At 38.9% G+C, this 144179-nt stretch overlaps 1 protein-coding gene across 1 annotated transcript; it reads right to left on the reverse strand.

The window, feature by feature from the left end:
- Positions 1 to 36988: 36988 nt before the first annotated feature.
- insyn2ab (inhibitory synaptic factor 2Ab) lies at positions 36989 to 98539 on the reverse strand. The gene is made up of 5 exons (XM_036594238.1): positions 98045 to 98539; positions 78146 to 79268; positions 57910 to 57981; positions 37223 to 37694; positions 36989 to 37106 (listed from the first exon to the last, which is right to left on the reverse strand). The coding sequence occupies exons 2-4, from the start codon at positions 79261 to 79263 to the stop codon at positions 37511 to 37513; spliced, it is 1374 nt and encodes a 457-aa protein (XP_036450131.1). The 5' UTR covers positions 79264 to 79268; positions 98045 to 98539; the 3' UTR covers positions 36989 to 37106; positions 37223 to 37510.
- Positions 98540 to 144179: the final 45640 nt, after the last annotated feature.

Raw genomic sequence — 144179 nt, forward strand, 5'->3', positions numbered from 1 at the left:
CGAGTGACCAGCAATGCACTGATTTCTTTAAGTGCATCCACAGATTTTCTTTCGAATTTAGGTCAGGGCTCTGACTTGGCCACTGAAGGACATTCACCTTCCTTTCCTTAAGCCACTGCTTTGTGTTTTTGGCAGTGTGTTTGTCATTGTCATGCTGAAAGGTGAACCTCTTGCCCATCTTCAGCTGTCTTAGCAGAGGGCCACGTTTTCTTCAAGAATTGGATGTACTTGACAGCATCTATTTTCCGTTTCTTCCTGTCCACTTGCCCAGCTCCTGCTAAAGAGAAACACCTCCGTAACATAGTGTTGCCACCACTGTGCTTCACAGTAGGTATGGTGTATTTTTGGTGGTGTGCTGTGTGCTGTGCTGTGATACCACTTGGAATTCAGTCCAAAAAGTTCAGTCTTGGTCTCATCTGAACATAAAACCTTTTACCACATGGCATTAGAATCTTGTGCAAAGCACAAACGAGACTCAGCATGGCACTTGTTCAGGAGCAGCTACTTTCTTGCCACCCGGCCATACAGGCCAGCTTTGTGTAAAGCTTGCGAGATTGTCACATGCACAGACTGACCAATCTCAGACATACAGTCTTGTAGGTCCTTCCAAGTTGCCATTGGCCTCTTGGTAGCTTCCCTGGTCAATATCTTTGTGGCTCGGTCATCCAGTCTTGGCAAGGTGTTGGTGGTGCCATACACTTTCCTCTTCTTGATAATGCTCCGAAGAGTACTCAGAGGGATAATCAAAGCCGCTGAAATCTTTCTGTATCCTTCTCCTTTCCACAACTTTATCACAGAGCCGTTTTGAAAGCACCTTTCCAACCTTGTGACTTTGTGTTACCATGCACTACTAGTAGTGGAATCCTCAAGGAACAGCTGGTTTTATTCTGGAGGAATCAAAACCACTACAGTGATGTCAGATGTGGGCCAATTAGCCTGGTGTGTGTGATCTGGAAGGTGATTGTACCTGAGTACGTTTAATGGTTACTCTAAGGGGCTTGTTACCTGTCCAAACCAGGTATTTTACCAACCAAATTATAATAATTTATTAGATTTTTAAAGTGTCATTTTCACTTTGATGATGAGGGTTATAATGTGTTAAAGTTAGACTCAATTTCTTTTCATTTTCATGAAAAGCAAGGATTTCGAAATGGCATGATAATTTTCCATATCCTCAGCTGTTGGCTCTCTGACCACAGAAATATGCATATATTGTGTGAATTGTGTTTTAACACTTTCACAGAATAGTTTTAGCAAATTTTTTTATTTACCTATTGGCTTGTACTAGCTTTACTTGCCTGTGTTCCTGTGACTTAAATCCCAGCTGTAGTGGAAAGCAATGGCATATGGAAAAGAATCACATGGAAATGAGTGGTAAAGTAGTCCTAGGTGAGTTCTGTTCTTTATTTTGTGTTGCTGCATTAGCGGTACATTAGAGGGTCTGAAAACAATTTTTCTGTCTCATTCTGTGTCTCTGTGGGAGGCAACTTTTGCACTCTGAGGACTTGAATGTTTTATGAAGCAAAACAGTGGAATATTCCTTTAATGAAGGTTTAGAAATTGATTCTTTGAGTATTCTTTTGGCTGTTCCTTGAGTGTTTGCATCTAAAAATCACATCAATACAATTATACGTGTGTATTTCACAGCATGCAGAATCCTGCATATAGGGAAGAACAGGGTTAGTTGGCACATGGGTGGGTTGGCATGGTAATAACTATGGGTACATACATCACAAAACCCGGAAGAAGCGTCCCGCGGCCATATTGTTTATATTCTGCCAGTATGACCTGTATGAATGCTAGCTGTGGCTTCGAAATCAAGATGTCAAGTAATAGTTAGTTTGATCAGAGGTGTTGATCTTTGAGTCCTGAATCATATAATTATTTTGTCTGTAGACGGTTCGGCGATTATTCTGTCTTTACCATCAAACATTGTCGTGATCGCAAAAGTGAGTAACAGCAAGGTGTGTATATGTAGTAGCATGTTCAAGAAATTTGTGCATGTTAATTCCAGTTTATTAGTTCTTCAGGGTTTATTCTCTAGGTTTATTCTGCGAAGGACTCTTATTGCACTGTGGGGCTAGCCACTAGAGGGGGATATCCACACAGAGAATTGGAAATGAGTGAGAGGTTGCGCACTGAGGAGAGTACATGAGCTGAGGCTGGAGTAAACTGTTAAAGAAAATTCTTGTGTATGGCGTAGCTGTGGCCAGCACCACACCGAACTGCATTCGTTGTCTAGCTAAAGCATAAGAGATCTTGACATAGTGTTAGATTGCATAAGTCAGTAATCAGTGTCAGCTGTCAATAATGAACCATTCTGAACACGAAACTACAGAATTCGTCCCTTTACCTAACTGCCTACCTGTCACAAAATAATGAGAACAGGAGAACAGACTGGTAAGGGAAGACAGCATAAAGGTTTTCCATTTTATTCTCGCTATCTAAAGATTTCTCTTTAAGCTCTTCAGCCTCTTTCTCCTCATGATGTCGGACAGCCTGGATGTTATAAAAGCTTACATTGTGGGTTTTTTTTGGTCGCTGTTGTCACTACAACCATGAACCATGCAGTCCACCAAGGCTGTATTTTATCTGTCAGGATGCTAAATTTACTAACAGTGTACAAATAGTGGATTTATAAGTGCTGCTTTGTTGTTTCTAAATTTTCTTTTTTAAAGTATTTGAGAAAAATTAATAGTTTTACACGTTTTGCACATCTGCTACAAAGCATAATTTAAACCAGTGTTCGTCAATCCTGGTCTGGGAGGCCCTCAATCCTGCCTGTCTTAGTGTTTTCCTTGCTTTAACACACCCACTTCAACTCAGTAAGGGTTGTTGATGAGCTGGTTAGTTGGATCAGTTGTGTGGGAGCAGACTAAGATGTGCAGGACATTGGGCCTCCAGGATCAGGGTTGAAAAACACTGATTTAAACCACCTACCGTGAACAGTTCTCCCGAAAGTAGCGAGAGTGCAAGTGTTAAAACTTATACCATTGGTGGGGTTAATTGTAAAGATCTAAAAAGTCTGGTAAAACAGTGCAAACACAATTTATAGACTCTTCACACTGCCATATTTCACACAGTGGAAGTCGTCATAGTAGGAAAAACTATCATAGAATTGGCAGCATTTTTGAAAGAGAAAGTCCTTCTTGCTAACATCTCCGATGTAGAGGATATGCCTATCGTTATTAAAGAATTTACCTAATTTTTCAATGAAAGATGTCGTCATTTATTTGGTGGAGTGGTTTTCATTTTCAGAGAGGTTCAAGCTTGACAAGGGCTGCACTCTTTTCTTTGAGCATCACTTGCTTGACTACGAAGGTATGTGAAGGATCTCATGGCAAGTTACCCAACAATGTTAGCTAACATTAGCAGCCTAATGTTCACTAAGATATAGGCAGTGTTGTGCAAGTTGGGAGTTCCTATGTAACATAGCAGACATGACAATGTTTAATTACTTAAGTTGGTTTATTATTCGACTTCTCTGTTCCACCCTAAATGGTGCAGCAGTTACATTCTGTCGCATTAACAGTTTAAGGTGGAATGTAAAATTCACTCCACAGTTCAAGGTGGAACAGAAAATTTGTGGGCACGCACTCTAACTGCTGCATGGTGTGAGGTGGAGCAGAAATTCACTGGCACAAGAATCTGCTGAATGGTTTAAAGTGCAACGTAAAAGTTGCTGGGACCAGAATGTAACAGTTACATCAATTAAGATAGAAGGGAGAAAAAAAAAAGCTGGTGAATAAACTCAATTCCAGCCTTGCAGTAATGCTAACATTTAACGTTACTGTGGAATTGCATCAAAACATACTGATCAACAGAATCACCGCACAGAACCCTGCGGCTGCTCCATTCATTTCACTGACTCATCTATCTAACGTTACATAACTAAGGTACAGCTTTTTACTTTCTTTAAATCCATACTGCCCCCCATCCAGAGCTGTTGATAATTGTGATGAAAATCATGCTGACGTCTGCTAATTGCTAATGGCATCATGAATAAAATCACAGGAGAGCGGTTATATCACTATCACAGGAGAATGGAATTCTTTACAGCAAGAGAAAATCTGACTTTAAAAATCCATGATGAATCCAAACTCCGCTCCATGACGTGCCGTGGATTGCACTGTTAGCCTTCAGGGAACCAGAGATATGGACCCCGGAATCTCTTTAATTTATATCCAGCTTAGGTGCACCCTAGGCAGCCTTGCTGAGATGCTCGCCTGTGCAGTAAACTGACTTCAAACTTAACAGACTTACAGGGCGTTATGCCCCCTCTCCAACGACACGACTTTTTATTGTAGTCTTTGCGAAACCGAAGAAAATGACATTCAATATTTGATCTATGCTTCATCCTAACATTTCTCCACTGATCTTAAGTGCTTCAAACTTCACAAGTTGCATTGCTAGCCTTCAAGAAACTGGAGATATGTACGGGTGAGAGGACTGGACCGACAGATATTTCCAGTCTTCACTCAGTGTTTCTGTAATCAGGCCACTCTGGGTTTTCTATTTTTCTCTTCTCGCTCGTTCAACGTTTGCTCCATGTTCACACATGAGAAGCGCTCTGTTCCGCACCCACTTCATATAATTCATTCTTATGATATTTATTTTAGATCTTGAATGTATGGACAAAGCACTACACACTTTATTTCATGAATTGTAAAATTTATGGCCATTATTAAATGGAAAAAATAGTTAAACATTCTGTGCTACACAGGCTTTTTTTGGTAGGTATAAGCCTATGAAAGCGACAACAGTCACAAGCAAGGAAACAGCTGAGGCTAAACAAACACACATGCTTCAAACCTATCAGCAAAATGGATGGCTCGAGACTGTGTGTAATGTCTGTAGAACGTTGTTGCGATCTGTGATAATTTCCAGTATGTAGGCCTGATGAACAGCACAGATGCTGAGTATGATGGCCGTGATGTGTGAGCTATTCAAGTCACTGCCGCATCACTCGTTACACAGAGGCAGTCAGTATGGGGGGGAAAAAGGACTGTCTGGCTCACAGGATGGAGCGATACTGGAACTGTTTTTGAGCAAGAGAGAACACTTGCGCTCCTTTCTGAAAAGCCACTGGCCAAAGTCAAATTGCTCCCTGCTTCGCTCCCCCTCCGCACTGCTCTCATGCTCTGATACAGACCCTGAAATCACCAGGCTCCTCACCTGTTGTCTCCTCTGAGGCATCCATTTTGTTAGTGTCAATCACGTGATCAGAGACTAGTTGATATCAGGCTTAAAGCGTCATTGTCGAGTAGCCTGTGCAAGTGCTGAAGTAGCGTCAGTAAGTCCACTTTGAATGTAGATCTCGTCAAGCCTGGCCTCTTCCTATTTCTCTTTTTATTTCAAAAACATGACTGCAGAAAGCCAGAGGGCACGCACAAGTGAGTCCTTAGTGCATGCTGGTGAACGAAGCACATTAGCTAAAAAAGTAAAATTAAACTCATTTTTAACCATTTGTGTGGGATATTCCTTAAACTTAAAGGCTGTTTTCCATTAAGAAAGAAGATTTACCACTATCTTTCCAATTTTCTACGGCAAATAGGTTCTGGGCAGTGGAACGTTAGCAATATGTCCACTGATTGCTGATTGGTTGATGAGCTGATTAGCTCATTGGCGGAATGAAGTGTTTTGCACTCACTGACATCATGGGTGTACATGAGGCATTATTATTAAGTCCTATAACTGGAGTGATCAAAAATATAACAGCAGTATTGAAATATTTTATGCTGTTCTGTGTTCAGAAAATTCATGCATTTGAAAAATGATTTAGCATTCACAAGCTATGGTTTTGCACAAAAGCCTTGCCTTGGCATTCAGACAGAGAAGCAGCTTGAAGTTGGGGGAGGAGTTGAGAAGAGAGCTGTCAAGCTGGACAGTTTTACCGTCAGCACCCCACATGACCCAGTGGCTCTTGTGGTGTTCACATATCGGATAAATCATTTCTTTGAAGTATATGACTTTGAATATTTCACATGAAAATAATAACAACGAAGATTACATATTTTAATAGCCTTTGCACTGTATTAATTTCAGTTTGCACCACATGGGTGTCAGCTCAGTTTCTAGCCAATGAGGATTAAGCTCAGTCTTCATCAAGCCGTCTCTCAGCTCTTATAGCCAGGTGGTGAGCAACTGCTCCTTCTGGCTTTGAAAACTGCAGCTGCCTCTCTCCCGCAAGATTATAACGGCGTGTGTCATTGTGATGCACCATTGGCACCGATGCAAGTCAGACAAGCTAACCGGCACGAACCGTACCGAGCCAGGCGGAGATCGGTTTCTGCAGTGCTGTGTTGAGTCAAATAAGCCTATTCGTTTTGGACTTGCTCTGGAGTGCCCTCTAGTGTTTGACAAACTCGGAAGACATTGAGTGGTAATTCTCCTCGCTACACATTTTCTGATACAATGCTCTGTTGTTTGAATCAGGTGAGCTTTCCAACCCAAATGCATTAAAATATAAGCATTAAAATAAATATGATTAGTGAAAAGAGATTGTGTTAAACATACCCAATGCAACGTTTAAATGAACTGTTTTGAACTACTGGACTTCTGCCAGTGTTTCTCTTGTTTCTCTATGTTAAACTAACCCCATCCTGTGGAGCCCTGTACTTTAGATGGCTAGCTCTTACTATGAGTCGTTAATATGCTTGTTAAATATCCATGATACATTTTACCCTGTGTTAGGTTGCTCCCTGATCACCACCACACCCTAGCATGGCAAAAAGAAAGAACCCCAAGATAAGATGCCCTAGTTAGCGCTGGTGATAACAAACGTATGGGATGATTTTAAATGAGTTATTTCTGACTTGTAGCTCATAGAAAAAAAGAGAAAGTCAGTGAGAATCAGATTCTAAACCGCCAGTCAACTCCACATTTGTGTCATCGCTTGACGAGCAGGAAAAATCAGAAATGCAGATTCCCAATTGAGTTTCACCCACTTTCTCCCATCCTCTTCTTTCTGTCTCTCTTGTTATCAGTCTGTACCCTCTTTTTTCTTTTCTTTTGAGATTTCCAGGTATATCTCTCAAGTAGAGCTCTCCATGTACCCTTCTTCATAACAGGGCTGGTATTATAGCTTGTGATAACGTACCTGCAAAACTCCATTACATCCCCATGGAAAGCCTTATTGGGGGCACTCAGACAGATGATGTGTTGCTCATGTTCTTGGTGTGCACCTCCCTGTGGAGATTAGAGGCTTCTAGAGTCTAAAATGCTGTTTCCAGGCTTACATGGCCCTTATAAATGCTTACACCTGGTTGGCCTGCCAGACATTGCTTTATCTCTCTCTCTCTCTCTCTCTCTCTCTCTCTCTCTCTCTCTCTCTCTCTCTCTCTCTCTCTCTCTCTCTCTCTACCTTCCTCTCTCTTGTTCTCTCTTGGTCTGTCTCTTTCTTTCTCCCTCTGTATGTCTGCCTCTGTATGTCTGTCCCTGTTTCTCTCTCTCCATGTCTCTTTCTTTGTCTGTCTCTCTATCCTTCCCTCTCTCCATGTCTCTCTCTCTTTCTTTGTTTGTCTTGTCTCTGTCCTCTCTCTCTCTCTCTCTCTCTCTCTCTCTCTCTCTCACCATCTTGCTCTTCTTGTGTCTCTCTTTCTGACATTGCTTTATTTCTCTCCGTCTTTCTGGGTCTCTCTTTCTCTCTGTCTCTCTCCTCCTTTCTCTCTCTCTCGCTCTCTCATTCGCTTGCATTAGTGCTCTATTATCAGTTACTGTATAATCAGTCTGAGCTCTGTGATGTGTGGGGCATTCGCTGCTGACTGCGCATTATCTCTTTCTTTCGCATGTCTCATGAGGACCGGTCAGCTCGGGAATGTGGTATAAGAGTATTTGGCATGTTTTTCCCCCCTTGGGGAAGGACAGAGAGGAGGGCAGCTTTGGGGGAGCTGTTCACACACATCAGAGCATTTCCCACAAAAGAAAACGTACACACACTGACACGCTGAAACTTCCCTGCTTCACTCACACTTCAGAGCATGCTCCGCAAAGCTGCAGTATTGTATACAGTAGTTAGCATTAGAGTGGAGTGTCAGTCACATGTCAGCTCTTTCAGGTGAATAATGGGACTCCGAATTTACAGAGCTGTTATTTTATTTATTTTTTTATGGTAAATGAATGTAAGGCATAGTTAGATGCTATGATGTGGTCACTGAAAACTCAGCCTAATTCCGTTAATCACATGCAGGGCAACTTTAATGGAAATGCATTCAGTGAAACTTCTTATCACAAGCTGACTTTATCATTTAAGCATAACAATCTAAATTCAGCATAAATGGTGAGACTGACTCAGGCTTGTGTGCAGCCTAGGCCACGGGTGCCTGATTCTTTTTGTGGAGGTGCCAAGTATGTACATGGGGAGTAGGTTCCAAGCAGGGCAAGAGGCTGAGTGTTGTATTCGGAGCGCACAGCAGTGTTTCCCTTCCTCAGACAGAAAATACCCTAAGATCAGATTGTATACCCAGAGGTTAAATTGGGTTGGAGTGTACAACCCTCAAACTACTAAATGGCCCCCCCTTTTCTACCCCATCACTAAATGCGATATTAGTCAGGCGTCTGACATAGCAGAACTGGCGGTTGGCGCTTTCCTCTGAGCGTGTTCAGCTGTCCAGTGACGTTGCCTGAGCAGCAGTTTGAAGAGATGTGGATGCTGGCTTCACAGGTCTTGGAGAAAGCCTATGCTAGCCTTTGCCCTCCTAGCATTGGTAATATCGTGTGATTGGGGGAGTCCTAACTTGTGGGCGGAATTGGAGGCAACTAAATTGGGGAGAAAATTGGAGAAAAATCCAAAAAAATAAATAAATTTGGATCATCGGTTTAAAGTATCGAAATATCAGTTTAACATTGAAGTAAATAGCAGCCTAGAATATCTTACCTAAATTAGATTGGTATTCATTTTGATAAAAATGAATTAAAAATCCTAATATCAGATCAGCAGATACTCAGTGTTCAGCATAAGTGAAACGAATCCTGTCCGAATAGTACTTTAGACCCTATAGTATCCCAAAGAAGATTAAACTAGCCAAACATTAGCTTAAAAACTACATTGCATCAACTAGCTAGCTAGTTTATCTAGTAAACTAACTTGATTAACATTGGCAGGATGAGTAGATGAAGATATTATGAAATTAATTGTTGTAAAACCAATCGGTAAACAATTTACCAAGATTAAGGATATAAAACAAAAAACTTAAATCACCTTTTATATTTTTTTATCTGTCTCTGAATCACAAATCTGCCTTCTGCATTGTAGCTTTATGGGCATTTAGACTGAAAACAAAGAGTGAGATTTTCACTGCTTTTGTTTCCAGCTCACATTTGTTTTTCTTCAGGCGGTTCATTAAAGTACATGAAAAATATAATTTTGTTAAAGGTGCAGTGCAGGATCTATTGGCAGAAATGGAGTACAGTAAACAAAACCATGTTTCATTAGTGTATAATCACCTGTAACTATGAACCATTGTGTTTTCGTTAGCTTGGAATGAGCCCCTCATATCTTATCCAACAGAGGCCACCATATTGGGCCATCATGTTTCTACAGTAGCACAGAACAGACAAACCAAACACTGGCTCTAAAGAGCACTGTTTATGTTTTTACGTTGAAGCGGCAGCTTGAATTTGGTGGTGCTATAACACTGGTTGGGAGACGTAGAATCAGTATTTGCTGCCGGTGCTGGCTAACCATTTTGTGCTGTGAAGTTTGAGAACCCATATTTTGACAAATGGAGGATCATACTTATTATTAGTACAAGAAAAAGCAAGGGAGGGTACATCCTCAGAGTCAAAGAAGTAAAAACATGAAGCAAAACAAAATCGGGACAAGGGACGGCAGAAAACAAGGATGGATGGAAATCACTGAGGGGGCAAATGTTTTCAAAGTGACTGTAGGCTCTACTACATGCTTGGAGGGGTATTCAGTTGGTTGCAGTCTGCAACCTCACCGCTAGATGCCAGTAAATCTTACGCAGCGCACCTTTAAACCTGTGCCACAGTGAAATTTTTTTATTCTAATAAAACATGGGGGAGTGAAAGTGCATGTTTGTTCCTCTGCTAATAAAAGTAGGGGTGCAGGTGCTCCACTAGTTCTGTTGCTCGGGCTCCTACAGCCTAGGCCACGTGAGCACCAGGGTCCTTGCTTCGTGTTCTGATTATGTCCGGGAGGTGAACTGGTATGAGGATAAATGGTTAACAGCATGGCGTGTCAGCTTAGGACGCAGAGATAGGAGACTTCTTCACTTTCTTGAAAAGTTGAGTGCGGATCCAGCAGGCACAGTCATACGAAATCAGGACTACTTACTGTATGTATAGGAGTGTGTATACAAGTGTGATCTCTAAAATAAAAACTAAATGGCAGTACACACATCATCTTTAAATAGCCATTGAAAAAGCCATAGACCTATTTATAACAAACATTCCAGGTAATAGCCTTTAACAGTTAATAGGTCTATACTGTCTGGCAAATGCAATTACCAAATAATGTGTTTTTCTTTATTAGAAATATCACTAAGCAGTTTAAGTGGTAGATCATAGGTCATAATATTCCTTTCTTTTTACTTTAATTTGACTTTGTAAAAACCAGTGCTACTGAAGAAAGAGCTGTTTGGGAACTGAAAGAGCCAATTGATTTGCCTCCCAGAAAGCAAATGGAATTCCCTTCACTAAAGCATTACCTTTAAGCCAGAAGATCTAAGGAGATCATCTGCTAGCTTGTATTTTATTGAGAATCCTATTTCCTCCACAGTGTAGCTGGAAATATTGTCTGCAGCTGTCTGGCATGCAGACTTCATTGTTGATAAAAGCTCCAAGTTGGTTCATAGATTGATTCGTGTATTGAAAACTAGATTTTCCAAGTCATTACAACTCAATTCAACATTAAATTATGTTGATGGCCTTCATTAACATGCAATTTCAGCTCCGTTTCAAACATTTCACACTTATCACAGTTGCTGTGAAAATAGATGACTGACAGTGAGTCAGTATAACACGAAGCAGACTTTGCTCAGGGGCTGAGATCCCCCAGTCGCCTACAGGTGCAGTGTTTCCTCTAGGATTTTTTTCAGCAGTAGTGGCATTCTCACACTAACCCCCTGCCACCACCCCCGCCACCACCACCCCACCACTGCAGCCGCCACCAGAGTTTGACATCTCAACCTCGAACCCAGGGGGATACATATCAAAAGGTTTCTAAATTAAAATTTCAAAACAGACCTACTCATAATAATCATGGTTATCAGTTACTTTACCGATGTTTATTGATGTAACGTTACTGTTATGATTCACTGACTTTGCCAATGTTAATGTTAGGTTAACTGGACCATTATATCATGATATAAGAATACAATTAATAATAATAATAGTAATATTGCCCAATGACCAGTGGGATAGGCTCCAGCACCCCCAGTGACCCAGGAGGATAAGTGTTTGGATGATTAGTTGGCCATGAACATAAATAAAGAATAACTTTACATTGCGAATGTTCTTTTAAATGGGGCCCACATATAGATTTTAATTGGCCCTCTGGCCTCTACATTGCAGCTTTTTCTTTCACTTGATGATGGTAGCTGTACTGTAAACCTACAATTAATTTACAATTAGCTTGCAAATTAATCTAATATCAACTACACACAAACAGTGCAGCTGACAGTGATAACTGGCAAATTCAGGAGCTCAGGAATCCTTAATCAAGAGCCATAACAAATATGTGCCTCATATGTCAAGAGACTGTAATGAATTTGATATTAAAACACATTATGAAACCTAGCATAGACATTACAGTACATATTCAGGGGACAAGAACACAAAAAACTGCAGCAGTTTTTGGAGTTGAGCTTTTAGAGTAGCATGTGAGTCTGCAGTGCTCACATGCTACGCTAAAATATAGGGTTGTGTAGTGTAACCACAGCTTATTTCTCTCTCCCTCTTGTCAGGTGCAAAAACGTAGGAAGACTAAGTTGGGAGCCCCCATATGTCTCCACTTCCTGTATTTGATAAAGTTTTTCTCTAGCGTAATGTCACACTCTAGCTAAAGTTGGAAAGGCTGAATGATATATTAGAGGTAAATGAGATGTATTTAACTGTTCCTCACTCAGTGGACAAGAGAGAGCAACCATTTGATGTGGCAACAAAAAACAGCAACCTGCTAATAAAAGGATTTTGTCTATTTTTAATAATAAAGTATTTTGCTTTGTTTATACAGTACATGGGAATGGACATGGACATGTACAACATATTGGGGTCTGTGTCTTAACAGTCAGGGTTTCCTTTAAAGAGGATGAGGAAGGATGAGCAGGTGGACAGTGAGAAACGTTGACAGGACGTGAAGTCAGCTAACATTAATTTTGTTTGTTGCATATTCTCTTGATTGTCACGTTTAAGACAAACTTTCATCAGTTTTCATTTTATCTCTCTCTAGCCACCTTGTTATAAATAATAAATAAGAGTATGAAAATATGAAAATGCATAGATTTCAGAAAAAGTTCTGCTGCAAGAAGCCAATACTCTGGTGTGTGTGTGTGTGTGTGTGTGTGTGTGTGTGTGTGTGTGTATAGTAGGAGAAATGCAGAGTTTAAGGTGGGCTGGTCTGTATCATAATTCTCGGTCTGAAAACCCACTCTGGCCCTGCTCGGAAGACATGTCCTTCACCAAGTTTGACCGACTTCTCTTTGAATGCTTTTTCACAGTGCTCATTATCATCAGATTCATCTGTTTGTTGGGGTCCGGCACATAACCGACATTACAGAATGTCCTACTGCACATTGAGTGTAATTACATATTTTTTACCAGAGAGAACAACTTACATAGTGCAGCTTCAAGATGAGCATCTAAAAGTAGGCTTTCAAGTTCAGATTACTTAAACACTGCTACACCACAGGAAGGAATACACAGCTAACAACAACATCGCACAATGTGATGTGGTATTTCAGGATGGATTTGTAACAGGACTGGATTCAATTTGTTCTTTTTTCCCCTCTAATATCCAGTGTCAAACCGTGACTATTAGAGTTAAGCCTTCAATTCTTCCCATAAACATCAAAACTCAGCCAAAAAAACTCCTCTACAATGAACTTGCTGCTAGCACACAGAGCCAGTCATAGCTGCTTATTGTTTACTATTTTGATGAGAGGATGAAGCGGAACTGTCCATCTGCTCATGAAAAAAGAGAAAACGCTATAAGCCTGAATTGCAAGAACAGAACTCAGGTAAACTTATGTTCAGTCCAAGTTTGATGTCATCAAATAACAGTAACGTTCAACAAATAAAAGTTGGATGTGCTAGCTGGGCAGTGCATCTCTTGGTCTGTCTGTCTTGCTTGCCACCCACTTCCAGGGCTGTGTTCTTTGACTTTGTGCCCGACACCTACTTATGTTTGATGAACGCTAGTGGTCTGTAAAGATAACTACATCGTACATAAACGTGTTCATATGCACTTGCAAGAAATCAAACTCATGCTTTGCAGCAGCAACCTCTGTGGAAACCAGTACAGACAGTATATGAACGTGATGGCACACATCATAGTTGACAATGATTATCTAGTGAGGATTGTAGTAAGAGCACTGGGGTGTCAGGTGTGACTGTGTGGCAATTGCAAATGGTTTACACGGCTCATAGGTCAGGTAGGAAGGCCCCTTTGCAGAATTTTGCTTAGGGCCCCAGGGAGGTCAGGACCAGCTCTGCTAGCACCCCTATGGGTTTCTAATAGACAAGTGCTAGTGCTGATACACATGCATGTTTTGTGGCTGTTCCCGATTAAACAAAGACGATTTTCTGTTGGGTGATTTTAAGATCTTAACCATTTTGTTTCCAATCGAAACGTGAAATGAAATGACCATTAGTACATTACTTGTAAAGTTAAACACAGCACATGTTGATACTATTAAATATGAACATAAACTAAGAATTAGACATTTATTTATTATTTATTCATTTATTTTTAGTCCACAGAAATCATTAGGCTTTCTCTGAAGGTCTAGAGGGCACTTAGTGTTCCCCACTGCTCACATCTAATCCAGGATTTTCTACTGATATCAACCCAATATCGATACCTGGTATCAGTGCCATCTTAAGAGTTGCTACATAACTGAGGTTCTGCTTTAAAACTGTATTGGCAGGTTGGAAATGACTCAATCACATGACAAAGCTGCTCTCAGTGTAGAACAGTGTGACCTTTCACATGTATAAAAAATTATTAATGCACTCTAATTTCCATATTTCTGTTGACAAAAAGATTTAGAATTTGATAAGTGAAAAAGGTTGCATCCTCTATAGGGAACAATTTTAGTTCACAATTACATTTATTTTTTATTTTTTGGCTATTGGAAAAATTCAAAACAAACATTAAATGTCATATGTATTTTTATTGTCCAAAATGTAAACTAATTGCTGAGCAATTTCTCTGTAAGTTGAAGGGGATGTTTGTCAACGTTCTTTAAAGCATGTCCAACAGTACAAAAGAACACATTTGTGGAGTGGACGGAGCATGGATAGGTAAACTACATAGAGGGCAGTTTGTTAGTGTTCTGTGAAGGAGAGAGAGAAAATGGAGAGGGAGTGGAGAACACGTGTGTACGTGTGTGTGTGTGTGTGAGAGAGAGAGAGAGAGAGAGAGAGAGAGATTTGGATGCTGGTGTGCTGTGATAGTTCCACTCTGCTACTCATGCCTTGCCGGCTCTCCCAGACCACAGCTATGCACTGTGTGTGCGCTGACATTAGGGGGAAAAGGGCTAAAGTAACATAAAGCAATAATCACAAAGGTTCTGGTTTGAAACCAAAGTCAAAACCATCTCTAGTCTCTCCTGAGACTCTCTTGTTGCTCTACTATACTATAAGGCAATTTGATTTCCATACTGCCATTGTTCTTTATCATTGTTCGTGTGCATGATTTTTCATGAAGTGCCCGAAGCCCTACTTCTAAAAGGAACCTGTTAACCCATGAATTGTATTTTTCTGTGAGTAGGCTGGAGGATTAGCTTGTAATCCTGCTTAATCCTTAACAGTAGGTGCCTAACTTTGGCTATGAGCTGAGCGTGTCAGACAATATTCATTATGTTTTGTGCTGCAGGTATTGTATTGTGCTCAGCTTTGTGATCAAAGGTACATACAGTGCAGTCAGTAAGTAATTGCACAGTGATCTGATTTTTGCTGTTTTGGCTCTGTACTCCATCTTGCTGGATTTGACATGAAACAATGACAGTGAGGTTAAAGGGCAGGATGTCATTTTACATAAATCAAAGAGCTTATAATTTTTTTTCTTTTTGCTCCCTGAAGCGTTGAAGTGGATGTCCTTATTCTTGGAATGACAAAAATCCATGTCAAATAATCAGATTTCCTCAATGTTATTCATGTCAAGGAAATAACACAATTTTGAATACACATTTTACATTTGGGCAGTTAAAGGAATACTTTATTATTTTTCAACTTAATCTCGGTCTTACAAATCTGTAGCAAATTTCAGTTTCCACAAGGTCAGTGTCTTCCCCATGTACCTACAAAAGAACAGAAAACCTGTTAACTTGAAACCTATTTACAATAGCCATTGGGTCAGTGTTGAATTCCATGAGTAAAGGTTTAAATTCATGAAGTGAAACCATTACATTTCAAAATGTACAGGTCTTATGATGAGACAGGTATAAGACAATGTCTTATTAAAGGTGTTTGCATGATATTTTATCTAGGGATGTGCATTCTGACCAATTTTGATGTTGAGAGTTAATGAATGGGTATTTAGTTCAAAGCAGGGAACAAAATATAAAAGGGCCATGGCTGAAATTAACATATGGTTGGTTGGTTGCATGCTAACTTTTTCAGAGAGAACACTGGTTTTGGGAAGCTAAAAAAATTGAGTCATTTTAGCAGCATGCAGAGGAATACTCGTAAACATGCGTTTTTTATTCAAAAATAGCCAAGGGAAATCTTGTTTTCTTGTCGGATGAGTAGCAAAAACTGTCTCTTCAAAAGAGCTAATGAGCTATTTGATGCCAATGAGGACTCCTCTTCTACGCATTTTTTTTTCTCCTTGGTGGACAATGTGCCAATATGTTAGTTTGTAAAATAATAATAGAAAATGGAGAAATAGCTGTTCATTGTTTCTAGAAAAAGTTGTCAGTTAGTTAGCTTAGTTTGCAATAAACAAAAATACACTCACGTTAAGACACTTGTTTCATGTAATAGCAAAGTGTAATAAAATACACTATATGGCCAAAAGTATGTGGACTCCCCGCTTAAATATTGAGTTCAGGTGTTTTAGCCACATCCATTGCTAACAGGTGTATAAAGTCAAGTGCATAGCTATGCAATCTCCCCAGACAAACACTGGCAGTAGAATGGCTTGTACTGAAGAGCTCAGTACTACCCAGAGCATGGTCATAGGATGTCAGTTATAAGTCAGTTTGTGAAATTTCTGCTCTGCTAGATCTGCCCTGATCAAGTGTAAGTGCTATTATTATGAAACGGAAGCACCCAGGAGCAGCAACAGCTCAATCATGAAGCAATAGACATCGCAAACTCAGAGTGGGGCCACAGAGTGCTAAAGTGCATAGCATGTAAGTCACCTGTCCTCATTCCTCAATACAGAGTCCCAAACTGCATCTGGAAGCAACATCAGTACAAAAGCTGTGCATTGAGAGCTGCATGAAATGGGTTTCACAGCCAAGCAGCTACACACAACCTTCAGATCACTGTGTGCAATGCCAAGTGTCAGCTGGAGTGGTGTAAAGTGCCTGCTGCTGGACTCTGGAGCAGTGGAAACATGTTCTCTGGAGTGATGAATTACGCTTCACTATCTGGCAGTCTGATGGACAAATCTGGGTTCGGCAGATGCCAGGAGAACGCTACCTATCAGACTGCATCAACAGTAATGTTTAGTGGAGGAAGGATTATGGTCTGGGGCTGCTTTTTAGGGTTTAGGGCCCTTTAGATCCATTAACGCATTCCAAAATTTTGTGAAAAGACTTCCAGAACAGTGAAGGCTGTCAATGCCACCACTACCTTGATAATGTATTACTACAAATTCTACCGTCTGAAAAACTAGTGGCATTTCTGAGAGAAGTAATTGTACAGGTTTATAGTCACATTTTATGTTTCATATTTCTAATATGTATATTATGCATGTTATATTTTTTCTAATATGTTCAACTCTGTGGTCTGTGGAAAAGTTCTGAAACATTTTATATACTATTATATATAATATATTATTATATATAATATATTATATATAAACATACTATTATATACTATTATACTATTATACTATTATATAGAATTACTATTATATAGAATATACTATTATACTATTATATAGAAACATATTATACACTAAGATTTGCACATTTAAATTGTTTCCTGTAGATATGGTAACTTTTCTTGGAAACTCATTTGACTGGGTGTGTCCAGACCTCTGCATATGACTGTAGCTAGCAAATAACTTTGACTGAGGGATTCATAAATGCTGTCTACAAAAATGCATATTTTGCATAAACATTTATTCACACAGTCAGCAACCACTGAATACTTCATAAGTGTGATTTGAGTCAAAAGGTTTTATGTTGAGGTTAAAATTATTGTATGTGGTAATCGAATGTATGAAACAGGTGTGGCAGATTGAGGAAAAAAGTCTTTTAAGATATGTGTTCCAATACTTCAGGCAACCAAAGAGCATCCACCACACAAAACTGTCAGGGCCTCCCCAGACAGATGATCCACAGCTTTGCTTTATTGGAGATGTCAGATTATAACCTTTACTGTGACTGTTGATTTCGATTAGTAGCTCCCCTTCTGTCCTAAGCTGACTCATTAACATCCTCGCTGAAAGAGATGTCAAACACCGAGTCTATACAGAATCACTCTGGCAGGAACCCTCAGCAGGGACTTCATTTCAAGGGCAAAGAGAGTGAGAGAGGGACACAGAACTCCAATCATCATTGTGCTTCAAACCCTACACATTAGATGAGCTCACACTTGGGAGTTTTTCACCAGGGGGGTGAACTAACATTTGGCCCTCTCCAATTTCATTAGCGAATCTGATGCATTTTTATGTGATTAGATGACTGCTTTTGATCCTTGAAGAGGACATTACCTGATGAATGCCTGAATAAACGATGTCCATTTTAAGAAATCAATTTCAATACAAGCGACATGTGCTCATTATACGTCTCAAAAACTGGAGGGCATTTGGGGTTTTAGGTTTTGGTGATTTTTGAATGTTTTTTTCTTCTGACGTTTCAGGGTGTTCATGTTCCATTCGTTTCAATGTGTTGCTAAGCCCAAAGTGCCTTAGGATAATGTCCCATCTGGCCTTCATACTTGGAGGATTAAATATGGGAGATATCACAGCAGATGATTTGAATCCATGGCGATTCATATCCGTGAAGCTGCAAATGGAGATAACTTGCTCAGGCTGAGGAAGATCCATCAGAAGCATTGCTGAAGAAGATGGATCACAGTTACAGTCTAACAAAAATATGGACACCTTCAGGAATACCTTCATAATTCATCTGTCTCAACATTCATCTTCATTCCCTGTAATGGAAAGAGGCTTTGGCTTATTGTTCCTCTGTTGCCTTGCTGCTGCGTCAGGCTTTCGGGAGCGAACCCCTCACAAATTTATCTCAACTTACCCACCCTTTATTTCACTGGCAGCCACGGTGTCTCACGTCTTCTTATTGACTGCAGGGACTATAGGCAGTCTCCTCCACCACAATGAGTAATGATGAAGAAAACTGACAGCTGCTTCTTAGAGAAGTGGAGAGTGCCGCTCAGCACTGCGGCTCCAGACCGGGCTCTCCTGCTGGAGGTTTAATGAAAAATATTGAACCATCTCGATGACCCTCACGCTTCATTACCCACTTCTCACTGCCAAGGTTGCTCTCCAGCCGAGCGTGTGTGGGAGGGGTAAAAGCCACACATGCTCGCGTCACAGAGCCAAAAACACGCTTGTTCTAGCCCACATGAGGTTTACAGAGCAAACATGGGCTGGAATCCTGCAGTCTTAGCATGGGCTGGGGTTATCTTTTTTTTCGTGCATGATTGATATTATGCTTGCAGATGTGAAACACCTGCTTCCATCAGATGGGATAGATGTGAGGGTCGCAGGCTGCGAAAGGATGGGTGAAGTGGAATGAGGGTGCAAAAAAATTGACCATCTGGGATGGGGTGTGCTGAACGTAGCAGATAACATGGCTCAACTCCTGGGCTCTTTTTCGGGTGAGTTTTACAGCCAGAGGGGGCAGCAGGTTTGGACACCTGAACTCCACTAAGCAGAAGGAACTACATTTCCATTGAAGTGTCCTCTTCTATCCTGCAGAACCTGTGTCTTGTAATATTCATGACAAATTGTGTCTGCTTTATTTTCTAGGTTCTCGTCTGCATCGTCTTGTCTCGTTTTTTTAGCAGGGCTGACCAAGATCGCAGTCTGCCAATTTTTCACTCTTTTTGACTATTGAACACTTTCAACTTTCAAAATCTCAGAACTGCTTTGCCATATGTGAAGCATTTGTCAGTTGTGACCTCTTGTTTTGTTGACCACATGCTTAAGCATAGACAAGACTCACACATATCTTTGACCTGGAGGGATCCTTGTCCCAGTGGGAATCACAGGAAAAAGTGTCTATGATGTGTCTGAGCAATTCAGAGATATAAACTATTATATAATTTTCTGACTTTGTCAAACAAGCATACCTGTTGCCAAAGCTCTGCTGACCTCTAGTTCGTTTCCCAGGCCCACACAGAAAGTGAGTGGCTCATGCCTTAATTTGCGAATGATCCCAGAACACTGAGGAGTGATAGATCTGGCAGGTCAGTGGGTGGTGCTGGAACATAAAGTCTATCAGAGAAGAGTGAGCTTTCCCCATTAACTCAGAATCATACAGCTAACTTAAGTTAAAGAAATTAAGCAGAGGTGTTCACTTGATTCACACCAGTCCAAGTCGAGTCTCAAGTTTCTGGGGTCTGAGTCGAGTCTTGAGTCTTTAGTAGAGAATTTTAGTTTGGTCTTGTTATTAGCTGCAGTAATTTGATTTTACAAAAGGTAAGATCTTACTAAAAAACCTGCCGAGGCTTTAAATAATGAGCCTTTTATTATAAAAAACCTTCAATCAGAAGGACAGAACATTGCGCATGACCGTAGAAAAGGCAAAAAAAGTTCATGGTCCTAATTTAATCAGTTTTGTGTTTTCAGGTGTTGAGAGTCTTCAATCCGAGTCGAGTCTCAAGTCTCATTCTTAAAATCAGTCAACAAGCATGATTTATGAGGTGTATACGTGGCGCTAGGCATGAGGAGCATGTGTGTCACAGGCCTAGTCTACTTTTTAGTTAACTTTTTCAGTTTTTTATTGTTAAACACACAATCAGTTCCAAAAAAATTGGATGTTGACAAAGTTAGTGTTATTTCAGCTGTCTACCATAACGTATTGGAGTTGATATTAAACAATAAATATGAACTAAAATAGAACATCATAGAATTGTAAAAGAGATCGGCCAAAATAAAATATATTATCCGACTACCAGTTGCATGTTATGCTAAATGCACACTACACAATTTTATAAACAATACAGACAGGTCCATAAAAATTTGGATGTCAACAGAGTAATTATTTAGTAGTTATTTTTGCTTTCTACCACAGCAAAGTGGCGTAAGAGCTCAGAGTGCAGACTTTCAGCTTTAATTTGAGGATATTTGCATCCAAATTGTGTGAACAGTGTAGGAATTACAACCATGTTCATACATAGCTCACCTATTTTTAGGGGCTCAAAAGTAATTGGACAGTTGGCTGCTCAGCTGATTTATGGTTAGGTGTGTTACTCCCTCGTTGTAATGGTTGTAATTCCTGTCTGCGTCCTGTCTGCAGCTCTCCACATTTCTTCCACTTTAAGTGTGGTTTATTTTTTAATCGATTCTCAAGTTCTCAAATTTGTGACTCGAGTCTGACTCAAGTCCAACACTTCTGACTCGAGCTTGCACCTCTAACGTGCACACTGCATTTGAATGCTGTGCATATATTACACCTGCCCACTGGCCTGTGGATTTCATGTCGGTGCACTTGTGTGACCTTCAGATGATGAACAAAAAAATGTATGAAATTTTTATACCAGTAGATGCGAATGCCTGTGTTCAACAGCTCGATTTTGTTAAGAACTTGAATTGAAATCGGCCATAAATATTCATCGTTGTACTGTTTGTCTTTAGATCCCTGTGAAGAGTTTTTTTGTTCAGATTTCATTGCGGCAGTGTTCTAGCTATAAATCAAGTCTCTGAAGCCTTACTTTTGGGAGGTTTTTCAAAGTGCTAAGGTGTGAAATTGTACAGGCTTAACTATCCATTGGGAGAAATTGGGGGTCGTTGTCAAGAGAACAGAGCTGCTGGTAGTCTACTGTAAATAAACCCTGCTGAGGCCAGAGGGGAGAACAGAATGGCAGCCCAGCTGTTAACATTATTGCCCTATTTTTCTCATTCAGCCCACTCTTAAAGCCTAAGAATATCTTTCTCAGTAATATCCCACAACGTTAATGCAGCTAAATAAGAAGACAGTTTAACCCTTAGAAGCTTAGTTATTACTTTTGTCTTGCTTTACTCTTTAAATCAGGGTATGTACATTATATATTTAATTACATAGTGAGTTATGCAGTTAATTTCATTTACTTTTGATTTACATTGTGGATTGACTGCTTTTAGGGTTCACTTCCAACTTGTTTCTGTGTCAAACATGATGAATCTTGGCTCTGAAGGGTTTGAGAAACAAAAAAAAAAGTATTTTGCTAGGAACAAAAAGGCAACCAAAAAAAGAAATGTTCATTTGAAATCTCTGTTACTGGTTAATGACATTTTTTTCCATCCCCTGTAGCCCACTAGCTTATTATTTGTCTGGCCTCCAAAATCCCAGTCATGTTTTAGACAGTCATGCCTCGCGTGATGTCATTTAATGTAACATTTGATAAGATTCCTATGATTTCTATAAACTGTAGATTCATTTGGTAATTACAACCTGTAAGTAGAGCTTAGCTAGAAAGGACCTCTGTACACAACATATAACATTGCATTAGGATCTGTTTTGATCATATGGTATCATTACACTATTTATTAGAATTAAGTGGGCTTTAATTTTGCACAGGTTTTTGCAACAGGTTTTGTTGGGGTTGCTCAGAGTGAATGTATTATTTTATTTTTTATTCTATTTCTAAGCCCTAGTAAAAACATCAAGGATGGTTTTCTTTCTGCAAAACAACTTTGGAAAGACTGTACACACATCCATAACTTTTCACCAACTTAGTCATAAGAAAATCTCTTCTGTTACATTTTCTCTGCTTGTTTCAAGGAGACACGAAGGAAAATGCAAATTAAGGGGCCCATTTCCTGCATTTCCCCACTTCTGTCCACTTGCGACATTTGTTTAATCTACCAAAAACCTTCTAACCACTTGCATAAAACATCCCTTTTTTGTATTTAGTTGCATACCAATTTTCACTTTTACATGATAATTAATGATAAATGACAAATAACAATTTTCCAACATTTATTCAAAATAAACAGGCTGACATAGGGATATATAAATAACATGTTCTGTTTGCCTGCCCTGTACTGTGCCTCATGCAAAAAGCAGTCCAAGCTGAAACACTCCTTATAACTTCAGCGTGAATGGGCGGAGCTAAACTGCTGTAGACTGAATAGGTGGATATATCACAAAATGAGCATTACAAAAACAATGAACTGTTGAATGAGCTGTTTTTGCACCCATGTTTTTCGTATATATACTGTATGGACTCAGGAGAGAACAGGAGGTTTTGAAATTTTAGGAAACTCTTGTTTGAAAAAAAGAGTGTAGAAAGTAAATGATGTAGGCCATTTAACATGAAATGCTTTTGTTATCACCAGTGATACCTGCAACCTTTAAGGGTTAAAGAACATCAAGTTATGAGTGGGGAAAGAAAAGAAAAAAGTGAGCGTGTCTTCCAAATTTAAGATCCATGTTTTCTCGCGGCACTTTCTCCGCATTTCCCTTGGGTTGGGTAAACGTGTTTATTCTCTCAGCCTCCTATCTATAATTTATACAGTATACAGCTCCTGACTGAACTTGTCAAAAGGGCAGATAGCTGGAGAAAAAGGGACACGGTATACTGTCCTGCGCCGTTTTTCTCCTCTATCCTCCTGCTCAGTGAGGTGAATTTAGATTCATCGTAAATGTCGGCCTCAAAAATAGGATGTCATGAAACAGGATAACAGTGTGTGTGTGTGGTATTATTGTCCATGTCCCCTACTGTCACACACTTCTCTGTGCTTTATCCTCCCTCTCATAACACATCAGCTGAAGTGGCAGACTCTCGCTGTGGCTTTGCTCAGCAGTTAGGCAAATGACAGTGCTCAGCTGTAAGATCTAACAGTGCATGCACACGCGCACACAGTGCGAGCTAGTGCTTTGACAAACTGTTTTGGTCATGTCTATCAAACACTACCTCACACCCACATTCTCCCAGTGGCTCCGTCATTTACACTGCTTGAGGATGAGACTGCATCCACTTTTCTAGCTGACTTAATTTGTTAATCATGCTTGAATCAGAAATGTGGGAAAGGAAGAGTTCCCACTTTTTCCCACTCCATGCACAAGAAGTTGGTGCTCTTTTGTTTCTGTTGCTCATCTGAGTTGGCAGCCTAATTAAACTCAGAGAACAAACTTTAATCTGGCATTTGTCTTTTGTCATAACTTTTGCATAGACTACATTTTATGCTCCCCACCAATGTGGTAAATCAGCAAGTGAACAGTAAATGTGCATTAAAATGTGCACAAGTGTTCTCTCTAGAGGATTTGTTAAATTATTTTCACTTAAAAATTCAACAAAACATGGCGTTGGCCAAGAGTGCTCAGACTTTTATGTACTTCATGTTAAATGCTTAAATGATACATTTAAAGCTGTAAATTTTGTGGCTTCAAAAACTTAAACTGAAATTTAGTGTCTAAACATTTTTAAGCAGCTGACTTAAGTGCATTTTGGTCTTAGGTTTTTCCTTCACCTTAAGATGTTTCACTTACAAACTTCACATACAAAAAGGTTGATACAGTATGGGAAATGCTAATATCAGAGAAAGCGGTGATTAGTAAATTGTTTGACCTGTATTAGATTTTATTATATTGTACTAGATTGTTCATATTTTTTATACGTCTTTTTTATATATTTTTTTTCTCTGTAGAGAAAAAGCAGATTTTTTTGCCATTATTCAGTTACACAAGTTTGTTATTCAAGCTGCACAAATGTATGGGGCCTACATTGTTGTGTTTTCCACTTTAAAATGCATCACATGTTTAGCACCTGCACTCTCTGATTATGCAGCCATGTTGTTGTAACACAACAGAATGTGGCTTGGTGTTGTCATGTTGAAATAAGCATGGACGTCACTGAAAAAGATGTTGTCTGGAAGGCAGCATATCGCTAACCTAGTATCTCTGAAATGATAACTTTACAGTAGAAGGAGAAAACATACTTCACTTTCAATGTAAGTCAATGGAACCAGGCTTTTTTCCCCCCCAAGTAATTTTGGTCCATTCATTGTGAAACTTAGACACAATGTAAAAGGCCACAGATATTTCCAAATGATGTCAAAAGCTGAAAATGGAGGTTTTGTTCCTACAGCAGTGAGATGTTGCTCTATAATCGTGTATATATCTTTCAGTGTTAATGGTGCTTTCACAGATGTGCAAGTTACCATTCTGTTACCCTCATACCATGACAAACTCTGGCTTTTGAGCTTTGTGCCGGTAACAATCTGGGTGGTAATTTTCTTTGTTGGCCCAGAGAATATAATGGCCATCATTGTCAAAGTATTCTCAAGTCTGTGGGGTGATATATTTATTACAGAATCATGCTGGTTTTCAATGCAGTGCCAACAGAGGGATCAAAGGTCAGCGGCCTTCAATTGTGGTTTTTGGCCTTGGCCTTTATGCACAGAGATTTCTCAGGCTTCTTTAAATCTTTTGATAATATTAGCTAAAACTTTTGCAATAATTTCTTGAGCATTGTACTCAAACTGATTATTCATTGATGTATTTATTTTTTATAATATATTTATTATTAATAAATCATAAAGGACTAGGTCTAGGACTAGGACACAAGCATGATTGCATCAACTGTTTAAGATGTTTTTTGAACACTTCACAACATTCCTAGTCTTAAATTGCCTCTGCCCACACTTTTTTCTGGAACATACATTTCAGGCATCAATTTCAGAATGAGTGTACATTAGCAAAACAAAAAAAAAATAAAGATAAAATTTAAATATCTTGTCTTTGTACTGTTTTTGTTTAAAAACAATTCAAAGTGGATTTACAAATCACTGCTGTTTCTTTATTTGCATTTCACATGTAAAGTTTTTTTTGAGAATTAGTATTTTTACATTTAGCTAAATCACTGAAATTCAGCTTAACTTAACCCGAACCCTTAACCTTAACCTCAACCTTAAACCTATCTAACGCTAAGGGACATCGAAAATCGTAATCTAACCCTGGTCCTAATCCTAATCTGTCTCAAGTTTCACGAATATTTTGTTAAATTTGTATTCTGGACTAAAACTGGAGTTTTATTTGTTGTTATGCAGTATTCTATAGTGCAGCATCACACTCCTCAGCCTTATCAGTTTAAAAGAATTTAGTATTTCATTCCATTTTCATGATTTCCTTCATCAGTGCTGTCTCACTACAATACCCAACATGTATTACACAGATACATCATACAACCACTGGGAATCCCTGTGCTGTCAACCAGTCCTGGCTGCTAGCCGGCTCACTGATCTATAGGCTAATAAATATAGCCAAGCTAGTATTAGTGTAACTCTTAGTGTTTTGTTTGTTGTCATCATCTTTATCTGACTAATCATTCCTGTCGCTCAAGCTCTCTCCATTGCAATGATGATTTGAAGACCTAAGCTAAAGATGTTTAGCTTCCTATTAGTAATGTGGCCCAAAAATCCACCTCAGTGGTTGTAGTTTTTCACTTGTTCCTCTCACCTTTGAGACACGTCACCAGAAGGTGGCTTTCCTAGTCTTTAAACTGGACAATTTCACTCTAGTGACTACGGCAGCACTGCTGTGTGATTTGGGCAAGCATGTTTACAACAGATGTATCAGTGGTTACGTTGTTCCCTTTTACATTTTGAACATTATTATATAAGCTACAGGGGACCACACTAGGATCCACACTTCATTTGTGCTTTTATTTCATTCCCGGACAGACATTTCACTGGTGTCGTCTTTTAATTGGTCTGTAATCTTTTGTCAGAGTATAAAGTTTCCACCTTGTTAAGAACAATTAACACACAGTCACAAGCTATAGGTGAACATGGCATATAGGTAGACATAAGTGGTTCTTTTGTTGTTTAAGTGCCTTGTATTATTTCAGGAGTGGTGCTTTGTGCTGGAATGGAAACCTATATTGGACTTGATTAGCCTGTTTTGGGCCAATTCTTCGGGTATAGGCAAGTATAATGAGTAGCTTTCTTTCTTTACCTTCTTTCTTTCATTTGTTTGTTTATTTGTTTGCCCATCCGCTAGCTTGCTTGCTCTTTTTATGGAACTCCGTAACTGAACAGAAGATTATGATGGACATGAGTAGCATGTTTTGGGCAAAATCTTCAGGTATAGGTAAGTGGCTTTTTTTGTTTTCGTTCACTTGTCTGTCTGCTTGCTTGCTTCCTCGTCTATTCATTCATTCACTCATTCTTCCTTTATTTCTTTCTTTCTGCTTTTTTCCCCCTCTCCTTTCCATTTGTTGTCCTCCCCCACCAGCCCTAAACTTCAGAGTTTTTCATGAAAAAAAAAAATTAAGCTGTACTTTGTCAATTGAACACCGCCTGCCATCCAGTTCCACACAAAACAAGCCATTTACTTGAGCAGCTGAACAGGCTCAATTCACTTTACTACACTTTCCTGAATCTTGCCAGACCTTCTCAGGCAGCTGCTAATGTATTTCTGTGTTGTCCTGGAAAGGACTGTTCTGCGTACTGTGCCACAGTGCAGTATCTTTGCATTGTGCTTTAGGCCTATAGGCTGCAGTCTGCAAATGTTGTTAGCACAGTAACAATAGCTGCATCAATACTTTTAGGGGGCAATGCAGCGTTGTGCTCTTCTAATGATGCGTATGGAGATTTCCAAAGGCCTACATGACACCAGTGCAGAGTAAGCATATCCCAGTAGGCTCTGTCTTTGCTTACATGCACACATTAACCTTAACCTGTCATTTCCATTAGTCCTCTGTACCCCGCACTGCACCTCCATATTATATGTCATTATACAAAGTCCATGGCTGTGCTTGCGCAGGCTACCTCGTAAACATTTGTGAGGATGAAGGGGGGAACAGGCTGGGGCAGCCTGCTTTTACAGCCCACTGAGCTCCAGCACTCCATCATTATTTAATGAGCTCTTAAGAAGCCTTGCATTTTTAAAGGGGGGACAGGGATTAGGGATTAAAATGCAGTTCGGTTTGGTTGTCCCTTTCTTGCACTGTTCGTTTTTTTTCCCCATCCTAAAAAGTAATACTTTAAAAATACGTTATAATATGTAATTGGAGTATCTTGAAATGCACTGATGACATATAACAATATATTTATGTAGAGGTGCTGTCTGTTTTGCTCTTCTCTTCATTTTAATCTTTTGTGTAAATAATCTTAGCGCTCAGCTGTAATTCATTAGTTTGAGTAGAATCCTCTGGATGGTCAGACTGACCTTGTTCTTGCTGGGTTGGTGAGAGAGATCTTTCTTTATGCATTAATTTGCTCTCTCTCTCTCTCTCTCTCTCTCTCTCTCTCTCTCCCTCTCTCTCTCTCTGGGTGCGTATTGGGAATATCTATGAGGGTGACCCTGGCCACTCTTCCTGTAAATGGACTCTCTCTGTATGGCAGGCAGGGACTAGGGCGTTGGGGTTATCACAGGCACTGGGTGAACAGCTCTTGCCTCTACTTTGCCTTTATGTGCCTCAGCTCAACATCTGTAAGCATTTCTCACAGGGAACATTCCAGCGTACACTGAACTGCTGGTTTATTAAGTACACCAACCTAAACCCATTGGCCGTTTTATCAGAAACAGTCATCGCAAAGTGTGTTTGTAGGTTTACAATCACAGGCTGTAGCCAGTATACTGCATATTTTTATCAATCTCCCTTTAACCTGTCCACCACTGGAAAAGGACCACCATTGACCATACGCTTTTTCGGGTAGAGGAGCATTACCAGCACAGCAGTGATGCAGTGATTTGTTCCTGTGGTTAGAAACAGACCACATTGTCAATGACGAAATGAGTTTCAGTCCCTAATTGTACAACTACGACACAGGTTTGTCTAATAAAGTGGGCAGTAAGTTGTAACTGTCTCTCTTATACAGTATAAACACTATAGGTTTTGGTATAGCAGCATGCTTTATTAAAAACAATATTAAATGCAGTCCATTAACAGTGTTGTGGATAATTACTAAAAAAGGTCATCCTTTACAAATTACTAATTAATTCTCTCAAACTGTAAAGGGATTACTTTACTGATTACATCTTGGAAAACGGGGATTTTTATCCATCAGTTTCATATTAGCATGATTAGATGCTTCGTTCCTGCTCCCGTGCTGTGCTGCTCACACTTGGTCAGTTTCAGCTATCAGCTTTTGCAGGTTGCACATACAACATGCACATTGCACATTCACAATTACGTACACGGACAGGCATGGATAATCTATATAGAGGAAATGTATGTTTTAAAAAGGCATCATGCGTGTTGTCTTAGGGTGCGTTTATACTTGTAGTTTGGTTCCCTTAAACTAGAAAATGGTGAAAGTGATACATTGTTGCATTTTGGCTATGGTTTACTTAGCGTTCACACTCAAATCAAACCACAAGATGTAAACAAAAGTCATACGAGTAAAAGGTCCCAACTGATTGGGCAGATATTATGATGTACAATAACTGTAATAATGTACGCTGAATTTTTTTAATCAAGATGTTCTCTGCTTTGTCTGGGTTTGTTGGTTTTATTTATGTCTTGATTTATCTGTCATATTAGTGCGATAAGCCACAGGCCTCCCTGTGCTACCATGGTTTTGCACAACACAAAGCAGGGTGAAATCCCTGTAAAATAGCCTCCAGTGATATACTGCTTTTACAAAAAGGAGAAACCATGGCGTTTAATATATAATATAGTTGTCCAGTCAAAATATGTATACTGAGCATTTTATAATGACTTCAAATGTGCCTTAGCCTCGTTTTAAAAATTGAAGGTATTTGTTTTATAATCACTGATTCAGAGCTTATACAGAGATGATAAAACACATTGATGTGTCGAAACAGCATCAGAAACTTGTTTTTTGGGTTCATACTTCAAACGAACCACACCAGAATTAGTTTTGAGTTGAACAAAGACTGACTTGCTCAGGGGGTCTCTGCTTATTTAGTGTGCACCAGAGTTCAGATGGCAGCATTCAACCAGACCTGTTAAGGCTGAACACACCCTTAGAGACATGTGAGAAACGCAGATAATAAATTAACAACGCTTTGTTACACAAGTGGAAACAACCACTTCTAAAGTAAAGGGTGGGTGGTGGGGTCTGTGACACCATCTGTCAGATAATTACTGTGGCATCAAAACAGCTATACCCTGGCAATTTGATTCCATTTCACACCTTTAGTCTTCAGAGACTGGCACATAACCTTTAATGAGTTTCATGACATCAAAAGTGTGAGTCAATCACAGAGGTTTAAATGCTGGGGAATTTTTCCCACGACTCCAACTGATGAAACAATGCTGGGAAAGTCACCTTGACTTACTACTAATGCATAATTCAATGACTTGGGGGACTAAAAACCTTTATAGACATAGGATTCTGTACACTATACATGGCCTTGCTACCATATTTCACCGAGAAGGTGCTATAGGTGACATATTTTAGCTCATGGGCTGTTTCTTTTGTCTCTACACTTTGTAATTCCTTTACTCTGGTGCATGTTAATCTTCATCTGTCCATACATCTTTGTCCTAGAAGTCTAGAAGCCTTAGCAAACTCTAATAATACCTTCCAATTAAAGCAGACAGTCTGTGCTTGAACTTACTCATGGTTTCAATTTTAAATCCAGTATGCAGAGCCAACTTGAGTATTGTTAATATAGTGCAATCCTCAGAGTCAGTGTCGAACACAATTAATAGGTATTGTTTTAAGCTATTGGGCTCAGTATCTTCTCTAAAATACCATAATTTGTTTGTCAGTTTAGCCTTTAAAAGTAAACCTGTAAAAGTAAATAAAGAATATCCCAAGTCCTGGAAGTCCATACAACATGAGCAGCTGTTGGGATGATAACAGGTCGTTCAGGGTCACAGGATTTATCTTGAGAACAGGCCTCAAGCTTTGAAATGAGAGTCTGTTATCAGTCCAGTGGTGAAACAGTCTACTGCTGTGCTAAGAATATGCCACAGCTTTGTACTCTCAATATAATGCAAGGCTAGAGATGTTTTACTAGTACATTTTAGCATTAGAAAAAGGCACTAAAGTGTACCTTCTTGTCACCGGAGCAGTAATCTCAAGGGTATGTGTTGCATTGTGTTCCACTGCAGTTACATATAGGCTGTTTTTTATTAAAAAAAGTTATGATAAGAAAACCTACAAATATACATCTTCCCACTGAGCAGAAAAATGTAGTGTACCTTTTAAAACTCATTTAAGGGTCACATTGGATAATGGACATTGAGGACCATTGTTGTACACTATATGGCCGAAAGTAGGTGGACACCTGAGCATCAAAGACTGTTGGACATCCCATTCCAAAATTGCCTCCACTCTTCTGGGAAGCTTTCCACAGGATCTTGGAGTGTGTATGTAGTAATTGGTGCCCATTCGGTCGAAAGAGCATTTGTGAGGTCAGGCGCTGTTGTTGGACCGGAAGGCCTGGCTCGCAATCAACATTCCAATTCATCCCAGAGGTGTTCATTGGGGTTGAATTCAGGGCTCTGTGCAGGCCACTCCACACCAAATGGATCAAACCATGTCTTTAAGGACCTCACTTTGTGCACAGAAGGGGCACAATCATGCTGGAACAGGAAAGTGCCTTCCCTAAACTGCTGCCACAAAGTTGGTACCATATAGTTGTCTAAAATATCCTTGTATGCTGTAGCATTAACATTACCCTCCACTGGAGCTAAGGGGCTGAGCCAAATCCCTGAAAAACAGCCCCAGACCATTATCCCTCCTCCACGAGTCTTTACTGTTCGCAATATGAATTCCAATAGATAGTGTTCTCCTGACATCTGCCAAACCTAGATTCGTCCATCAGACTGGCAGATAGTGAAGCTGTGATTCATCACTCCAGAGAACACATTTCCAGAGTCCAGTGCTGGCATGCTTTACTCCACTCCAGCTGATGCATGGCATTGCACATAGTGATCTTAGGCTTGTATGCTGCTGCTCAGCCATGGAAACCCACTTTATGAAGCTCGTGACAGACAATTCTTCTGCTGATGTTGTTTCCAGAGGCAGTTTGGAACTCTGTTGTTGGTGATGCAACAGACAATAGGCCATTTTTACATGCTACCTGGTTCAGTGCACTGCCGCCTTGCTCAGAGAGTTTGTGCGGTCGGTTTGTTGCTCATAGACGCTTCCTTTTCACAATAGTAGCACTTAGTTGATCAGGGCACAGGGCAGAAATTTCACAAACTTACATGTGGCTAAGGTGGCGTTCTATGACAGTGGCACATTTAAAGTCACCAAGCTTTTCGGTATGACTCATTCTACTGCCAGTGATTGTCTATAGAGATTGCATGGCCATTTGCTTTTATACATGCGGTGGGTGTGGATGAAAAACCTGAATTTCGTAATTATACTTTTGGTCATGCAGTGTATGTTTGAGGGTACAATTACATTGTTTGTACCATGTTAAATAAACAGTAACCTGTATGACACCTTTTTTTCTTTCTGACAGTGTAGAACTGTAGCAATAATCAGTTAAATTGGATTACTCAGTTTAAGAAAATCAATTAATATTTACCTTCACAAAGTGATTTGTTGGTGATTTGCTTGACGATAATGCACATTTTAAGTTCTATTTCTGGTTTCTTTTACCATAAGAAACAAAGCTCAATACACCCATTTACATGCTTATTGCCACTTACGTAGTGTTTTTTTGTTTTGTTTTGTTTTTTTATTTATTTCACAACAAACAATTTCAACCAGAGTGCCCAAACTTTTGCAGAAGACTGTAAACTATAATATACTAGTATTATACTGTAGCGTACTTACTAGTTCATCTTTTTACAATAAGTATTTCAGATTTTTTTAAAGGTTATGCTAGTAGTGGGCCATATGGACAAGAATGTATCATGATAGAATTAAAATTTCTAATGGTTTCAATATATATCACAATATATGTCGTTTCTAACAAAACCATTTTAGATACTTAAGTATTTTTGTAAGTCGCTTATTATTTTGGGATGTACCAAAGTAAATATGAAATATTATATATTGTGCAAAATAGTGAAAGCAAACCTGATATATAAATAGTTTTATCTATAATATTATATATATGTTAATATTACTTTTTATCACTAGCGTCATGGTCCTGGCAAAAACAGTGGCAAATGTTGTGTGGTTAATTTCTACCAGAAGTTTAGTTTGAATTTTCTGTTCCTCCTTAATTGGAGTGGCAATTACATTCTGGCACCTGAACAGGCTTTGTGTAATTACTGCAGCATTTAGGGTGAAAGAGGAGATTTGAATAAGAAGCCAACTTCAGTTTCAACAAACTTCTTTGTCTCTTTATCTTGAGAACAGCTTATTTGTCTCGTGCATCTCGTACACTCATATCGCTGACTGCTAAACACAAAGTGTTGTCTGATGCAGCTGACCGAGTCAGGCGGCTCCTTTTAGGCAGTACGAGAGCAAACAGGTGTCCGATGTCTGATGTCCATGTTAAGCTTCTGCTAACCCCAAAATATCAGCCTTTATGTCCTTTATGGACTGCTTTATATGCAATGAACTAGGCTAGAGGGTCTGTTGCATTTTTATTTGAAACATCAATGGCTCAGCTGACAAATGGACTAAGGTTAGCATGGTTTGCTCTGCTTGTACATAGCGTTATTTGAGGCATACCGATACAATGGTTATGACAACTCCTACCTGAGGAAGAATTTCAACACCTACTGCTATGTTATGCACGATTTCCTATTGTTAGGGCCTTTTCGATTAATCATCAAAATGATCAGTAACTAATTGGATTAGCAGTAATCTACAGACAGATGTAATGATACTAGTTATTATCATGTTATAATGATACTAGATAGTAAATGCACATTTTCTTGAAAAACTGTTACTAAACATATGTAGCCTGCATATGGTTACTATATGTGGTTCAGTGAGAGATGGGAACGAGAGAGGAATTGGAGGGACATTTTGTCCCTTGAGTTAGGTTGACTGACAATATCTGGGCAGCAGGTGTTGCACTGGAGGCAGTCCAATCACAGGCCACGTCTGTGGAGGGTGCCAGAGCCGGAGCCAATCAATTTCGGCGAGGAAAAAAAGTTCCCACCTTCTAATCCTGCAGCTGAGTCCTGTTCAGAGGCACTATTCAATCATCTCCGTGAGCTGAGTGCTGTGATCTACTTTGCGAGTATCCCCAAACAACCCTAGCGCATCTCTGCTCTGTTTCCCCCCCCCCAAAAAAAAAGTGATTCCATTTGAACACGACAGCAGAGTCTTGGAGTTTTCGCAGCCGTTTCTTTATTGTAAATGCATTGTTTTTGTGGATAGAAAGAGTATAAAATGTAGTATATTGCACAATAGAAATCAATTGCACTTTCCCAAGGTATAGCGATGCATCTGTGTTTCATTATGCTACAGTAACAGCTTGTCCACACTGTGCAATTCGAATGTAATTCTAAACTAATTATGTGCACTAATGAGAAAAAACATGATCTAGCTTGTGGTTTTCACAGCACACTCTTAAAAATAAAGGTTCCTAAGTGGTTCTTAGCATGGATATGTGGTTCAAGGAAAAATCTTTGCTTTGTATGGGTTCTTTTGAACATCCACATTTTACAAAATTCCTGCAGATTAACATGTAAAGCAATTCCGTATGGTTTGATGTGAAATGCTCAATTCTAGAGAAACTTAGTTAGAATTGTTCAAAGTGGGGAAGATAAGAGCCAGACATCTAACATCTCTAAAAGCTTGCTCACAGAAAGCTGTTATACAAAACAGCTATAGAAATGTTGCCTGGTGCCTGAGACATTTTTCACGACAGTTTGAGATGAAAATTTTCAGATTTACCATGATCAGCATTACATGTAAAAACTCAGCGTAGGTTCACTGATCAGCTAAATAAAATAGCCGTATTTTCGTTGTAGACATCATGAGCCCTGGGCTACATTACAGAAACTTCTTAAGTCTGAAATCTTATCTGTTTAGTCACCATGACCCCTTCAGATAGGACTGAATTTAGGACAGAAGCCATTACAGTCAACAGTCCCTAAGTTCATAATCTTATGCCATTTTCTTATGTGGAGTTAATGGATTACAGAAACATCTTAACAGAGCTGTCTTAACTGCTGTTTTAACCTTGGTCTGTTTCTAATGTTTTGTGCAGTGACAGGCAGCATAGTTCACTATAACTAGCATAATGACGCTGCATTTATCTACACTGAAAACGGTGTTTTGACTTGTGAGGGTTTTTTTTAACAGCGTTTTAAGACCCCTGATGCTGCAGACATGATCTCCACTGGCCCCTCTTATTACCTTTGTTTGTTAATGTTTGATAAAAACTCATCAGATATAATATTACAGTGATGGTGGTGAATAATGAGGAAACAGAGCTGAACAGAACGTGTGTCTGTTTATAGGAGGAATAACATTAGCTAGCACTCCCAGCTAAAGCGTTTGGGAAATGAAACTGAAAGAGGAGAGCGGCGACGCTCTGATAAACAGCAGGAAGCGCTGTCACAACGTTATTAACTTCAATTTTGTCGCGCTTTAGTTTTGTTTGAACTTTTTAAATCAGTAACAGTAGCTAATGTTAGCTGTCTGGCTAACTAGCATCGTTATTTTGATTACAGCTGCATCCCAATTCAGGGGCTGCATCCTTCGGAGGCTGCATTTGAAGGCTGATTGCGTCACAGCAGCGCGACTAGTCTGTCCCATTTCAAAGACTCCTTTATATGCAGCCGAGAAATGTGTCCTTCTTTTCCATAGCAACGAAGGATCCAACAGATAGATCTTTCACCAGCCAACATATCCCAAGGTTCATTGCGTGCAGCGAAGATTCATAAACATGGTGGCATCAGCAAAGGAGTGAACGGCTGCTGAGTACACTTTTAAATGGATGTATTGGGTTTAAACTGAGTCTAATAGCTAGCGATGCAGATGTTAAATTAAAAAAAAAAATGTGGCCTGAAGCAAAACATATGCTTTTGTTTTGTTTTAGGGAGCAAGGAGCAGACAGAGAGAAGCATTTCAAGCTCTAATAAATGAAAACATAAAAAAAAATAAAATCAAAGTTTCTGGCTTCATTTTAAAAGAACTTTAAAATAACTCGACAGGAGCAGCATTTCGTGATGTGCTGGTAAGGGCAGGAACAGCGGTGCTGTGACACAAACAGGAAATCCGCTGTAGGGCAGAACGTCTCATTTCGTTTCAGCCTTCATGGGTCTAAGCATCCTTCGAAGGACACGCCTTCGTAGACTGCGTCCTTTGGAGGATCCAGCCCCTGAATTGGGACACACTGGATGTGTATACATTTCAGCTGTGTATGGTTGGTTGCTGGGTAACAGACATAATAGTTGATTGCCGACTTCGATCGAGTACGTTAAGATTTCTTAACTTGAGATGAGATAATATGTTGTAAGATAGATAGATTCCTAAATCAAGATAAGATTTACTTCTGTAATATGAATTTGTGAAAAATCTTATCTTGACCTTGCAGATCTTAAGTTAAGACAAAAAGATGGGAAGGTTCTGTAATACGGCTCCTGGTTCCTATCACCACCACTGTGAAGAACTCCCTTGATAAGTTTCTCTACAATTAACCTTTTCACATCAGTCTACACTGAATGATTATGTTTACATTTCTGTGATTGAATTTTGCAGAAATTTTCAAAAATTAGTGGGATTCATTGAAGAGGAGAAATATTATTTACAAAAACAGTTCATCATTTATTCAGTAGTCCATTAAAGTTCATTAGGTTTTTTTCTATGGCGTCACACCAAAGGCCCCTTTTCAGCACCTTCATTTTTAAGAGTATAGATGGTGGTGGCTCCTCCAGTATTTAGTGGAGTGCTAACAAAATACTGTATTTGGCACTGGAGTAGAAATAGGCTAGGCAGTGGTCTGAAGGAAGGTCAATTTTTTTTTTTTAGCAAATACAAAGCTGTCAAGGTAATGACTGTCTAAAATATAATATAAATAAGATATTTACATAGCCCTCTTTTTGTCACCAGTATCATTTCCCTCTTCAGGTTTTAAGGTTTTGAGGATTGTATCGTCAGACAGCTACGCACAGATGCAGGTCCAGGGTTTTTGTTGTTGACTTAGGTGACACTGCTAAATGTACAAAGCATTTAAATTAGCCTGTGAAGATACAATGCTATGCTTAATTGCTTCATGTTTGGAAAATGTGCAGTCTCTGCCTTAATACCACAGTCATTGTTTAGTGTGAAAGACAGGCCATTGTTTGAAATAGAAAAAAGTCAATATTGTTTATGGAAATCATTTGTTTTCATGAATACTTACAGGGAAATTGAATTATTTATTTAGTTCAAGCTACTGACTTAATTACTTAATTGTCCTTAACATTTTTTCTTATGAAAAATATCTCTATAGTCTTCAGCTGTGGTGCATGCAGTTAAATGATTCTGCATTCACACATCATAACGTCTTTCAGAACAACTTAGAATATTAACATTTGTTTTATTTAAACCCTTTTTCTGCCAAATAATGGGCAAAACATTTGCCACAGAACGAAAGAAAGATGAACGGAAAGCAAGAGCTTTAAATGAACGTCCTCTTTTATATTTCCCAAAGTTTGTGCTTTGCTGATTAGATGCCTCTGATGGTGCGCTTCCAAATTGGCATTGTGGTGAGCTAGCTTTTAGCTTTGAAGTTTCTGTTCCGCTTTTCGGGCCCCTGGAGAAGGAGACAAGAGTTAGGCCGAGAAAATAGAAGAGAGGGAGATTTGTCGTAGTTACTGGTTGATTTTTGGAGAAAAAACAGCTCTAATAGAGCCAAATAAGCTTTCTTACCTTGCTAATTAACCATACATCCTTTTTGGTAAACAATGATAGCAGGTGAATTCTCAGCAGTTCCTCAGGGTTTATCAAAGATTACAGAATGAAAACAAATGTTATTCCTCGTTAAAATCCAATCGCTGACAGCAGCCCACGGTGCTACAATCACAGATCAGTGGATTGTGGCTTTTCCGTCACATCCATTTGTCAGTGTGGAATTGGACAGATTGGGCTCTGAATGTTCTTATAGCCTGATGGCGCATGGATGCCGGATCCAAGAAAACCGTTCAGAAAGTCCATCCATCAGAGAAACCACAGTTTCCAGCGTGCGTGCTTCTTGGCCTCGCTCTTGGACTTGCGTTTGGGAGTGGACGTGATCACTTCGTGTGAGTAAGGCAGAGACGGGTAGGGCAGGTCCACTGTTGGACACAGTCTTTTCATCAGCGGCTGGAGTTTATCCTCTTGCAACTTAAAGTCCAGCTCCACGCTAAAGACAGAAAAACAGGCAATTACTTAGGCTGGGATTATTCACAGGTCATAAAGGCAAAAAAAGGTCATTTAAGTACTTTTCAAAAGTGTAATTAATATGAAAAGTGGGTATTTGTAATGTTTATACTTCAAAAATATAGCCCTATTAATAAAAAAAGTTCAGATGCTGTGCAAAATGTAAATAAAAACAGAATGAAATGTGCAAATTGTTTAAACTCTGTATTTAATTGAAAATAGTACAATGACAACACATGTTCAACAAATGTTGAAACTAACACAGTTTGTAGTCATTTGAAAAATATATGTCCATTTTGAATTTTATGCGAGCAACATGTTTCAGAACAGTTGGGACAGGGGGTGTTTACCACAGAGTTACATCACTTCTTCTTTTAACAGCACTGTATAAGCATTTGGGAATTGAGGAGACCAACTGCTGTAGTTTTGAAAGTGAAATGTTCTACCATTCTTGCTTGATATAGGAATTCTGCTGCTTAATAGGTCAGGGTCTTCTTTGTCATATATTTCATTTCATAATGCGCCAAATGTTTTCAGTAGGTGACAGTTGCGGGACTGCAGACAGGCCAGTTTAGCACCCAGAATTTTTTTTTTTTCTTTTTACTACAAAGCCTTGCGGTTGTAATGTGCAGATTGTGGTTTAGTGTTGCCTTGCTGAAATAAGCAAGGCCTTCCCTGAAAAAGACGTTGTCTGTATGGCAGCAGTTGTTGCTCCAAGACCTGTATATATTATTCAGCATTAATGGTGCCTTCACAGGTGTGCAAGTCATCCACACCATGTGTACTAATACACCCCCCATACTATCACAGATGCAGACTTTTAATCTCTATGCTGATAACAAGCCGGATGGTCACTCTCCTCTTTAAACTGGAGGACGAAGCATCCTTGATTTCCAAAAAGAATTTTAAATTTGAATTCGTTGGACCACAGGGCACTTTTCCACTTTGCCTCAGTCCATCTTAAATGACCCTGGGCCCAGAGAATGCGGCGGTGTTTCTGGATCCTGTTTATATGTGGCTTCTTTTTTGCATGGTGGAGTTTAACTTGCATTTGTGCGTGCAGTGATGAACTGTGTTCAGACAGTGGTCTTTAGCAGTGTTCCTGAGCCCATGCAGTGGTTTCCGCTACAGAATTGTGCAGTGCGGCCTGAGAGCCCGATGATCAGAGCCATCCAGTACTGGTTTTAGGCCTTGTCCCTTGCATACAGAGATTTCTCCGGATTCTCTGAGTCTTTTAATGATATAATGAACTGTGGATGAAGAAATCCCCAAATTCTTTGCTGTTTTATGTTAAGAAATGTTATTCCTGAATTTGCCCTTCCACTGTGAGAATACAACTTAAGACTATGAGTCTGAAAGGATGTGTAGCTGTCAAGAAGCTGGTACTGAGAAAAGGAAATAGACAAAAAAAGAGAATTTGCACTGCAACACTGAAAGTGTTGACTGACTTTTGCACAGTACTGTATATCAAACTGAAGTAAAAGCATGTCATGAATCTGTTTTTTTGGTTTTTTTTTAATGAAAAAAGTTAATTTGAGAGATTTAGAGTCTGTGGAGCTGCTTCATCGCTGCTGTTTATTGATGAGTCAATGCATGCAGGACACGGGCGCTTGCCCAACGATTTTATTTAGATCAGATTAAAGGCGGAGAGGGCCGCTAATCTGAGAGTTTAACTGCTGCGCTCCTCAGAGATCAGCTGATCAGCGAAGGGATTATGACTGTGGCGAATAGAGTGGGTCAGATGGCTCATGGTGAGATGCACTCACACATACACGTGCACCCACACAGACGCATTCATTCCTGTGTCCCAGAACAGCGCAACAAAACCAGTCCATAGTTACATACACAATATATGAGATCAGGCAAGCTGAGATCAAATTGATTCTCTTGTTGAAATTGCCTCTGAAATTAGCTGGTGAGTCTAACGGGAAAGTGTGCAGTGTGCATTAACTGTGCGGCACTTTATTAATGACATGCTGTGGTTTTCACTCTGTGGACAATTACAACGGTGACCCTAGCAATTGATTTGCTGGGAGAAAGAGCTGGAGGTGGGCTGCAAGCCTCAGATTCATAAACACAGCTCCAGAGACAAGAACAGTCAGCATATTTTGAGCCATAATTTGTTTACACTACTATTGTAGATGGCAGAATTAAAGACCCTCATATGTAGTCTTGTGTTGTTATGAGAGGATTAAGTGGATTCAAACCTAATGAATGCATCCATTCCCATTGTATATGCCCCTTTGTTTGACTACTCCCACCGACTCTTGAAAACAACACCACTTCTAATGCTTCATTTATACTGCTGTCATACCCTATTATAGCCAGAGCTGAAAATATGAACCTTTTGCATTTGCTTAAAGCGTTTTCTGTAATAGTACTGGTCGTAGGGCCTTGAGTTTATAACCTACATCTCCAAAAGTATGTGGACACCCCTCCTAATTATGGAGTTAAGGTGTTTCAGGCCTATTTTCACCTGTTGCTGACAGGTGTATAAAATCAAGCACATTGCCAAGTAATCTCCATAGACAAACATTAGTAGTACAATGGGTGGTGCTGAAGAGCTCGGTAACTATAAAGGTGGCACTGTCACAGGATGCCAGTTTTGCCACAAGTCAACGTTTCTGCCTTGCTAGATCTGCCCCAGTCAACTGTAAGTGCTATTATTGTGAAATGGACGCATCTCGGAGCAAAAACAGCTCAGCCACAAGGTAGTAGATCACACAGACAGTGCAATTGTGTTAACTGGAGTGATTAATCACGCTTTAATATGTGCCAGTCCGATGGATGAATCAGGTAGGAGAACATTAACTACTGGAATGCATAGTACCAACAGTAGTGTTGATAATGGTCTGGGGCTGTTTTTCAGGGTTTGGGTTTGGGCATTAACCTCCAGTGAAGGGTAATGTTAATGCTGCAGCATACAAATACATTTTAGACAGTTTTATGCTTCCAACTTTGTGGCAACAGTTTGGGGAACATAGATTGCGAGCCAGGCCTTCTCTTCCAACATCAGTGCCTGACCTCACAAATGCTCTTTTGACTAAATTCCCACAGACACACTCCAAAATCTTGTGGAAAGCCTTCCCAGAAGAGTGGAAGCTGTCATAGCCACAAAAGGGAGCCAACCCCATATTTTGGTGTCCAACAAGCTGATGTTGGTTTGGTCAGGTGTCCACATACTATTGGTCATATAGTGTAGTGGTAGCCTCTTCTTACAGTACCATCAATGTGCCATCCTGCTTTCCCTCAAGCTGTAGCATTCTTGTACATATTCACTAGCCAAAGAAGCATTTGTCCTTCTTCTAAAAATAATTTCAGCTATTTCTCTCTCTCTCTAGCTGTCAGGACTTACCTGGCATCCATTTGCGTGCTCTCCAGCTTATTACACTCCAAACAGACATAATGGAGCAGAAGTCAATAAGTCATGACCATCGATTGCATTCATTTATTAAAGATTAGAGGGAGCTCTAAGTAAATTGCAGTAGCGTCGGGAAGTGGTTGTACACACCTTTTGTGTCCAATCCTCGGGTTTATTTTGTTAGCTCCAGCATGTCTTGGCGTTGGACCGATACAGAGTGTAAGTGTCAGCTTGCAGCCTGTGATGATCTCCTACAGCAGGCACTTTTGCGTTTTTATCCCAGCAAATAAAAGCCAGCCAAGAAGCCTCTGAGTTTGTGTCCTCTTTTACAGCGAAGTGCGCAATGTGCCTCGTCAACAAACACAGTTTTTATAACAGGAATTCACAGATCCAGATTTTTTGCAAATGATCGGAGTAAACTTCTTGCGGGCATGTTAAATTTAGAAGCAGCGGTTGAGTTCACCTCGTCTATTCTCGGCTCTTGTGAAAGCTCAGCGATTCTCAGCTCCTACGGTGGAGGAGAACAGAATAACTGTACGGGCATGTGCATAGGCTCTATTGAGCAATTAATCACTGGGTAGATCTGGACAATTAGTCTCTTTGTACACACTTCTCATCTCATGTGAGGCCTTCTCAATATCAGTCGCCAACGGCATGTCAAACAATGAAAACTGAACCTGATATTTTTGCAGAGATGACTCTGAAATGGCTGAAATATGATCAGGTTAATCATCTGCTCTGGAAGCTATTAGAGCTTCTCATCCAATGCTGAGCCTTGCGTCTTCACAAATGAGGAGCGGCTACTTAGTCATTGTTAACCTGAAAGAACTGCTGTCCATGTAAAAGGTTTTTGAGAAAAAATATCTTAATTATATATATATATATATATATATATATATATATATATATATTATTTTAAAGAATAGTTTTACAGAATACTGGCAAAAATTCAATTTACCTTATAAGATATTGTAACACATGATGCAGTTTTTGCCGAACATACACCATACGGACAACATTATTGGGACACCTACACATCCCATTCTAAATCCATAGGCATTAATATGGAGTTGGTCCCCCTTCTGGAAAGCTTTCTATAAGATTTATTATTGCCCATTCATCCAGACGAGCATTTGTGAGGTCAAACACTGATGTTGGACGAGAGGGCCTGGCTCACAATCTCCGTTCTAGTTCATCCCAAAGGTGTTGGATAGTGTTGAGGTCAGGGCAGGTTGAGTCAGTCAAGTTCTTCCACACTAAACTCACCCAACCATGCCTTTATGGACCTTGCTTTGTGCACTGGGGCAGTCATGCTGGAACAGAAAAGGGTCTTCCCCAAACTGTTCCCACAAGGTTGGAAGCATACATTTGTTCAAAATGTCTTGGTATGCCGAAGTATTAAAATTTCCCTTCACTGGAACTAAGGGGCCTCAGCCAACCCCTGAAAAACAACCCCATAGCATTATCCCTCCTCCACCAAACTTTACAGTTGGCTCAGTGCAGACAGGCAGGTAATGTTCTTCTAGCATTCACCAAACCCAGACTCGTCCATTAGACTGTAAGATAGTGAAGAGTGATTAGTCAGTCCATGAGTCCAGTGGCGTGCTTTACACCAATCCATCCGACGCATTGCGTTTGGTGATGTAAGGGTTGCATGCAGCTGCTCGGCCGACTTGGGGTCCAAGTCTGAGTTGAGTCTTGAGTCTCTGGAGCCTGAGTCTGAGTTGGATGTTGAGTCTCTGGGGTCCGAGTCAAGTTTCGAGCCTCTAGGGTACAAGTTTGAGTCGAGTCTCTGGGGTGCGAGTACGATTTGAGTTTTGAGTCTCTGTGGTGTGAATGCAAGTCTCGAGTCTCTGGGATAAGATTACAATTGTTGAGTCTAGTAGATGTGAGTCTAGTCTTGAGTCTCTGGGGTTCGAGTCAAGTCTTGAGTCTTTGGGGTCCAAGTTGAGTCTCTGGGGCACAAGTACAAAGCTAGAGTCCTTGGGGTCCAAGTTGAGTCTCAAGTCTCTGGGGTCCGAATTGAGTCTCTGGGATAAGATTACAAGTGTTGAGCCTCTGGGATGTGAGTCTAGTCTTGAGTCTCTGGGGTTCGAGTCAAGTCTTGAGTCTTTGGGGTCCAAGTTGAGTCTCTGGGGCACAAGTACAAAGCTAGAGTCTTTGGGGTCCAAGTTGAGTCTCAAGTCTCTGGGATTTGAGATGAGTCTTGAGTCTCTGAGGTGAGAGTTAAGTCTTGAGTTTATGGGGTATGAATATGAGTCTAGTTTCAAGTCTAGTTTGTGGGGTATGAGTGCGAGTCAAGTCCTGAGTCTCTGGGGTCTGAATGCAAGTTGAGTCCCGAGTTTCTGGGGTGCAAGTTGAGTCTCAAGTCTTTAGTTATGAGAATTTTCATCCCTTTTTTGGTTTCAGGCATTACATGGTACAAAAACCCTTCTTAAAAACCCAGTTAGCTTCCTCATGACTCAATATAACAAAACAAGCCTTTCGTTTAAGAAAACCCTTCAGTCTGACAGAACTGAAGTGCTACAAGCAGTAAATACAGTGTTTTAAACAAAGAGAAAAAAACAGCTTGAAAGGTTTGGTTAGTCTGTAGTTTGTACCAGACCATTTTAAGACTGTCATTTACTTAATGGCAAAATATACTAGGCAGCTGTTGTGTTTCAGATCATTATCGTTTGAGCAGTTTTTTTTACTTCAGCAGGTTTGCATTCAGAATGCCTCTGGACACCTCGTTTGTGATCCATCAATGAACACAAGCTCACCAACACTAGTGTAAATAAGAGCCCCAGACTTTGATGTTTGCACTTCTGTTCTTTACAGTAGTGGAGTCTGATTGGAATTCTTCTCGAGGATTTCTCTACATATTGTGCCAGAAGTATTGTTCTCAGGGACAAAAGTCATTTTGTTAAAGTAATAAGCCACGAGAGACCATGCATTTCTGTGATTTTATCACAGAGAAGGGTGTTCTGAAAACCCCCCTTCCCCATGACAGAATCTGCAAAACACATCGTTATTTTAACATCATTTAGATAGATAAACAGTTGTCCCCCTTACGGAGCTGCAAACATCTGGGTATAACTTTGCTTCTCTGTTTCTGGAGGTTTAAATGACGTTTGAATGGAGAAACATAATCGTTTAATATAACACTGAATGCCGTGGGTCGGAAAACTGTCGTGATTTTGTACGTTTGCTAGTGCAGTTAGTGCAGAGTTCCCCAGCTCCAGTCCTGCAAGCCCTGCACTGCATATCTTTGGTTTCCTTGGTTAAAATACCTTACATTATTAGCTAATTAATCCCTTCTTGAGGTGAACAAGGTGTGCACAGCAGAGAAAATCACTAAACTATACAGAGCAGGGGCTCAGAGCCTGGAGTTTGAAAACACTGAATTAAGGGCCTGTTCGGTCTTTCGTCATTTTACTAGCGTGATGCCTTCAATTTGACTTGCTTTGTGAATGATTCACCTGCAAGACAGGAGAATCATTCACAAAGCAAGTCAAATTGAAGGCATCACACTAGCGCAATCACTCCCTCATTCGGTCCTCAAAATGGAGGCGACTGTACAATGTGATTCCTCACGAAACGCGAGAATATTGCATTTATGATCTTTAAACTTTTTTCATTTAACAATAAAAATATCATAATATAGCATTGTTTAATGCCAAAACCTTTGTTTATAGGTACATATTGGTCACCAAATTACCACCACAAGTCATATAACACCAATCCAGCAGCGCCCCTCTTTCCACGCTGGGGCTCAATCTCAAATAACTCCCTGCTCCCTACATTTTGCACTATGTAGGATAGTTTAAATACTGGCTCCTGCACCACAACAGTGCTTAATATAGCTAAAAAATTGTCATTTGTGATTCAACCACACCCATACCTGACAAATAGTGTACTATTCGGCTGTAGAAGCTAGAATTAAAAAAAAAAATTCCTAGCACACCATTTAGGGAGTATGGAGCCATTTGACGTTCAGCAAAGATTTGATGCTACTTCTGACTGAAACATGGACAGTTCATTAGACCTTAGAAAATAAGTTGTCAGTCCCTCAGTTTAAACAAAACCAGGTTCTAAGTTCTTCAGTGCACTCAGCAGTCCCTGCAAGCAGTATTAGTCAAAGTCAAGGCAAAGTTTATTTATATAGCATTTACAACAGGTGTGGTCAAAGCAGCTTTACAGAAAAATCCGGGTCTGAGCCCCCCGTGAGCAAGCCAATGGCGACAGTGGCAAGGAAAACCTCCCTTAGAGCAAGAGGAAGAAACCTTGAGAGGAACCAAGACATTAGAGTCAAAGACTAATCCAGAATTAATCAGTTGTTGTGAGGTAGTGTGCATATATTGTGTATTTTACAGCAGCTTCAAACATGGTTCAGCCAATCAGATTTTAAGACTGGGATGATCCATTTCATAATGAACATTTTATGAAGTAACCCAAAGAACTTTACCAGTATTTACCAATGGTTAAAGTGTTCATATATGTATTGGGGCCACTGTAAAGATGTGCAATACATATTCACCCCTTGACATCTAGGCTTAATATTCAGTTATTAATCTTAAAACATTGTTCAGTAACCAGCATGAATAATTCAAGAACTACTATGAAACGAATGATGTAGTTGAGAATGGGGAACTGAAGTGTGGACTCACATATGGATGCTTTGGGTTTAAGGGGTTCAATTTTTCATAACCACATTATCAAAATGAGCCACTTTCCATTGATAAAATTCAATGAATGCACTCAGTTCAGCTTTCACTTTCCTTTTCCAGTCCTTACATATGAAGATTATATTCCGGTGTATATTACTTTACTTTGACTGACAGCATAGTTATGGATACATGAATGTTAAAATAACTCTTTCTGTTGTTAACACCAAATACAAGTAACCTCGGGTCTTTCTCAATTATACGCTTGGCTGCCTCACGCACACTCTCTCTCACACACACACACACACACACACACACACTAAGTAGGATTCAGCGAGTATTCTCCTGAGTATTGTTGCACTGAAAAACCGACAAGCATAGCTCTGTATACTGCCATAAATATTTGAACAATAGGTTTTCTATCAGGCCACAGCTTCTCTGTTGGCACAAAGTGTGATTGCTAGATCGAGACTGATTGAGATCGATTGTGCTTTGTTTACTTGGCAAAATGTTAGAACTTTGGCAGAAGGTGGGGCTGAGTTGGAGTACCAGCTGTCTGTTTAAGTAAGTTATGTAGGTGGCCAGATTATTCTTTTTTTATTCTAACTTAAAGTTCTGCTGGAGCATTGCAGCCAGTTTCCATTTAAAAAAAGATGTTAAAACATTTAATTTAGCCATTGTCTTGTTTAGTTTTACCATTTACCTTGCTGTCTTAAGTGAATGCAGTGCACAAATAGCCTCGCGCTTAGCTTAGGCATTCACAACAAACAGTCAACTTCACCACATAAAATCAAAGCTTTTGTCTGTAATTGTTACATGTTCTGAGTTACACACGTGAGACAGGACAGTGACGTTACATATTGACTTGATTTTAGCTACAGAGAACAATAAGGCTAAAGTTAGCTTCCTTCTCGCCTACTTTTTGTTCAAAATTTTCTGTTCCACCTTAAACAGTGCAGCAATTACATTCTGGTGCCTTAGGCGTTATAATAACAGCTGCACTATTTGAGATGGAACGGGAAAATTTAACCAAGAAGCTGGCAAATAGGAAGCTGACTTCAGCTACATCAGAGAATTCAAGTAAGCGTTTCTTTGAGTGTCTCCATACTTAAGAAACTCTGTTTCCACAGGACATGATAGCGTTTTACCAACATTTCGATTCGGATAGGATTAATATAACCTCGGGTTATTTTTATGGCTTGTTTTATAAAAGGTAAAAGATGCCAGAATCTACACTGATGCGGGAGTGCACGTGCACGTGAGGAGGTGGAGTAAAAATGACATTACTCCACCTCCTCACGTAAAATTTATCACGTCTGAATAGGGCTTAATTTTAGATACAGTACCAACAGCAATGCATCTTGCATTCTGTCACTGCTCTGTGTAAGCATAGTGCTTAAGCCCTGTCGTGGACTGTAAGAAAAGACAGAATTTTGTTTTTAATTCAAATGAAATGCTGCCAAAAAGGGGCATTAAAAAAAGAGAAAAGTAGACAGTAGAAAGACAGTATGTCACCCAGGTTTTCGGTCATAAAAATGAATTATTATGATATACTGGAGCTGTTAATCAGCATTTGTTAAATGGCAAGGATGTGTTTGAGCTGTTTAAACAACCCAATGTCATTTTTCCTGTTTATCCCTCATAAATCATTTGGTTTTGTTTATTTTTAGAGAAAATTTGTTTTTGTTTATTTTTAGTTAAAATGGGTTTGAAATGTGACTTTTTGTAAAAAGACAGACAGTCAGAATTAATCCTGAATGGAATTTGAGTTGCATCAGCAACAAAAGAACTGTTCAAATATTAACATGGGGTACTTGTCCATCATCTGTGATATCCGATGACATCGCCCTATCGCCCCAGCCTACTAGACAGTGGCCTAGTTGTCTTTTGTTAATCAAAGAAAGAGGAAATCGACCCCCTCTCTTGCTGCTGTTCCATTACATTTTACCACACAGCTTCCGGACGTGTGCAGACACTCTTGTTTGGTGGCCCAGTGTGTCTATGTACCAGCTCCCCCTCTTTCTGGTCCGTAGGCCATTTTTGTGAGTCCTCTGGATTACTGGAGAAGCTGAACATTTAGGAAAACGTCCTGCAGATGGAGGGGAGAGGGAGGAGTGGGACGGCTGATGGGCAGACTGGCAGGTTGAAGCCTAACAGGAGAGGCAGCGCAGGGCAGTTTTGTGCTGTTCACCAGCTGCCATCACAGTCCAGCCTCGCTGTGCCAGGTCACGCTTTCCAGACAACTCAGGAACACAGAGACTTCTGTCTCCTTCTGCTCAGTTTCCACAGGTTTCAATAAGCCAGCCAGATCATTAGCGCTGACTACAGCACAGCGTTACAGCAAAGTGAACTCCCAGCAGCACTATCTCTCTTCTTTCCTCTTTCTTTTTTCCCTCTCTTTTCTCTTCTCTGTCTCTGTTTCTATTTCTCTCCCTTCTGTTGCTCTTTCTCTTTCTGTCTCTTTCTCTGTTCTGTTTCTTTCTCTGCTTCTGTCCCTCTCTTCTCTTTTTCTTACCTCTTCTTCTTTTTCATGTCTTTCATCTTCATTCTTTTCTTTCTCCTACCCTCTGTTTCTGCTTCTCTGCCCTCTCTCCTCTCTCTTTCTTCTGTCTTTCTATCTCTCTCCTGTGTCTTTTTCTCTGTTTCTATCTCTCTATCCACTCTATTTCTCTTTATCCTCATCTTTCTCTTCTGTCCTATGTTTTTCTGTTTCTATATATCTCTCTCCTCTCTATTTTTTTCCTCTCTCGTTTTCTCTTTCTGTTTCTGTCTCTCTCCCTTTTTTCCCCTTTCTTTCTCTCTCTCTCTCTCTCTCTCTCTCTCTCTCTCTTTTGTTAACAGCTCAGAGGAATGAGGCTAATCACACGCAGAGAGAACTCCTAAACAGGGAGAAATCATCTGGATCCTCCATAAAGCACTAGATTGTCTCAATTTATTCCGCCACCATAAATACTTTAATGGAAACAGACTCGCGGCTTATAATGAGAAATACAGCCCATAAAAGAGACTGAGAAAGAAATCACCCACTGAGTAAATAATTAATGCTAACAGGATAGTCGCTATAATTGTCTTGGAGAGAAACAAAGAGTTGCAAAATACTGCGTAGTACTTACAATGTTGAATCTCTGAATGTGTCATGAGCTGGATAAATATTTCAGCAGCTGTCTTTTTTTCCTGCCAGATGTATGTGGATACCCGCCTGAGTGTCTTGAGACGTGACTCGAATGAGAGTGAAGGTGGGGGGCACTGAAGCTTATACTGATTCAAGCGGTGTTGCAGACGGTCAGAAAAACACGTCTTAACTGGATGAGAAAGGAATTACTGAGAAAAAACAATTTTCTGCCAAAAACATTTTTTTTTGCAATAATATAACAATATATTATACGCTGTCTCTTTCATATATATTTGGTTGCTTGAAACTTATAAGAAACTAAATTGCATTTGAGTTGCATGATGTAAAGCGTAAAAGTCAAAATCCAAAAAAGGAAAGAATGGTTAATATATTGTCTCTTTTTATATATATATACTCCATTTCTTCCATTTTTCATTACATTGGGTGAAAATTTTATAACGAATGGATGAATAGAAATGCTCCATGTGATTGATAGCCCTGATATACTATCGTGGATTACACTGATTACTGTCTGAATTTTTTCTACTGCCTTTAAATGTAAGATGTAATGTTTAGGATCACATGTGATACATGACAAATGTGATTATTTGTGATTATTTGTTTTAATCGTTCCACAGTCCCTTAATAAACATATAGAAATCTGTAATCTTTAGGCATGTGGGTGTGAGCGAGCGTGCGAGAGAGGGACAGAAAGAGATTGTAGTGTAGGTTTATTGAAGAGGACGTGATGTGTATGTGTGTTAATTGATTTCTCTGGCTATGTGAATGAGACGCATACATTTGAATTAATTTCTGATTAATCCAGATAAATGTATTCCTGCTGCCATCTGTGAAGTGCTGGAGTGCTACATTTTTTCTGATGATAAATGGAAAACACTCGCATACATGCCACCGCGTTTGATTTAAAAGTGCATGTGAATGAATGGGGAAATGCTTCACATGCAGAATGTGAGCACTGTGCTTTCATGCGGACGCATACTGATCCTGTATAAACATTCATGGAGAGATACTCGACTGCGAAGGTGTGAATGCGGTTAGTAGTGCATGAGTGCGCTGTGTGTATGTGTGTGAGACAGGGCCATTACACACTAAGCTATTATATCCTTTTTGGCCTTGGTCGGCAAAAACAATCCCATCCTTTTTAAATGTAAAATTCTTCAACAGGAACCTAAACGTTTTTTTTTTCCCTTGCTTTTTCACTCTGCCTTGCTGCCTTGCTCCCTCACACACGCACACACATTATAGTGTGGCTTGTAATTACTTAATGATGCAAATCCGCTGGTCAGTGTTGTGGGCAGAATGCCCTGTGGCTCTGCTTTACATACAAAAGCTGCATTTATAGTTTGAAGCAGCCCAGTGGAAAAAAACATGACTTGTGTCCTTTATGGTTTCATGCTACTTTTTATATCTTTTGGTATGCTAATTTGTGGATTATTTGTTTATTCAGGTATCTTGTATCTGTACTTTGTGTGTTTCTGGCCATTTTATCAAGTTTACAACTGCCATGTCAATACCACTGCTGTGCTGAGAATAGTCCACAACCCAAATAATATCTGGTCAGTGGTGGTCCTATAGTTTTTTGTCAATGGATGGCAAGCCCGTGCACAGATATTTTGAGGGGCAGGGGCTCAAGGGAAAAAAGGGCAATGAGCATGACTTAAACTTAATTTGATTTAAAGCATATTTGCAAACAATCTTTTCAGTAGAAACAGTGTAATCATGTTTTAGAGGAAACTGAACGTAGTGTTAAGAATTAGTGTCTAAGCAGGACCTCACTAGTATTACTGTCTAAGCAGGGATTTGAACCCCGATCTCCAGTGTAATGTTACTCACTATATCACTTAACTGGTATATACTAGTAAGTTATATCTCTGTTTAAGAGCTCCACAGAGCCTTGGATAAATCCCTAGATTTTACAGTAATAAAAAGCTATTTTTAAAATAACTAGTAAGTCATGATCACACCTTACAGCTGACACTATTCCAAAATAACCACACTGTGGAATGTGACACGTTCTTAAAGTGATTATCAGTACTGTAATGGGTGGGATCTCCAGCACTGTGGTGATGCATATATTTATGTCAGGTTGCATATACTAAGTGAAATCACCACACTGCACCAAAGGGGGTGCACAAGAGCTATCTTGAAGCTGGTGGACCTTAAACAGTACATGCTTGATGGATGGGGTAGAGGGCAGTGGGGGTACTGGGCATAAAAAGAAGAAAATGAGGAAAAAAGAAAATGCATCTGTTCAATGTACATTCTCATTCAAAATACATAGAGGTATACAGTGCATTCGGAAAGTCTTCAGACCCTTTCACTTTTTTACATTTTGTTATGTTGAGGCCTTATGCTAATATAAACGTTTTCCCCCACCAATCCGCACTCAATACCTTTGCTTTGCTATGACGCTTGAAATTTAGTGCTGGGGACCTCCCATTTCTCTTGATCATCTTTGAGATGTTTCTACACCTTGATTGGAGTCCACCCGTGGTAAATTCAGTTGATTGGACATGATTTGGAAAGACACACACCTGTCTATATAAGGTATCACAGCTGACAATGCATAATCACAGCAAAAACCAAGCCATTAGGAGGAAAAAACTGCCTGTAGAGCTCAAACAGGATTCTGAGGAGGCACAAATCTGGAAATGAAGAATTGTGAATTTCTGAAAGTTCCCAAGAGCACAGTGACCTCCATATTTTTTTAAATGGAAGAAGTTTGGAACAACTAGGACTCCTCCTAGAGGTAGCCACCCCACCAAACTAAGTAATCGGGGGAGAAGGGCCTTGGTAAAAGAGGTGACCAAGAACCCAATGGTCACTCTGGCTGAGCTCCAAAGAGCCTGTGTGCAGATAGGAGAAACTTTCAGAAGGTCAACCATCACTGCAGCACTCCACCAATCTGGGCTTTAAGTCAGAGTGGCCAGACAGAAGCCTCTCCTCAGTAAAAGACATATGAAAGCCTGCCTGGAGTTTGCCAAAAAGCCCCTAAAGGACTCTCAGACTGTAAGAAACAAGATTCTCTGGTCTGATGAAACTAAGATTGAAAGTTTTGGCCTCAATTCTAAGCGTCATGTCCGGAGGAAACCAGGCACTGCTCATCACCTGCCCATTACCATCCCTAGAGTGAAGCATGGTGGTGGCAGCGTCATGCTGTGGGATTGTTTTTCAGCAGTTTTCCTGGGACAGGGAGATTGGTTAGGGTTAAGGGAAAACCGGATGGAGCAAAGTACAGAGATGTTCTTAATGAAAACCTGATCCAGAGCGCTCGGGACTTCAGACGGGGCCGAAGGTTCACCTTCCAACAAGACAATGACTCTAAGCACACAGCCAAGACAAACACAGGAGTGGCTTAGGGACAACTCTGTGAATGTCCTTGAGTGGCCCAGCCAGAGCCCTGACTTGAACCCAATCGAACATCTATGGAGAGACCTGAAAATGGCTGTCCACTGATGGTCCCATCCAACCTGACAGAGCTTGAGAGGATCTGCAGAGAAGAATGGCAGAATATCCCCAAATCCAGGTGTGCAAACCTTGTGGCATCATACCCAAGAAGACTGGAGGCTGTAATCGCTGCCAAAGGTGCTTCAATTAAGTACCCAGTAAATGGTCTTAATACTCATGTCAGTGCAATATTTTAGTTTTTCCTTTTCAATAAATTTGCAAAAATTTCTAAAATTCTGTTTTCACTTTGTCATAAGTACAGAATGATGGGAAAAAACTTGATTTTTTTTTTATTTTAGTGTAAGGCCACAACATAACAAAATTTGAAAAAAGTGAAAGGGTCTGAAGACTTTCCGAATGCTGTGTGTGTGTGTGTGTGTGTGTGTGTGTGTGTGTGTATGTGTGTGTGTGTGTGTATAAAATCATGAATGTTTTACAAGATATAACATTAAATAATGTATAGCCTAAAAAAAAAGATTATAGTCTAGTAATATTTGGAAGCAAATGATGGTCAGGTTATTTTCTGTTCCTTCTCTAAAACTTGTTTAGAATCACCAAGTATAAACCAAACAAAATGCATCCATTTTTATTATTAAATGAAAACATAGTAATAATAACATTTTGGTCTGCCCTCAGGGAATGTCTGAATTTTGGAAGCAGTGAACATCAACAAACAAATAATCCAAATAAACCCAGTAAATCCATCACTGAAAGAATCAGTTAGATTCTCAACCAACAGTGTGCAGATTTTATTTAAACATTTAGGGAAAGAACTGTTTCATTCTGTTTGAAGGTTTTGTTGATATTCAGTAATGATAGAAAAACAGCTCAGTTTCTAACTACCTCAGATGGAGGCTTCGCACTCGACTGTTTTCGAGAACAGACAGTCCAAATGATGTTGAGACTTTGACAAGATCGAAGCTGTTAATTTATGCTCTCAAGACCGGCCTTGAGTACTGCAACACTAATGTACAAGTTTCCTCTTTTGCCCTCAGATTGACAAGTGCCCTCTTGGTTTGCCATATATCATGCTTGTCTTATGTGGCCATTCCTAAAGATCTGTTTCAGTGAGGTGAGGCTCAGCCTCTGCAAGCTAGTGGGTCGGTTTTTGGTTCCTCAAGCTTCATTGCTCATCAGTACAACAACCAAACATAATGTTCAGAATAAGGGACCCTAACTTCCTAAATCAAGTTTTTTATTAGAAAAAAATGGTTGATAACAATTAAATAGCATAGATGGGTAAACTGTAGATTAGCGTTCAAATCCCTGCTTTGGAAGGAATTGCTAGTATTTTTGGCTGCCTTGGAAAAGTATCCATGTTGGTGTCCTGTGAAATATGATTACTCTGACTCTTTTATTAAGAGTGTTTGCAATGTGTTGTTATTTAAATTAAATTGATTTTAAGTTCAGGTTGCCCTTTTTTCCTTGAGCAGAGCCAGCAGACCTGGCACATGCTAATCAGGCATTTGGCACCAGGAAAGAACTATGAAATGTACCACACACTTTTCCCAGCAAACATGTTTTTATCAGCCGTAACATACTGAGATGTCAGGCTAGGGCCTAATTGGCTAAACAGGGTTGCACAACATCTGTCCTTAAGGGTCATTGTCCAGCACAGCTTGGTGGTACCTCTACTCAAACATGCCCTTTAAATCTGCCAATTAACAGATTGAAGTAATCAGGTGTGTTTGAGCAGGAAACTCCTCAGACTCCAGGACTGTATCTGTGGAACCCTGTGCTAAAACGTAATCATTGCTATATATGTAATTAACAAGCAAAAGTCTTTCATAGGTCTATAGTCTATATACAGTATACTACTCTTACTCTAACAGTACATAACATACCGTATATATAATTAATAGATACATTTGTAATTGTGTATATATTGTTCATATAGTTATATATTTCATAGATACATCATATTTATGCCTGTTATTGCACATTTGCACTGTCTGTTTTTCACTGTTGCTACTATTTGCACTTCTGGTAGATGCTACCTGCATTTCGTTGCCTTGTACTTGTACTGAGCAATGACAAAGTTGAATCTATCTATCTATCTATCTATTTATCTATCTGTCCGTCCGTCCGTCCGTCCGTCCATCTGTCTATCATCTCTATATATGTAATTAACAAGCAAATTTCACCTAAATTTCTGGGGGTGCTAGGCTTTTCTAGGGGTAGCTGAGGCACCCTCCTGCAGCAACCGATGGGCTGCAGTCAGCAACTACAAACCTACAAAGGGCACCTATTGGGTAGGTGTGTGATAAAAAGGCCAGTGAGTGTAGATACAAAGCACCTGATGAATTAGCAACTATAATAGTAAGTGTACATATATCCGCTGTTCTTTTAAAGAGTGTAGCTTTGTTGACCGCTCTTCTGCACAGTACCATTCTGCACAGATCAGGTCACAGTTCCAAATCAGATTTCTATCAAGTTACTATGCGCTCTCCTTTGTCTTTTAAAAGCACCAACTTGAATATGGTGAAGAGACCCAATTCCTTGTTAAAATGTCTTTAATGGCAGCCAGTTCAGTCATGGATATGAGACAAACACAGATAACCTGCAACAATTTGTGTGATTTATGATTTGAAATTTGAATCTCTTCTTTATTGCCATTGTGGATTATTGTGTGCTCTGATAAAAGCAATAACAGAAAAATTCTGTTGTTAATCAGTACTAAAACATTAATTTCTCACAGAGTTAAATTGTGTTGTGTTCTGTAAGGCCAGGGACAACCACTGAGATTTCTCTCAAAATTGATCGCCCCAGCGGGGCAGAATCGGCTTAGCGTGTCTGGGCTTTACGGCATTTCACATGTCCTGTTAAATGCAGCAGACACAAACTTTTGATTAAAAGGACTAGAGCCTCCACAGTGGATTTGTCATCAGCCTAAAAGCTCCAACTGCACTTTCTCTGATGGTTACTGACTGTATGAGAGACGTCAGTGTCTGTGTGAAGTCAGGATGAATCATACAGAGCTCCGTGTTTAAAAACCACATTAATGGTGTGAGGGAATCAACAGGAAAGAACCTGTGATTACTTTGTTCACAAACGGTTGCTGCAAAGTTGCGTGGGAATATGTGAAGGTGTGTGAACTTATCTTTCTGTAGTGATCTGCAGCTGCACTAAGAGCAAGCATGTTCCTTAAGCAGAGGGTAGAACTGCCTAGTCTAGTATAAGACAGTGACCAGAATGTTCTGCTGCTTCTGGCTTTCTGTCGTCAGCCAGGTGTTAAACTGGGCAAGAGCTCCTGCATCTCTCATTTATGGGAACAGCAATCAGATCTGAGCTCAGGTGCTATAATTTCGACGTGATATTCAGTTTGATAAATTCGTTCTTTGGAGCCACATGTTGATGCTTTCGTGTAGTTTCCTCTTGATATTGCTGATTCTCACAGTAATGCAAGTATATTTCCTGTTTCATGGTGTTCTATGCTACATAATTTTGTTTTCCTGCTGTGACCTTATAGCCAAAGTAATTTCAAAGTATCCCACAAGGAAATGTGGTGTGTGACTGTACATGCCTGACCCTGATATACATGCATATACAGTCACACATCACATTTCCATATGTGTACATATCAAATCTTGGACTTACATGCATAATATATGGATTATACAGTACAATATGTCTTCTAGATGGTTGATAACATGCCAATATTGTTAAAATTGTTACTACATCATCTGTTTTTATTATTTATTATTACATTTAGTATGTGGAAGAAACAAAGACACATAGAAACCTTATATTATATAACATGAAGCTAAGTAATATATGCCTTCTCTTTATGAATGTTTTGTCATATATCAACACATATTTAACATTATATCAGTATATGTCCCATATTTGAAAATGGTCAATTTCAAATAAATTGGCACATATATGACATATATGTCCATAGGTGACTAATGTAAAATGGATAAAAGTAAAACACGTATATGCTAATATATGTTATATATTAATTAAATTTCCATGTGGGATTCTGTTGCATAGATCAGAGGTCTTCAAATCCAGACCTTGAATTCATTTTCATCAGTTACATCAATGGTTAACTACCAGTGACCACAAAATACAAAACCAGAAAGTGGATTCAAGGTCTGAGTAGCTAGCCTAGTTTCCATTGCCAGAGTAAGCTATTCCCATTAACATAGCTAAATTGAATATGTTTAAATACAGTAGACCTATTTCATATGAATAATTTTCTTTTTAAAGTATATACTAAGTAAAACAGTTTATCAAAATATATTTAATGTGCTTTTATTATCAATTAGTTGCCCAGACAAATCATTACTGGTTAAGCATTTAAAGATAACCTTTAAACTCACCCTTCACTTTTCTTAATTTGTTTATCCAGACCTTTGTAAGCAAGAACATTGTTGTAACTGGACCTCGCAAGTTTCAGTTAAATACCCCTACTCTAATCCGTCTGAAAGTCCTAGATACAGAACTTACTATGAATATAAGCCGAAGTTTAGCCAGGTTTCAGTCAGGTGTTAGAAATGGAAAACAGAGGTAGCTCAATTCCAGAGCTCTTTACTGAAAGAGTCACTGTAAAACTGCCATATACAACAAAGGAAAATTGTTTGTTACAAGCTTCAAATAAAACATATGGGATGTCTTTCATAATTATATAGTCTATACTGTATATAGAACACAGCACATAACTGCTTACAGTACATAACATACCGTATATATTGTATTTATAGTATTATGTGTGTATATATATATACATGTATTTATCATTCATAGATATACATTTGCATTGTCCGTTTTTCACTGTTGCTACTATTTGCACTTCTGGTAGATGCTAACTGAATTTTGTTGCCTTGTACTTGTACTGAGCAATGACAATAAAGTTGAATCTATCTATCTATCATAAGACTTAAATGTCCATTCTTAATCTAGAACTACCAAAATATTCATATGATCCAGCTATGGCTCAGCACTTACATAGTTTTAGGAACCCCATAGGGGCACAAACAGAAATTAGCATTATCATAGGGGTGTGTTTTTTTTTGTTTTTGTTTTTTTTTTCTTGTACCTGTAAAAGAAAAGAGGTAAATTCCAGTTCCAAAACAGATGTTGCCTTATTGCTTACTAAATGTGTCTTTATTTGTATCTGCATGTACAATGAACCTCACTTTAAACATGCATTGATCAAGCTAGTGCTGCGTTCACATTTTGCACCTCATAGTGGTCTGTGGCTGATAACAGCATGAAGGTCAGCAGACACTGGCATTGTGACTGCGGTGCAGGCAAAAATGGGTGATTATCAGAGGAGAGCTTTAGCAGAGTATATTGTTTATTTAAGATGGAAAAAGGTAGGGCGACATTCTGTAACCTTAACTTAGTTGCATAATACTGGGCTAGTTTGGAGTTCAGCAACGAGATGAGAATCAACATCCAGTTTATTTCACCACTACTGACAATGGCAAAAGCTGGGAAAATTGAACTCTTGATGGAACGTTCCACTGATTACTGTGGTCTGTTGAATGTTGCCATTTGTGGTGGCACAAATTTCCATTGCAGTTCCACTGAAAACATGGAACATCCGTTTTTTCGTCCATCTGCTGCAAACATGTGAACGCAGCATAAATCCGCAGCGTCTCACCTGTAGATGATGCAGGCACTGTTCCGGCATGTGTCACAGTTGGCTGTATCCTGCCCGGTCCGGTACGACAGTCTGCTGAAAGAAACACAGACAGTACGTGAAAGGTCTGTCCTCTTTCTTCTAGCACAAATGTCATCATCTACACATGTTTTCAATGCTGACATTTTGTTCCACTGAAGGTCAAATATGTAGGCTAAACACATTCAGAATGATAGATGTATCAAAGGAGCAGATTCTACTGCACTGGACTGGTTTTTGTAGTGTACATAGTCTAATTTACAGTCATGCTCAATAGCTCCATGAGCTCCAAGGTCTTCCCAGCAATACAGGCTGGCAATAAGTGTCCAGAGTTCTTGTGTGGGGCCCCCAAGCTACAGCACTGCTGATGTGTGTTTGAATCATGCATCAATCAGCCTGGCCGAGTTGCGCTGGTCTGATGTATTATGTGTGCGCTGCCGTGACACGGGATTCGCATTTCTCCTGAGACAATAACCACCACACCCGGAAGCCATACAGTTATGTGTTTTCATTAAAGCTTAATGAAAACTTAATTGGATCACTTTATTTTTCAGTGCACTGAAGCATAGGGGTGGTCATTGGTATTCTGCACCCAGCATCATGTAATGTGGCTGGAGTGTTTGTGTGTGCAGTTACGGGTATACTCCAGCCTCTTTCCTCAGAAAACATATTAGCTGTTTTTTTTTTGGTTTTTTTTGTAAACAATTTTGGTTTTTTATTTCTTTTTTTTTTGTCTGAAAAGCATTCCTCCAAAGTAATATGCAAAGATTACCTCCCATTACTTCCACTGGGCACAGAACTGCATCCAATTTTGGAGTTCAGAGTGCTCTTGTACATCCACAGGCATAAAACATTTCAACTGCATCACGTCCTTGGATTTCTGTGTCAGTTATGAATGAGTATTTTAACATATTTGTGAAACATTTTTAGCATAAAATTATTTACATCTTTACCTTCTCACTTTATAGCTAGTACTCTGCCATATCATTCTTTATTAAGCATTTTTTACTATTGAATGAAAGTAACAGCACATTGCCTCTAAAGCAACATTCACAACCGTAATTCCTCTTATTTCTTTATTTGTTTAGATTTGATCTTTCTGTTTTGACAGTTGGCATTTTCAGAAGCAGTCATCCATATGATCCATACGCATCATGGGCAATATCAAAATTGTACTAAAACAACTGCTTTGAGCATTACTGGATATTATTATGCTCCTAGTTTTGCTTGTTTGCTCATTTCTCCAAATATTGAGAAAACTTGCTTTATCACTGTCATCCTTTTATTTTTCCATGATTAGACACTGCTGACATACTACCCAGATTGGATGATGGTGACAGTGATGCACACATGCAATACAGTGCCTAGAAAAAAAAAAGAAAAAAAATCCCACGTATCCCACAAATGATTGTTCATCGTGTGTGTGTGTATGTGTGTGTGTGTGTGTATATATATATATATATATATATATATATATATATATATACACACACACATACATACACACACACACACACACACACACACACACACACACACATACATAAATCTGCTGTTGGAATAAAACCTTGAGGAAAAAGTTGAACTAGTCCTATATAACAGTTCTGAAATGGGGGCTGCAGCGGGGTGCTAAAGGGGCCGCAGAAAAATATATGAAGTTGTTTCTGTACTGAAGTTACATAAATAAAATGAATCTGCTTCAACCATACCAAAATGGTACTTTTAGATGTTGAATGTCACTAAAATTAAATAAGTACCAATTTAGTCACAATTAGTGACCACACTTCACTCACGTAAGTTTTCAGTAATTTTGTAGAACATGGCCGTGTCACTTGTATGTGCAGGTCATATTCTGGCAAAATGGACGACGTTCTGGTAAGACATGGTCCTTGTTTGTCAAGTGAAAGTGACTGGTTGTGGGGTGGGAAGGGGACCCCTATCCACAAAGGGAGCCTTAATGCCTCAGCATACTTCTTGCAAAATTTTTCGAGGGTTATATGAAGCCGAAAGCGCCTTCGCGAGCTTACAACCTCTCATACTTTCTGCGGTTTAGTGTTGCTTGTCACGGATGCTCCACGTGATGCTATGACATTTTATAAGTTTCAGGACTGCTGGAAAACGGTTCTTTCACAGTTCTACCTACGGCGAGTTCAGAATACTGCCACCATTTAAGGTGGAACAGGAATTTCAAACAAGAAGTTGGTGAATAGAAAGCCAACTTCAGCCTCGTCCTCTTGTGAACCTAAATATAAGATAACCTGTATGTTTTGGTGCTTAGTACTAGTTAGTACTAGCGAATAATAGACTTAACATCTTACATTTAGGAGATATTCATTGTTTATTTAACAAATGCGCGTTTCACAGTGAAATATTAGAGTATCTGCCAAAGGTGAAGCTCCTCAAAGTTGTCCATCTTTGTTTCATGGCACGCCTCTTTTTTTACAGACCAATCAAAGGCTCTGTCGCGAAGCGTCTTCGTCCGCGGAGTTTGCCCAGCTGCCTTGCGTGCAACACGACGAACGAAGTCTGCGGTTGTTCGTTTTCTCCGCAATTACCTCATATTGTTTGCTGAAGCCAGGCAAACATCGTCTCCGTAAGAAGAATGCTGAGGCCTTTAGACTGAGGGCTGCTGCTTTAAAGTACACTGGCATCTCACACCAACACCTCTGCTGCATTAAACAAGATGTCACATTTCTGAGATTGGACAAACATTATTTGAAGATCAGTGTAATGTACAGAGCAGCTACAAGTGTTTTTGATTCGGGGAGGCTGTGGGGGAGTGGATTCCCCATTGCATATTTAGTAGGCATCTTTGCTGACCTTCAGATGACTCTAATTATTTATTACTTTCAGTGTTGCTGCCACAGAATGACGTTCATATTCAGGTAGAGTTTCACATTTAATAAGATCTTCTGCCGTGCTAACCTATACCGAAAAGAAAAAAAAAGAGATTCATATTATTATTCATTACATTCATCCAGCCAGTATTAAATGGAACTCCATATCTGGGTTGTTCAGTTGCTGCCAGCAGTGGCAGAAAAACATGCTTGGACAGTGATAGTCATGGTCATGCAGAACATGCCAGTAGCAATGAGCTGAACACTGTGTTGGTGCGTCGGCATGCAAGTGTAAGCTGTTACAGATGACCTTGTCCATGGACTGGATTGATGGTTTGAGGTCACTGGACTTCATCAGTTTTTCTCCCCCACAAAGGGTGGACATGAATGTGGCTGAATAAAGACTGACCTTGGTTGTGTTGAGTGCAGTGAAATGCAATATGCTGATGCATAAAACCAATACAGAGGATATACCAGACCGTAGAGTTTCAGGAAGGCCTTGTAGGGTTACTATGTCCAGGGCTCTGGCTAACGGGGAGCCATGAGCATGAATGCAAATTGAATAATAGTAAAAGCAAATGTAAAATTTGCGTATGTAGATGAAAATGAGTCCTTTTAGATTATCCATCATTTTGCAAGGAATTTTGTTTTGCGCTGCATCTACCGTTCGTTTATTTTTATTTATTGCTCTTATTTCTTATTAAGTTTTGGTTGGAATCAAAAGGGTTAAAATCTTGAAATAGAAAATTGTCCAGTCAGGATTTTTTACCCTCTAGTGTCTACATACATTATATTGCCAAAAGTATTCACTCACCCATCCAAATCATTGAATTCAGGTGTTCCAATCACTTCCATGGCCACAGGTGTATAAAACCAAGCACCTTGGCATGCAGACTGCTTCTACAAACATTTGAGAAAGAATGGGTCGCTCTCAGGAGCTCAGTGAATTCCAGCGTGGTACTGTGATAGGATGCCACCTGTGCAACAAGTCCAGTCATGAAATTTCCTCACTACTAAATATTCCACTGTCAACTGTCAGTGGTATTATAACAAAGTGGAAGCGTTTGGGAACGACAACAACTCAGCCACGAAGTGGTCGGTCACGTAAAATGACAGAGCAGGGTCAGCGGATGCTGAGGCGCATAGTGCGCAGAGGTCGCCAACTTTCTGCAGAGTCAATCGCTACAGACCTCCAAACTTCATGTGGCCTTTAAAGTAGCTCAAGAACGAGCGTAGAGAGCTTCATGGAATGGGTTTCCACGGCCGAGCAGCTGCATCCAAGCCTTACATCACCAAGCGCAATGCAAAGCCTCGAATGCAGTGGTGTAAAGCGCCGCCACTGGACTCTAGAGCAGTGGAGATGTGTTCTCTGGAGTGACGAATCACGCTTCTCCATCTGGCAATCTGATGGACGAGTCTGGGTTTGGCGATTGCCAGGAGAACGGTACTTGTCTGACTGCATTGTGTCAACTGTAAAGTTTGGTGGAGGGGGGATTATGGTGTGGGGTTGTTTTTCAAGAGTTGGGCTCGGCCCCTTAGTTCCAGTGAAAGAACTCTTACTGCTTCAGCAGACCAAGAGATTTTGGACAATTTCATGCTCCCAACTTTGTGGGAACAGTTTGGGGACGGCCCCTTCCTGTTCCAACATGACTGCGCACCAGTGCACAAAGCAGCTCCATAAAGACATGGATGAGCAAGTTTGGTGTGGAAGAACTTGACTGGCCTGCACAGAGTCCTGACCTCAACCCGACAGAACACCTTTGGGATGAATTAGAGCGGAGACTGAGAGCCAGGCCTTCTCGTCCAACATCAGTGTCTGACCTCACAAATGCACTTCAGGAAGAATGGTCAAAAATTCCCGTAAACACACTCCTAAACCTTGTGGAAAGCCTTCCCAGAAGAGTTGAAGCTGTTATAGCTGCAAAGGGTGAGCATCATATTAAACCCTATGGATTAAGAATCGGGATGTCACTCAAGTTCATATGCGTGTGAAGGCAGACGAGCGAATACTTTTGGCAGTATAGTGTAGATACAGCCAAACTAACCGTGTTCAATCATGTTTAATCTAGACTGGCTAAAAAATGTTCATGTGCAGCGTTGTTAACTCAGTACAAAAATATTATCACCACATACTATTCCATAGGGGTGCTAGCAGAAATTAGCGTTATTGTTGAGGTGTGTTTTTTCTTCTTTTGGTTTGGACATTTATGGCCCGAACTGAAAACCTAGCTCTGATAGCCATGGTTTGCCAAAGACACTCTGTGTTAGCTAGTGTTAATTTTGTTAATTAAAGCAGGTATAATAAAACCATGGAGGCTTTTTTTTTGTGTTGCTTGCCATCTGCGTGAAAGCTGGCATCTTAACCAATTGAACTGTAGAGAGAACAAAACCGGAAGATGAGCCGTGTGACCAGTTGTGTTGATGTGACCATTAATTGAAGTTGTTTTAATCTGATTTACACTCTATATCCAAACATTTGTAGATACCTGCTCACACAAAAGGTATTGCCTGGAGCTCCATCACTCCAGAGAACCCTGTTCCACTCCTCCAGAGTCCAGTGCTGGGGGGTTTATACTCCTTTAGCTGACACCTGGCATTGGACATGGTGAGCTTGGCTGATGTATGGCTGGTCTACAGCATCCCATACTATTGGTCAGTGCTTTTCTTTTGTAGAGGTTATACAAGCTGTGTTTGTGCAGTTGAGCACCTGGGTCAGCAATGGATGAATCTTAAAGTAGCTGTATTGATAAATTAGGAGTACTGGACACTTTTGGACTGTAGTATATGACAGTGTTAAATGTTAATTGACAATATCAGTTTTAACAGTAGCTATTGCTTATGTAGCATATTGTTTCTGTTGTGTCATATAAAGCAAATGTGTTTTTAAAGGTGCAGCACTCAATGAGTTTTAAAGTATTTGGTTGAATCTGAGCAGTTTAAGTGCTTCTGTAAACCTCAGAATTCATTGTGTTGCTGTTGTGTCGTTACATCATCTATGAAAACAAGTGAGTTTGTTCTTTCAACCACATATGCCCAGCCTCTATGTGGTTTGCTTCAGACCATGATTAGTTGTTTGTTCTTCATGCTTGTCTCTTTTCATCACTCTGGTACAGGTTTTTTTTTTTCTTTTTTTTTTCCTCATCTGTCCATATGATTTTGTCCCAGAACTCTACAGCTTTTTGTATAGGTGATTCTTCAATTAGGGGAACTTTTCACTCCCCTGGGTAGATTTCCAAATACAAAAAATGATTACAATATTTAAAATTAAAATATTTTTAAAGGTCAGTTAGCTTAAAACTTTGTCACTGTGTCTCATTAGTGACATTTTCTTATTTTTAATGTGGGAAAAGTTAATCGTGCCATTATTGTGCTATTTTTGGCTAATCCCTCACCCAGACCTTTTCACTTCTCCATTATATTAAAGTTATAAAAAGTGTTACATTTATTAAACTTATGATTTGTATTTTCTCCACATTAACATATACTTCAGAATTGTATGGTATGTCCATAATTTGTGCAATTTTTATAGCAAAATTCACCTTTTCTAGCCAGTTTCCCTTCATTTACATAGATAATTCCATTGTCATTACCCTCATGCCATTTGCTACAGTATCTACACTCTTTAGTATTTTTTGTTTGTGACTATGGAGGTGAGGAATGACAGGAAGGCGTATCACTGTCATGGCAGATGAGTCACATTTTGATAACTGACAATGTAAGTTTTTATATTTAGTAATCTAAAGGCATTTTTATTAACAACATTAATGTTTGAGAATTTTAGTTCAGATATAGCCAGTTTCATTGTATTTACATTGTTCATTGTACATTACATGGTGGATATCCATTAGGGTTAGCAAGCCAAAGACTTTTTCTCCAAAAAGTGAGAATTTTCATTACTGGTTATGATTATTCAAGAAGTTGTAAAGGTAAAGACATTATTATTTCATCATTATTTCATATGTTATTTCACCATCCTAATTATCACTGTAATATAACCAGATAGTTAAATATGTTTATTAATATGTAATACGGACAGGCCATAGCTCTGTGCCCAAGAGAGTGCAACCAGCTTTGCCATTCTTATCTGGTGGGGAAAGATGGCTGGGACTTTTGTACATTTCTTATAAATTCCGAAAGTTGGAAAAAGTCATGTCACCAAATCCTGACTACTATTTTGCATTCAGATGGATGCACAACTAGTAACACAGCAGCAACAAGTAAAGGCTGGTATGGATCAAGGACATCACTCACTGTAAAAAACTTGTCGTCGTTTTCCAAATTAAAACAAGTATCTCCCAAATTTTAATGTAAGTGAACGTAGAGAGATTTTATTCCAAACAATTTTTGGGCATTTCTGTTGGTCCTTTCATCATGACATTTTCACACAGTGTAAAGAGCATCTGCAGAGATAAAATGATGCCAAAAAATAAAAATAGAAAAATGGAGATGCTTTTTTTGTACAGTGGTAACACATGCCTGGGAAGAAGCACATACTATTCTTTGCCGTGAGTCTAGACCTTTTGCTCACTGTCTTGTGCGTGAGCTAATGATGCGATGACTCACAGCCTGGCCGAAAAAATGCCGACCGATTGACCGATTACTTTTTAAACACATTCCCTAATATAGTGTAACTGTGTTTAAAAAGGGTTGTGATTTATACATGATTTATCCACTATAGACACAAATGCATTCTGCTATTCAGCATAAGTCATTGTTTCAGTTTTATTTCTAATTAATATGATGGATTACATAAAAAAAAACATTTTTGTGCCACTGTCCAATTATTAAAGCTCAGGTTACACCTAGTACTGAGGAGGACCCAACTGCCTCCAGACCTCAGAGCAGTGTTAAATTTTGAGTGTGCTGTGAGTCACTAGAATCACTTTAAAATAAACTTGACAAACACTACACATGCTGGAGGACAGTTTCTAGTTTATTGTGTATGCTTCTTCAAAGGCCTACATGTTACAAGATGTTACCAATTGAACCATCTCTCCTCTCTCGCTCTAGGCAAGAGGGATGCTCACTTTTGTGTTCTTTATTTCCTGTTTCTTGTAAAAAAAAAAAAAGCGGTCTGATCATCAGTTCATTTCCACCTTCCATAGAAAATAAATAAGTACACTGACTGCAACAGAACTCAGAGAAAAAGGCCACAAGAATCAGGGGTGAAATAAACCTCACTGCACTTAAAGGGGAATTCCACTGATATTTCAAAAATTCTGCATAATTCGATCACTGAGATGTAATCAGTCATTGAGAGTGGTTTGATGTGAAGTGGTTCATTATAGTGAAACAGTGGTGATGATAAGAACCAAGGGTCATAACATCTACAACCTGCATGTGTCTTCTGAGGTTTTATGTGTTGTTGACAGGATTGGGCAAAATAATTTGAAAGGTAGTGATGGCTGAATACTGAATACACTGTCCAAAATGTATTCAGTAACATATTCCATTGCAATACATAAAGTAACGTATTCAGAATACATTTAGAATACAATTCTACTACATTTTGGTGAGGCATGGGGGGGAAAAACTTTTTTTTAACTTAATTCCCACTGTTCCTCACTACTGTTTGCCAGTTTTCTTCATGTAATTATTCTTTTAATACAACTCAGAAAAAATGTGCTCATCATTTAAATGAAATTAGAAAAATTCTTAACATCTTATTTTGTCTTTCACCACCTGCTTCAGTCCACTGCTGCTCCCACAATCCCCAGGCAGGAGTCCAGTGAAACACCAGTGCTAAACTTATCACTCACAAACATGTCCACTACTGAGGAGATTATTAGTTTGATTATCCCTCAAACAGCTTATTAACATTGAAATTAATAACCAACCATCACCAGGTTTATCAGTCTACTCAGGCTTTAGCAGAGCTCAGTAACACTGAGATTAATAACTGGTCATCACATTGATTTATCAGTCTACTCAGGCTTTAGTAGAGCTCAGTAACACTGAGATTAATAATAGATCATCAAATTGATTTATCAGTCCACTCAGGCTTTAGCAGAGCTGTGTGTTTGTAAAGAAGCTGTTAATAGAGGTCCTCAAATACATTTACCTTTACAAAAAGGTAACTGTATTCTGAATACTGCCTTTACAAAGTGTAACTTGGACTGAATACAGATAATTAATTTCTGTATTCTGATTACACATTCTTGGATTCCGTTACATCCCCACCCTAAATGTTGCTGATGGTAAAACAGTTTGTTTGGGAACCACTTTGCCTTAATGCCCTGCATTTGCCTATCCACCATGAACTTTGGGTGAGGCAGCTTTTAATAGCGTTAAATACTTTGGATGTCTGGTTCCTGTCACCACCACTGTGGACATTTCTGAATCTGTAAGTTTCCCTAGAAATGAGCATTCCAAGTCAAACCACTCTGAATGACTATGTATTTCTTAACTATTTAATTTTGCAGAAATTTTAAATTTGGCTGGAATTCCCCTTTAAAAAGATAACTTGTTTTCATTGGAAGCAGGCATGTTTACACTTCATATGTTTCTACAGTTTTATATGTTTGATACATGTAATTACAAATGGAGTTCTTGCTGGTTTGCTTAATAATGTAATAGGTTTAAATTTAAAGTATTTTACTTTTGATACTTAAGTACATGTAAATGATGCATGTTATCTGATGTAATCTGGGTAATGCAGTTCTGAGGATCATTCTTAAAATTGTTTTTCTCAAAATCAGCTTTTCTCTACATTCAGAACCAAAAATCACATCACCTGTTCGTATCTAACCATATACTAAATAATATTACACAAGGATTTTCTAACATATTAATAATAGTTGTGTTTATGCTAGACTTTATAATACAGAATGACCTGTAAAAAGGCTTAGTGCATAGTGTTTCCTTGTTCAAAAATAAAACTCGTTCTGTAAAATTGGAAGTTTGTCTTGACAATGAAATATTTTAATTTTACAATCATGCAAAGACTAGATTTCTGGTTTGTTAATATGAAAATGTATGCACATTTAAGTAGATAACACTGTATTTGCATGTCTGTATGTGACTTTTTGTACAACCTCCAATGCAAAAAATTCTTGTTAGAATGTGAATAGTTAACTGACAAAGACGCCTTTTATCTATTGTTTTAAAAAAATAAACCATTCACCTGTAGTGTCTCGCCTTAAAGGGTGACCTCAACTTTTACTTAACCACTTAATCTCAGGGTTATTACATCTTGAGGCTTATTATTCAGTAAATACATGGAATACAATCCAAACTGGCTGATTGTTATGTTATTAAAGTGTTATTAAATCTGTCAGCGTGACCTGGCCATTTAAGGGGTTAAGTAATTTTCTTTCATTTAGCATTGCACTTTCATTCCTTTTCCTCTTCTGAGAATACAAGTCTAACCATTTTCACATGGAGAATCAATCATATAAAACCATTTTCCAACAGCAGCCTGAATTTTTCCCTGCATGAACTGAATAAAGTGCTGGAAACTTTTCAGTAAGATTAAAATGTTATGGCAGATTTTTTCGATATAAATACATATAGCAAACCTCCCTTTCCAGTGTAGATACTGACAAGACTGTTTCACAGTATGACATCCTGACAAATCATAACTAAAGTTATAATGCAGTGTGAGACTCTTCTAATTGCATTCTGATTAACACATAGAAACCAGCAATAACAAAAGCACTTTGAAGTGATGCCACATCTGTGTTTGCAAGTAGAAGAGGAGACATTTTAATGTGATTAGGATTCAATTATTGTGTGTAGACTGTTATTTTGTGGGAACAAAAAACATCAATTTACATGATTTTGTCTTTGCGTGACACTGAAACAAACAGAAAAATGCAGACTCAAAGCTGCTTGACAATGTGTTTTGTATGCATAGTGAGCACAGTAATAGTAAAAACACATCAAATTGGTTGTTTTTGAAAAAACATTAAAGGGGTCAAAACTGAAAAGTTTTTCAATAATTGTTCAAATACGGCTTTGTGAGATGATACTTGTTTTTCTTGCACCGTTTCAGTTGAGAACTGGAAAGACTCACAGTAGGGCCTGTCAAAGCGCTACAACACTCTAATTTTACTTATGTGAAGTGAGCAGTGGTTTGTGATAACAGCTGTTCTAGCTCCATGTATACATACATGTTCTTGCCTTTCACATAAGTGCTTTGCTTTGTCGCAGGCAGCTGGCAGGTCCTTCTGTGTTACTGTAGACGTCAGCTCTACTGAAAGGCACATTGTGGCTGGCTGGAGAGGTGCCCTGGGCATACAGTAGAGGAGCACGATGCCATGCTCCATCAGTAACCTGTGAAAAACGCTCTGGCAGCTGCAGCATGCCTCACATTACACACCACATTAAAATATGTTAATGTGGTTTTACAGTTTGAACACACATTGTTCCACTGTGCCACTGAGATTCCGAGCACTGTGGCAAATACTTACTGGGGTCTTTCTTGTGTTAGTAGCACTTGTGAAATGATCATTACAGGAAAAATGAATGCTGTTAAAAACAGACGCACAAACCACTGCATAAGCCATCTAAAGATTACCTGCAGATAAGCTCTTTGGTTATTCAACTAGCATGGATCAGAGGAAAGAGCATCTTTTGTTCAATAATATTTTTGGATTCATTTTGGATTTTTTAATTGCCACACGACATGGTGGTAATTGTGTCTGGTGCAACAAGATGTAATGCAACTCTGTTGTAACAATACATATACAGTAAACAATATACAATACAGTACACGGTATATGAGATTTAACATAGAAGAATCATGAAAAATTAGTGATTTCATCTGTGCATTTTGGAAGGCTGGAAATCTTGCAGTCGGACTATATTTACACTACACAGAGGAGTTTAGTAACATTACATCAGTAGGAAAAAGATGTTCTTGAAGCGGGTTGTCTTAGTTTTTATAGATCTTGGTGTATTTGGTTTGTACAGAAAGCACTAAAAGGCCATGTATTCACATTTTGTTTTTGATTTTTCCTTGTTAATGAGTTTTTGTTTTCTTGGGATCTCAAGTCATTTTCTCAAGATAACAAATGCTGTTTTCCTGTGATAACAAGATCAACATTATGTTAAGATCTTGAGATAAGCATACTTTGCTTTCTTGATGAAATTGTTTGAAGATAATTGTTTTTCTGAAAATACGACATATACACCCTTGAAGTTGTCAAGGGTCTATACTAGAGTCAAAATACAAAGACTGCTACATCCATTCAATAAGTAAGCTAACACTCCTGCACATTGAAATAATGTTGCACGGCAGTAAGAGTATTACTGTAATTCCAGTCTGTTAATTAACACCAGCTACTCAAACCATTTTACTGCAAAAGCAACTTAACTACCAAGCTTAAAGCTTTTTAGTTTGCATGGAGTATTTTGGAAAGATTTCCAGTCTTATAAAGTCAGCTGTGTGAGCCTGCATGTAGAAATATAGTCGTATGCAAAATTTTGCACACTCCTGGCCAAATTACGTTTTTGATTTTCTAAGTGCAAATAAGTTAATACCTCCACTACAGAGAACACAATTAAATATGACTTTTATTGCACAATTTTAATTTATAGCTGAGTTTAAAGCTGCACTATGTAACATTTCAGGATTTAGTAAATGTGTAATTGCATTCAATGTGTGGAAGAACATTTAGTAATATCGGTGCTACGGACCCCTTCCCTAAGCAGATGAATCTGATGATTGTGAGCGTGTTCAAAGAGTGTTCAAAGAGAACTCAGTCAAATCTTGGTGAAAGATGTGTCTTTTGAGCATGTAAGTGGATTATCTACTTTTGTCATTGTATCTTCATGAGTATAATGTTGATTTTGCCTTTGAAATCTGAACATCAAGCCAGACATTTTTTTTGAGTCTGTGCTCATGACGTTAACGCATAAAGACGTTTAACGTGGTCCGTAAAACCCCTACAAAATCCAACCCGACACCATTTAAATTACTGTTGAAGGTTTTACAGGGTGACCTGCAGCAGCGCATGAACACCATATTTTAGTGTTTCTTTTTCCTCCTGACTCAGTAACGCTACTTCACTCAATATGCTTCTGCTTTAGCATATTGAAAAACATATAATGTGCCTCTCCCTTTGCACAGGCCACATTTCTTTTTTCAATATGTTAAATACAGCAGATACATAGTAATTGTGCATTAAAATGTGCATTAAGAGTGTGTAGAGGATGTGTACTCAACAAAACATAATTTGACCAGGGTGCTCAAACTTTTGCACATGATTGTATTTTATCTACTTAACCTCTCAGTTCAGAGGATATAGAGATGTTCAGAGGGAAAATGCAGAAAGGGGAAAAAAACATACTTGATTGGCTCTACAGTAGCGATTTTCAAGAAAGCCATTTATTTTTCTCATAAGGCATAAAAGCTTAGACCCAGATTTCCTTATATAGGGCATGTCTCCAACTGCAAAACAATGACACAACTTAAGCTGTATATACAAATAGGTATAAATGTAGAAATAGTTAGTTTTAAACATACACTATATAGACAAAAGTATTGGGACACACCTCCTAATTATTGAGTTCAGGTGTTTCAGCCACACCCATTGTTAAGCACAGCCTTGCAGTTTGAAATTTCTGTCCTGCTACATCTGCCCCTGTTAACTGTAAATGCTATTATTGTGTAATGGAAACACGTAGGAGCAACAACAGCTCAGTCATGAAGTGGTAGACCATGCAAACTCACAGAGTGGGGCTGGCGAGTGCTGAAGTGCACAGTGCCTATCCTCTTTTGAATCACTCACTAAAGTATTCCAAATTTCCTCTGGCAGCAAGATCATCCAAAGAACTGTGCATCAGGACCTTTACGAAATGGGTTTCCATGGCCGAGCAGCTACATGCAAGCCTAAGATCAAAATGCACAGTGCCAAAAGGAGGGGGGGAGTGGTGTAAAGCACGCCACCACTGGACTCTGACGCATTCTGTGGAGTGACAAATCATGCTTCTCTATCTGGCAGTCTGATGGACGAGTCTGGGTTTGGCGAATGCCAAGAGAATGTTACCTGTCTGACTGCATTGTGCTAGGTGTAACGTTTGGTAGAGGAGGGATAATGTTATGAGGATGTTTTTCAGGGGTTGGCCTAGACCCCTTAGTTCCAGTGAAGGAAAATCTTAATGCTTCAGCATACAAAGACATTTTGGACAACTGTATGCCTCCAACTTTGTGGGAAGAGTTTGGGGAAGGCCCTTTTCTGTTGCAGCATGATTGCCCCAGTGCACAAAGCAAGGTCCATAAAGGCATGGTTGGGTGAGTTTGGTGTGGAAGAACTTCACTGGCCCACACAGAGCCCTGACCTCAACCCCACCCAACACCTTTGGGATGAACTAAAATGGAGATTGCCAGCCAGGCCCTCCAACATCAGTATCTGACCAAATGCTCTTCTGGATGAATGGGCAAAAATTCCCACAGACACACTCCAAAATCTTGTAGAAAGCTTCCCAGAAGAGGGGAAGTTATAACTAAGTGGGGGACCAACTCTTTATGGTGGGTGTAATGTGTAGGTGTTCCAGTACTTTTGTCCATCTAGTGTATGACAAAGCATTTAAAAATTGGAAGTCCTTTCAAACATGGTTTGTACGAGCACTACTGTCAGCCAGCGACAGACAATCTGTTGCCAGTCTGGATAGGCTTCGGAAGTAATTGACACGCTAACGAGCCAGCCGCGATAATGATCAAAAAGCAGTTTGGGCTGTTGAATCTCTATTTGGATACATTGCAGAATGACTGTCCTTGGAAAGCACCGCCGCTGAAAAAAGCCTGCCTGCCATCAGCTAATGCAACAGCGAAATGAATTCCATCAAGCAAAATGACTGCTTGCTCAGACAGTGATGCATTGTGGCCATTTTGAGGGGGCGGTCAAAACAAAGTCGGGTTCAAATCCAGGTCTCTAACTTGAAGGACTAGCACTAAAGCTATTAAGCCGAGGAGTCAGACGCACTGACTCAAGTGCTACGACGCCGTTTTTTAAGAGTCTAAAGCTTTTAATGTCTGTATAGAACAGTGCAGGCTCTTTTTTAGAGCTGCACCCTGTTCAGTGCCACCAATTAGCATCACACAAACTGCATGTGCAAAAGGGCTTTTCAGACTTTTCAGATTTACCACTTTTTCACCTTCATCAATATTACATATAAAAAGTAAGAAGACATGAATAGACTCACTTTGTATAGTAAAAAATATGGCTGTATTTGCATTGTAGACATTGCAACTCCTGGTTCCAGTCACCACCACTGTAAAGAAATCTGGGTCAGTAAGTTTCTCTACAATGAACCATTTCACATCAAACCACTCTGAATTTGTTTACATCTATGTGATTGAATTATGTTAAAATTGTATGCACAGGTGTGCATTTGGTGTCTAAATCTCTATCAAATCACCAGCACTGAAGCTAGTCAGCTGAGGAGTTAGGCTTTATTGCTACGATGCTGTTTTCAAGCTTTAATATCAAGTGAACTCATAAAACTGAGCCATGTAGTCTTTTTTTCAGGTTCTCTTTCAGAATAAGCCCAGCTCAGGAGGCATTAAACAGACAGAACAGCACCTGAGGTCTCATGCACATGCCCATGCCAGAACTTGGCGCTCTGCACTTTTCAAAGCTGCCCACCCTGCCTGTCTGGAGCATGCTGCCGTTTTGTTTGTTCTAAAAGCACTGCTCGCAGCCTGAGAAACACATAAAAACCCTTGGCAGCAGCTCTCCTGGCCCACAGAGACTAGCGGGGGCTTTCATGTGCCCCCGCTGAGGTACTTGCTGGCCTGAACATGGTTGCTTTGAAGACACAGCACGAGCGAGAGTAGGGGGAACAGAGGGCTTTGCTCTAATAATAACCCTCAGAATGGCAGTAAGGCACTCTAACACGCACGCACACACAGATAGTCCGACACTCTTTGGGAAGATGAAAGGCCTGCTTGATGAGGCGCTGCTAATTGAGGCTGTTTGAGTGGTGGTTTTGTGCTTCCGAGACCAGGCGGAGCTGCGGCTTTTTCTCCTGGCACGGGATTAGCCAGGACTCCACCGCTGCTGGGTCTATGTGGAGCAGGCTTAAGGGCCATTAGCTGCTCTACACGCAGCCTGAGGGCCCTTTAATGCTCAGAGAGAGACGTTTTAGCCCAGGTTCATTGCACAGGGTGAGTGGCCAATTTGACATACTTCGAGGAAAGTTTGAACTTTTGCGTATGTGTGTTTATGTATATTGTGGCTAACAAAATCTTGTATCTTAGAAATGGTATATTGTAAGAGAGAAAAAAATGCATTCTTAACCTTTAACGTCAGTTACAGATGAATTACACCAATTTTTCCACATTTCTGCGTAATAGAGATAAAACGGTAACCGGTTTCACGGTAAACCGCGGTAAAATTAATGACGGTTAGTAGTACCGTTTGAACTTTAAAGTATCGTTAAAATCGCGGTCGATTACCGCGGTGTGAAAAACTCGCTTTACAGAGTCAAACAAAGGCAGAATCATCTCTCAGACGCAGCTCTGTGTGTGTGCGCGTGTGTAGAGGGGAAGGCGGGGGCGGGGGAGAGGGAGAGAAGAGAGAACATGGCGGAATGTAGTGACAGATTCGGAGATATTTCAGCCTTCTATGAAGACCAAGTCTGACGTTTGGTCATGTTTTGGGTTTTATAAGGATGCAGAAGGCAAGTTAATTGAAGATGACCACCCTGTCTGCAGATGACCCCCCTGTCTGCAGAACAGGCCGAAAGAGCCTGGGCGAAAGGGGGAAACACATCAAACCTTACGAGTCATCTTCGCGACCACCACCTGCTACTTTTTAGAGAATGCAAGGTTAACTTTAACGGAGAAGTCTGTGGGGACTTCGAAATAGAAGAAATGTCGTGGTTTGTGTGGTTTAACTTATGCTTATGGTTCGTTAATAATATAAAATTAAGCTTTTAGCGGTGAATCAGCTGTGAATCGAAACTAAAGCTTTTAACACATTTCTGTGGAGCAGAGTCTCCAAAATGAGCTCTGAGTTAACAGTCATATAAGCTCTGGAACGAGACGCTGCAGAGGTTCAACCTGCACAGCTCCCCTTTCTGCTTGCAGTGTTTACTTTCTGAGAATAACACCGTCTCAAATCACTCAGTGTCCCCTACATAGTGCGCTACTGTTCAAACAAACACGATTATCATTAACAAGCAGTTGAGTTTTAAATAGGGGATTTGTAACCTGTTGTTAATGTTGATTATAGATGACTTAGTCGAACGTTTCTTGCACTCTTTGGGTGAAGGATTTGCTATTTCATGATCCACGAAGTGCACTACATAGGGAAGATAGTGTGCTTTGAGACGGGACCTTGCGCGAGTAAACGCTGTGTGCCGCTTTTGGGAAAAGCAGAGTTTCAGAGATTCTGCCGCAGCTCAGATGCGCGTCAATTTTAAGTTATGTTTTAGTTTTAAAATGCTTTTAGAAAAGCAGCTCCACAGGTGAAGACACACTGTGTGAGTTCTACACTGTCTGCAGCTCACAGCGCGGTCACGCAATTCGTCTGTGATTTTGGCTGTTTTTCCTGGTGCACTGTGTTGATTAGGGGTTCAGCGCCACAACGGCACAATAATGCTGCAAATGCAGTTCGGACAGAATTCCCCCCGAGTGCAGCACTTCTTAGAAGTAGTAATTTTCCATTAAGACCCACCTCAGAGTTGGTGGAGATTTAATTCTCTATGCAGGGAAATCCCTAATTATTGTTAATAATAATAATAATAATAATTATAGCAGTAATAATATTAATATTTTACAACAGTAATAATAATAGTAATGGTGAAACGAATTTCAGTTTGTGTATCAGTATTTATTTATTTATTTTACTTTTCAATGCTTTTGAACAATATCACGATAATATCGATAATCGTGATAATTCTGGTCATGATAATCGTGATATGAAATTTTAATATCGTTTCATCTCTACTGCGTAATTACAGCCTTAAAATTTTAACAGTGATTCAGAGTGGTCATTGAGTTGTTCACAGTGGTAGTGATAGGAACCAGGCGTCCGAAGGATTTTAAAGCCCTTAAAAGCTACCTCAAAGTTTGAAATGGACAAGAACATGCTGTCTGATGCATGAAACTTTGTTTTTGCTATATTTTTGTTGTAAGATTGTGGCCTAATACATATTTTTCAAACACATTTATGGATAGAGTGGCATGTACAGGACATTGCAAAGCAAAAAAGTCCACAAAGAACACCTATTTTTGGGATTTACCGCTATTTTACCATTATCAACAGTATAAAACTCAGACACCTATATGTTCCCTGGTCATTTTAGATTGGAAGTCAAATGGTTGTGTTTACATTATAGACAATTCATATCACCTCCGCTGTAAAAACTTCTTCTCTGTAGTTGAATTGTGCAGACATTCTGAAAACTTGGTGAAAATTCCTTTTAATGTAACAAAATAAGGAATTTTGGTCCAAAAAAGGGTATACTACATAACAGCAATGAAAAATAAGACATCCATTTAGATCTTAAGGCTAAACAAACCAGCTGACATCTTTTATATAACAGTATAGCATGATGATACATATAATCTATTATATTACATAATAGTATAACGATAACAAATCAGTGTCTGACTAGCTTTATCATAGTTCTTACCAATTACATATAACCCAATAACACAACACAAGCACATAACGTATATGCAACACAAGCTTATTTGAACATCAAACATGTGTCTAACTCAGTCACGGGCCTGACAAAGTTCTGATAGCAGCTGGTATCTCCAGAATCCGCTCACACTGACTTTCGCTGAACTGTCACCTCCACTTTAGCCAAGAGCTGAGTCAGGCAGTATTCAAACTTTCAGCTCATTGTACAAGAACGACAGGCTTAATGGAGAGGCATTATTAAACATGAAGGACACTCATTGTATCATGCTCTTTACTCCCCAGGGCAGCGGTGGCTGGTATATGTATAGGTGCTGGGGCAACACCCTCTCTACCTCCCAAATCTGACAGGGAAAAAAAAAAATTGATAAGTTTGATATTACATTGTTGCATATCTCTCACTGTCAATCATCAGTCTACAGTTTGTCTTAGAATTCCAAAATACATCGAAGTCAAATGAAAAGTGACTATTGCCCAAGGCTTGTGTCATGAACTAGCAGAACCTAGCAGAGTCTTGAATTATCTATCCTGAATATGTGCCCTGTGTTTTAAATAGGAGTTTTTGTCAATAAGAACAATGGACAGACCACCCCAGACCTCAGCATCACTGAATGTGTTTGGGATTCCTTGAATCGAAGAAGCAACCAACTTCTGAGACTGAACTTTGAAAACATTAAGCTGTAATAAACATAGGTTCTACACACTAATTCTGAGAAATTTTATACTATATTAATTTTGACTGGAAATAGAATAAATAAAGGATGGTCCCTGACTTTGCACAGTACTGTGCATACATGTGTGTGTTCTTTTATATCTTTGAACTACAAACTAACCTTTTCATCATGTGCTGCACCTAGAACATTTTCCCCAGCCGCCACTGCCCCAGGGCTTGGCATTCGCGAGCAGACGTTACGTGAAGGTTGGTTACATGCCTGTGAAGGAGCGTTCACTGAGGGAGAAGTAGCAGGTGGCCACTTCACATTGAGTTGTCCAAACTGCTGCCATTGATTTGAAACACCTGAAGAATCATTCTGGGCCTTTTGGCTTAATCCTATTATCAGCCTCGACCTAATACCAAATCCTAGCGTTTTTGAGATAATGGGAATTAAGAAAAATATTGGCAGAAAAATGAGAGAGGGCAGTTGTAAATGTGGGTGGTAGACTTTAAGTTGCGTGATATTAGCAGAATGAATGCTTCATGACCGTGAAATCTTGAGATGTATCCAGTCAAGTGGAAAGGAATTTATTGCCATCCCATACTTCCTCTTCATACTCTGCATCTCCCCGCCATCCAGAGAGATTTGTCAAAAAACTAATCAATTTAGTTGTTTACAATAAGTTAGATAACTAAGCTAATTTTTTATAACAACTGAAAAATAGATTTGATTTTCCTTTTCCTTTTTTTAATATTAAATAGTGATTCTCAGTATTGATCCTGGAGGAAGCCTGAATTGCAAAGTTTGTTTCCCTGCTTTTATACACCTGATTCAAGTCATGTTGAGGTGACAGATGAGTTAAATCAGTTGGTGGAGCAGGGAATACACCAAACTGTGTGGTGCAAGGTCACTCAGGACTGAAACTGAATAACACTGTTTCACAAAATGTTATTACCACAGAAGCTCATGCACTGTCCTGTGCACAAGCTGTTCACATAATCACCAGCTTTTGATCTCTAACTCTCCAAGGATATTGAGCCTTGCACTGAGACAACTGAAAGAAAACCTCAGTGATCCAACGATTGTGCAACCTATACATTAAAGTGTTTATACATAGAGTGTGACTCACCCTTCCCGCTGCGCCTCTCCTTTCTCAAGCTCCTGAATGACCCCTAGCAGCACTTTGATGGTCTCCTGGCTGGAGCTGATTAGAGTCTCCATGGCCTGCAGCCTTGCTTTCACGTCCCCTTCTGCCCCAGGAAGTGGAATCACCTGCCCATACCCTTGCCCTGCCACGTCTTCCCGGGTAGCTGTGCTACCAAAGGCATGGCTGCCGTGGTAGTGAGCCTGGGTGGCCTCCTGGGATGAACAACTGGCCGCATGTGGGATGGTCTGTGACTGCAGACCGTTGAACTGCGCAGTCTCTTTCTTGCGCTTGCACCGCACAGAGGGACTTTCCAGACATTCCACTTGCGTCAAAGACGTCCATGCAATGGGGCCAGTGACCTTCGAAGTACCACCCCTGTCCTGCAGAGGTTGTGTCGAGGAAGTGGAGGAGGAGCTCTTGGCGCAGTTGCGCTCTTGTCCTGCCCCCACCTCACCTTCATTGTGCTTCGATCCTTGGGAACTGACCTCTTTCCTTGAATCTATCTGGTCAGAGTTTGTGGTTGCATCCCTACCTCGACACGAGGGATCAGGGCAGAGATCACTATCTGGGCAATCAGACCCAGGACACAAGTCTTGCACATCACTGCATGGAGGCATACTGTGCAAAAGTACCCGAGTCTTTTGTACCCTGCCCCCGCAAGGCCTTTCCTCTTCCGTACCTTTTACATCGCTCAAGAACCCATTGTTCTGGCCCTGGTAGTTCTCCACCAGAGCCGTGTGTTTGATAGTGTGCCCCTTCTTACGCTCAAAGGGGAAGGTCTGATAGCGCTTCTTCAGGTCCGGTGAGGTTTGCACCGCAGTGCTCTTGGTTACATTGGGGATGGATCGGCGCGCCGGCATGGTCATGTACCTCCTGTGCACAACCTTGCACGAGACGGAGCGCCCCCTGGTGCCTCGGGCTAGACGAGCTGCCTCATTCTGGGCCTCACAGATGTCCTTGAAGCGGACCTGCAAGGCCTTGTTCCGCTTGCGTACTGTGTCCCCACGCCCGCCACCGTCTTCTCCCAGGGTCGGACCTGCACACTCCGAGTCCGACTCAGAGTTCGACAGGGCACAGCGGCCTGCCTCCTTACTGACCATCACTCCTGAGAGGGAAAGACAAAGAGAGTATGGTGAGCAAAACAGCTGTGATTACAGCTCTAGCATGTATGGCCTAGTTTTGTCTATTCCTCAGCTCACAACGTCTTGGCAGCTGAAAGCTTTTTTTAACCCTTCTGTTTAGCAGTGGAAGCCGTGGTTGACACAGAGCGACCTGCATTCAGACTCAGTATACTCTGGTTCCATCTCTCTAATGATGCAGAATAGCTGCTAAAGAGCTGCAGCAAAGCAGGATGAAATGGGGCTTCTGTGGCGTTACATCAGAAATGCAGCTCAGTGCTTGACAGCAAATATAGCAACACAAAAGTGTAATTAAAAGTGTAATCCTTGTTGAGGTTTCAGATCTGCCTAAATAATACAGCATTCCCCATACTGCATACTTTATGAATACAAACACTCCTTGACACATACTCGGCTGCTTCAAAGACACTGGTGCCAATTTAGACTTTGGTGTGAATAATTAATTGATCATACATTTTCCTGGCCATTTGGATCTGTCTGGGAAAGGGCAAATTGTCTACCGGTGAACAGATGCAGGAGGACTAAGCCATATTTAGAAATTATTTTCTAAATCTCAATTATAAAACCATATTCTTGCCTCCTTCTTATTAATGTTAATATTAACTAGCAGTATGATTGTTATAAATGTCATCATGTTAATGAGTTTTGAAAGCAATGTGAGACATCTAACAGATTGCAAAAATAATCAAATGTCTGAATTGCTGATTTGCCTAATATATCTAGGAGAATATTGTAGCTGTTTAGTCCATTTCCCGGCCTCATGAAAAAAAATAGTTGGTGACACACTTCAGCAATGGCAGGTGTAAACTGAGTCAGTTTTTTTTTTTTTGAGTTTGGGTGTGAGAGCTCCGCAAGCACAAAGCCAAGGCCCAAAACTGTTTAACTTGGTGTAACAAGGTAACGTGGGCTTTGAAGAACCACCGACAAGTATTATGACAGTGGTTTTCAATCCCGCATTTTTGAGTTTTCTCTGCTCTAACCCACTCAAAACAGCTTATTAGCTGATGAGTAGAATCAGCTTTTATTGATTATCAGGATATTTAATGCTAAAGGAAGAAAATAAGCAATGTTTTTGTATATAGTTTATATAAAACACAGTGAACCACTCAACAGTTTACATGCCTATTCATAGAAGAGTTGTGCTCATTTTTACTATTTTTCACTTTTTAGAATAATACTGAAGAAGATACCCATGAAGTACTGTCCAAAAGTCACAAGCCACCCTTGATTTAACTTCCAGTCAAATCATCCATCAGGTTATTTATCTTTCAGTGCCAGGAAAAAAGTAGAAAACATATATTTCACAAAATTAAATACAATATTAACTTTTTAGCATTTTGTCTTTAATTACAGCTTCTGTTCTTTTCAGGAGACTTTCAGTTTTTCAAAGAAATCTGCAGAGACATTTTTTCACACATCCAAAGTTCAGTCTTAAAAGTTGGTTGCATTTTCTACTTTTAATGATTCAAGTAATCTCAAACACATTCACTGATTAGGTCTGGAGTGGTCAGTCTGTTGTTTTGCGGTCACCAGCAGCTTCTTTGTTTGATTTGTAAAATGTCTTCTTTTTATCTATTTCCTTTTCTCAGTAATGGCTTCTTGACAGCTGCACATCCTTTCAGACCCATAGTGTTAAGTTGTCTTCTCACAGTGGAAGGATGAACAGAAATACCTTTGTATTTTTTTCAGATTTAAAGCAAGAGTGGCACTTTATTGGAGTTTTAGTGGTCTGTCAGGGCTTGCACTATTGTTAGTCCCACCTTCTCTATCTTTTAATCGTTTTTTAAACTGTAGTGGAAACTCTGCTATTATTCTTCGAATATGTCCTTCCTTAGGCAATATTTGTAGAAATATGAAAAAGATGTTCTTCAGCCATTTGAATGGGAAATTAAATAAATGAACGGTCGTCTCCAACTTTCGCACTGTATTGTGTGCTTGTGCTTGTGACTGCTATCACTTTTTGCATTTTCCCACCTTATTTTGTTTTGTCTGTTGCCCTCTTGTTTGTCTAATTTTATATTAATTTTACAAATTTCAAGTGAATCTCTCCGCATAGTATGATTACTAGGGAAAGCCACATAGCAGGACTAGAAAGTGAAATCATAAGTAAATATTCCAATTAGTTTTTTAAAAATGGGGAATGTCTTTACAATACTCAAAGCTGCAGAGGTGGTTTTTGGTCAACAGTGGAACAGTAGTCTGGCTTGGCTGAGGTCTCAGTATTTTACGCATCCTGGTTTCCAAGACAAGCATTTGTAGTCAAAGAAAGCTCTTGCGTACGAACACTCGCTTTACAAGTAACAATGAATTAATATAGCTCTCTTTTCAGCTTACTATTCTATCTGCTGGCAAATAAATTATGTATACAGTATACAAAACAGCCTACAGTTGACTGTTCATAAATATGTGATTACACTAAACTGATAATCAGTGATCAGCCAGTCCCTGGAAATAAAGTTGAAACTAAAGAAATGAAGGAAACATCAGAGCCGAATGCACCCACTCACAGACAGCTGAAGAGTTAGTTCAACATATGGAATAGTGCCTCCAGGCATAAATGTAGATTTAAACTCATTACTGTCACTTCCTTCTTCTAGAAGGTGGTTTTGGCATCTGTCTCTGGTGATCTGATCACAAATGGACAGCAGGATGTATAGGCATTTACACCTGCCATCTCTGTGCGTCACAAATGTAAATGCTTGTGATTGGATTTCGTGAGTGACTGAGTATTCTAGAAATTTGCACCAGCACACATGGTCAAAAGATAAAATCATAAATTATAATCGATAACCACATCAGCTTGTCTATGACTGACTGCTGGTGAATCCTAAAAAAACCTACCAAGATTGTTTAGTAATCATGGAATTGAGCAATCACAATATGTTATATGAAAATCACATGTGATTGTTTTCTTCTCTCTGACTTGTGAGGCGTCATAGAATATGGTATTGCAATAAAAATATGTGAGGATAAGTGTGTAATAATGAGTAATATACTAAAAGTCAGTAATAATGTGCGTAACTACTCCACTGGATACCACACACATTTACTATGTCAGTCTCGTGCAGCTGCATTTGTCTCTGCTATGATGACCTTTGGTGGCCCTTTGATGTTGGAGATGCATAGAGATACTCTGGCATTCAGACTACAAAATTTATGTGGCCTTATGCATATCTGACCATCTTTGAAGGTAGCTGGAGTGATTGGGTCACACTGGACCCTGTTCACACCTGTACTTATAGCTGTTCCCCTGTCAGATCACGCAGGATGTAGGTTAACGCTAGGTGTAAATGGGGCCAAAGGTTATACGTGTCTAATACAAATCAAATACCTTTTCTTTTAATTTTTACCCGATTTTCTCCCCAATTTAGTCGTCTCCAATTCCACCCGCTAGTTAGGACTCCCCCAGTCACACGATGCTATCAACGCTAGGAGGGTGAAGGCTAACACAGGCTTCCTCCGAGACCCGTGAAGCCAACCACCGCTTCTTTTCGAGCTGCCGCTCACGCAACGTCACTGGACAGCCGAACGCGCTCGGAGGAAAGCGCCAACCGCCAGTTCTGCCACGTCAGCTAACAGACGCCTGCGCTGACTAGCATCGCGCTGAGTGATGGGGGGAGAAGGAGGGGCCATCCTACCCACCCAGAGAGAGCGAGGCCAGTTGTGCTCTCTTGGACTCCCGGCTACGGATGACTGTAGCATCACCAGGGATCGAACTCGCGATCTCCTGATGATAGGGCCAACGCTTAGACGGTTGCGCCACTCGGGAGCCCCAAATACCTTTTCTTGACCATAACTTTGCTGTCAGATTAACTAGAGCACTGTTGGCTCTCTGTGTGTGAAGTTTTGTTATTCTGTGTTGCGCTGCTAGTGAGCAATGAGGGACAAAAAGGAGGGGGTGAGTATTGTGTGCTGTAAAAACAGTTCATACCTCTCTATAAAGATGGCTGTGCCAAGATAAAATGGACAGCACAGCTGAAGCTTACTTTATATCAACTGAAAACAAGTCGAAAATAGCTGAATTATAAATTAAAAAGCAGCATTTGAACACAATAACAACACTTTTATAAATGTTGACCTGCTTGCTCACCTGAGAAAGATGAAAATCTAGTTGGCTTCCAGTTTTGTAAATCATACACATTCCTGTCTAATTTGTTTCCACACTCTTAAAAATAAAATGGTTCTTGACTTGGATTAGGCCCGTCACATATATAACAGTCAGTAAACAATTATTTGAGATGGCATTTAATTTCCAAAGTTGTTATATTTCATAATTATATTTTTTCATTGCAACAAACAGAATATGAATTGTCTGCTTTTTCATCAGTATGGTTGAGGCAAATGCTTGAAAATAATGCTGAAAAGACATTTGAAGACACGTCACAGGTCTTATGAAAGCAAAAGTTCTGTCTTCTGACAGGTGCTGTAACACCTTTAGAGGGCAGCAGTGAGTAATGTTTGTTTATTTGAGCTTGAGCTGTTTTTGTAGTCATCTGCAGCTAGTAAGCAGGAGAGCAGTTAGCCACTTCAGACTTGTACTTAAAGCTGTGTGCAATGAACAGTATTAAATTCATAACTGCAGTTATTTATATGGCAATTTTTTTTTCGTATACTGACACCAATGTTAAACTGGACTAAGGCAGACACCAGTGCTAATGTTTTGTCTTTAAATTCTGAAATTCTAATCTAAAAAGAAAAGCTTTCAAATGAGTTTTTTTAATTGAAGCACTTCACTTAAGCATCTACAAGTAAGCTCATCGTACTCTAACTACAAAAACACATTATCTCACAAGAAGAAATACACAGTTAACAACACGTCACACAACGTGTGGGGCTATTTCAGGTTAGATTTGTTACATGACTGGATCGGATTATTTCTTCTGCACGGAAAGCCAAACTTATCTTTAAGAGCATGTTTGGATTTAAATGAACACTGCTGTGTAGACGGTTGTGTAGACACATATTTTCCCTTAGAACCACTGAACCTACACAAAATGGAGATTTCTATTGAGCCAGAGTAGAATTATCAATATGTTTTGACATCTTAAGCTTGGTTCAGCACTGAATATCAGCGGGGGCAATGTGATGTCTGGATGACTCAATTACCGAGAGCACGACTGGCCATCTTTTCAGGCATCAGGCAGCCTCAGTGTCTTTTAGGTGTCTCATTTTCAGTATGCAAGCCCATCTGAGTTGACAGTGATACACATCCTCAGCACGTCATTGAACTGTCCTGTCTCTTGATACAATCAGTACTAGTCTGCCTCTCAAAATAATGAGCGGACTGCTGTCAATTGGCTAAGCTGCTGAAAATATGAAAGGAGATATTCATGTACTGGCCGCAGTGCATGCTGCAAAATGCGATATGGCAGCTTCCGTGCATTTACGGATGCAATCTCATCATGTGATCGTACACCATACATCCAGTGACAAGTCAGTTGTCAGAACTGTGACAGAATTGAGCGCAGAAGATGACTTAGTGTAAGGCATACCCAAGGCTCCTAATTGTATCTGCAGTCTCACGTACCTCTCATTTGCTAATACCATCTGCCTGTTACAAACAGATGGCAATGCCTGATTGATTCATTGATTTGATAATTCAATTACCGTCACGCGTGTGGCTCGCCTGTAAAGTGGCCAAATTACGGAGGAATTTCACAGATATTTAATTTCATGATGATTATCAGTACTATACATTTAATATATACTATATATACATGCTGTATAATTTAGTCCGAGGAAACAACAAAGGTCACAGTTCTTGCCACCACTATAAATAAATGCATGTTCCCATTAATATTTCACTTTAAAGCTGCACTGTGTAAGTTTTGAGGAATTTGGAGACCTCTCTGGTTGCAATGTGTAATTGCATGCAACATGCGGAAGAACAATTGAAGTTGTTTGTGCTTTGGACCCCTACAAGCAGATGAATCTGATGATTGCGAGCATGTGAAAGAGTATTCAAAGAGTCCTCAGTCAAAACTTGGCAAAGGACGTGTCTTCTGAGGAAGTAAGTGAATTATCTATTGTTGTCTTTATAGCTTCATCAGTATAATTTTGATTTTGCATTTGAGCCCTAAACATTGAGGCAGACATTCTTTTGAATGTGTGTGGTGTTAATATGTAAAAACATGAAGTGGTCTGAAAACTCCTACAAAATCCCACCTGTGCCTCTGACTTTTTAATTATTTCAGGCTTTACAGGATGACTTGCAACAGCACACGAACACCAGATTTTACCATGTTTTTTTCCCTCATAACTCAGTAATACCACTTACTTAACTTCTAACAAAAAATCTTAATCATAGTGCAGCTATAGTTCCTGAGCTTTCACAGACTCTTAAGCAGTCATCTGTGCCTTCCTGTTTCACTGGGGTATAAATATGTGGTGACAGTGGTTAAATACCCTTAGTCTTTCATCAACATGAAGATTAGAAAACACACAAATTAAATTAAATAAAAGTATGCTGACCTTCATAAATCAGGCAATGTCTAAAAAGATAGCTACATGCCTAAAAATGCCCATATAGACTGTTTAGACACTAATGAAGAGGTTTAAAACAACCAGAGCTGTAGTGAACCTGCCTGGAAGAGTACATATTTATTTTACTCCCCCCACAAAGTGAGGAGGATGCTTACAAAGGAAACTTTCTCCAAACATCACAGTTGGAGATTTGCAGAAGAAGGTAGCATTTTAGGGTCACCAGGTCTACGATTACAAAAATTAGACAAACTATTCAGATGCAGGCCTTACAGGCCTTTCAGCTTTACAGGATGACTTGCAGCAGCATGCTCACACCAGATTATACCATGTTGTCTTTCCACATAACTCAGTAATACCACTTATTTAGATTTTAACAAAAAAATCTTAATCATAGAGCAGCTGTAATTTCTGAACTTTCACAAGCTCTTAATCAGTCGTCTATGTCTTCCTGTTTCACTGGGGTATAAATATGTGGTGACAGTGGTCAAATACCCTTAATCTTTCATCAACATGAGGAAGATTAGAAAACACACAAATTAAGAGATAAAGGAATGCTGACCTTCATAAATCAGGCAAAAAATTGCTACATGCCTAAAAATGCTCATTTCCATATACATTAATGAAGAGGTTTAAAAAAAAAAACTGAGCTGTAGTGGAACCTACAGGAGGATGTTTAGAGAGGAAGGACGCTGTCCAAAGATCAGGGTTAACACAATTAGAAAAATTAGACCCACTATTCAGAGTGCAGGCCAGGCCATAGCCTTTTCTTTCATCTAACCACAAACAAAAACACAGTGTTCACAAGGCTCTACTGGAACTTTGACTAGAACCTGGTTCTGTGGTCAGATGAGACAACAATAGAACGTTTTGGTAATACTCAAGATGAGTTTGGTGCAAAAAGAAAGATGGTTAAACAGAAAAGAACAGAAAAGTATGCCCTCTGAACCTATGTGCCATCATGGACATGAAGTATGACAAGAAAATAAATGAAAATATGGCTTCATCTGCCAGAAAGCCTACAATTGTGTTGTGTTGTGGTTGGATTTTTTTTTAGTAGGACAGTGATCCAAAACGTCACCAAGTTCACACAAAAATGGTTCAGTGGCCACAGAGTCAAGCTTTTGACATGGGCATCCTAGTTCCCTGATCTAAAATACATTGAAAACCTGTGGAGTGATGAAAAGCACAAAGACCAAAAGAGAGGACCTAGGACCCTGGAGGATCTGGAGGCATTCTGTATTGAGGAATGCTCTCAGATTCCATGCTCTGTATTCTCCAATCTCATCAAGCATTATAGGAGGAGACTCATTGCTTTTCTTTTGGCAAAGGGAGACTGCATAAAGTACTAAATGCAGGGGTGTGAATAATTGTGACACATGATTTTGTTTAAAAAAAATGTTACTAAATTTGTGGACTTTACACATAAAATAATCAATACTATATTCTAAGTAACACCACCATAAAGAAATAAAACCTTTTACATTATGCATGCATATTTAGTTGCTGTTGAAACAAAATCTTGTGTTTCTGATAAAACATTATTTAATGGAAGTTAGTGTGACCAGATGTTTTCCAAGTAATTTTAGACCATTTCTGTTGGTCTGTTCATCATTGAATTTTTACACAATTCAAAGGGTAACAGGACTCTTCAAATGCAAAAAAAGTAAAAAAAACAAAACAGACAAAAGTTCTGTGTTTGGTTTGTTTAACAGCATCTGTGCTAGTACTGAAGTTGGAAATATAACATGATTGTAAAGACAGTTTTACTGAATCTATACTGAGATATACTGAATGGTACAAATAACAGTAAAAGAATTTACAAAAGCCAACAGCGCAGTAGCCAGTAATTTGCAGGGCGTGACAATAAATGGTACTTAGTGGATATTTTGCATGTAACTTCCCTGCATTCAATTAAAAAATATATAATGATAGTCTTGTTGGAGGAAACCTTTACACTACTGAGTCACTGATTGAATGTGATAGTGGCTGAAAGCTATTCTATTTTTAAAGTGAGCTTAAGGCCTGTCTTTTTTTGATAATATGAGGGGAAAAAAGGACACCAGCAGTGTAATTATAAGTATTCATTTATCACATTTTATCTATTTTAAATAAATTATCATGGTGAGCATTTTTGTTGTTATGGCATCATTGTATTAATTATAATTTCACAGATGCTTTATAATAAGAAACTCACCTGCTTCATCTAGTAAAGACAAGAATGCCATTTGCATAGTCCCAGCCAGATGTATTATGAATGTTATAGTGTCCATGGTGAAGGAATCCACTTTTTTTCAAAATGTTTGCATAATTCAGTCATTAAGATGTAATCAAAGAGTGGTTTGATGTGAAATGGTTTATTATATAGACTTACCAACAGATCTCTTTACACTGGTGGTGATGGGAGGTTGCGATGTCTACAACACAGGAATAGCCATTTTATTTACTATCCAGAAACAAAAGTAAATCTACGCATCTATGTTCCCTGAGTTTTTATATGTAATGTTGATGTATTATATGTATATGTTGATGTATAAATATGTATTGTTGAAGTGATAAAATAGTGTTAAATCTGAAAAAATAAGTTTTCTTTGGGGACTGTTTTGCCTTACAATGCGCTGCATGCATCTCTCCACAATAATACTTCAAAAAAATACGTTTTATGCCAAAATTCGACCTCAAATGTATCATACTGCAAGGTCTGAGCCATCAGGCAGTGTATTTGTAACCATTGTGCAATAGTTTTCTGTGAGGGAGCTTATAGATTCAATAATGTTTTGGACGTCTGGTTCCTATCACCACCACTGTGAATATGTGACTCGCTAAGTTTCGCTAGAATAGAGCATTCCACGTCAAACCATTCTGAATGACACTGTTTACATCTTAGCCATTTAATTAAACAGATATGTTAAAAAAATTGGTGGAATTCCTCTTTAAGACTGAAACAGATTCATTCATTGGTGGTTTGGATGTGTACCTAAACTAATATTATTATACTATTAATCTAATAACTTTGACGATCAGTATAAGATGAGCAATTCCATAATTAACTAGATATCTTGTAGTAAATGTAAATATTGCCTTATTACCAATATTATAAATATTATATATGCAGTCACAGCTCTTGCAGTAGGATACAATAATGTAATAATTCCCTCAGATCAGTGATATTTCAGATTGTTGCCCTTTCGTACTTCCAGCGTGAAACTGTTATAATAGTATGACTGTGTAACAATCATAAAGATAAATTACTCCAAATTGTTCTCTTTCCAGTTTCATTCTTGAGCTTGATACAATACAAATCTCTCTCTCTCTCTCTCTCTCTCTCTCTCTCTCTCTCTCTCTCTCTCTCTCTCTCTCTCTCTCTCTCTCTCTCTCTCTCTCTCTCTCTCTCTCTCTCTCTCTCTCTCTCTCTGCGCGACCCTGATGATTTGGCCACAGTCATCCCCGGGATTATGAATAATGCTTTGAATCTAAAATTGCAAAAGTAATCCTCTTAAATCTCCTCGTGTACTTTAGCAGACCATGTTGTCCGTTCGAACAGGCTAGCAGTTCCTCATAAAAATTAAACATACTTCAGCCTCTACAGCTGGGTGTCCATTACTGTAACAGTACTGTACTCTTTTTAGACTTTTTTTCCTTTCCAGCAATAAAGATATGGTTATCCTTCTCTAGTGATCGACACTGCAGAACTTACTTTTGACCTGTGTGTTATTTCTCCTTGAAACCACTTTGCATAAATGTATTTTTTTTTTTATTCATTTCATTCAGCAGTTTTTTTTTTTCCTCTCAGTGTCTCTTGGAGGTTGATGTGAGCTTATTCGACTTGTCTTCTCAAACCTCAGTATATCGACTTGTCTTCTCAAACCTCAGTATATCAGTATACAAATTCAAAGGTTTTACAGAAATGTAATTGCATGGACAAATAATGTTTTAATGTGTTTCTGGTATGGGCTAGTCTAAATTAGTACTGTCATCTAATCGGTACTAATCTACTAGTTTTTAAACTACTCAAGTAATCGGCATTTTTAAAAAAAAGCCCAGTTAATAAAAAATGAAGCTGTCTATGCAATAACAAACCATGCATAGGCTCTAAATATACAGCTGTATTTACCCTCAGTCAGATTACATGTTTTGTTGGCTTTCTAAGTTAAAATAAGTCAAATCATTCTCTATAGAGGTACCTTAAATATGCTATTTTTCTTTTTTTTCCTGAAAAAAGCTGCACAGAACTATTTCTTGCCAAATTTAGGATTCTGTTAAAATTACACTTAAAATTTACAATGTGCCATAACTTTTGCAATGGCCACATTTTATGTTTTTGCCCCCAATATGTTAAATTTAGCAAAAGCATGGTAATTATGCATGGAAATGTGCAGATGTGCCCACTTCTTAAAGGATGTGCTCTTATTAACAATTAGAAAATCAACAAACCTGTATAGACCAGGAAGGCCCAACGTAACTATATTACTCGAAAAAGCTAAACTAGGAAGCCTTAAAAAAGACATAAGATAAATACAGTTATGGGTCATTGACATGACATGCCTTTTTTTGTGTCCAGTTATTTTCCCCCCCAAAAAAAAAAAATTCAAACATGAGATTTCAAATTATTCAGCAATACCTCTTTTATGTAGAACAATTTTCATTGCATTGTTTTAGGTTCTTTTTGCCTTCTAAAAATGTCTAAAAATGTCAGGTGGTGAACCGTCCAACCATATATATTGATTTAAAACTATCAAAATATTTTATTGCAGAGTGCAGAGGTTTGGTCTTAAGCTGCTCTTGTGATAACATACTGAAATGACACATTTCATTCTTTCTTTTTGAAAAAGAGACTATCATTGTTCTAAAATACAATTAGCCTCATTCACCAACTGTTCTTAAGAAGAAATCTCTTCTCAAAACTCACTTAATGCAGTTTTTTACGAAGATTCTGATGTTTTCTTTTTTGGGATTTATTCTTATGTAAGAACTGAATCTACACACACTCAAGAGCACAAAGGTGTGAACAGTTCTGCAGTTTAAGAACACAATATGGAGTTTTTCCTAGGACCAGTAGAAAAAATTAAGAAAAAAAACTGGGTCCTAGGAAAAACTCTATATTGTGTTCTTAAACTGCAGAACTGTTCACACCTGTGTGCTCTTGAGTGGTTCACTGGTCATTTTAATTGTTGATAAAATGGCTGTTGTATTGCATTGTAGCCATGGTTCTTTTCACCACCACTCAGTAAGTTTCTCTACAATGAGCCATGTCACTTCAAAACTGAACTGAACTCTGAATGACTTTATTTACATCTCAGCAACTGAATTATACAGAAATGTTTTAAAACTGGTGGATTTAAATCCTAAATCTTTTATCTTAAACATACATTTGTGTATACTTTCCTATGGGGGGGGAGGGGGAATATTTAATTGATATAGAACCTTTGTATTTTGTGCATGTTCTTTAAACTTTAAATGGTTCTTCACACTCTCACCTGTAGTACGAAAGGTCCTATAGTGAACCAAGTGGTTCTCATATGATGTCGCTTGAAAGAACCTTTTATTATAACGTATATTAGGCATTCTACTGAATTAGTTAAAACTGCAGCCCCATAGTTTAAGTATTCAGACCTCAGTTATCTATAAGGATTGTGTTGTGATCTATTTAAACCCAAGGCTTTAACTGAGATAGTAATACGCTAAATAAATATAAAATCATCATTTATAGGATACTTTCTGTGACGAGGTGTCTATCCCAAGTCCTGGCCCCTAAATTTAAACTTTTTTTTTCAATTTTCTTTTTCAATAATGGTAGGTTTAGGTTATTTAAGGATAATTTCTTTTCCAGTGAAGTTGAAAGATTTAGATTTATCATAAATTAAATTTTGAAATATAAAAACTTCATTCAGAAAATGCTGTGCCACATTTTTATGTCACTAGGGTAGTCCAGATTTGTAAAGGGCAGTGGCAGATTTACTCTGAAAGTAAGAATAAATCGTGTGGTGGCAATGAATGTGCTCTATCATAAACGAGGAATACTGGCGTGTATTATTGCTTGTGTGATGTGAGGTGTGGTTGCTTTACTATCTTATTTAAATAAAGGGGTAGCTACTCATAAAACAACACAGTCCTGCAAAAAATAACACCTGAACCACTCTGACGGTCATTTTCCCAGTAAGAAGCCGATGTGGATTGTGGTATATTTACAGTGTTTCCAAATATCTTTGATCACACATGCAACAAATCACACATGCAACAAATCACACACGCTGATTAACCAATATATCTTAAACAAAAAAACAAAAAAAAAGTTTTAATCTGGACGGACGGAGCAGCACGACAGACCTTCTAACCTCTGTTGTAGGAGTACAGAGGAGAAAAAGATGTGCTCAAGCAGGATTTCAGACTGACAGGTTTAACTAGCTCTGTATTTAAAACAGCCCCTTCTTCCTGCAGCTAATTCAATGTTGGTGAATCTCTCCTGAGTGTGGAAAGCAGGTTTAGCTCGTAATCCCAAAGAGTAATTTGACATGTTGAGACTCTATTTACATGTTGGAATCAATTTTATTGCAGTTTTAACTTTCAGTATTATTTTTCAATTTACAATGGATTTTACAAATTCAGTTCACATGTGAATTACAGGACATTTTAGTAGTTAAAATTAATGTCTAGTCGATATTTAATATTTAATTTTTACATGTGCAAATCAAATTTGATATTAATAATTAAATATTTACTAGTTGAAATTATATTTAATTTTCATGTGTGTAAATTGAATTCCTGAGATCAAGAAAAAATAGAAAATAAAAGCTCAAACAGCTTGCCATAGTGATTAGAATGGAAGCATGTCAACTGAATTTTTGATTGTAATAATACTAAATGTTAAACTTTATGTTAGTAAAAATTATTACTTTAATTATGATGAATTGGAAAAGATATAATTCCTACAGCAAAAAGTTTAATTTTAAGACATTATATATACATTTTTAATAAATTTCCTTAACTTTATCAACTTTTTGATTAACCGTTAAAGCTTTATCAAATGATTTACAATTAATTCCCTTTTTCCCTTAAAATTCATAGCTTTATTTGTAAAAATTTTAGTTTTATTTGTATCTTTGTTTGTTTCTTTTGGCAGCTGACAGGAGCTTAACTTGGAAGGTCTTTAATATGTATAACCTCATTTACATGTGGATTTTGATTGGCCACCATAATAACTTTATGAATAGGTCTTATATAGTGTGTCGCACATTTTGTGTGATTCAGTGCTTTGGGGCCAAGTTTTATCATTGGCCCCAAAGAATTTTAGTCTGTAGGCAGAGTCTTACTTTAGCCACACCCCTTCATTTTAGAGCAGAAAGTGAGGCTGTATTCCTGCCCCTCATGGCCACATGAGCATTTATATCCCATTGTGTTGATTAAATGTGCTCCAAAATCTGAAAATCAAGTGTTACATTAAAAATTGTCACTACTGAATCACACATTTTCTTGTGTTTCTATTTTTTTGTGTTGAGTGAAAAATGTTATGATTTTGTGTGTGAACAACTGTTCAAAGCAGTGATCGTCATGAGCTGGCTAGAGTTCTTGAGTTATGCTCAAAATAAACAAAATTGTCACTACTGAAACATTAGGTAAAGCTTCAGTAGTGTCATGATTGTTTTGGTGGTGACAAAATTGAACATTCAGTCATTTGTTTTAATAAAATGAACGTAATTAAGATCTAGGATCAGTCAAAGCAAAAGGATTTCACTCTCCAGTCAGTCCGAAAATGTTTTAACTCTGATTTTAAGCCAAATTGGTGGAATGATCCATATACATCCATGCAACTGTAGCAGAGCTCTGTTTACTAATAGATACTGTCAGTATATTTGAGTTGCCAGTGTGGTCTCTTAAAAAAGGAATACTTTTGCAGTATTACTGATCAATATCATCAAAAGCATGTTCTAAATGACCCTATTAAAATCCAGAATACTGAAACACGCTTTTAAGGCTTTACTTACTATCATCAAAAGCATTTTCCAATTTTCCTTACAAAATCTTAAGAGGAGAAAGCGCAGCATACCTGTTTGTAAAGACTAAGCTTCAAGGACAGTGCTGACAGATTCAGTTCCACAGTCCCGTCTCACTCCATTAGTCATAATGTATCTAATCCTCTCTCTCTGATTTATCTTTCTCTGAATAATCCCAGGCTGCAGGTGGCCAGTGATAGCTGATCTCTCCCTCTTCTCCTCTGAGCTGGACTCAGTGTTGACAGTGCTACAGCCCTAAACCTTCCACTAGCCAAAGTGTAATGATTTTTCAAGCTAGCGCAGCATTGGGTTTCTTCCACATGGTTGCCCAGACTAAAAATCCCACGCAAGGACACTGCAGTTAAGTGCAAAGTGAAGTTGCTGAAAAGTTGGCTCAGTGCGAACTCTATAACCTTCGCTGTTTACCCTACGTCTACATGGATTTGTTCAAGAATTGAGAAAAAAATGTTGAATATTTCATATGAATATGTCAATTTTGAAGATTTAAAAACATGTCCTAATCAAGATGTTGTAAATGTTTTGGACAAGTGGATTTTCTGGCACAGAAAGTAAGTTTTAAAACAGCAGATATCAGCCACAATCCTCCACTAATGCACTAGTCATTTACAGAATTGCTGTGGTACCTCATGTTTGTTGATTTCACTAAAAATAAAGGTGCCAAAAGGGCTTATTCAAGCACTGTCACAGAAGAACCAGTATTGGTTCCTTAAAGAACTTTTTAATTGATGTTTCTTTAGAGAGCTGTGTTTGAACAAGCTTGAAAAAGAGGGTTCTTCAAAGATTCTTTAATAAAGCAATGGCTCTGTATAGAAATATGAAACATGAACCCTGTGAATGCTTAAATTCTGTGTATGTCTAAAATGGTTCTACTCAGTGATGGAAAATCCATTGTATGAGGCTCTTTATAGAACCTTTTAAAAAGGTTCTAAAAAAGGGTGGTGGATTTTTTTGAGCAATGCCATAGAAGAACTATCTTTGGTTCCCTAAAGATTCATGTTTGAAAGAGATTTTGGGGGTTATGGGTTATGTGGGTTTCCTGGGTTTAAAGAAGCCTCACATTTGGTTCCAGTTCTATACCAATTTAAGGGTTCTTCCTAGAACCTTTACGTTATGTGAAGGTTGGAAAAAAAGGTTCTATACAGTCACACATCTTATCTAGAAAAATGTTTTTCCTAAAGACTGTCTTTTGAAAGGTTCTCAAAAGAACTAAAAATGGTTGCAAAAAAAGGTGCCACTATTTGAAAGAGATTTATGGGCTGTGGGCTATGTGGGTTTCTTGGGTTTACAGAAGCCGCACATAATATAAAGGTTCTATGCCAATTTAAGGGTTCTTTCTAGAACCATTACATTATGTGAAGGTTCCTTAAACTTTAAAAAAAGATTCTATACATCACACACCTCATTTACAAAAATGGTTCTCCAAAGAACCATCTCTTGAAAGATTCTTTTGAAACCAAAATAGTTCTTATGTGGCATCGCAAGCTTGTTTTTTTTTTTGCAAAAAAAGTGCCACCTAGGGAGAGCCACTTTTGTTTATGTAAAGAACCATATTTGAAAAAGATTTGTGACTGTGAAAACCTTTTGAAGATTTATAGAACTTTCACATAATGTACAGATTCTATACCAATTTAAGGGTTCTTGCCAGAACCTTTACATTATGTGGAGGGTCTTTAAACCTGGAAAAGGTTCTTCACACTCACATCTCAATTATAAAAATGGTTCTCTAAAGAATGTACAGAAGGTTATTTAAGGGCCAGGAAGTTGTCCTTCTGTGGCACTGCACAAGGAACCCTTCCTGCCACCTTTAAGAGTCTAGCCCCCAAGAAAGCTTCCACTATTGTTACACGTCATAGAACCTTTTTTTGGTACTACATAGACCCATTTTTGCTAAGAGTGTACATGAATAGCCTTTTATAGCTGAAAGAACCTCCACATAATGTAAAGGTAAACTGGTAAAGCTATATATATATAACTAAGTCCAAGCCAAGACCCATTCAGAAGCCTTTGTTGTTAGAGTTAGGCCAGCCTGTAATATTGTGTTTGGATCATATGACATGTACAGATGAGGCTTGCCTGCTGGAGCCTCCTCTAGCGGGTTCATATCTTCACTGCCTAGTGTGGCAGTTGTTCTTGTGCAGGCACTTAGAGCTGGATGAATGAGGTTTCACCCACCACTCACGTTCTCCCCTGCTGTATAGAGATCAGCTGACCTTGTTTTCTGCCTCCAGCTGCTAGCTTCTCATGAAGGTGCTCTTCGTGACATTGGATTAGCTGCCTTATTGGCAAAAGCACAGTTTCAAAGTGAGGAGGAACACAGTGGGATCAAATGGCTGCTATTAAAACTGCCCTGCACGGATGGATGGGAATGAAAAAGGCAGGGCTAATCCCGCTAACAAGCTGAAGTACGGAATCAGACGAGAGGTGTGGGATCCTGCTTTGGATGTGGGATGTACAGAGACCAGTGGTTAATTCCTTGCAAGACCGAGAGAATGAGAAGAGAATGCATGAGAGTGTTTTGCATTCTCTGCTGTGTCTGCCTAGCTCCCTCTTTAAAGGGCCAATATGTGGAAACTAAGCTGCCCATTGTGAATTCATTGTTTTTCTGATGTCATAAAACCCAACACATTTACAGCTTAGCCTCACCCATTCATTCTGAAGTTATAAGGAGGGTTTCATCCTGCACTGCTATTTAACTGACGCGCAAAACAGGGTGGCCAGTCCGGGCATGTCTTATTTACATACATCAGTCTTAAAGGCAAAAGTAACAAAATCAGTCTGGTTAATTCTAATTGTCATGCACAAAGGAATTATGACTATTTTAGGTACCATGCATGTGTCATAAGCAAATTTCAGATGGAACGAAAATGCAGGATATGGCTTATATTCATATGGCAGATATATACATAGTTACTGTAATGCACTGTAATGCAAAACTACATTTAAAGCCATTAAAAATAGGAGGAAGAAATATAACGGTCTTCTATCACGATGCAAAAAGGCCGGACAGAGAGCATACGACACAGACAGAAAGGGAGAGACAGAATGCAACCTGACTCTGCATGTTATCAGGCCAGGGGCCGACATCTCAAAGGTGTGTCAAGGGGGGGAAAGACAGAAAACGACGTTTAGATGTGGCCTCTTTGATGGCTGGAGTAGAAAGAGAGGAAACCGGCAACGTATGAATGCAGAGAACAAGAGACACATAGAGAGTGAGAGAGAGAGAGATGAAATGCTTATGGAGAAGGAGAAATAGAGGTGAGTTTAATCTCAAGGTGGAGAGGGAGATGAAAAGTAATATGGTGTTTCTCTCACTGACGAGTGGGAGAGCGAGCGAGTTATTTTCTGAGGAAAGAATGTGGTCGGCTGTCTCATAGCACGGCGCTCTCGTTCTCTCATACAGAGAGGGCATCGTCACACAGGCAGACTGACGAGGAAATTTCTCTCAGACTCACAAATCTGTAGCGCTACATCCCCCAGTATGGCTGCCGACGCTCACTGACCCCTTAGCTGACCCCACTGACTCCAAGAAGCTGCTAAATTCAGCAACTTTTTTCCAGTTTCTTCTTAAATGTTGGTCCAAAGAGATGTTTGAGGTTGTTTTTGTTTTCCATACCTGAGGTCTTTGAGGATGCTGCTCACACAGTGTGTGCGAGAACGCAGCCTGCTGGACTACAAGACGAAGGCAATGCGTGACCAAAATGAGACAAAGCATGATTTTGCATGACATGACCTGTGAATTCTCATTAGATGCGCTTGGAGATTGGTGGTACCTTCCACCCCTCACAGATGAGAAAAAAAAGATGCTTGGTTAGGGAATTTCAGTGTGATTTCAGTTCTCAATTCTCAAATCTGACAGGGTCTGCACTGCAAGAATCATGTTCTTCATTATAAAGCTGCAGTAAAGACACTGCAAACTAACAGAAAGCCTGGACACCTTCTGCTTTGCCTATAGCCGAGCCTCTCTGATCACCCAAAGGTCAAGAAGTGGCGTGAAATATTGGCTTACAGTGGAGCAGCAACTGAAGCATGATTCACCTCTCTCTCTCTCTCTCTCTCTCTCTCTCTCTCTTTCTCTCTCTCTCAACAAAAGACCAACTCGCTGAGCCTCGGCGCAGTAAATAACCGCTGGCCAACAAGATCCCAAATCGAGCAGTTAAGCGCTGTCTGGAGAGCAGCTTTCTCCCCAGCTTTTCCCTCTCCAGCGCGTGATGTGGGAGCGAAAGAGAGAAGGCGAAAGAGGACAGACTCACCCTGAGAGGAGCAGCGTGAGCCTCGCGTGGCGCTGGGACATTGCCGTTTGCTGTAGCGGATCACTCTGGGGAGGCGCGACGAGCCCAGCCATGCGCTTTCCAACCGGCTTTGCAGCAGATGATGAAGGAGGTGCTCCTTGGCTTGGCTCGGCTGGAGTGGCTCACGCGCAGACGCACACGCTCACGCAAGCCCTGGGAGAGCGCGTGTGTCAAGGTGTTGCACATCCACAGCGTTTGGAAGTGTTAGGAAAAAGAAACCTTCCCCCCTCCCTCCCCTTTAAAGGAGCTCTAGAGGAGCGCTCAAATTCCAGAAGGGTCCAGAAGGGTATCCCTGTCCACTTCACACGGAGGGTCTCTCACATCACGCACGCGGATGTGAGAAGGATCGCTTATCTCCCGCTGCTGCAGTCCCTGCGCGCTTGTGAGCGCGTGCACGTGCGTGAGAGGTAGGGCAGGAATGAGGGAGATGATGTGGACGGGAGAGGTAGAGTTGGGAAAGAGAAGGAGGGAGAGGAGGAGTGTTCAAGGGGGGGGAGAAGAGCGAATGAGAAAGAGGAGAGGACACAAGCCGTTTTGGGGAAGTCCAGCGTCATACTAGTGGGCGCGCGCTCACTGCACTGATCTGATCTGAGCTTGCAGAGAGGGGGCTTATATAATCAGAGGGAAAGGGGAGGAGAAAGGATTTTGCTTGTGTGTATGTATGCATGTTTGTTTTCATGCACTATTAGGACAGACATGTCCACAAAAACACAGAAAAGCAGAAGTTGCATACACCAGGACCAACTCAGTGGTCCTGACTTTGTGAAGTGGGGGTCCGAAAGCGTGGTGGAAATGCTTCTGTTTTGCATTGCTTTTTAATTTAATACACGGTTTTCCATTACAAATAATTTTACTAGCAAAACAATCTGGGTGAAAGGTAGAATCTCTGAGTGAATTTCAGATGATACATTAATGATGGTGTTGCCTCAAGCTGGCACAGACTCCATAGGTTTGGGCAAAAGCCTCTGGTCAGTAGATCAGATCCACCTGAGAGTCATCTAAACATGTATAATGGAAGAAATAAGACTTTTTTTTAAAAAAAAGGCCTAAACACTGGCAGTTTCACAAAGTTGTTTCAATCTGAATAGTGACAGACATTTCGCAGAATTTGAAATGTTCCCTCTTCCTTTTTATTGTCATAACTTTTACATTTTTCAAGGTTATAAAACTTTGTTGTTTATTTCTAAGTTTGAGTGTGATCAGATTTTCAATGTGGTCTCAGATTTCACTGTACATGTTTCATTTTCTTTACCTGAAGGAGTAAAATCATTTATTTTTGGTTATATGGGATGTATGATTATTTTTGTGAATAGGTAGTTTTTAGAGGTGTATCAGTATCGGTGGGTATCAGTGTCGGGCTGATCCAGCAGAATTTTGTGTATTTCTACCTGTGGGGTAGTAGAGTACTTTTTACTTCTGGTTTTAGTGTTTTCTACTTTTAGATCCTCGTCTTAAGTGAAGAGCTTCAATTAAAGGAAACAGTCTAATTTACACATTTTCCTCTTAAACCAGATGTAGTCGATCAGCCAAGACATTTTGCTTCTTTACTTTAGAACTGCAGCTACAAGGCTAACATTGCTAACAAACACTAGAACTCAGTAGTCACCCAAATAGCCCAACCTGTTTCTGTCTCTCAATGTCTCTCAGTCCACTCAAACCATCTCCAGGTCTTCATTAACGTCGTGCAGCCTTGATGTAGTTTAGGACACAGGATGACTTTAAACTATAAAAATGAAAAGAAGTGCAGGCGGTCACTTTATACACCAGTGAATACCAGTCCTGGTGTTGTCTGAAGTGACTGCTTGTAGCGATGAAGTTTTGTTCATTTTTATAGTTCACAGAACGTCATACTATGGCTTAAACCACATCGACAAGAATGTGCATCTTTTAATTAATGCGATTTGAGCTGTTTGAGAGAAGTTTTTATGTGATTTACCAAAATGTTTTGGGCTGTTTGGGTGGCTATTAAGTTCTGGTGTTTATTAGCAATGTTAGCCTTGTAGCTCCAGTTCTAAACTAAAGAATCAAATTTGAACTCCAAGCATGTCTAGGCTGAAAAAGAACAAGTATCAGTTTGGTAAGTCTCGAGGTTATCAGAATTGGAAAAGCAAAATTAGTATCATGCCAGCTCTAGTAACTTTATTACTATTATTATTATTATTGTTATTACATATGTAGTTACACGAGTTAGACACTGTAGGGAGAGTCAGGCACAAACTAATACAGTATGAAATGTAACATGGATATTTAATGTAGTTAAAAAGGTTCCAGTTGAAAGTGCTTTTAGTCATGTTCTCGTATTCCCATTGCAAAGTCATCTGCACATTTTCATGGTAATTGGGCGGATATGAAGACTCTTTTATACCATAAAAGTCAATTTTCAGCACACACATTTTTCGATTACTGAGGTGAGCGTTTAAGTCACAGAACCCCCACAAAATTCATATTATTTTAATCTACCTTTTAGTGCCTGTAAAAGTAAACATTAAGAGTTCAGATCCTCCCATATAAATTTAATGTCTTTATTCACAGATTCATCAAAACATACTATATATGTCATGTAAATAAATCAGATTGCAGCTTTATTATACTTATATTTGGTCTTTTACTTTTTGATCAAAATAAATCTGCTATGTTTGACAACCTCTTTTCATCAAATACTATTTATTTTCATGAAAATATTTAAAGATTAAACAGCATAGAACGATTAAACAGCATAGAACTGTACTGGATTAATTGTGGTTGCATCAATTTACCAGAATTTTTAGAGATCTGTTTTGTTCAAATGCTTTTGAAATTATTAAACAGAAAATGTGTTGCTGTGCAAAACTCAGTCAAGAAAATTGTTTTAAACTACTTATCTTGGCAGTATGTGTGCATTTACCAGTAGAAACACTACATTACATTAGAATAAATGCAAATAAACATACAGTAAATATAATACAACATATTAATAACTGATTAAAAACAGATCATTTTTAGTATGTTGGTTAGAAGAATACAGTTTGGTTCCTGACTTCTTGGTGCACTCTAGTTATGGTTAAGCTAACACACTGACATGTAAAATCACAATATATTGTTTCACTTATGTTTTTGAACAAATAAGAAGAGAAAAAGCTCTACATACCATTTTACCATTGTCCTTTGCAGAGTAGTGAATACATGTGTGTACAAAAGTTTGCAGACACCTGCTCATCCAGGGTTTCTTCTACAATCAAGGGTATTTCTGGTTGGATTTCTGGCATTGGGCCTGGGGACCTTAGGCTCATTGGCGGCTGCTCCAGAGTCCCACATTCTTCCATTTACTAAAATGTCCCTGTCACGCTTCCTGCCACTCATCAGATGGAGCTAGTTCCCTCGCTCGCACATTCTGACACGAACTCCATTTCCCAGACTCCTCAGCAAAGTCACATGACTCCGGAGAGATCCTCATCCTCCAATCATCGCTCAAGTTCGCCTGAATACTAATGCTTTGCAGCTGTTTTAGATAGTATTTAAGCCCAGGCTTTAGTTAGAATCTTTGCGAGGTATTGCTTTCTTTATGAAACTACTGACTGTTTTCTTTTTGATGGTTTTCCTGGTTATGACTTTATTCTTACCGTTTTCTCTGACTCTGTTTTTGGATTTGCCCTTTTGTACTTCTGCCTGGTTATTTGGATTGGTGATTTTGACCCTTCGCTTGTTTTGTGGACTTCGACCTGTTTTGCCCTTGTTTGTTATGGTAGCCATTCTCATCTTGCTGTGTTTTCTGGAACTGACCCATGCTCATTATCTGACTACTGTGCTCATCCCTGATTCCCCAAGTAAAGCTTCCTTTTTGTTTTCAAACCGCGAGCGTCTGCTTTCTGTTCAAACGTTGCAGTCCCAAAGACACAGGGGCACACAAAGATCCCATCTTTATTTATTTAATTTGTATGTGATTTTTTAGGCTTCCTGAAAGATTCTTAATCAAACTGCTTTATTCATTAAATTATAATTAATGACTTGTTCCAGATACAGTGCCAGCAGCTATGCATCCTGCAACCCTCCAGTGGGCCACTCTGTGTAAATGTGGTGGTTTAACCCAGTCACTGTCTGTAAGAACCACAATTTCATTTTTAATTCAGGTGAAGATAAAGTTGGCTTATGACAAAATACCTTAGCTGTTAATGAAAGGACGCCTATGCTATAGCAACCGCAGCTTTCAGAAGGGAATGTTGCACCGGAGCTGTGCAAACCATCCCCCCATTTTCTACTGCAGATCTATAGTCTTAACATATAAGTCAATAGTGCAAAATACCACGCTCTTCTTTGTGGTCAACATGTTGTGTTATCTGGAACACTGAAATGTAAAAGTTAATCTTAAAATTGAAGGCAAATTGCAAAGTGGTCTAGTTCCATGACTGAATTTCCTGATCTATAGTTGATCTATAGGATGTCATAGTTTGTCCAGTGTGTCTGTTCTCTTTTCTGTGTCTACTCTGGTCTTATCTTGTCTCTGTCACCCAGGCTCTAGCTCTTCCCTAGCTCTGCCCTTTGCCACACCCCTCATCTATATCTTGAGTGTAACCCCGCCCACTTGTTCAAAACTGTTTCTGTGTGTGTGTGTGTATATATATATATATATATATATATATATATATATATATATATATATATATATATATATATACACACACACACATACATATATATTCTCTGGTTTTGTATTAAGCTTATTTCAGGTAATAAGCAATACAGGTCATCTGTACTTGATGTGAAGTAGTTAGACTGCTGTTAGTGCTGAGTAGGAGTGCATTGTAGATACTTTTCCTGCTGCTCCAGACAGCTAAGTAGCACACTGACAGTTACAAAACAGGAATAAGAGCAACCGAGAGCAATCCGTGCAACCTAGATATTGATGTATTATTTTTAAGCATGTCAAAATAAAGAAATCTGCTTTGCACTTTGTGACAATGTTCTATAACACTCTGATTGAGCTCCGTTATTAAAACATGTTGTTTGTGTTGTGTTTGATTTGATGTCTTTTAGCTCAAGAGAGATCTCATCACTGCCTGTAAGCATCAGATAAATGTAAATCTAACTACTAATTCACTCACACTTCTTATGGCTATATCAGCTTCCTCACTTAAATTCTGTTGCTAACTGATGTGCGTTTCAATTGTAGCTCAATGTAAATCATGTGTTTATATAATCAGAACCTAGCACAAAATTTGGGGAAAATCGGGTACTAAGGAGGTCATAGCTGACTTAATCATGAAAACATCCGCATATAATCCTCATATCTCAATACAAGTGTATTTTGTCGCTGTCCAAAGAAAAACAGCTCTCCACAAAATGGCAGCTTTACAGGAGAGGGCAAAAACATTCTTACCTTTTAGTGTGAGTTAATGTACAGAGATTTAATTCCAAGCAGTTTTGGAGCATTTCTGTCCAATCATCTTGAAAAGTTGACACAATATAAAGGACATCTGCCATGGTCAAATGATGTAGTAAAACACTGATTTCTTTTTAGACAGTGATGATTTGTTTGCAACCGGATCTTGACTGCTCCAACTTGGAAGATGCACAGACATGTATGTATTTGTATCTCTGAGTTAGCCCTATCCAGTAGTAATGCGTATTTCGGTTTTACGTGTCCTGGTTTCGCATGTTACCTGACGTCACATTGCTAATGTTAAGAATGATTATGGTGCGAAATGGCAACACTATTGAAATTTCAATGCATTTGATGGACATTTGTATTTTCTGTACATAGAGCTTCTTTCTGCATTAAATATGTGTTGATTTATGGTGATCTACAAAATCAATTGTACTTATACGTGACATTTGGCAACTGCTGCTGAGACTTAATCCTGAAAAGTTGAACAAGGCAAACTTTATAACAATGATGCTGTTTTTTAAACACTGCTTCATCAGTTCTACACTGGAATAAGACGTGTATAAAATCAGTATTATTGAATCCACACAAACATCAGTTTTGAGCTATTTTGAAACCTCTGCTTGGAACACAAGGGTTTCAAAACAATCAAAACATTTGAGACTGTCTAGCTCATTTCTGCCATCACTACTATTCAGTGTTATCTGGTCTTTGTTTAGTGTTTCTTTGTATTCTTGGTTGAGTTTGTAGTCACTTTGTGTTCCTGTTTTGGTTTGCTAGTTTGGCTTTTCCCTTTGCTCAGGGTTTTTGGTTTGCATTCAGTAAGGACTGCCATGAAACAGCCCTCTTGCATTTGCATCCTGCTCATTTGTCGTCCTCATCTTTATCCATGTTACACTGGATAAATGAGAATGTTTTTGGAGATTTTAGTCGATTTTGAATATGATCTGTCCAATATTAGTCAAAAACAGTTTTGCTTCATTAGCCATTTCAACCACTTCAAAAAAGACTTTATAGTGTGTCATAATAATGAGAAAGTTTCTCATCATTATGACTTAGTATCTCATAATAATAACTTACTATCTCATAATAATGAGAACATCTCATTATTTTGAGAAGTTAGACACTGAGTCGTGAGATACTAAGTTGGAATTATGAGATAGCAAGTCATAGTAAGTAATAATTATGAGATACTACATCAAAATTATGAAAAATGTTCTCCAGGTTTTGGGATTTCATTATTAAAAATAGCAAGTCGTAATTATGAGAGCAAAAAGTCATTATTATGATATACAAAGTAGTAATTATGAGGTATTCAGTAATAATTCAGTAATAAAAATGCAGTGGCAAATTGGGATGGTAAGTCATTATTATGGAGAACATTCTGAATGGCTTTATATTTTCTTCAGTGCTTTTTGTACTTTTGAGAAACAACAATAAATGTCATACAGTATATTGATATGTTGTTATCTTGCTTATATTCATATTCACAGCTTGCTGTATGATAGTAAGCAGATACATCATGGTAGATCTTTATTGTAATTTCATCATTATGATTATTTAAAGTGTATAGTTACAGTGATTTTATACCCTGTGATGGACTGGCGACCTGTCCAGGGTGTATCCTCCAGCACCCCACTGCGACCCTGAAGGACGTGCGGTTTAGATGATGTGTGTGTGTGTGGGGGGGGGGTGTGTGTGTGTGTGTGTGTGTGTGTGTGTTTGAGTTACAGTGATTTTATATGCAGAGTCAAACATATTCTTCTAATTATGTCATAGATCAAACCTCAAAAAGTCACACACATCCTCTTTCCCTGTGGTAGGTGCAGGATGAAATCGGTTTGCAGCAGCAGCTACAGACGCACACAGGCCATCAGTGCTGAACGGTTGATGAATGGTGTGTTGCTGAAGTGGTTAGTAGCGCATCACTCACATCTCTGTCTTCATTTTCAGTGAAAATAAAAAGCAATTAGTTATACACACTTAAGTGCATTTGAGAAATATAGGCATACTTTGCTTAGCGAGTTGACTTTGGCTAGTACCAATTAAGGTTAGTAGCCGTCCCTCAATCTGATTGTTTAGCCTCCTGGCTCACTAACTAGTCATGACTTGTGATAGCATAGCATCCTATTTAATGTTAGAGAAGGAGAGCTGTGGGAGTCTTATTGCAGTGAGCAGTCTCATCTGTACTCATGCTGCTTCCTATGCATTGTGTTTGAAAATACAGCTGTTACCATGGCTGTTGGTTGTTCCTTTCATCTGTGGCTTTATTAAATTAATTTCTCTAAATAAATTTGGATTGTGGACATAGTCTGTGTATTGTTTTGCTATCTGGTGTCGACCAGAGGAGGATGGGTTCCCCTTTTGAGTCTTGGTTCCTCTCAAGGTTTCTTCCTCTTGCTCTTAGGGAGTTTTTCCTTGCCATTGTCGTCATTGGCTTGCTCATGGGGGCTTGGACCTGGATTTTTCTGTAAAGCTGCTTTGTGACAACTCCTATTGTAAAAAGCGTTATATAAATAAACCTTGACTTGACTTTTGGACACAGTGTATGTTTAACCAGATGTCCTGACAAGGTATAATAACAAACCTGTGTGTGTGTGTGTGTGCGCGCGTGCATGCGCGCTGGGAATTCAATTGCTTGTGTTCTCTATCGTCTGATTGATTTTAGCTTATTATAAGATAACACGTATTATAGAGGGAGAGGGAGAGTGTGAAGGGTGACAATAGAAGAGAGAAAGGTAGAGCTAACGGTAATTGGATTGGTAATTAATGTGTGTCAACTCTGTGACTAGTAATTAACAGCGTTCCTCCAGGGCAGGATCACCACGGTTCACATCCACTGCCTCTGACACAGCATCCACACACATACACACACACACACACACACACACACACATGGGCCCTGCAGCAACATTCTGCCTACAGAAATGTGTAAGATTTGATTCTGCTCATAAAGGCTCTTTGTCACAAAGCAAACTCAACTTTTCAGTATTTTAGTGATGAGCATTAAGTCACTGAGCTGTCAGTGATAATTCTGTATTCATATACTGTAAGATAGACATCTGGGGCTGGATTCTCAAAGCTTCATGGAGGTTACTAACAATGGCCATTGTAACGGTCGGTTTTACTCTGCCCTGTCTCAGTTTCAGGGTAAGGTGGAAACTGTTCTGGAGCAGCTGAGTGCAGTCCCTCCATCTGAGATCATCAGAAGCTGAACTTGCTTTCTGTCCTTGCATTATTGAATATCAACAAAATGTTCTAACTGAAAAAAACTTCTTTCTCTATATGTTCAGATAAACTCTGTTCACTGACGGTTGAGGATTGAATGGATCCTCTCCATGGTGGCTTAACTGGGTATTATTTGTCTGTTGATGTTCACGGGTTCCAAAATCCAAACATCCCCTGAGAAGATTTGAATGTAAATATATATTTTTTATTTGTTAATAAATTTAGGTGGTGATTCAGAATAAGTTTTAGAGAATACGGGACAGAGAATAACCTCACCAACGTTTGCCTCCAGAAGTTACAATGTAAAGTTGGAATATGACTTAATATGAATATATTAATATTGTAATAATTCATAACATTTTTGGCTATACATCATTTAATGTTATGTTTTACAAAATGTATAGAATCAATATAAAATATAATGTGTAGTAATATATATGATATAAGAACAATAATGAATGTACAGTAAATCGAATTTCAGCTTTACCCTTTTCTTCTTTTCATTTTTATATTCTGAAATAATTTAAATCTGGACTTTGAACTCTGCTACTACAAAGTCTTTGTTTTGATTTGGACTCTTCTTCTCTTGATTTGGAGTCTTCTTAGGTCTCGGTCTTGACTCTAGCTTTTTTTTTTGGCCACGTTACACACTGAAAAGAACCAGACTCTGACAATGGGAAGAAGTCTGGTTTGCGAGTGTAGTCATGCCCTAACTACTGGATTAATCATAAAAGGGACGGTAGCATGTCATCTTATTTGCTGAATTGTTTGTGGAGATTTTAGCGGATTTAAAATATTATATCTGTCCAATACTAGTCAAAAACAGTTTTTTATAGTTTTGCTTCAGTAGCCAAGATGCAAGTCCATTTCCGTCACTTGAAAAAATTACTGTCGTAATGAGAGAGTTTCTCATAATTATGACTTAGTGTCTCATTTAAATGAGAAAGGTTATCATAAATATTAGATTCTGGGTCATTATTATGAGATACTAAGTTATGGCTATGAAATACTAGGTCATAATTATGAGAAAGTAAGAAAGTCATAATGATGAAATGCATAGTCGATTATGAGATTCTATGGTGCAAATAGGTGTTTGCCAGTCATAATTGTGATATACTAATATTACCTCAGATAGTTTGCCATTTGTATGATATAGTAAGTCATAAATATGAGATACTAAATCATAATTATGAGAAAGTAAGTCAAAATTGTGAGAAACATTCTTAATGTCTAACATGTCAGTCAAACAGCCTTTTCTTGACGGTAGGCAGTTCTTGGCCACATCATGCGGTTAAAAGTACCAGACGCTCTGCCTATAAGAAGAAGCCTCGTTTGTGAGTCAAGTCATGCCCTGACTCCTGGGTTAAACTTCAAAGGGAAGGTGGCCTGTTAGCTGTTTTGCTATCTACCAATGGCAGGCAGTGTTTCAATATGCACACAGCCAATAGGAGAGAGTGAAGAAGACCATATGGTACATCGTTGCCTTTGGCTTATACTTAGGCTTATTATTTCATAAATGCATGTGTGCATAACACTAATGCTTAATTGTTTGTCACTGCATAAAAATGCATAAATAACAGAAAAAGCTTAAGAGAACTTCTGTGGAGGACAAATGTAATAAAAAAAAAATTATTATTGTTTATTTTAAATTATGTTTTGAGAATTTATTATATGTTATTTAATAACTTCTCTGAGAGCTTTGTTAGCTGTGCTCTTTAAAAAGTGCTAAAATTCTATCACAGTGAGGGTGCCCTCTTCATAAAGTTGTTGAAAGATCACAAATATTTCCTGATATTATCGTGCTAGGCCTGCTATTAGGTGGCCCTTAATTTTACAAAAATCACACCCACAGTTAAGATCAGTGATGTGACAAAATGACACTTAATATTTAGAGAATCAGTGGAGCAGCCAGTTATAACCAAGAGTGGTATATATGGTCCTAGTGTGTTACAACTATCTTAAGTGCTTTCAGAATCTGGCTCCAGAACTGCATCCTTTATAGGGAGACATGTCTCAGTTGGGAGGGCAGGGCAAGGAGTGTAGTCACTGTGCCATGTTCGACAACAGCTGCAGTAGAGCACAATATAGTGAGACCACATGTTCAACTTGTTAATCTTGTTTATGCTGAGAGCGCGATACAATCACTAAATCATAGACATGTGACAGCCATGTAGGACGTTTCATAGCATATTTAATGTAGAAACCTTGTAATTCACATTATACCTTTTGTTTACCTGTTTTCCATCGCTAAGTTAATGCTAATTTCCACAAGCCTGGTAATGGATTTCAGTGTTAAATTAGCAGCTAACAGTGGTTAATATTGTATTTCATAGCAGCTCTCTAGCTTAAACATAGACATCTGAAGCTCATAACAGACATTGAAGTAACATATTCTATACTTTGAATGTGACAGTTTGGATGATAACTCCAGTGTTGTGAACTACTTTCAATGGAAAGTAGCTGAGGTCTGCTCGAATGTCGCTAAATGACATCTTGGGCTAATTAGCATATTTGTTACATCGTTGTCATATTTGCATTCTGCTTATTGTCAAATGGTGTCCGCTCTTTACATCTGGTAGCATTTCTCCTACTCTCAGTCCTAATACAGCTGTATACCTAATAAAGCAGTTCATATTTTTCTGTTTCTGTTGTCAGACAATGGGACAAGTATGAAACATTGACTGAAACGCAGCCTATTAAGACTACGTGTTAACCAGCTGTCTGCTTTACAGTGCTAAAATTCAGATTTTATAAACATTACATCCTCCATCTGGGTAACAAACCACAAGAAGGATGTTCCGTTTTCAGTGTGATGGTCAGGGATAAGACAGTGATAACACTCAAAATGACCAAATTAAATTAAAACAAAGGAGGAGTAAGCAATATATTGAATACTACCAAAGCCTGTTAGTTGTATGCTATATGTCCCACTTTCTCTAGCAAAGACTGTTTATATAGTGAAAAAGATTCTGCTGAATAGGTCACTGATAGAAATATAATGTTTTTCATATGTGACATTACACCACTGTTTTATACTCTTGTATTCATCAGAAACATCCTTATGTTAAACAGCAGCTCTGAGGTGTCAAGGTATGAAGGCTGGGTGGGCCTGTTTATTGGAGTGGGTAGGGCGCTTGCTTGAATTAGGCAGCAAATACAAACACAGTGTAGAATCACATGCTTCCTCCAAAATGTAAATATGCCAGATACGACTTCACATTTCACAATTTCTTGGATGGCAGATACAATGACAAGTAATATATATGTGAACTGGCAAGGACAATGCAGTTTTGTTTATGCCTCCTTTAGATCAAGCTTAAAGAGAGTGACTGCACTACTTAATATATAACATGGTTGTTTAACCATTACCAAATGACGCTCAACAAAAGGGAAAAAATCGCAAAGTTTCTGTTGGGAGTGTTTCACTGATGCTGCTCATCTGTCACACGTCTCTGAGAGCCCTATTAGTTTCTGCAGGAGGCAGAAGAGGAGGTTCTGCTGCTTGTCAGCGTCTCTCTGCTGGTGTAAACACAGTCTCAGCTGGTATGATAATACTGATCTGGGGTGGGAAATGGAGATGGAAATGTCCAGCACGTTTTGGACATCCTGTGTTATATCATAGTCCAGATCATCCAGGACCATGTGAATCATTTCTTCTGGTGTGGCTTCCAGGAAAGTCCACTTAGCACATTTCACTCACGCTCTATTATTAATCATGCTTAATGCTTTAATGATGTCAGCGCATGAGGTGTTTCTTGACATTATAACTCATGAACAGCTCAAAGTCTCAAAACATTCATCTAATATTAAAACTACTTGCATATGCTTGCTTGTGTTTGTGTGTCTGGTGTGAGAACACTGGGTGCTGATTTTGGGCTGCTGCCTTACATCGGGATTTTTGTTTTGTACTGCTTGTGGTATGTTTGTCATTTTGTTTTTGTTTTGAAGTTCACACCACTGACCTCTGAGGTTTTTTCCGTTGTTGCCCGAGAACTGGCTGAGAGACTCTGCATCACGGTAGTGGAGTTTGACTAGGCTGCAAACCACTTTGCACTGTTTCTCCCCCCTCCTGCTAGGGGGCTGTATGTGTATGTATGTTTTGTTTGATATTATTTGGAGTTGTAAAGAAAGGCACTGAGAAAGGCACTGTAAAAAAAATAAACTCATTATTATTATTATTATTAGTAGTAGTAGTAGTAGTAGTAGTAGTAATAGTAGTATTTGCATAACATTTTCATAATGTCTTTCTGAATTTTAAGCATCTCACTGGGCCTGTCTAAAGCTTTTGCTTGACGGTTGACTTTTTGGCCTTGACTTAATTGTGATTCATGCTTAAAGATTCTGTTCTAGTATCTGTCTTCTTTCTAACATCCACCTGTGTTAGTGTCTTATTGGTATCTATTGATCCCTTGATATCAGTTTTATTGCTTGTTTGTATGTTTTATGATCTTGGCTGTACTTGTTCCAGCAGTATCCCTGTTTGTCTCCATGCATTAGGACTGTCACGATTACTTAATTAAAATTGATTCCTTTATAGAAAAAAGTTGATTGATTACAATTTACATTCTTGATGAATCAATTTAGTGATTTTGTTATTTTGATCTTACTGATAAACGATATCTGCAGGTCACTATGAAGCTGTATTTAGCAGGCTGAAGATTCTCATCTAGGGGAAGTGATTAGCACTCAAAACACTTTTATATGCATCACTTGAAATTGGAAACGCACACCAGAAGGATCTCATGAGTACACATATGTTAGTACTTACAAATTCCCTGTATGTGAAGTAAAATGTTTTGTTTAACTAGATTTAAGCTGAACAGCTCTGCAGACAGCTAACATGCTAAAGGATTAGTCCAGTTGTATTCAGTTAGGCTTGACTGAAGGATTTGCTGTAAAACTGTTGATTTGATTTGCTGTAAAAATTTCCTGAGAGGAGATAGCAGACATTAGCATTATCTTAGCGGTGGTAATTAGGCAATATTTCTGCATTAAACACCTCTTTGTCAAGATATGTGCAGCCCTGACAAGTTTATAAGAGCATCATTAAAGATTTGTAGAGATCTTAAAATCTTAAAAACCTCTGTTAAATTCTATTGGCTAATACTTGCAGAGACTCTGATAATACATATTTTAAAGAGCTGATGGATGTATGTGTTTATGCATTTTTGACATACTGATTAAATGAAAGCTTTTGGAAATGCTCTGCATAGTATGTTATTGTTCAGTTAAGAATAATCGTTAATCTCTAGAGTATTCGATTACTAACATAATTGATAGTGACAGCCCTAGTTAGACTTATCCTTGCATTATACAATACCACCTGAGCTCAGTTCAGTTAAACCATGTCAAAATACAATGTTTGTTTTTCTTCTGCAGCGTCTTCTCCCTTTTTACTCTCAGCAGGGCAAATTTGTTCCTAATTTCCAGCCCATGTGCAGTGCTGGGTAAAAGCCACTTTTCAGGGGTGTTGTGTAATGTGCCAGTAGGCCTTTGTGCACCTCTTTGTCCACCAGCCCATTTGACTGTGGGAAATGTGGACTAGAGGTGGACTGTTCAAAGTTCCAATTGTTCTTGGAATTTTGTGAGAATAAGATAATCTGCTCCATTAGATGTGAAAAGACTAACTCTCACATTTCTGCATGGTCTCTCTGGTGCTCTTTTTTGCCGTTTCAGTGATTCTGCCAGGTTGCCTCCTTCACAGTCTTGGCATGTGGAAGAGATACTCTGTTATATCCTGGTTCATTCTGGGCCAGTGCATAACCTCATATGCTCTCTTTGTATTTCTCAGTCCCTGGAGGTGAATAGCTTTCTCGGGTTCTTTGGTAAGATTATATTCTTTGCACAAAAGCCTCAACAACTAAATATAATATACAATTTCCAAATAAGTTGGGATGCTGTGCAGAATGTAAATAATTTTCATTTAATATATATGTATTTTTCATTTAATAATGTGCCAAATGTTCTCAGTGGGTGACATGTCTGGACTGCAGGCAGGTCAGTTTACCACCCAGACTCTTTTAATACAGAGCAATGCTGTTGTAATACGTGCAGAATGTGGTTTGGCACTGTCTTGATGAAATAAGCAAGGCCTTCCCTGAAAAAGACGTTGTCTGGATGGCAGCATATGTTTCCAAAACATGTTTATATCGTTCAGCATTAATGGTGCCTTCACAGATGTACACATCACCCATGCCATGTGCACTAATGCACCTCTGTTCCATCATGAATACTGGCTTTTGAACTGTGCACTGATAACAAGCTGAGTGGTCTTTAGCCCGGAGGACACAGTGTCAATTGTTGATTTGTCGGACCCCAGGACACTTTTCCACTATGCCTCAGTCCATTTTAAATGAGCTCGGGCCCAGAGAAGGCGGCAATGTTTCTGGATCTCGTTTATATAAGGTTTCTTCTTTGTGTTTTAAAGTTTTTTAACTTGATGCAGCGACGAACTGTTTTCATAGACAGTGTTTTGCAGAAGTGTTTCTGAGCCCATGCATTGATTGCCACTACAGAATCGTGTCTGTTTTTAATGCAGTGCTGCCTGAGGGCCCAAAGATCATGGCCAGCAAATACTGGTTTTCAGCCTTGTCCCTTGCATACAGAGATTTCTCCAGATTCTCTGAATCTTTTAATGATATTATGTACTGTAGATGATGAAAAGCAAAAGTTCTTTGCTATTTTATGTTGAGAAACATTATTCTTGAATTGTTGCACTATTACACCACCAGGTGTTTATTTTTTTCAGTATTACACAACTTTATCAGCCTTTTGTTGCCCCCATCCCAACGCTTTTGGAACGTGTTGTTGGCAACAAATTTAAAATGGGTATATATTTTTCAAAAACAAAGTTTTTCAGTTTCAACATTTGATATGTTGTTTTTGTACTATTTTCAATGAAATATAGGGTTTAAATGATTTGCACATCATTTGATTTTGTTTTTATTTACATTTTGCACAGCGTCCCAATGTTTTTGGAAATGGGGTTGTAAAACTTAGTATTTTGTGTGTCCATCCTTTATTACAGCTTCCATTCCTTTTGGGGACTTTTTTTTCAGTTTTTCAAGGAAATCTGCTGGGATATTGTTCCACATATCCAAAGTTCAAGCATAAAAGTTAGTTGCATTTTCTGGACTCTGGGGTGGCCAGTTTATTGTCCTGAGAACTCTGTCTGTGAACAATTTTTTGAACTCCAGTTTTGGAAACTCTTGTTTTTTTCACTTATTTTCCTTTGACTTTCCTCTTTTTTATGCAAGTGGATTGTTTTTTTATCGAATCATCTGCTCAGAAATATCACCTTAAAAAATTAATAACTTGTGCTTAATGGCTGTTTTGCTGGGAAATTAAATGCATGGAGGGTGGTCTCTGACTTTTGCACAGTACTGTATATCTAATGTCTCATTACAAGATTGTTGTAAGAAAATTATAAAATCATCAATCTTCAAAGTGGATCAGTCTTCTCTAAGAGATTTGGTATGAACATCCCCACATACGTTACCATTCCATTGAACCTCTGGACATACTTTCTCTAGCATGGTCCCGTCATATTTATCTCAGCTGAAATCTGCAGGTCAGGCCTGATGTCTTCACTGCTAATGAAGTATCCAACAAATGTCAGTTCGCTCACTCCCACATGACGTCTTTCTTTGTTCAACTCCAGGTTGGCTTTTTTCATTGCTTCTCACACCTTTATCTGTCTGTCATTTTGCTCTTTTTTGGATCTTCCCCATGTGATTGTCAACTTTTGATGTTTCTATTCCTTCTAGGTGCTCACAGATCAGTTGTGTCATGTTGTGATACACTTCAGGAGCTAAAGCAGTGGCAAGTGGTAATCTTTATAACTTGCAAGTGTCATATGGGGCATTGAATGTGCACAGTTTTGACATGGTGTCTTTTAGCTTCAACTGTCCAAATCTTGGACAGCTCCCTATTTGCATTTGTGAAGTGTGATGTTAGTTCTTATGTTGGTAGATATGTTGTCAAGTTTCTTGGGTCCAGGAGCTGGTCTTGGAGAGCAAAGAGAAGCTTTCTGTATGCTTGATGTGTTTATATGCGTCCATCAATTTTTATTGTGCATTTTGCTGGTAGAGAATCTTGACCTTGTCCAAGGCCGAATCACTCTGTTCTGTCCTCATAATCTATTTCTGTTCTGTCACTAGGTTCACCTCCATATGCTGTCACTTTTACTAGACTTCATGCAAGTTTAGTCTGAGTTGCAAGCTTTTGAAATCTGTCTCAGAAATAACATTCACTTCTTTTTTATTTTATTGTATTAAGACACTTTTCAGGTAACAGTCACAAGCACATCTACCTATACAGTTGCTTACAGGTATGGAAACATGGAGGGGCCATGTGAGCGGTCAATCTAGGATTTATTATGCAACTATAAAGTGTAACGGACAAAGAAGCGCACAGTAGATATTTGTAGACATCCAGAACGCCAGGGAGAAAAGAAACAAATGTAAAAGTACAGTAAAGTTAAGATAAATTACCAATATAATTCCAGAGAGGGGACCATATTTGCCTTTTTTTTTTTGTCTTTTGGTATAAATCAAAAGATAACATTCACTTCTGAACCTGTATTTGGAACTTCTCGTTCAGTCTCAACAGAAAAATCCATTCTTTTTTTCTTTTCTGAGTTCTTTGATTTTGTATCTACATAAACTTCTGCTCGTTTGTAAAAGACTGCATCTTCTGCTCTCTCTCTGTTTTATTTGGAGGCGTTTTTACGTACATTTCAATCTAGGCCTCTTAAACATCATGTTATGTTTTGGCTGAAAGTGTGCTTCAGACTTATCCATTATTTTGTTCAATTTCATATTGCCTTCCTCTTCTGTAAACGGCAAGTTATTATATGCATCCAGCGCTTTGTTGTCAGCCACATGCAAGAACACAGATAGATGCTTTTCATTTTATTTTTTTGTCTGTCTGCTTCAATTTCCACATATCTCTGTGTAAATATGTTCCTGTCAGCTGATGATTTGGTGGATGCTGTATTCCTTCCATTTCCATTCTCTGTTTAGCCAGCTTCCTTTACCAGCATTAGTGAGCACTTGCTTGCAAATCTGGTAGTGATTGCAGTTTGGCCTACTCACAGTCTCTTTGTCCATTTAATGTCTGGCTTCTTTCTTTGCATTCTCCTCTCAGTCCAGCACCTCTTACTCTATGGTCTGATCTTATTCTACTTCTGAGCCAATGAGCTCAAAGGATTGAAGAAGATTGGTGATTTATTGAAGCAAATTAGGTAGCAGTCAGGTTTTGCTCACACTGTCTGTCTATGCTGCCACTGTTAATCAACATCGTTCTACTTAAAGAGGCATTGCTAATCATAACTAATACTCTTTTTGTGTCAGACATTATGAATCACTTGTCACTGCAGACATAGCTGCACTACCTGACAGTGATGTAGATGAGAATGCTTCATAAATGTAATTCCCATCACTATCTTTCATTTATAAGCTAGAAATGAAATTTCTGGCTTTTTTGACTTGTTCATTTACAAACTTGATTTCAAAAGGGTTGGGACAGTATTAGAAATGCTGATAAAAACAGAAAGCAGTGATTAGTAAATTCTGTTTGACCTGTATTAAATTAAAAATGGTACAAAAACACAGTATGTTATGTTTTGCCTTTCGAAATGTATGTTGATTATTTTGTACTCATTTTCAGTGAGCAACAGGTCTGGACTGCAGGAAGGCTAGTCTAGCACCCTGTAACAACAGGGCTTGCAAAGCAGACAAGGAGACTGTAGACACGTGCCATTGCTCTTGATTTGAGTCAGTCCCAGGTGAGACAGGCAAGTGGGCAGGGGAGACCATGAACACTAAACTTTAAATGAAACACAAAACACAATATAGTAAAACTAGCAACGAACACAAAGTAATCAGTGAACGAGCTGGGAAACATGCATCAGTGCTGGCCAGAGAACAAAGGAGACACAGAGACATATGTACTCGCACTAAAGACAAGAGACACCTGAAAAAGATAGAAGAAGGCAGTGTAATAAACTAAACACAGGTGGGGAATGAGGACGAGGGCAGGACAGGGGAGGAGACAAAAACAAAAACACATGGCTAAAGAAAAACAAACGCGCATAGCACAGAAAACAGACTAGACCAGGGAAGAAACAAACAAGAGGAAAGCACGACTGGGGAATCCCTGACACATCCACACTGTCTGGTTAGACAGATACATTGTTGTAAGGGTAACTACACACTATACAATTCAAGGACATACGTATGCAGGCCTTGTCCATCTAGAAGGCGTGTACGTGGCTGGAGCAGGGGCTGGAGTTTGTCCAGTTTAAAATCCAGCGGGAAACAAAACATTTGGACCAGAATCAGAAAAATATGGACCATTGAAAGCATGGGTGTCCCTGAAAAAGTTGTCATCTAGAAGGCAGCAAATGTTGCTCCAAAATATGTTCAGCGTTAATGGTACCTTCACAGATGTCCAGGTTACCAAAAATACCCCCCTATACCATGACAGACGCTGGCTTAATGCTGAGAACAATCTGGATGGTCTTTTTGTTCTTTGGCCTGGAGAACACAACAACCACTATTTCCATAAACAATCCGAAAGGCTGACAATACAAAACAATACACATTTTCACTGGACATCAGTCCATTTCAGATGAGCTCAAGCCCAGAGAAGTCGACAGCATTTATGGACGCTGTTGATATTGTTTCCTACTGTGCATTGTACAGTCTTGCATTTGTAGTAGCAGCGATGGACAGTGTTTGACAGTGGATTGTTTAAGTATTCCCAAGCTCATGCAGGGATATCCATCACAGAAGCATGCTGGTTTTTAATGCAGCCCCGTCTGAGGGGTCGAAGGTCATGGACATTTAGTTGTGTTTTGTTTGGCCTCACCCTTAAACACAGAGATTTCTCTACATTCACTGATCTTTTGTTGTTATTATGCACTGTAGAGTGTGAAAAGCCTCAATCCTTGCAGTTGGTTGCTGAAGAATGTTATTCTTAAACCGTTTCCCCTGATGCAGCCTCAACTCATCCTCACTCTAAAATGTCTAGACCTTTCCTGGATGCTTCTTTTATACCCAAGCATGATTGCATCACCTCTTTAAAATGTTTTTTGAACAATTCACAGTGTTCCGAGTCTTAAATTGTCCCTGTTGCAGCTTTTTGGGAAGTGTTGCAGTCATCAGTTTCAAAATGAGCGCATGTTTACGAAAAACATTTAAGTTGATAAAACATTAGATATCTTGACTTTGTACTTCTTTCGTTTCAAATACAGTTCAAAGTAGTTTTGTAAATCACTGCTTTCTCTTTTATTTCCATTTTATATATTGTCCCAGCTGTTCTGGAATTGTTTGTAGACTGGATTCTGGGTGTTACTTTATTCCAGTAGAGAATACACTCAAAAAATGTAGAACTGGCTCTTGAACATGTTAAGAAAACGAATCAAGTTAATATTAATTGAACTTAATTTTTTAAAATGTACTCAAAGTGTTAAATAAAAGAGAATAAACTATGTTTTTCCTATTGACAGGATTTCCACCTGGTGTCACGAGACACATATCCAAATAAATGAGGCCGGTGTACTTTAATTAGAATGTATCCCACATTACTCATCTATTTTGTGTTTGGTGGATTTATTTTTGACAATTTCGTATTTTGGATCTAAGAGTTGACTCAGCATACTGAAATTTATTTTAGTCTCTTGCCATTTGCAGCTGGAGAGTCTGGCACAGATTGTATCGGCTCTTGGCTCCATCTGTTTGCATATTGAGCATATTCCCCTTGTTTTACTTACAATCTCTTTCTGGGTGAGTAGGACCACTCAGCACAATGCTAGTTAACAATTAGCAGTTACTGTTTTCCTCCAAGCTTTAGCAGGGGATGATTAGTGTTATGAGAATGTGATCATCATAACATGATCCTGACTAGCTTCCATTCCCTCTTAGCACATTGGGGTTTTTTGGTAGGCTTATAGTGTCCAAAGCTTTCAAATTTATGTGAAACTTCACTCCCATTCATTTTCAACAGGGAATGGTTAAAAAAAAAATCATGAGGGACTGCAGGATAGCAAGTGGTGATGACTTAGGCAAAAAGTTGAGTTGGACCTTATGCAAATTACAAGCAGCAGCTTTGTAGCACTTAACAATCTGGTAAAAACAATTTACCATTGTCGGTAAGCAACCAAGGTATACTTAAATAGTTTCTTGAATCAATGATTTAAACCATGGAACTCCCCGTGCTTCTTACAGCTGCCACAACCCTCTTCTTTCTCTGATGAATGGTATAGCTTATTCTCTGTAGTTGTAGCATTAATGTCCATATTTATAGCCAAGTACATATTTTTTTATAAAAAGGCCAGTTTGAGCAGGAATGCATGTTTTTGGCAGCCATTGTAAATTGATTTGTGTAATTCAAATATTTTGTGTTTATTTTTGTCTATGTCTATCATACAGTCCTATGCAAAAGTTTGGGTGCTCTGGTCCAGTTGAGTTTTGTTGATTTGTTGAGTGAAAATAAATTATGCCATCCTCTGCAGAGAACACACTTCTGCACACTTTAATGCAAAGTTACTGTTTAATTGTTGTAACATAATTTTTGCACAACCAATTTAGAAAATGCTACATTTATGTAGAGGACGTGTCACTTACAAAATTAATTTGCCAGAGAGTTCAAACCTTTTCATACAACTGTACGGAAATATTTAGATAAATAATATGGATAAAGGCCTTCTTTTAGAACCAAGTTTACAAGAGTATCATACTAGAATAAGAAGAGAATGTATTTATAATCCACAGTTTCATGAATGACAGGTTCTTTTGCATCCTGCTTGGTACACAGACACAACCCTCAAGAGGCAAGGCTCTGGTGAAGGGAGTGGAGGGAGATATTCACACTGTGTGCAGTGAACACATAGTGTCTGGTTTAATGCTGCTGAGCAAACAACTCACTATTCTAGTCAGTTTTTACAGACAGAGAATCATCTGCACAAAAAAAGTTTTGTACAGCACTGATTGAGTATGACCAAACTGAAAAACTCAGCGCAGCAGTGGAGGCCAATTGAACAAGAATACATCACTGGTAGAAAATGCCCTGTAGCTGTAGCTCCTCTCATTTGGACCTGCCTAGCCTAGGAGAAGAAAAGAAGCTCAGGCTGGGAGCTCTAGTTATTTCTTCATGCTGTCTTCTCTCTGTGGAGATGAGAGTCTGTTTGATACAGCTCTGTCCTTGACAGCCATTTTGCTTCCTCTTACTGCTGTAGAAGTGAAGTTTACCACTCTGCCATTGTAATTTGTCATTGTTCACTTTGTCTCAGTGCATAATTATTTTAAGCTTTAGTCTGTTCATAGATACGAGGGACTTGGACACACTGTGACAGTAGCTCAGAAAGATGCTGAAGTAATAAGCCTTCCAAGTAATAAACAGGGATAGGACAGTGTTTCTCAGCCCAGTCCACAGGGCCCACCAAACAGTTCACATATTTTTGCTCTATCCCAGCTCTAAAAACACAACTAGGCTAGGGAGCTAGGTTAGAGTAAAAATGTAGACAGTCTGCTGGGTCAAAGGGCTGGATTAAGAAATACTGGTTCTGGAATAAATCTCTACTGGACAAATTACCGATTCATGTAGCTCTGTTTATATTAACATACTGTATATTGAAAGATAGCATCATCAAAACAAAATACTCGTTTCTTACATCATAATCAGTGTATCATTGGTAAATAAAATTAATTTGAAGTGTTCATTTGCCTACAGGCTAGCCTTTAGCCGCTTACCTGTGATTGTCGTTAGGTAATTGAGCAAATATGCTGGGGTTTGGTGTAAACAGAGTTGGGTTTACTTTTATAATGTATTCTGATATAGATTACTGGTTACCTGTTAAGAATGTAGTCTGTAATGTAATCCAAAAGATAACTATATTAAAATAGCATTGTCTGAATGCTTTTACTTTTGGGTTTCTTGTCTTTTCAAAGCTATATATTCAAATAAAGACCAGAAATAAATTTTACGTTTAATGAAATGGCTAAATCTAAGCCTAGGGAGATATTTCAAAAATGACCAATTTGTACAGTGTAAATTGCGCAAGTGTTATGTTTATGTGCAAATTAATAACAATGACTGTCATGAGCTGGCTAAATTATCTACATTTATAACTGGCTAATTGTGTATGGTGTTTGTGGTTCCAATAAATTACAGTTTAAATGACAAGTTTCCTTCTCAGCCTTCATGATCCAGGAGTCTGTCTCACAGCACAGTTTTTCTTGCTTTACCCTTCTAACTTTAAGCTTAGATGGTAGCAGTGGCAACAGTGTTGCTTTTTATTGTTATAAATGCTTAGCTTTCTACATATTTAGGTAGTATGATTTCTTTTTCCTTTTTTTTTGGCAACTTTCTTGTTTCTTACGTTAATCACAGCCTTAGTCTAAGCCTAGATTAATACAGTATGTTGTTAACTCTTTACTGCATCTGTTTAGGTTTCGTCAAGTTGAAACTCCATCAAAAAGTTGAACGTGCTTTGTTGGACAGACCCCAGATCCACTACTTCTTGTTATCAACCTCCAAGCCAAAACAAATGATATAACACTGCAAAAACCACTTATCTTTAAGCTTTTTCTCCTTATCTTCCTTTTTTCTGTTTTTTGGTCTCCGCATTCTTTTTTGAAACTTGATTAACCAGTTGCTTTTTTCCTCTCACTTAAGCATCGTAGACAACACAAAGGTACAGTAATAAGCCAGAAGTTATTAAGGGGCCCTTGGTGGCCTAAGCAGCCGCTTACGTTGCTCATTAGATGTAGAGCCAGCACTGAGTAAATCTCATATGCCTTATTACCAAAGCTGTACACAAGGGAGAACTATTAGCCTTAATCAATAGAGAGGAAACCTACACCAGCAGGATTTCGCCGTCACATGTATGTTGGCAGGCGAAAGTTGCATGTATATAAAGTAAACAGCCAAATCCATTCTAAACGTACCCTAAATCAGAAGTTCTCAATCTGCTCCTCATGGAGCCCCAGACAGTCCACATCGTTCTATGTGTTAGGAGTTAGGATCTAGCAAAAAACGGACCATCTGGGGGTCCCCAAGGACCAGTTTAAGATCCATTACTCTAGGTTAGAATGCCATTTTTATTTAAAAACCATGTATAGGCTGTCCTGCTCAGCTGTGAGGAATCCTACTGCAGCAGACAGCAAACAAGGCTACAGGCTACTTAAGAAAAAAACAGTGAAAGTCTTTAAGTTGCAACATTTACTGCAGAATTCACTGTAAAGCTGCAACATACAAGAATCAGCTACATGAATTAGAAGCTTCAAATGTGTATGTAGCATGGCAGGTGCTTCCCATCTCCACAGCTCAGCCACCAGAATCAAATATCAGGTATTGTATAGTTAGCTCGCTGTGGAATAGGAGGCGGGGCTCAGGAGGGAGAGCTCAGGGCTCGGGCGCTGTCCATACGCCCTCTCTTACGGCTGTCATTGTCCTCCCACCGTCTCTCGCAGTGCTCTGTGTGGGTCTCAGGTGCCATCATCACACCACCTCTTTCGGCTTTTGTCTTGCAAGCAGTTTTCAAGCGCTGCTTCCCTTGCGACTGTCATTGGTGCCTGTGATCGCACGCCTGGCACATTCTGTATTTAAGCAGCAGCTGCCATAAGTGGTATTAAAACTACTGTGGGAAAGTAAATATAACCACCATTCGCTTTTTGCTAGCACAACATTATAAATCCCATAGAGACACAACCTTTTTATTATAGAAATAATCAAATAAGTCTAAAGTGAAGCTTTAGGTCATGACCACAAAAAAGCTAAACATCCAGAATGCTATGTAAGAGTGAGTTTAATGTGAACCTACTTACAAACACCCTATTTTTATAGTATATACACTATTTTGCCAAAAGTATTCACTCACCCATCCAAATCATTGAATTCAGGTGTTCCAATCATTTCCATGGCCACAGGTGTATAAAACCAAGCACCTAGGCTTGCAGACTGCTTCTACAAACATCTGTGAAAGAATGGGTCGTTCTCAGGAGCTCAGTGAATTCCAGCTTGTACCATGATAGGATGCCACCTGTGCAAGTCCAGTCGTGAAATTTCCTCACTACTAAATATTCCACAGTCAACTGTCAGTGTTATTATAACAAAGTGGAAGCTTCTCCGTCTGGCAATCCAATGGACGAGTCTGGGTTTGGCGATTGCCAGGAGAACAGTACTTGTCTGACTGCATTGTGTCAAGTGTAAAGTTTGGTAGAGGGGGGATTATGGTGTGGGGTTGTTTTTCAGGAGTTGGGCTCGGCCCCTTAGTTCCAGTGAAAGGAACTCTTAATGCTTCAGCAGACCAAGAGATTTTGGACAATTTCATGCTCCCAACTTTGTGGGAACAGTTCGGGGATGGCCCCTTCCTGTTCCAACATGACTGCGCACCAGTGCACAAAGCAAGGTCCATAAAGACATGGATGAGCGAGTTTGGTGTGGAAGAACTTGACTGGCCTGCACAGAATCTTGACCTCAACCCGACAGAACACCTTTGGGATGAATTAGAGCAGTGACTGCGAGCCAGGCCTTCTCGTCCAACATCAGTGTCTGACCTTACAAATGCGCTTCTGGAAGAATGGTCAAAAGTCCCATAAACACACTCCTAATCCTTGTGGAAAGCCTTCCCAGAAGAGTTATTGCTGTTATAGCTGCAAATGGTGGGCCGAGATCATATTAAACCCTATGGATTAAAAATGGGATGTCACTCAATTTCATATGCGTGTGAAGGCAGACGAGCAAACTCGTATATTACTTTTGGCACTATAGTGTATGTAATCTGATTACTTTCCTTTGTCTGTAACTGTAATTGAATACAGTTACCTTTTTTTATCTATGTTATGTTATGCCATTACATGTATTGCATTACTTCCCAACTCTGAGTGTAACTACTGGAGTGAGTCTTTAATAATGTGGTTTAGTCAAATGTTGTGGGACTTGAGGGACCGACTATGTTGAGTGCTCCGCAGACTGCAGTGTTGAGACTTTGTCAAGCATAGCTGTGGTGATGGACTGTGATTAGTAGCCTCAGTGCTGATGGTTGAAACTGATGGTTATTTATTAATTATTATGTGAAAAGGCATGAGGAATGGACAAATAGAAATGCTCCAAAATTACTTTATTTACATTAATGCATATTAAAGTTAAAAACATTTTCTTTCTCCTAAAATACTACCACTTACATGGTGCTTACAAGAAACCTAAACAACACTACAGATTTACAAATGTGTGCTTGAATGCAGCTGAATATTTTCATATCATATAACTTAAGGTCGGTGTTAATGAGATTTTAAGAAAGTAAATATTATACACATGTAGGCTATGTAGTCTTCTAAATGATATAATGGACAGAATAACATGATGTGTATCTGAAGTAATAAGCACTAAGATAATTGCGGACTATTATTAACCAATAAAATGTCCATGTTATGTAGCTGAGAACCATTAGGTCTGAAGGAGTCACTACCCCTGCAGACTCATTATACAGCTAATGGCCATGGGTATGAAATGACCTCACATTGCCTCCTTGGAGTAGTCCAGTTATGTAAGTCTGTAACTGAAAGTGCTCCTCTGTTTAGCTAAATGGCATGCAAAGGTTGAAAGTCATTGAGCAAAATAGCCAGAAGTTTATTGAATGTCTTTTTTCTGTCAAAGCCTCCAATGAGTCCAGTCTGGCTCCTAGGCCAACCTTCTTAATCAGTTTATTGATCTTGCTGGCATCGCCAGAGTTTATGCCATTGTGGATTAGAAGACTGCACCAGCAATAACAGACTGGTAGAAGACCTGTAGAAGTGACCTGCATACAGCAATGGACCTGAGCTGCTGTATTAGTAGTCACAAGGGCCAGACGTGGTGATGTGACCAGAAAACCTACTTGGGGGGCAACTTGTTAACCTTCTGATGCTGGATCGACCCCTTTAAACCCTGCCCACAAATTGCTCTTACAACATATGGAGTACAGTTGATATTACAAGCAAAACAGTTTAGCTAGCTACATGCTGTTTTTAGGTAATAGGCTATTTTCCATTAATAGAGGCAATGTTTATTTTTACCACATGCAATGCATTCTCCACACACAGCACACATCTACATGCTTAATTTGAATTTTTGGGACATTTCAGCCATGCCAGATTATGTTACATCCATGGATTATAGTCCATAAGATAATGTTGCCCCATACTTTGAGAGCTGCCTTCATCAGGCATTGGATGTTTTTGTTCTTTTTTTGTTTTTTTTTATTTATTTATTTATTTTTTTTAATTTCACGCTTAGTTTGTTCCCACACTAACAAGGGTATGTTGCCACTCACAGTTTACCTACAATTCCTCATGTTTGTCCTTGGACACTCTTGTTATGAGATCACGCCCTGCAAGACTACTGTATTGCTAGTCAGGTCACTCAAGTCCAACCCAAGGTACTTGCATGTAGTGTTGTACCATGTAACAAAGGTTCAGTGCTTTTTCAACACTTATCAATACTAATCAATAATTTCCTTTTTTGAGTTATTTCAGTAGGCTAAAACTCTATTTGTAAACTGCCTACAAGGTAATGCAAACTATGCAGATTAATTTGACTTGCATGAGCAGAGATGTGCCAGTTAGCATATGTGAAATATACAAGTGTTATCCAAAACATATGTGCCTTAAGGTATAAAGTATAATCTATTTTGTGTGCAGACTATTTTGCGAACAATGTGATGCAGTCAGGGCCATAAATATTTAAGTGTGCACAAAGTTACTGTTATTTTAGCTGTCAGCCACAGCATACTGAGTTGAAATTAAACTTACATCTTTAATCTGTGGGTATTTACTGAATTTGCATTTGAATCTGAATTTGAGCAGGTAGTTTAGCCGTATACACTTCAGAATTCTTCCTGCTGCTGTTGTCAGCAGTCAATACAAAGGAACCAGTTCCTTTTGCAGTCAAACATGCCTACGCCATAACACTACCTCCACCATGCTTAACAGATGAGGTGGTATGCTTTGAATCATGAGCAGTTTCTTCTTTTATCCATACTCTTTCTGTCATTCTCATTTTTCCATTAAATGTTGTTTCAGAACTGTACATGCTTTTTAAAACTCCAATCTGGTCTTCCTGTTTTTGAGGATTACCAGTGGTTTACATCTTGTATTTACAGGTGAACTCTCTGTATTTCCTCTGGTGGTTGTTGACTTTGACACATATACATCTACCTCTAGGAGGGTGTTCTTGATCTGGCCAACTTCAGGAGTTTTTCTTCACCAGGAAATGAATCCTTCTGTGATCCTCCGCAGTTGTTTTTTAGGTCTTCCGAGCCTTGTGATCTTTTTAAGATGTTCCAAATAGCTGATTTGACCACACATAATGTTTTTTTCTCTCTCTGATGGGTTTGTTTTGATTTTTCAGACTAATAGTGGCTTGCTTTACTGCCAATGGAGTGAAGGACTTCACATTGAGTGTTAACTGCAACAGATTCCAAATGCAAATAAACACTTGAAATCACCTTTGAACCTTTTAGCTGCTTACATGTAAGTGAAATAATGAGGGACTAGAACACACCTGGCCATAGAACAACTGAGCAGCCAATTGTCCAATATGAAAATGGTTGTAATTTCTACACCATTCACCTGATTTTGAAAAAAATCAAACTGAAAAAAAACAAAAACAAACTGAATTAAACCTGAAAGTCATCTATTTTAACTCCAGTACGCTGTGGCGGACAGCTAAAATAACACTAACTGAGTATTTCTAGACCTGACTGTATGAGCTAGGCTGTACTTTATGTGCTTGCCTCAGTGACAATCATCTCTTCAGAACATATTTAACACAATAAACACTTGAAAAGTGCCTTTGCTGCCACATTTTTGCTGACACTGTGTCTTATTTAGTTGGACAAAGATTTAGACCCTGTTTATGCCCAGTTGTTTAATGCATCTTGAGTGATTCTCGATAGAGATTACCCACATAAAAATGCAGGCATAAATACACTCGACACATTTAGGACAGATTTAGATCCACCACTGGTCTGAGATGCATTTTAGCCAGATGTTACACAAGAGTAAATGCATCCGTCTCTCCAAAACACATTTGACAATCAAAACCCCTCCCAGTACTGTAACAGAACCTCACTCTGTTGTTCTGCAAATAGAGGAAAACAGCTACTGACTCTGGATGTGCTGTGGATGTGAGTTTCACCACTGTGTTTGTTTCAGTATCCCTTAGGAACCTAAGCTAGTTAATATAAACCTCCAGTTTGGTAAATCTTTACTTTGCCTCGTCATTATTCACTGTCTCGCTGTCTCTACATCGTGTTTAAATACACATGATCTATGACTGTGATGACTAATATAGGAGGCTAATTATTGTAAACAGCCGTGTTCTTGTAAACAGTGGCATAAACAGATGTAAGGAAATGAATAACACCATGCAAAATTGTGATTTTTGAGACAATTTTGAATGGAACAGGGGAAATGAGGAACAGCGCAGGCAATTGGTTGTTGATTTGCATATTACAGGCCAAACAGAAATTTGATTTAATCTGACTAAACAGAAATTTGATTACCAAGTGTAAATGCATAACATTAAAATCTTATCAGGTTACATTCCAGATACAAGTTGCATGAAATAACCAGGTGTAAATGGAATATTAGTTGCACTAGCTCACTGCACTTACATACTTGTTATTGGTATTAAAGTCAAAATCTTTGTTTGTGACAACCTTACTTAGGCTACATTCACATTACCAGGCTGAAGTGGTACAATTCTGGTTTTTATCTTGATGTGACATAAATTCAGTGTTTTTAGAGCTGTGTGGACACGCAAATCTGATATTTTCAGATTCAGACCTGGACCACTTTGGCTGCATTCACATTACAAGCCTTGTTGCTCAATTCAGATTTTTTGCTCAGATCCAATTTTTCTAACTTGATGGTGCACATTCATATAGGTATGGGACTCAAATCTGTTACTAATGTGAATAAATCTGCCTCCTCAAATGACCCGCATGTGCACATCATAGTCAATAACATCATGTTAATGAACCACTTGAACCATAAATAACAAACTAACCAGCAGAACAAGCCTTCATCATAAAGATAATTCGATCTAAACTGCTGTCATTCGGGAGTTTTTAGATCAAGACGAAGGCGAAAACAGGTCAGATCCTTTGATTATGCACTATTACTGGCTCTAACTTCAAATTCAGCACTGTTGGTGCGTTAACGCTGACTGCGTTGTTGTGTGCTGTGAAGAAAATACAAATTCCAATCTGAGCGTTCTCATTAAGGTCACATGAATGACAACGGATATGTATCTGACCTAGGACCACATATGAAAGTGGCTCAGATCTGATTTGAGATCAGATTTGTGTGTCCACACAGCTCTGAAAACATAAGATCTGTGTCACATTAAAGCAAAAAAATTGGAATAGTGCCACTTCAGCCTGGGAGTGTGAACGTAGCCTTTAACATGTGGTCCTAGATTGGATAGATATTCAGTCATGGTTATGCAACCTTCATGAGAACGGTCAGATTGGAATTCATGTGTTTTTTTTTTCACTGTGTATGCGCAATCATTTAGAGTTAATGTTGCAGCAGTGCCTAACCTGAAGTTAGCCAGTAAACAGTGTAAAAGCAACACGTCTGGTGCTTTTTTGAGTTTGTCTTACTCTAATCATGAATATCTGAGAGCTGTTTAGTCCAAATTATCCTTGCGATTAAGGCTTGTTCTACTGGTTACTTTGTGTGTTGGTTCATTCATGTGATATTAATGATTAGGATGTGTGCATGCAGGTCGTTTCAGGTCATAGGTTTGTTCACACTAATGACAGATTTGAGTTACTTTTGAGACACAAATGTGAACCATCAAGTTGCATGAAATCAAATCTGAGAAAAACATTGGAATTGATCAGTGAGGGCTGTAATATGAATATAGCTTTACATGCCTTCAATAATTCCACATTCTCTTCATAAATAATGACAGGAGACAGAGGAGCCCTGGGCCTCCTGAAATCCACCAGTTTCTTGAGCTTCAGATGGTTACGTAAGTCACTCAGCAAAGTCCTGGTATGTGTTGAAATGTGACAGAAATGGAGAGGATGTCTTTCATATTTATACATTTAGAACTACTGAAGCATTACTGCCCCCTATCTTCAGCAGTCTCTCTCACCTCTTTGCAAATCCCCTTTCCCAACACCAGCCCCCCCAATACAAACACACACACACACACGCACACGCACATGACGCAGATTTATCTCACTAATAACAGTGACTGTATGGCTTGTTAGACACAGATGGTGGCTGCACAAATGGCCTAACTTTAATTGTTTCCCGTACTTGTTATGGCAACACTGACCCCGATCTCTCCCGAGAGAAGCACTGACATTTGAGTGTGGGATCCACAGAGGGCAAATCCACCATCTACCCATGACCACAGACACATCTGAACTGGCTATTGGTGAAGCTCTTAATTGATACCCCCCGGTGCTCACGTGGTCAGGCCTGTCTGCACATCTCCTCAACAGTTCCTCTTAATATCAGCTGTAGAGGAAGAGCATTTCAGAATAGAGTCTTGTGGGTTAAAGTATATATAGTGTAAATGTCTGGTTAATGCAGCTCTACTGTAATGCTGAGTGCATGGATATGAAGAGTAGTGTCATGTTCTCCTCTTCTTCTTTTTCATTTTCTTCTTCTTCTGCTCTACTCTTTCTTTTCTTGACGTTTTCTCTTCTGTCTTCATTCTTTTCTTCTTCTCTGTTGTTCTGTCTTCTTTATCTCCTTTTTTCTTTTACTTCCTTTCTGTTCTTTTGTTGTGTTTTGTTCTTGATCTTATCCTTGTCTTCTACTTGTTTTTATTTCTTTTTCTTTCTTCTTCTTTTCTTGATCTTCTCCTATTTCTTCTTTTTCTTTCCTCTTCTTTCTTCTTGTTCATCCCTTTCATTTTATTCTTTTCTATTCTTTCTTTTCTTCTTGATCTTTTCTTTTTCTGTTTCTCTTTCTTCTTTACTCTTTTTTCTTTTCTTCTTGACATTCTTTTTTCTTTTCTGTATGTTCTATTTTCTTTTATTCTTGACATTCTGTTTCTACTTATACCTCTTTATTTCTTCATCCTTTTTTTCTCTTTTGTATCTTTTTTCCTTATTTTTCTTCTTTCTATTCTTTATCCTTTCTTCTTGTTTTTTCTTCTTCTTTTCTTCTGTTTCTTCTTCTCTATTCATGTTCTTTTTTCTTCTTGATGTCGTCTTCTTATTCATTTCCTCCTCCTTTTGCCTTCCTCTTTTTTCTTTATCTTTTCTTCTTCCTTTCTTTTTCTTCTTATTCATCTTCTTCTTCCTGTTCCTGTTCTTTTGTGCAGCCTAACACAGTAACTGTTTAAAACCATCAGCTAGTCTTTTCAATTTTCCTTTTTCACCTCTTCATCCTTTCTTTTCTTCATCCTTAATTTTTTTATTTTTCTTCTTCTTCTTTCTTCTTCTTCTTCTTCTGTTCTTTTGTGCAGCCTAACACAGTAACTGTTTAAAACCATCAGCTGCAGGGCCTATTGTGGAGCATTTCAGCATGTTTGGAGCTGTACACTAAATTCCAAGCATGTTCCAGTATTTGAAATAAAATAAGACAATCTAAATAGCTGGCCAAATGTTCTACCTACAACTCATTTAGTTTAAAGCAGTGATAAGTAGTCACTATATATTTTTATGCTTTCCTCCATTTTTCCATGCTTCCCGGTCACCCACCCAAAATCTACATAATCACATCGTGACTATAATATGGTCGTCGTTGGCCATCTATCTGAAGGGATGCAACTTTGGTGGCATCTGTTTCAACCTGTGGCATCCCTGCAAATAAAGGTGCGTTACAAATAAAGGTGCAAAAAAAGGGTTTTTGAGGAACCTAAGAGCCTTTTTTCTTCTGGCCAAACGTAAGAAACATGTACTGAGTTGAGAAGTTGTGAGAGAACTTCCCATCAGGGGAGTCTTCACTAAGCCAGTATCCTGTGGGAGTGCCACGCTGCTGTCACTTATCCTGGTGTCACTATGGAAAGCAAACAATGGGAAAGTGTCAAAGCTAATTCTGTTTGTAATGCAGTGCCGGGCTGTTTGCTCTTATTGAGAGGGCAACAGCAGAGAAATGACAGTGAGATGAAAGCAGATGCCTGTTTACTCTGAGTCATTGTTTGAACATGTTTACTCAGGGTTTTTATTGTCCATGCAGATGTAGTGACAGAGAACAGATTCATAGACAATTATGTGAGAGCTATGTGAATTGCTAGCATGATGAGCGCCAGCAGCACTTTGACAGTATTGAAATATTTGAAGGGCATGTTATCTGCAATACTGAGCGAAAGTCAGAGACAGCCATTAAGTCTTTCAATTTTCAGTGTTAGAAAAAAAATCAGAAAACAAATACTGGACAGAAAATTACCCAGAACCCTCAATAGTGAAATGTAATATCAGTTTTTCAGTTTTTAGTGTGTCCAGTCTTTACCTTTATTACAGCTTCCATTCTTTTCAGGAGACTTGCTTTCAGTTTCTCAAAGAAATCTGCAGGGATATTTTTCCACACCTCCAAAGTTCAGTCTTATGAGTTGGTTTCGCTTCCAGTCCACACTCAGTGATGTTGAGGTCTGGACTCTGGTCAGTCCATTGTTCTGAGAACAGCAGCTTGATTTGACAGATTTCTTCTTTTGTCTATTTCCTTTTCTCAGTAACGTCATCTTGAGAGCTACACATCCTTTCAGACCCATAGTGTTGAGTTGTCTTCTCACAGTGGAGGGACAGACAGAAGCTGTGGATTTTTTTCAGATCCAATACAGGAGCTTGATTTTCTCCTCTTTCTCAACGATGACAGATGTACTGTTTATGTGATGCTGTCGGTTTTGGTGGTCTATCAGGTGTTGCATGGTTGTTTGTTAATCTTTTGAACTCCATTTTTGGAAACTCCTGTTAAAATTTATTTGACTTTCCCCTACATTAAGCAAGTGGATTATCACACATATAATCTGCTCATGGCCATGGTCATACTTTATGGCCATTTTGACAGGAGATTAAATAAATGAAGAGGGGTTTCTGACTTGTGCACAGTGCTGTTATGTCTCCTCAGGGATTTGCTTCTGAAAATGTTACCCTGTATGAGACACTTTCCGCAATTGAAGTGGCCAGTGCTACATGCTAAGAGCCAGTAAACATTTTCATTCAGTGTTATAACATCCAGTGTGACTTGACAGCATGTTTCCACTCATCGCAGTATACTTCAGGGTTAAGTGACTGCCTGTTCCCACAGTGATGAGCGCTCTGTAGATGTTACCATTGCCCATAACTGCAGTAAGCATGAACAGCCCCACTGATATTTCAGTAATGAGCTCAAGAGAGCGGATGGTCTCAGATCACCTCATTACTCATCTACTGGTAGACTCACAGGACGCCATGTCAATACTGGCAACACATCAGACAAAATATGACTGATGATATTGTGTGCTGTGAGCATTTGGGCGCAGTCAGTAATCACAAGCTGCCCTTGTTTCTGTGGAGTGAGTAATACATTATAAGGTGTGGCACCAGTAGCTATGACTTATTGTGTGGTAATCTAATCTTGTGCAGTTATCCTGCTGCTTGGTTTGTTCAAATGTAATTATAGGCATTTAAATTAGATTTAATGTGTCGGCAAATGACTTCATTGAATGATATTGAGCACAATCCGCCAATAACAGACTGGCAGTGCTCTTGTGGACTGAGAGCCGCATGATGATGATATCGTGAATGTCATGTTGTTTTAACCTCTTGAATGGATTTTTTTTTAAGCTAATATCTGTCTGCCACATCTGCAGCGTAAGGTCAATTACCACAGACACATTTTCCTGTATTTACAAACAAGACCTTAACTAGCATCAAATATTAGTAAGGTCCTCTGCTGAAAAGTGACTTATTTTACATATTTAATAAACCGACTACTGAATATGTGTATTACACATGCTGTGCAGGGTCATTACAAACAAAAAAAAAAGTTTCATTTTTATTGAACAGAATCCTCATTGTATTTAAACTATCACAGTACTAGTCTTGTTCTATTGTTAAGTGAGTGAGATTCTTGAATCCAGAATGACTTACAATTTGACCATTTTACACAGGTAGGCGAATGTAGTGTCAGGAGTCTTGCCTAAGGACTCTTATTGGTATTGCATAGAGTGCTTGCCCAGGTGATGATTTAACCTTTTTTGCTTTGTTTTTTAAAACTTTTTTCATTATTTGGGAGTACCAGGCTGTTGCAATCAGTGCCCTGCTTGAAATGTAAGCTTTTCTATATGTTGAAGCTTCCACATTACTAGTACATTGCTGTTTCCACATGGCACCTCATGAATATGTGAAAGGAAACCTAGGCAGATATATCTATGTGAGCTCTCCTATTGGTTGGTTCAGGAGCTGAAGAGAAGGCCTAACCCATCAGCATAGGTTAACCATCAGCATACTTACAAAGTAACGAAGGAATCAACAAATGACACGTTGATCTCCAGTATGCGGGACCAATTTCGTGAAGCAAAAACATCACTCTAGGTCTTCTGGAAGTCCCAGATATGGCACTGAGTGCATTTACATGTACTTAATAATCTCTGTTGTGCAAACCACATTTTGTAGAAAGGTTTTGTAAAGTAGGCTGTAAATGTGTATACTTGGTTCTTTCAGAGAGTATTCCAGAGGAAAGAATTAGTGGTGATATGTTACCATCATAGACTCACAAGCCAGACTTATGCCTGGGAGACTGGTGCTTATCACTGCGTAACGTGACCAAACGTGCTTTGTAAGGTAGATGCTGTTTGACTGACATGCAAAATGATCTGTCACAGCCCTTTGTTTTGGCACAGGATGTAGGGGGAGGCGATCATGAAAATCCCATGGATAAACAGTCGTATGCAAAATTCTGAACATCCCTGGTCAAATTACATTTTGTTGATTTTCTAAGCAAAAATAAAGTAACACACAGCACACGCTGTAAATAATCAGTATTTTTCCTGCAAATTTTAGAGCAAAACTACTATTTATTTGAGGAATGTAACATGGCAAAACATGAAATACAAAATATGCCAAACTTAATTTTTTAACATTTTGTTTTTTTTCCTCCTATATGTTTATTTGCTGAATTTAACACTAATTATGTATTAAAATGTGCAGACATGTTTTTTTTAATTTTGCTGGAAAAAGAAAACTTACTTGTCCCTCAGATGGGATGATAAGTAATATGGGTGCAGTTTTCAGGGGCTCTAGCCTAATCATCTACGAATACAAGAAAAGCTGAGGGAAAGCAAAAATGACTGGAATTGCGTTCCTCCAGTGTTCATTTGGATAAAACTTTATGAGAACAGCTTTGATAAGATGTTCTTTTATGTCTGTCTCATCTTAAGACCCATATTTTTAGAGTTTAATGGTTGTACTTACAAACTTACAAATTTGCATACTATAGCCCCATATTTCAAATGTTTATTTACAGATTTCAGCAACTTCCCAATGATAAGTTCTTTTCTAACAAGTTCTTACACAAAAACACATTGAAATTGTATTCTTTGACAATCAATCATAAAATACAGATGCAGCATATAGTGATTCAGGTTAAAAATGCTGGAATATTCTTTTAAACTCCAGTCTTATTACTCAGTTATTGATCTAATTACTCAGTAACTACTATGAAAATTGTATGTAAGTTCTGAGAGTGAGGAATGGAAGTCTAGAACTGCCCAGTCTCCACTATTTATGAGTCATTTAGCAGCTTAATCATCAGGGGTGTGAATCCTTTTTAAAATAAGTTTATTTTTCAGCTGACAGGAAATGAAAGGAGAACACATGATTCTTTTATGAGCCTTGTGACTGTAGTTGGTTGGGATGTGGGTGGTGTGGAGCTTTCTCACACACTTAGATGCAAAGGGAGCTCCTGTTTGAAGCACATTCTGAATCATTAATTCATGTATTTATTTTTATGAGTGACATCTAGCCTCATTTTTGGATCTCTTTACAATGTGGCGTTAGCAAGAGGTTCCCAAACTTTTGGGAAACTCTTTGCTGACCCATGACTTCAGTGATGACATGATTGCTCTTTCATCACCACATGAATTATAGTAAATAAGTAAAATAAGTAAAGAGTAATGCAGTTTACTTATTATATGTACATTATTCCTAGAGATGCTGTACCTATAGAGCTCTTGGACTTTGGAACCTTCTAGGACAAACCCATAAATTTAACAATTTAAGAAGATGTAGGAGACAAATCTTCCTCTGATTGATGTACTATATGTACACAAACATCATGTCCATATTTGCTTGTTAAACATCTCTGTACAACACTTTCCACTAGATTTTATAACATAGTTATGGGGAACTGCTTCCATGGGGGGCACTGTCATGCTAAAACCAGAAAGGGCCTTCCCCAAACTGCTGTTTGAAGCTCACAATTCTCTAGAATGATATTGTGTGCTGTAACATTTTCCTTCACTAGAATTAAGAGGCCCAAACCATGAAAAACAGCTGCAGACCATTATTCTACCTCCACCAAACTTTACAGCTGGCACTATGGATTTGGGTAGGTTCTAATGTCATCAGCCAAATCCATGATTCTTCTGTCTGATTCAGACTGCCAGATAGTGATGCATGCTTCATCAGCCCGAAGAACATGTTTCCACTGATCCAGAATCCAAAAGTGCTGTGCTTTACACCATTCAAGTTGATGCTTGGGATTGCACATGATCTTGTGTGTGGCTGCTTAGTTGTGAAAACCGAATCGATGAAGATCCTGATGAGCAGTTCTTCTGCTGACATGACACGAGAGTTCAGTGTTGAAGGGCTATGCGCTATGACAGAGCCATGTTGAAAGTCTGAGCTCATCAGTATGAGCCATTCTGCTGCTAAAGTATGTCTATTGAGATTGTATGGCTGTGCAACACATACACCTACAAGTTTTGACACCTGCTCATCCAGAGATTTTATTAAGTCAGGGTTATTAGCAACACAGTTCTTCCGGAAAGACATTACACTTCACGTTGGAGTGTTTCCTGCAAGGATTTGATTGCATTCAGCCACAAGAACATTAATGAGGTTAGCTACTGATGTTGGATGACCCAAAGGTATTCTATGGTGCTCCATCACTCCAGAGCCCAGTGCTCCCCTCTAGCCAACATTTGCCACTGAGCATAGTGACCTCAGGCTCATGTGCAACTGCTCCAGAAGATCTACAGCGATTTATATAAGCTGTGTGTGCGCAATTGTAGAAAAAAAAAAGTAGTTAAATTCATAAATTTGAAGGAGTGTCTGGATACCTTTGGACATTATAATGTATATTACATCAACTTCATCTGCTTGAAGACTTTTCTTTGTTAATGCATGCCTTCTAAATGTTGCTTTCTGTTCTTTCAGAAAGCACATAAAAACAAGTTTCTGAACATAGCTCACAGTTGCCTGGAAAGCCTGCTGCTGGCACTGCGATATAGGAGTAATAGTCTCTGTGGGTGCTCCAGCCTGGAACATGATCTTGTAGGAATGTTTTTCCTTCCTACAGAAGACTAATACACCAAAAGAAATATCAAAGGGCCTGTGAGACCCCTTAGTGCAGCCTGTAGAATCCATACTGCCACATTTATAATGCTGAAACAGGTGGTTCAACCCGACATATGCTCTGGGAGTGGATGTATGTCCACATCATTTGGTTAAATAATAATGAGGAATGATGTTAGGTGCCATGAGTGTTAACTCAGATTCCCTCACTGCACTTCTGAACTGAAAGATGAACCTCTGCTGTGTCTCCTGTCGTCGCTGTCATCTCCATTTTTTTACATTCTCAAAATCTTGTGATGAATGGACCAATGGAAATGCTCCAAAGTGACTTGGAAATAAGATCTTATGTTAACATCTATTCCAAGTTAATGAGGTTTTTTGCTTCTCTTGCAAAGTTGCCTTTTTGGAGATATGAGTTTTTGTCTTGACAGTAAATGTAAATCTTTTGTCATACACTTCATGTGATTTGATTAGTGAAAAATGCTATTTGTTTTCACAAGATTTCACATTATACACTAGGAAATTTCACATTTCTCACATAAGATTTGTGCAATATTTGCATGTAAGACATGACAGTACATGCCATTTTTACCACATTGTTCTGCGAAACAGTATCTACACTTCATACTTTTCAACACATTCATAATGTATTCCTGGTCTAATCAACACAACTTTCTGTTCAAGCAAGATCTTTTGCTAGTTTTGAGAGAGCAAGTAGTGAAACCATCAAAGCATACACAAATATAGCCTAATTTCCAACATTTCTAACAGTTCTTTTTTTTCCTCTCTGTGAAGTCCGCTGAGAATAATGTGCTTGCTTGAAAAACAATAACAAATTGTTCGCCGAAACAGTGCAAATTCTCTGGTTACCATAGAAACCGCTAAGACTAGCTGAAGCGCGTGGGTTTGTGGGCGCTTGTGATTGGCTCTTGTCCACAGCACCAAGCGATCGATCAGATCTGCATTTGTCCGATATGAAAGTTGGGTTTTCCACAGAGTCACCCGTTCGAGCCACGGTAACAGTGGCGTGCCTGTTTGAAGCTGTTCTTTGGAGCGGAGAGCAGGCGGCTGTCGGTTCTGTTTTCCTCTCGCCTCTTCTCCTGTAATCTGCATCTGAGAGTTAATTAGTGCCAGAGTCGCAGAAGCACCTCCTCGTTATTAGAGCTCAGCAATTACAATCAGCGCATTGTCACGCAGATCACAGAGGAGAACAGACACCACATTAACCTCTCCGCTAGCCTGCACTCAACCACTTGAACTTTGCTAGGGTTTTTTTTTGTCTCCACAAAGTGTACGTTCACACTGTTCATGCTAAAAAGGTCTCTGAGTGCTCTCGAGCACACCCAGATTGAACAGCACTGTCAGGCTCAGTTTGTTTGGGCTCAAAATGGTATCCAACCTTGAAAAATGTGCTGCTTTTCTTAGATCAGTTGAGAATTTGTCTCTGCCGAAAGACACAAAGCACATACAACTTATCGTATTAATGAATGTACTAGTAATGGTGGATGGAGCAACTGTGAATTGACCTAATCGTGCTCCATCTCTAAATGTGTTCTTTAGTAGCAAACAGTGGCGACACTATGGTTGGGCCCAGCAGGCCTAAATACAACAACTTTAGTACTGGCCCACCCAAAATGACTACACAGATTTCAGATCACATGAATAAATAACCAAAAAATTGTGAAAAATGAAAATACACTTGCTGAATATGAACAAATTCATAATTCCATTTTGACATTGACCAGTCCAAATCCCACTTTAAACAAAAACTATGACTGTGAAGAAAATGCCAAGTGATTGCACCATTTAAGCAGTTGCTAGGGTGTTGCAGAATGGTTACTGTGCTATTTCAGGTAATTGCAAAGGTATTAAGTGGTAGCTATGTTATCCCAGGTGGATGCTAGGGTGTTGCTAGGTGGTTGCTGTGGTATCTCAGGTGGTTGCTATGGTTCTCCACATGGTTAATAGGATTTGAATCAATGGGACATAAGTTGGGTACACAAACTCTTGCATCCTATTCATACCTATGGGAAAAAATTTGTCATTTAACGATGATCGTACAAAAAACGTATGTCCAGCCCAAAAGCTGTTTTTTGGGTCCTGTATTACCAATGATGCTATCAGTATTTTGGAAATAAATGTGAGGAGGACTGCTACGTGAATTTAAGGGTTAGACGCATATGAACAAGGCTTGTTTTTAACACAAATTTGACAAATCGCAGTTTATGTTGGTCATTACTTGTCATGCCCACCTACACAAGTAAACCATGCTGTGTTTGGCTGTTCATCATAAACGTCAAACTTTCATGTGCACTCACACTAGGCGTGGGGGGAAAAATCGATTCTTGGATGCATCGCAATGCTGACGTGAACGATTCTGAATCGATTCACAAATGTCAAAAATCGATTTTCTAAATTTTTATTTATAACATAAAGGCAGAACTTGGAAGTGCGGAAGTGCAGCACCCGGACAGTCTGTGGCTGCATATAACAAAAACACAACTGGATGAGCAAGAAATCCGACCGGCACCCTCTGCATTAAAAACTAGGTTAGGTCAGCTGTCGACATCCCAAATGTTAAGAAGAGCCATTTTGTCCTTTAAACAAAAATCAAACCACCTTGGGAGCCACAACATTTTATGTCCAATATGTCTCAGTATGTGATAATGTCGTAGTATAGACTAAAAAATATAAACGAAAACGCAGACTTACTTTGCTCTGCTTAAAGCTTTAGAGATAGCCGCTTTCCTCCCATTTCCGCCAGAAAACCTTTCCTCAAAAGTTTAAAAGTTTCTGTCAGCATTTGACTGTTTTACTAGGCTGGAGAATTCGAATCCTGAGGTGCCTAGAGATTCCCACCCCTAACTCAGATGATGATTAATCATAGCCTGAGTATCTGAACCTGAATTAACGGAGAAAGTTTTTAACTTTAACTTTTGTAAAACGAGTTGAAATGCTTTTGTATTTTGTAAAGCTGAAACTGTCAGAGATGTTGAACTTGTTTTGTTAGACAGAGCCCAGATGCACTTCTTGTTGTTGTCCAAATACAAGCCAAAATAAATGGTATAACGTTAACACCCCAGAAAAAGAAATCTTTAAGCCTTTTCTTCTCATGTTCTGTTTTTCTTTTCTGTGTTTTGGCTCCAGATGCGTAATTTTTTTTGAGACACGATTAATTAATATTGAATTGCTTTTTCTCCTGTCACTCGCATCTTAGACAAAAAAATGGTACAGTAATAACTCAGAAGATGTTAGGGGCTGAGAGGCCCTAAGCAGCTGTTTATGTCGCTTATTAGGTAGAGTATACATAGATATTCTATGTTAAAACCGTGCTGGCTTTACAAGTTATAGAAGTCATCTGGCTAGAATGCCTCTCTGCCAGTGATCTACTGTAAATGCTTTACTTCTGTGGCAGGCAGAGTTCAGGTGCCTACAGAGACATGAATAACTATGACAGATTAATTAGACACACAGGACAGAGCAGGATGTATGTATGAAATTTATATGTGTGTGTGTGGGTGTGTGTGCATGAGAGAGGGAGAGAGAGAGAAAGGAGTAAAATAAGAAATTGCTGATGACTGGCTCCAGTCATCTGTCTCCTGTCATCATCTGGCCTTCTAGCACTGAACTCAACTAGCCTGGTCTAGTATGCCAGCGCCAATAAGAAAAAGGCAGTAATCACACCTTCCAAAAGTGACACTGAGCTCTGTTAGTTCAGCATTGCCACAGTGAGTGAGGCAGACATGAGATGTTCCACTCAGCTTTGATTTTTCAGCTAAGACTTCCCTGGTAGGGGTTTTTAACTCATATCCAACCTGTGAGAGTCACTAGAGATGGGAAACAATATGATACAATATAATCGTGATACCCTGTGCCCTGATTGGCTTCAGTTGAGATTTTAGTATTGAAGTATGACATATTTTGATGTATGGCAGTGTATTAATTTTGACTAAATTATGCCTCTATAAGGAACAATTCTATGTTTTATCTGATTAAATTCATACTATACTGAAGCAAAAGGCACACAAACGATGTTGGTGTATGGATAACCGTCTACCTCACTAGCTTTTGGTTATGCTGGGTTAGCTTTAGCTTGCTAGGTTTCTCTGACTCTGAAGCTGTTTTATGTGGGCGGGACAAGAAACATCAGCCTTGTGGTTGGTCAGAGGACTGTTTAAAGGGGTGTTACCTAAGATTAGGATGGCCCAGTTAACATTGAGAGGAGAGAAATATGGTGAAAAATATTGGTCATTCATTAGAAAGTAAGTAAGGTGATACTACATGTTTACTGTTTGACTGCAAGAACAAGATTAGAAAGAAAACACATAAGGGGTCCCTAGGTTTAGGTTTAATACATATTGAAAATCTTAATAATTACACATTAAAACATTCAATCGTGGGCTTAATGATAATCATAATGTACAAAAAGTTATCTAATTATAAGTTACCCCCACCTAGGATAAAAATCAAAACAAAACCTCAGTATAGCCAAACCGGCATAATCCTTACCATTTGTGTCAGATAGAAGGATCATTTCTGTAAAGTCTTGTAAATCACTCAGCTCAACAGTTGTGACTCAAAAACTCGACAGATGGACTTTAAGACTTTGATCTGCCGCAACGTGCCAGATACCCTTATATTCAGTTTCTATTTAAGATCTCATTATTGTCAAACGTTATTTGTTTGACTCATAGAGTCTGGAATAGAGGCTGACAGTGATTTAACAAAGTTAACAGAGCTTTCAAATAAGAAATTTAAAACTCTGAACACTGTCCTCATTATTTAACTAGAAGAAAACATTTCGACAGCCCTGAGTCACTTTAAATAGACTAAAGTGTCTTTTAATCGGTCTAACGTGGAGAACTTAGTGTTGTTCACTTCGACAGAGTCTGTCTTGAGGTTTCAAGTCAATTAGAGACCCCTTTCCATTTACATACAGTATAAAAGCAAAAATGTGTTTTTAATGATCCATAATGACTGTAATCCATGGCAATAATGTGTACTGGGGGCACCTTTCAGTGACCTATTTAAGATTTACCCAGTGTTGACTGCGCCTTCTGATTGGAAAGGTAAGGTCTTGGCTCTACTTCTGAACATTACTCAAGACCACATGTGGGCTGTTTTTCTTTACTCAGGCACTTAACAGAAGAAACACTCATCACAGTCCGAGAATCTGCAGACAGCACAGGAGAAATTAGTATAGAGTGCATATTTTACACCTCAGAAAAACAAATTAATTTAATGAAAATACAAGAAAAAAATAATGCATTCAGAAAGAAGTGTGTATGTATCATGTTAATATTTTGAAAAAAGATAAAATTAATAGATACAAATTCTTACATAATTCAGTATTTAATCATATCTAGTAAATTGTCTTTCATATTGAATATATTGTCTTAAAATAAGTAGAAATTTAACTTGAGTTAAGATATGTTGGCTAGCTTTAATCAACCTCTAGCTGGTCTAATCTCCTAATCATAGCCATTGGAGCAACGTGGGCGAGAAGGCATTTGACTCAGCACTTTTCAAACTACTGGGGTGATGCCCCACCACTTTTGATTGAGCTGAGGTTGCTTATTTCAGAAACTCCACTCTCCCTAACTGCATGGACCATTGACCAATACTGACAGACTATCAAACTCATTTGCAGAACCAATTAAAATCTGCATTTTCGTTTGGGGGCGGGACTATTCCCAAAAAACAGAAACAGCTCACTAATCCAGTAAATGTTTTTACTGTGATGCAGAAACTAATTCACTTATCTATATAATTTATGTTACCACACTATGGGTTGATTTTCCAGAGGATTTCAGGGATTAGGCCTGGTCTTGGAGTGTATAACATTCTGAAAGGACATTCTCCATGTAGCCAGGCTTATTACATCCAAAGGCTTATTATTCACTAACTACAGGTACTTCAGTGCAAACTGATTGAGCTATTCTTAGATTATAGAAGTGTGTAATAAGACTTTGGGCCTGCTGGTGGGCCCTGGCCATTTAAGGGGTTAAAGAAACATGTAGTCCAGTACTAGGCTTAAACCAAGACTAAGTGACATTGACTGAGTGTCTTTTGCAGTATTTCTTACTGCTACCTTACTTGGATTTGATGGTCTTCAGAGATGTAAGCAAGCTGAGCCCAGAGAACCCTGCAGCGTTCAAATATCACTGACACTGGTCATGAAAATATAATATTATATTATAGCTATGGTATAGGCTTTATATAGTGCTAAAAGTTTTAGTTAGCCACTTTAGTAATCCAGTTGTCAGCCAGTCAGTCACGATTCCACTGAATTAGCATTAGCAATCATTTTTGACCAACTATTTTCAGAGATGTGGTGCCACCCCTGCCTCTAATATTAAGACCAGTGCAATAAAAACAACCATATTAATCTTGTATTACAGCTTTTTTTTAAAAAACTTGATTGAAGAGACCATTTCTTGAAAATGAATACAGAAAAGCTTGAAAATTTCTGAGAAGTCTTGTGAAGTATTAAGGTGGTTAATATAATTAGACATGAGTGGGTGTGCTGGACAAATATAAAAGGCAGCAGATTGCCTCATAGCACACTTTTTTGCAGTCTTGATCATGATGTACTGTTTTATCAGAATCCAAAAACAAAGCTATTGACCTGTAAAGCTCTGTGTGAATCAGGCCGAATCGCATGCCCCCTACTGTTCCTTAAATAGTGTGAGAGGTGAGTTTGTGGAACTGGTCTCCTGATGATGACTGGAGGCTACCGGACCATCTGTGATTTCCAACTGTAATAACTGGCAACTAAAGGCTGACTGTGATCTCTGCCTGGGCCCATGCAGATGGATGCGCTGTCAGTCCAGTGGACAGAACAGCTGTTTCAGATAAATCTCCCTCGTACCTCTGTGTCGTAATCTGCTCCAGTTTCACCCCTTTTACTACATGTTCTCGCTCAGCCAGTGACAGGGTGTGATATAGAAACACGCAAGGACAAGCAGCAGTTAGAAGCACAGACAGCACAGACAGCAGGTAACAGTGCACAAATCACATCACAGTTTTGTTTGAACAACAAGCTCAGAGGAAGGCCAAATCAGGAATTTACCTTTTTTATAGGAAGAGTTTTATTACAAAACACACCAGATTCTTGCTTTGTGTAGTAGGGGCACCAGATCATGAAGAATTTAGGTATCCAACAAGTCTGTTTTTCATGACAATGTAACATGTCAGAATAAAAGCCCTGGACAGGAATGCCTTAGCTAATTAATAAAAAGTTACACCTATTAGATTATAAGGTGTTTGTCAAGACTTGTGCTATGTTGTTGTGACAGATTGCAACATTGACAGTTACCTAGCAACTTTACTCTGAGGTAATATTAGTTATTGGCAGATGAGTGTTGAATTGAACTCTGAATCCTTCAGTCAAGACGGAGGGGGAGAGTTTTAACAGCTCCTTAGAGCCAGTGCAGTCAGTGCCAGGATGTGGGAGGAAAGGTAAAGTGTCAAAGGAAGGCCATGTGAGAGAGAACACGAAAGTGCAGTGCAACTCGGCAGAGAGTATTTAAATTGCTAAAAGAGAAAGTAATGTTACTTTTCAGTTTTGTAATGCTAACGTTAGATGCTTTATTTGATTATTATTCATTACTGAATTATATTGTAAATTAGTAAAAAAAAAAAAAGTGTGCACCAAATAGATACTGCACCAAAAACTGATTCCCTGTAGAGGACGTGTTAATGTTTTTTTCTCTTAAAAAGTCAATAAAACGTAACAACGTAATTTGATCAGGGGTTTGCGTATATACATATACTGTACAAAAGTCATTTATTTTTGCAATAAATGTGTTTATGCTTGTAAAAAAGTTAACATCTTGTTTTTGAAAAAGTAGTTAATGTCTTTTGAGCTACTGTGAAGAACCAGATTTGGTTCTCAACATTTCCAGACTTGCCTTGAGTTTTTTTTTGTTTAAATCTGCTGGGATATTTTTCCTCACCTCCAAAGTTCAGTCTTAGAAGTTGGTTGCATTTGCTGC

This window comes from Colossoma macropomum, unplaced genomic scaffold (genome assembly GCF_904425465.1).
Source record: "Colossoma macropomum unplaced genomic scaffold, Colossoma_macropomum, whole genome shotgun sequence".
NCBI classification, from domain to species: domain Eukaryota; kingdom Metazoa; phylum Chordata; class Actinopteri; order Characiformes; family Serrasalmidae; genus Colossoma; species Colossoma macropomum.

Bases quoted from the DNA above. Each gene is read 5' to 3' on its own strand.
- insyn2ab (XM_036594238.1), bottom strand. From the start codon at position 79,263: ATGGTCAGTAAGGAGGCAGGCCGCTGTGCCCTGTCGAACTCTGAGTCG. The intron at 57,982-78,145 runs GTGAGTCACACT...TTCTTTCAGCAG, and splicing joins GGAGAGGCGCAGCGGGAAGG to ACTGTCGTACCGGACCGGGC. The intron at 37,695-57,909 runs GTGAGACGCTGC...TTCTGTCTTTAG, and splicing joins AGTGCCTGCATCATCTACAG to CGTGGAGCTGGACTTTAAGT.